This window comes from Somniosus microcephalus, chromosome 1 (assembly GCF_052327205.1).
Source record: "Somniosus microcephalus isolate GS21.2 chromosome 1, FLI_Smic_1.0, whole genome shotgun sequence".
Taxonomy (NCBI): Eukaryota; Metazoa; Chordata; class Chondrichthyes; order Squaliformes; family Somniosidae; genus Somniosus; species Somniosus microcephalus.
In genome coordinates this window covers 438,363,399-438,507,577 of record NC_140987.1, presented here as the reverse complement: position 1 = coordinate 438,507,577, position 144,179 = coordinate 438,363,399, and the positions used below count along the sequence as shown (strand labels likewise).

General features: G+C 45.0%; 4 protein-coding genes across 13 annotated transcripts in view; 1 reads left to right on the top strand and 3 right to left on the bottom strand.

Moving 5' to 3' along the window:
- Positions 1 to 1,964, top strand: part of LOC147125330 (protein EOLA1) — a 7,171-nt gene extending 5,207 nt beyond the window's left edge. For all 5 annotated transcript variants that reach the window (XM_086001410.1, XM_086001376.1, XM_086001399.1 and 2 more), the window contains one exon: positions 1,555 to 1,964. In XM_086001410.1, the coding sequence (XP_085857536.1) occupies positions 1,555 to 1,802 (248 nt within the window). In that variant the 3' untranslated portion in view covers positions 1,803 to 1,964. The remainder of the gene's footprint in view (positions 1 to 1,554) is intronic.
- Positions 1,965 to 33,194: 31,230 nt separating this feature from the next.
- Positions 33,195 to 40,636, bottom strand: LOC147125329 (heat shock transcription factor, Y-linked-like). The gene is made up of 2 exons (XM_086010512.1): positions 39,920 to 40,636; positions 33,195 to 34,462 (listed from the first exon to the last, which is right to left on the bottom strand). Exons 1-2 carry the CDS (start codon positions 40,493 to 40,495, stop codon positions 33,674 to 33,676), a joined length of 1,365 nt encoding a protein of 454 aa, XP_085866638.1. The 5' UTR covers positions 40,496 to 40,636; the 3' UTR covers positions 33,195 to 33,673.
- Positions 40,637 to 53,445: 12,809 nt separating this feature from the next.
- tmem185a (transmembrane protein 185A) lies at positions 53,446 to 74,028 on the bottom strand. 3 transcript variants are annotated; one of them, XM_086001362.1, is made up of 7 exons: positions 73,888 to 74,028; positions 66,178 to 66,354; positions 65,021 to 65,228; positions 62,950 to 63,033; positions 60,931 to 61,107; positions 59,475 to 59,598; positions 53,446 to 57,252 (listed from the first exon to the last, which is right to left on the bottom strand). In XM_086001362.1, the coding sequence occupies exons 1-7, from the start codon at positions 73,923 to 73,925 to the stop codon at positions 57,008 to 57,010; spliced, it is 1,053 nt and encodes a 350-aa protein (XP_085857488.1). In that variant the 5' UTR covers positions 73,926 to 74,028; the 3' UTR covers positions 53,446 to 57,007. The 3 variants fall into 3 exon arrangements, with proteins under 3 accessions (XP_085857488.1, XP_085857470.1, XP_085857479.1); XM_086001344.1 differs by lacking the exons at positions 66,178 to 66,354; positions 73,888 to 74,028 and adding an exon at positions 65,510 to 66,157; XM_086001353.1 differs by lacking the exons at positions 62,950 to 63,033; positions 66,178 to 66,354; positions 73,888 to 74,028 and adding an exon at positions 65,510 to 66,160.
- Positions 74,029 to 104,139: 30,111 nt separating this feature from the next.
- Positions 104,140 to 120,890, bottom strand: LOC147125327 (ankyrin repeat domain-containing protein 46). Of its 4 annotated transcripts, XM_086001318.1 has the most exons (6): positions 120,801 to 120,890; positions 120,406 to 120,760; positions 107,394 to 107,552; positions 107,087 to 107,152; positions 105,371 to 105,430; positions 104,140 to 105,135 (listed from the first exon to the last, which is right to left on the bottom strand). In XM_086001318.1, the coding sequence occupies exons 2-6, from the start codon at positions 120,714 to 120,716 to the stop codon at positions 104,919 to 104,921; spliced, it is 813 nt and encodes a 270-aa protein (XP_085857444.1). In that variant the 5' UTR covers positions 120,717 to 120,760; positions 120,801 to 120,890; the 3' UTR covers positions 104,140 to 104,918. The 4 variants fall into 4 exon arrangements, with proteins under 4 accessions (XP_085857444.1, XP_085857435.1, XP_085857451.1 ...); XM_086001309.1 differs by lacking the exon at positions 120,801 to 120,890 and having other exon boundaries at positions 120,406 to 120,794; XM_086001325.1 differs by lacking the exons at positions 107,087 to 107,152; positions 120,801 to 120,890 and having other exon boundaries at positions 120,406 to 120,794.
- Positions 120,891 to 144,179: the final 23,289 nt, after the last annotated feature.

The window sequence follows — 144,179 nt, the reverse complement described above, 5'->3', positions numbered from 1 at the left end:
TCAGCACTGCATGAACCTGCTGCATTTGTAATAAGCAACACCTACTGTTCTCCAAAATCTACATACAGGTCCTGTACTTAAGGACAGCGATCAATGTCTTGAAAGCTTGTCAACATCATTTAAAAACAATGTAAACCCATCCCATCTTTCCCTCAGACACTCCCGATGACATGCACCTTCTTTGGTTGAAAACATAATGAGCTGGAGACTTGGGGCTCGATCTTAATAGCTGAGGAGATAAGTTTGGAGGAGGGTCGGCAGCGAAAATTGGAAAAAATGGCTTCAGACTGCCAACCCGTCTCCATGCAATTTTCGTGTCGGGTCAGCCGCTCCCAAACTGACCCGACTGGAACTGGTGGGACAGGTAGTTAACAACCTGTTAACTGCCTTGCTAATTCTATTTTGATAGTGATTTCCCATTTTCATGCTTCTGGCTCCTGTTTCCCGTCTCGCCAGAAACAGGCCAGCTGCAAGGAGACGAGTTGCTGGAGGACATGATTTGTAGTTATTGGTGCAGCACTTTAAAAGTGCTCCTATAATATGGCTGACATTCAAGCTGACACCCATCTGCACTGGCGGCCATGTCTTCAGTCGTCTAGGCCCCATGCTCTGGAATTTCCTTCCCAAACCCCTCCGTCTATCCACCTCCTTTGACACAGCTTTAGGTTACCTCTCCTATTATCTCCTCCTTTGTCTCTGCCCATTTTTACCTGATTACACCACTTCCGTAAAGTGCCGTGGGACATTTTTCGACATTAAAGGCACTATATAAATGCAAGTTGTTGAGGCCTTCCTGGACCATGTGGCTCAGTGCCATACTCAGCGGTTTACTTACCATCATTTAATGCAATTGTAAATTGACTCAATAGTACAAATCATCAGGTTGTTTAAATTGATGATTATTGTAAAATCATAATGAACTGGATCTGTCTGCTGCTGTATTTTACTGTTACTGCCATCTGAGCAGCCTTGCTATGATGTGTTTACAGGAGACTGTGTTCTCTGCCACTCAGTAATGACTCATGCAGCAATCGTATTCTGCACTGCATCACGATGCAAATTCACTTCCCTTGGACTGTGAATTCTCATTGGGTCATCGGTGGAGTTATTAACAATGCGCGAAGGAGAAGAAGGAAAGTGATGGAGAGGACAGCACACCTACACTTTGTGGCTGTCAATTGTCTTTAGTGCAGAGGTGGGGGTCGACCGTCTAGTCTTCGCTGCTGGGAGTATCGTTTAAGCTGAGTCGGTTAAGCAGGGCTGGGGGAGGGAGGAAAGAATTTGGAACTAAATCAGATGTTGGGGCAGACGGGCTGGGTAATTTCATTTGAGAATATCTTAAGTTTCTCTTTGAAGTTTGAAGCACCTCATAAACCCTTGGCATTTTAAGCTGTTGAATAGATGGTGACAGCTTGGGAAAATGTGCCCTTCTTATTGTGATGCGTCCTACCCAACAGAAGCGCATTGTAAACGGTCAGGTTGTGTATAATGATCAACACATCCAACTAGCTTCACCATTGTACAAAATAAAATTCCCCTCTGTGTGTACTATAGGCTTAGTCGATGTTGGAGACACCTGGCAATGCCCCAGTGATTGGGGCCCTGATGAAATGAGGAAGTTGGAGAAACAAGCCGTTCTACGTGGGCTCGAACAGAAATATCTCACCACCTTGTCCAATCCAAGATGGCTGCTTGAGCCAATCCCAGCCAGAGGACACAAAGATGTGTGGATGGTGGATATCCCTGACGAACTGATTCCCTCACGACCACGGGCAGCGGGACTACAATCACCTGATACATAGGAAGAACATACAGAACTATTGTGATGTAGAAAGCGGGGGAAAAGTCACCGCATGCTGACGGAGGTACCCTGAAAATAATGCTTTTAATTCCCCAGTTTTTGTAATGTTTCTTTTTGTGTATTGCTGTTTTTAAGTTTGTGGAAATAAATAAATTGCAGAACACGAAGGGCTGGATTTTCATTCAGCAGTCGGGAAGGAGGCGGGACTACAACTTTCAGGTTTTAGTCCTGCCTCCATCGACGTCCGGCCAATCCACTCGATTTTCCCTTGATTGACCTTGTTGAGCCCGCCCAGCGGGCTCAGCAGGCCAATTAAGGGCCACCCGGCAACAGGTGACGTCACAGACTGAAATTTCATCTGTCAAGAGTTTTTGACAGATGAAATATCAGTGTTTCACAGCTGTTTGAAGCTGTCAAACACTGACAGTCTGACTTCTAACCTGAGTCCTTCTACGCAGACTCAGTTAGAAATCTCACTGACGCTGAAGGCTGTCACTTTTGACAGCTCGCAGCCATTCAGCTTTCAGTTCCGGCTGAGTGATGGACTCCCGACGCCTAGAGGAAGAAAGGCTGTTAAGGTAAGTACAGGTAAGTAAAACTTCTTTACACACTTTAGACACACCAAACACATTTACCTTTGCACTCATGCACCCATCACTCACCTGAACACCGACATCGCAACCCCTCCAAGTCCTTCAACCCGACGGCCCGCCTGCTCTAACCTGGCGTGGTTTGGAGCTGTCGGGAATCCCACACGAAACCCCTCAAAATAGGGATTAGGCTAAAAACTGCCTGTAAACTGCCTGTTAACTACCTGTTAACAGGCAGTTAATTGGCACTAATCCCTTCCTGCCTGGTTTCGGCGGGTCCCAGTGCGGGGCGGGTACCCGCCTCCTCTGAAACTTACGTGGAGGCGGGTTTTGGGCGGGATGATCTCGGGACCCCCGAATTCGGGATTTTTGCCCCCCGCACGCCTAAAAGCCCACCTCACGGCAAACTGAAAATCTGGCCCAAAGTCTTTAAAAAAAAAACCTGTTCTTGTATATGTTAAAATTAACATAGAGAATTTTATGTATAATTTACCTGTATTTTATGTGTGGTTATTTTGTGCAACAATCGCTTGTAGTTTTTGATCAATTTCTGAGATATGGCAGATGGGTTTTAACGTGGCTCAGGTCATTCATGCTGGAACAAAACCAAATTCACATACGTCAAAAGGGGGGCTTCCCTTTACACAGGTAAAAGGTCAAATAACATGACGTGGACCCACTCTGCATAGAGCTGGTGGAATTATAGATTGAGCTAAATCCCCCCACCACCACCCCATCTGCTTAAAGGAAGGGCACAAGAAGAAGGATTGGCCAACCAAAAAAAACTGAAGTAATTAAATGGTGAGTTTAGGAGAAATTGAAATGGATTGGGCCACGGCTAGAGTACTGTGTACAGTTCTGGCCACCACAGTACAAGAAAGATGTGATTGAACTAGAGAGGGTACAGAGGAGATTTACGAGGATGTTGCCAGGGCTGGGGAATTTTAGCTATGAGGAAAGATTGGATAGGTTGGGGTTGTTTTCTTTGGAACAGAGGAGGCTGAGGGGAGATTTAATTGAGGTGTATAAAATTATGAGGGGCCTAGATAGAGTGGATAGGAAGCACCTATTTACCCTAGCAGAGAGGTCAATAACCAGGGGGCAGAGACTTAAAATACTGCCTGAAAGGATGGTAGAGGCAGGAACCCTCACAACATTCAAGAAGCATTTGGATGAGCACTTGAAATGCCATAGCATACAAGGCTATGGACCAAATGCTGGAAAATGGGATTAGATTAGACAGAGCTTGATGGCCGGCGCGGATGCGATGGGCCGAAGGGCCTCTTTCTGTGCTGTATAACTCTATGACTCTATAAAAAAATTGGTAGAAGGATTAGAGGGGAGTTGAGGAGAACTTTTTTCACCCAGAGGGTGGTGGGGGTCTGGAACTCACTGCCTGAAAGGGTGGTAGAGGCAGAAACCCTCATCACATTTAAAAAATACTTGGCTATGCACTTGAACCTACAAGGCTATGAGCTGGAAAGTTGGATTAGGGGAGACAAGGAGGAACAGGCAGGTAGTGCAGGTGTCCCCTGAGTGCATCTCGCTCTCCAACCGGTATTGGTGAGGGTGATGGTTCCTTGGGGGAGTACAGCTAGAGCCAAGTCCATGGCACCACAGGTGGCTCCGCTGTACAGGGGGAGAGGAGGAAGATAGGGAAAGCAATAGTGGTAGGGGATTCGATAGTAAGGGGAGCAGACAGGCGTTTCTGCGGCCACAGACGTGATTCCAGGATGGTATGTTGCCTCCCTGGGGCCAGGGTCAAGGATGTCACTGAGCGGCTGCAGAACATTCTGAGGGGGGAGGGTGAACAGCCAGAAGTTGTGATCCATATTGGTATCAACAACATAGGTAGAAAGAGGGATGAGGTCCTTCAGGCAGATTTTAGGGAGCTAGGAAAGATTAAAAAGCAGGACCTCAAAGGTACTCCCGGTGCCACGAGCTAGTGAGTATAGAAATAGGAGGATAGAGCAGATGAATGCGTGGCTGGAGAAATGGTGCTGGAAGGAGGGCTTTAGATTCCTGGGACATTGGAACCGGTTCTGGGGGAGGTGGGACCTGTACAGGCCGGATGGGTTGCACCTCAACAGAGCCGGGACCAATGTCCTCACGGGGAGGTTTGCTGGTGCTGTTGGGGAGGGTTTAAACTAATTTGGCAGGGGGATGGGCACCAGGATGTAACATTAGAAAGGAGAAACAAAGTGCGCAAAGGATGGGGAGAGACAGAGAGCACTAGACTAAGAAATGGTAAGGTATTAGGTGGGGTCAGACTAAGAGAGAATGCAAGAAGATCTAAGATAGGTTTACAGTGTATGTGAACGCATGAAGCGTGGTAAATAAGGTTGGTGAGCTGCAGGTGTAAATAGCCACATGGGAATATGATGTTGTGGCGATAATGGAGACCTGGCTCAAAAAAGGGCAGGATTGGGTATTAAATATTCCTGGATCTACGGTGTTCAGGAAAGATAGGGAAGGAAAGAAAGGAGGTAGGGTGGCAGTATTGGTTAAGGAGAATGTTACAGTGCTGGAGAGAGAGGATGTCCTGCCAGGGGGTCAAGGACATAATCTATTTGGTTAGAGATAAGAAATAATAGAGGTGCCATTATACCAGTAGGTGTATTCTATAGGCCACCAATTAGTGGGAAGGATATGGAGGAGCAAATTTGCAGTGAAATTACAGAGAGGTGCAAGAACTATAGAGCATTGATAATAGGGAACTTAAAATAGACTGGGATTGTAATAGTGTTAAGGGCAGAGAGGGGGGTTAGAATTTCTGAAGTGTGATCAGGAGAACTTTCTTGAGCACTACGTTTCTGGCCCAACGAGGAAGGAGGCATTGCTGGATCTGGTTCTGGGGAATGAGGTGGGTCAAGTGGAGCAAATGTCAATAGGGGAACATTTAGGGAACAGTGATCATAGTATCATAATGTTTGGATTAGCTATGGAAAAGGACAGGGAGCAATCTAGAGTAAAAATACTTAATTGGAGGAAAGCAAATTTCAGTGGGTTGAGAACGGATCTGGACCGGGTAAACTTGGAATCAAAGATTGGCAGGCAAATCTGTGATCGAGCAATTGGCTGCCTTTAATGAGGAGATGGTTCGGGTACAGTCGAGGTACATTCCCACGAGGGGGAAAGGTAGGGCAACTAAAGGCAGAGCTCTTTGGATGACGAAAGAGATGGAGGGCTGGATTTTCATTGCGAAGTCGGGTAGGAGGCGGGACTACAACTTTCGGGGTTGTAGACCCGCCTCCATCGAGTTCTAGCCAACCCACGCGATTTAGACTTGATTGACCTTGTTTAGCCCGCCCAGCGGGCTCAGCAGGCCAATTAAGGGCCACCCAGCAACCAGTGACGTCACAGATTGATATTTCATCTGTCAAGACCTTTTGACAGATGAAATATCAGCGTTCGACAGCTGTTTGAAGCTGTCAAACACTGACAATCTGTACTACAAGTTAATTCCTTCCTCTCAGGATGAATTAGGGATCTCCCCGGAACAGAAAGCTGAATGCTGCAGATTTTGACAGCTCGCAGCCATTCTGCTTTCTGTGCCGGTGAGATGAGGGACTCCCAAGACCTGAAGGAAGGAAGGCTGTAAAGGTAAGTAAAGATATGTAAAACTTATTTGAACACTTTACACACACCAAACACACTTACCTTTGCACTCATGCACCCATCACTCTCCTGAACACCGGACATCTCGACCCTTCCAAACCCTTCATCCCGACGGTCCGCCTCCTCTAACTTGGCGTGGTTTGGAGCCGTCGGGAATCTCACACTTCAACATTAAAAATAGGGATTAGGCTAAAAACTGCCTGTTAACTACCTGTTAACTGGCAGTTAATTGGCACTAATCCCCTTCCCGCCTCGGGGAGGCGGGTCCCAGTGCGGGGCGGGCACCCGCCTCCTTTGAAACTGGCATGGAGGTGGGTTGGGTGCGGGATGGGGTTGGGACCCCCGATTTTGGGATTTTAACCCCCCGCACACCTCCAATCCCGCCTCCACGGCTCAATGAAAATCCTGCCCAGAGAGTAAGATGAAGCAGAAAAAGAGTGCGTATGACAGATGTCAGGTTGAGAATACAAGTGAGAATCAGGCTGAATATAAAAAGTTCAGAGGGGAAGTGAAAAAGAAAATAAGTGGCAAAGACAGAATTTGAGAATAGATTGGCAGCTAACAGAAAAGGGAATTCAAAAGTCTTCCATAGGCATATAAATAGTAAACGGGTAATTAGAGGAGGGGTGGGCCGATTAGGCACCAAAAAGGAGACCTACACATGAAGGCAGAGGGCATGGCTGAGATACTAAATGAGTACTTTGCATCTGTCTTCACCAAGGAAGACGATGCTGCCAAAGTCATAGTGAAAGAGGAGGTAGTGGAGATACTGGATGAGATAAAAATTGATAGAGGTACTAGAAAGGCTGTCTGTACTTAAAATTGATAAGTCACCAGGACCAGACCTGAGGATGCTGAGGGAAGTTAAGGAGGAAATCGCGGAGGTACTGGCCATAAACTTCCAATCCTCCTTAGATATGGGGGTGGTGCCAGAGGACTGGAGAATTGCAAATGTTACACCCTTGTTCAAAAAAGGGTGTAAGGATAAACCCAGCAACTACAGGCCAGTCAGTTTAATCTCAATAGTGGGGAAGCTTTTAGAAATGATAATCAGGGACAAAGTTAACAGTCACTTGGACAAGTGTAGATTAATTAAGGAAAGCCAGCACGGATTTGTTAAAGACAAATCGTGTTTAACTAACTTGATTGATATTTTTTGATGAGGTAACAGAGAGGGCTGATGAGGGCAATGCGGTTGACATGGTGTACATGGACTTCCAAAAGGTGTTTAATAAAGTGTCAGATAATAGGCTTGCCAGCAAAGTTGAAGCCCATGGGATAAAAGGGACAGTGGCAGCATGGATACGAAATAGGCTGAGTGACAGGAAACAGGGAGCAGTGGTGAACGGTTGTTTCTTGGACTGGAGGAAGGTATAGAGTGGTGTTCCCCAGGAGTCGGTACTAGGACCACTGCTTTTCTCGATATATATTAATGACTTGGACTTGGGTCTAGACAAAGTAGATAGAAACTGTTCCCATTGGCAGAAGGATCGAGAACCAGAGGACACAGATTTAAGGTGATTGGCAAAAGAACCTCATCGACGTGAAGTAATTAGCAATAGGTTGTCAAGCAGTGTCAGCTGTGGCTCAGTGGGTCACACACTCGCCTCGGAGTCAGAAGGTTGTGGGTTCAGCGTCCCACTCCAGGGACTTGAGCACAAAAAGCTAGGCTGACACTCCAGTGCAGTGCTGAGGCTGGAGTGCTGCACTGTCGGAGGTGCCGTCTTTCGGATGAGACGTTAAACCGCAGCCCCGTCTGCTCTCTCAGGTGGACGTAAAAGGTCCCGCGGCACTATTTAAAAGAGGAGCAGGGGAGTTATCCCCGGTGTCCTGGCCAATATTTATCCCTCAATCAACATCACTAAAAACATATTATCTGGTATACCTCTATTCCTAAAGCCCAGGATCCCGTAAACTTTATTAACTGCTTTGTTAACCTGCCCTGCCACATTCAAAGATTTGACCACAAACACCCCCAGATCTCTCTGTTCTTGCGCCCCCTTTAAAATTGTACCATTTAGCGTGTATGGTCTCTCCTTATTCTTCCTACCAAAATGTATCACCTCATACTTCTCTGCATTGAATTTCATCTGCCGTGTGTCCGCCCATTCCACCAGCCTGTCTATATGTCTTCTTGAAATTTTTCACTATCCTCCTCACTATTTACAACACTTCCAAGTCTCTGGAAGTGTGCTCCCTATGTCCAATAATCACTAACCTTGCCTAAGGCTTGTGAATCTTGTGCTTGTCCGGAGGTCCTCTGCTTATTACCCAAATTAACCTTGAATATCTCTTAAATGTCTCTCAATGTCTCTCAATCTCTCCTGCTTTCTATCCTATCACTGACCTTCCCTTTTGTTCTTTCATCCCCTCCCCTTTTTCCCAGCCCCCAATCCTGCTTTCCATTTCCTGCTTTTTCCCAGTTCTGACGAAAGGTCATCGACCTGAAACGCTGACTCTGTTTCTCTCTCCACGGATGCTGCCCTGGCCTGCTGAGTTTTTCCAGCATTTTCTGTTTTTATAACCCAAATTAACTAGTTTGTTTACTTCAACAGTATCTACCTTTCATTATTTTAAAAGGTCTTTATCGTGTATCCCCTCTGTCTTTTTTTCCAGTAAAAATAAATTCAATTGCTTGAGCCTATCTTCATAATTTAGTCCCCATAGGCCTGGACTCTTCCTGTTCACTCTTCTCTCAACCCTTTCCAATGCATCTATAATCTTGTTTTAAGGTAGAGTGACTGGGTAACTAAAACTGCATGCTATAGCCTAGAATTTGTATTCACCACCATTGAGCTGTACAATGCCAGTATAACTTGTTCTGATTTGTAATCCTATGTCTTCCAGTTAATTCAGAAACTTGATTTAACTTAGAAAGACTTACATTTCCATAGCGCCTTTCACGATCACCAGACGTCTCAAAGCGCTTTACAGCCAATTAAGTACTTTTTTGCAGTGTAGTCACTGTTGTAATGTGGGAAACGCGGCAGCCAATCTGCGCACAGCAAGGTCCCACAAACAGCAATGAGTACAAAAGCCAGGAAGTGAAGCTAAACCTTTATAAAACACTGGTTCGGCCCCAGCTGGAGTATCGTGTCCAAGTCTGGGCACCACACTTTAGGAAGGATGTGAAGGCTTTGGAGAGGGCGCAGAAGAGATTTACTAGAATGGTTCCAGGAATGTTACAGTTATGTGGATAGACTGAAGAAGCTGGGGTTGTTCTCCTTGGAACAGAGAAGGCTAAGAGGAGATTTGATAGAGGTGTTTAAAAACACGAAGAATTTAGATAGAGTAAATAAAGAGAAACTGTTTCCAACGGCTGAAGGGTCAATAACCAGAGGGCACAGATTTAAGGTGATTGGCAGAAAAACCAGAGGCGACAGGAGGAAAAACTTTTTTACGCAACGAGTGGTTAGGATTTGGAATGCGCTGCCTGATCGGGTGATGGATACAGAGTCAATAGTAGCCTTCAAAAGGGAATTGGATAAATACGTGAAGGAGAAAAAATTGCAGGGATTTGGGGAAAGTGGGACTAACTGGATTGCTCTTTGAAAGAGCCGGCACAGACTCGGCACAGCCTCCACAATCGCCTGGGCCTCCTTCTCAACAGCGGAGTGTCTGGTCTCCGGGCCTTGGAGGGTTTGTGAAAAGAAGGCCACGGGTCTCCCCGCCTGATTGAGGGTAGCGGCCAGGGCAAAGTCGGACGCGTCGCTTTCCACCTGGAAGGGGATGGATTCGTCCGCTGCGTGCATGGTGGCTTTGGCAATGTCTTCCTTGATACGGTGGAAGGCTAAGCGGGCCTCTGCCGTCAAGGGAAAAGAGGTGGACTTGATCAGCGGATGGGCCTTGTCCGCATAGTAGGGGACCCACTGGGCATAATAGGAGAAAAACCCTAGGCACCTCTTCAGGGCCTTGAGGCAGTGGGAGTTCCATAAGGGGACGCATCCGGTCGGGGTCGGGGCCGATGACTCCGTGTTCCACAACACAGCCAAGGATGGCGAGGCGGTTTGTGCGGAATATGCACTTCTCCTTGTTATATGTCAGGTTCAGGAGTTGGGCGGTGCGGAGGAATTTTTCGAGGTTTGCGTCATGGTCCTGCAAGTCACGGCCGCAGATGGTCACATTGTCCAGATATGGGAAAGTGGCCTGCAACGCATTTTGATCTACCATCCGGTCCATCTCCCTTTGGAAGACGGAGACCCCGTTGGTGACGCCAAAGGGAACCCTAAGGAAGTGGTAGAGGCGGCCGTTTGCCTCAAAGGCAGTATACTGGCGGTCCTCAGGGCGGATCGGGAGCTGGTGGTACGCTGATTTCAGGTCAATGGTCGAGAAGACGCGGTACTGCGCGATCTGGTTGACCATATCAGCTATGCGGGGGAGTGGGTAGGCGTCCAGCAGGGTGTAGCGATTTATTGTCTGGCTGTAGTCGATGACCAGGCGCTGCTTCTCGCCGGTCTTAACGACCACAACCTGGGCTCGCCAGGGGCTGGTGCTGCCTTCAATAATCCCTTCCTTCAGGAGCCGCTCCACTTTGGTTTTAATGAAAACCCTGTCCCCGGCACTGTATCGCCTGCTCTTTGTGGCGATGGGCTTACAGTCGGGGGTGAGGTTAGCAAACAGTGGGGGGGGGGTGACTCTGAGTGTGGAGAGGTTGCACCTGGTGCGCGGCGGGCAATTTGGGAGCTGCTGGCTGCGGACTGTGAGTGGGGGTAGGGGTCCACCGTACGCCATCGTAACACTTTTAAGGTGGCACTGAAAATCTAACCCCAGCAAGACGGCAGCGCAGAGGTCGGGCAGGACCAGAAGTTTAAAATGATCGTACACAGTCCCGTCTACTACGAGTGTCACTACGCAGTAGCCGCCGATGTCCGCCGACTGGGACTCGGAGGCCATAGAAATCCGCTGGTGCGCAGGCAGGACTGGGAGAGAGCAACGCCGCACCGTGTCGGGGTGGATGAAGCTCTCCGTGCTCCCAGAGTCAAAAAGGCAGATTGTATCATGGCCATTTACCTTAATGTCCATTGTGGAACTGGCCAGCTGGTGCGGTCTCGCTTGGTCCAGTGTAACGGATGCCAGCGTAGGGGTCGGTGTGTCGCTGCGGGTATCAGATGAGGCGGTGTTGGGGGCCTGCTGCGTTCCGGCTGTCGTCCAAGATGGCGGCGTCCATGATCCCCATGTGGCTGGAGGCGTCCAAAATGGCTGCTGTACCGGTGGTTCGCACATGGCCGGGGAGGCCCAAGATGGCGGCCCGCATGGCCCACACGTGGCGCTGCTGGGGTTCGGGGTGGCTTTGGCCCTGCAGACATTAGCGTAGTGTCCCTTCTTCCCGCAGCCCGAGCAGATCGCGTTTTTCGCCGGGCGGCGCACTCTGGGGTGTTTTGCCTGGCCACAGAAGTAGCATTTCTGGCCTTGGGGCACTGCTGTCTGGCCTTGGGACACTGCTGCGGTAGTTGGGCCGTTGCTGGGGTGTGGCTGGGGTGGCACGGCGCTATGAGGCGGTCCTACCGTGTCCCAGGCTGTCATTCCCCGCGGCGTCCACGGTGCAGAGGAGTAGGCATCCATGCCCCGGTAGGCTGCATCCAATGATAGTGCGAGTTCAGAGGCCTTGTTGAGGTCGAGGTCACTCTGCTCCAACAGTCGCTGTCGGGTGTAATTGGATCTGTGGCCCGCTACAAAAGCGTCCCGGATAAGTTCCTCTGTGTACACGGCGGCCTTTACATCCTTACAACCACAGGCCCGGCCAAGCACAGACAGTGCCTGAAGGTATTCCACGGTCGATTCCCCAGGTTGTTGTTTACGACTCCCCAGAAGGTGCCTGGCGTACACTTCGTTCACTGGGCGCATGTACTGGTCCTTGAGGAGCTTGATAGCATCCGCGTACGAGGTCGCGTCTTGGATGACCGAGTACACTCGGTGGTTCACTTTGGAGGTCAGGACATCCAGTTTGTCCTCGTCCGATTTGATTGCTGCGGAGGCGGTCAGGAATTTTTCGAAACACTTAAGCCAGTGAGTAAACTTGGTGGATGAGTCCGCCTCCCGATGATCTAAGTCCAGGCATGCTGGTGTGAGGATCTCCTCCATTATAAAAATTTTGTTAATAAAATTGATGCGCTATCAATTACTCATAAAAGACTGAGAGTTAAGAGAGTAACTAAAGGCTTTTATTAACAAAAGAATGAAGGTCTGCCTCGAGTGGTCGACCGGTCCAGAAATACAAAGGGCTGGGGAGCAGTCACCTTTATACTAGGACTTGTGGGAGGAGTCAGCCGAGGCATGTCCAGGCATGTACACAGTGGAATACAAACAGTGGTTTACCACACAGAGTCAATAGTAGCCTTCAAAAGGGAATTGGATAAATACTTGAAGGAGAAAAAATTGCAGGGATTTGGGGAAAGTGGGACTAACTGGATTGCTCTTCGAAAGAGCCGGCACAGACTCGATGGGCCGAATGGCCTCCTTCTACGCTGTCCGATTCTATGGATCTATGAGAGTTAATTTATGCCAATCATAGAATGTTCCAGCGCAGAAGGAGGTCATTCGGCCCATCGAGTCTGTGCCGGCTCTTTGAAAGAGCTCTCCAGTTAGTTCCATTTTCCTGCCCTTACCCCGTAGCCCTGCAATTTTTTCCCCTTCAAGAATTTATCCAATTTCCTTTTGAAAGTTATTATTGAATCTGCTTCCTCCGCCCTATCAGGCAGCGCATTTCAGATCATAACAACTCACTGTGTAAAAAATGTTTCCCTCATGTCACCTCTTGTTCTTTTGCCAATTATCTTAAATCTGTGTCCTCTGATTAACCACCATTCTGCCACTGGAAACATTTCTCCTTATTTCATAGAATCATAGAAATTTATGGCACAGCAGGAGGCCATTCGACCCACCATGTCTGTGCCAGCCGAAAAAGAGCTATCCACCCTAATCCCACTTTCCAGCTCTTGGTCTGTAGCCCTGTAGGTTACGGCACTTCAACTGCATATCCAAGTACTTTTTAAATGTGATGAGTGTTTCTGCCTCTACCAGCCTTTCAGGCAGTGAGTTCCAGACCCCCACCACCCTCTGGGTGAAAAAAGTTCCCCTCAAATCCCCTTTTAATCCTTCTATAAATTACTTTCAATCTCTGCCCCCTGGTTATTGACCTCTCTGCTAAGGGAAATAGGTCCTTCCTATCCACTCTATTTCAGCCCCATATAATTTTATACACCTCAATTAGGTCCCACCTCAGCCTCCTCTGTTCCAAAGAAAACAATCCCAGCCTATCCAATCTTTCCTCATAGCTAAAATTCTCCAGTCCTGGCAACATCCTCGTAAATCTCCTCTGTACCCTCTCTAGTGCAGTCACATCCTTCCTGTAATGTGGTGACCAGAACTGTACGCAGTACTCCAGCTGTGGCCTAGCTAGTGTTTTATACAGTTCAAGCATAACCTTCCTGCTTTTATTCTATGCCTCGGCTAATAAAGGAAAGTATCCCGTATGCCTTCTTAACCACCTTATCTACCTGTTTATGCTACCTTCAGGGATCTGTGGACATGCACTCCAAGGTCCCTCTGTTCCTCCACACTTCTCAGTATCCTACCATTTATTGTGTATTCCCTTGCCTTGTTAGCCCTCCCAAATGCACACTTCTCTGGATTGAATTTCATTTGCCACTTTTCTGCCCACCTGACCAGTCCACTGATAACTTCCTGCAATCTACAGCTTTCTTCTGCACTATCAATCACTCGGCCAATTTTTGTATCATCTGCAAACTTCTTAATCATGCCCCCTACATTGAAGTCTAAATCATTGATATATGCCACAAAAAGCAAGGGACCTAGGACTGAGCCCTGCAGAACCCCACTGGAAGCAGCTGTCCAGTCACAAAAACACCCTTCGACCATTACCCTTTGCTTCCTGCCATGAAGCCAATTTTGGATCCAACTTGCCACTTTCCCTTGGATCCCATGGGCTTTTACTTTTCTGACCAGTCTGCCAAGTGGGACCTTGTCAAAGGCCTTACTAAGATCCATGTAGACTACATCAAACACACTACCCTCATCAGCCCTCCTTGTTACCTCCTCAAAAAATTCAATCAAGTTAGTCAGACACGACCTTCCCTTAACAAATCCATGCTGACTGTCCTTGATTAATCCATGGCTTTCTAAGTGACGATTAATACTGTTCCTCAGAATTTTTTCCAACAATTTGCCCAGCACCGAGGTTAAGCTGGCTGGCCTGTAATTACTTGGTCTATCCCTTTTTCCCTTTTTAAACAACTGTACAACATTAGAATGCTCCAGTCCTCCGGCACCACACCTGTAGTCAGAGAGGATTGAAAAATGATCAGAGCCTCTGCTATTTCCTCCCTTGCTTCTCTTAACAGCCCGGGATACATTTCATCCGGACCTGGCGATTTATCTACTTTCAAATATGCTAAACCCCTTAATACTTCTTCTCTCACTATGTTTATCTCATCTAATATTTCACACTCCTCCTCCTTAACTACAATGTCTGTATCGTCCCTCTCTTTTGTGAAGATAGATGCAAAGTATTCATTAAGAACCTCTTCCACCTCCACACACAAGCTTCCTTTTTTGGTCTCTAATAGGCCCTACTCTTTCTTTAGTTATCCTCTTGCTCTTTTTGTATTTATAAAATATCTTGGGGTTTTCCTTGATTTTACTTGCCAATATTTTTTCATGCCCTCTCTTTGCTTTCCTAATTTGCTTTTTAATTTCACCCCTGCACTTTCTATACTCCTCTAGGCTTTCTGCAGTATTTAGCTCTCGGTATCTGACATAAGCTTCCCTTTTTTGCCTTATCCTACCCTGTATGGCCCTTGACATTCGGGGGCTCTAGATTTTGGAGTCCCACCCTTTTTCTTTGTGGGAACATATTTGCTCTGAACCCTCACTGTCTCCTCCTTGAATGCCTCCCACTGCTCTGACACTGATTTACCTTCAAGTAGCTGTTTCCAGTCCACTTTTGCTAAATCACATCTTAGCTTAGTAAAATTGGCCTTTCCCCAATCCGAAACGTTTACTCTTGGTCTACCTTTGTCCTTTTCCATAACTACGCTAAATCTAACTGAATTATGATCACTACCACCAAAATGCTCACCCACTGATACCCCTTCCATCTGCCCAGCTTCATTCCCTAAGTCTAGAACCACTCCCTCTCTTGTTGGGCTTGCTACATATTGGCTAACAAAGTTCTCCTGAATGCATTTTAAGAATTCTGCACCCTCTATACCTTTTACACTGATTCTATCCCAGTTAATGTTAGGGTAGTTGAAATCCCCTACTATTACTGCCCTATTGTTTTTGCACTTCTCAGAAATTTGCCGACATATTTGCTCTTCTCTCTCCCTCTGACTATTTGGGGTCTATAGTACACCATCAGCAGTGTAATTGTCCCTTTTTTGTTCTTCAGTTCAACCCATAGGGCCTCATTTTAATGATCCTTCTAACATATCATCTCCCTTCACAGCTGTAATTGTTTCTTTAACCAATATTGCGACCCCCCCCTCCTTTTTTATCCCCCCTCTCTATCTCGTCTGAAAACCCTGTAACCAGGAATGTTGAGCTGCCATTCCTGCCCTTCTTTAAGCCATGTTTCAGTACTTTACTGTTATCAAAACCCTTCATGCCTTTAAACACCTCTATCAAAGCCTTCTCTGCTCTAAGAACAACCACAGTTTCTCTAGTCTCTCCGTGTAACTGAAGTCTTTTATCCCTGGTACCATTCTAGTAAATCTCTTCTGCACCCTCTCTAAGACCTAGACATTTTTCCTCAGATGTGGTGCCCAGAATTGATCACCAGATTCCAGTTCGGGCCTAACCAGTGTTTTATACCCTATGCCTCTATTTATAAAGCCAAAGATCCCATATTCTTTTTTAACAGCCTTCTCAACTTGTCCTGCCACCTTCATAGATTTGTGTGCGTAACCCCCCAGGTCTCTCTGTTCCTGCACCCCTTTTAAAATTGTACCATTTAGTTTATATTTCTCTCCTCATTCTTCCTATCATAATGTATCACTTCGCACTTTGCTGCGTTAAATTTCATCAACCATGTGTCTGCCCATTTCACCAGTCTGTCTATGTCCTCCTGAAGATTGTTACTATCCTCCTCACTCACTGTTCACCACATTTCCCAGTTTTGCGTCATCTGCAAATGATTCCCTGTATACCCAAGTCCATGTCATTAATATATATCAAAAAGAGCAGTGGTCCCAACACTGACCCTTGGGGAACACAACGGTATACTTCCCTCCATCTGAAAAACAACCATTCACCACTGCTCTCTGCTTTCTGTCTCTTAGTCAATTACGTATCCACCCAGCTACTACCCTTTAATCCCATGGGCTTCAATTTTGCTAACAAATCTATTATGTGGTGCTTTATCAAACATCTTTTGAACGTCCATATACACAACATCAACCGCACTACTCTCCGTTACTTCATACCTTAAATCAATACTTTTTTAGGAGAGAACTGGATTGATAATCTGTTGATGAGGAAGATTGAAGTCTAGGGAGATTTTAGTACCACCGCTTTAATTTTTTTAAAGGGGAGATAGGAGAAGGAGCCCCTTAATGTATGCGATCAACAGATGGTGATGGTGGTGGGGAGGGACGGCCATGGTAGAACATGGTCTCTGGACAGAGCAGGTTTTGATGGGTTGACTGGCCTTTTTTCACTCTGGACTTAATTTGAATTTGTGGGTTAGAAATGCAACACCATTAAATAAAATAGCACATTTCAATACTCATTAATACAATCCATCTGAAGACTGCTGCTCCGGATGGGATTATATGAAGAAGGAAGGGTAAAGTCTCTTGGGAGGGTCACTTGGAATTAAGCTAGGCACCATAGCCATGGTGTATGTATGTCCAATAAGATTTCTGAATAGTGTTGGGTTGCACCTCATCTAAAACAAAATTAAAAAACTAAAAAAGTACAGACATTTCTCAAACTCTCTAGGTATCTGTTTCTAAGGATTAAGCTGTGTCACACTCCAAGCAATTACTAATGCTCTTCCCATGGTCTGGCCTTACACAATAAGTCACTCTGATGAGGGAGGTGACATAAAAGCAGGTGGTCCAAATCAATAAATGGGTGCCTGGTAATAGAAATGGACAAACTTGAGTGTATTTGCATCAATCACTGAAGAATAAAGGATTTGTTTCCAATAAGATATATGCCTAATCAAATGAGATGAATAAATGCCAGATGAGATTCCATTTAGACAGAAACCAATGATACAAGAAGTACATGAATAATCGGAACTGTTCTACACCGACAAAGCAAATGGAAGCACGTGATGTGAAATTAAACAAGGAGAATTTGCGAGAAAGGGAGATTTTAAAAAAGGAGGCCACAGTTAATATTGTATTTAGTAGTGAACGTGAGATAATGAAGCACTCACATGTTGTTAAAAGGTTTGATCTTGTGGCATGAGCTAAGGAAACACGACAGTAAAAAGAATGAACTGGGAGAATAAAATTGGAAATAAAGCCAGGGGACAGAATGCTAAATAGCTTCAGACATATCTGAGAAAATTCCAATGAGATTCGTAGCACATAAAATATGTAGGAATGTAGAATGTAGCCCATTACCTAGTGTCTAGGAAATACCATATCCCGTGCTAAGTCTCATACACCCCTATCAATTCTTTCTCCAGGTATTTAGCTGACTCTCTTGACGTTGCTGATACAATCAGTCCCACTGCCTCCTTTACATTTACCACCCTCTGTGTAAAGTAGTTAAATCTGAACTCCATCTTCTAAGTTGGAGGTTATGTCTCAAATTGAAATAAATGGATAAATAAAAAGGCTTGCATTTATATAGCACCTTTCACGACCTCAGGACGTCCCAAAGCAGTTTACAATCAATGAAGTACTTTTGAAGTGTAGCCACTGTTGCGTAGGAAACGCGGCAGCCAGTTTGTGCGCAGCGAGGTCGCACAAGCAGCAATATGATAACGACCAGATCATCTGTTTCAGTGATAAGTATTGGCCGGGGACACCGGGGGAGAAAGCCCCTGCACTTCTTCGAAATAGTGCCGTGGGATCTTTTCCATCTAACTGAGAAGGCGGACGGGGGCCTCGGTTTAACGTTTCATCTGAAAGACAGCACCTCCAACAGTGCAGCGCTCCGTCAGTACTGCACTGGGAGTGTCAGCCTAGATTATGTGTTCAAAGTCTCTGGAGTGGGGACTTGAACCCACAACCTTCTCACTCAGAAGCCACAGCTGGCACTCGGGGAGGTAAGACTAAATAAATCGTAGCAAATTTGCAAAGACCGAAAACAAAGACCGTCCAAAATCATTCTGAAAAGAGATCAATTACACTGGCACTAGTGTGCGGAAGTAGTGCATACTCCAAAAAAGATCCCTGTGGTTAAGTTACCCCAGCATCCTGTAGTAAGCTGCTGAAACAAAGAATGATATAGAGTCCCTACTTCGGAACCCTAACGATAGGAATATTTAGAGGAGTAGTATGTTTGAATATTAACTTCATGAGATTCAGGCAGGATCGTACTCGTACAGATTAGCTGACTTGGGGAATGGAAGGGAAAACTCACTGCTGGCGAATTGCTAATTGTCTCTCAAGACAGTCCCCAAGACAAGAAAGGATGTCACTTTATCATCTCATAGCTCGCTCACTTGTGCAATTTCCTGCTGAATGTGCAGACCCAAATGATAAGTTCCAATGGAGATGGCGAACAGCAGTAAAACCAGAACTGTCTGTTTCTGCATAGGAGAGGTGAGAGTAGAGTTTGCGAAAGTTGTGATGGGCTGAAGTCACCAGATTTCACAAGCGTGACTTCATTGGGTGTGTGTAGTGAGCTCCAATCCACTGGGCCTGTGGTTGGGGACTTGCTGTCAGGTGTGGGAAATAGTGTGTAGCTGCAGCACTTAAGAGGTTGCAGCTGCTATTTAAAGGGGTCTTGAGTCTGACTGTGCAGAAAGCTGGAGATAGCTAGGCATGGGGCATAAGGCACCTCAATTTTCTGCTGCTACTGGAAGAAGGGAAGAAGAGTTGCCCTGTTTAGGACCCCCAGGGCACGCTTCCCACGGGGCACCTGGCTTGGCATTAGTTTAACAGTCTTGGGAATCTGCCAATGTAAGGAAAGGCAGTATTTCACTATACCAAGTGGATGGGCAAATTATAATTGGCACAATGACTTTCCTTTCACCATGTTCCCGATGGCGGGGGAGTCCGGAACCAGGAGTCACAGTCTAAGGATAAGGGGTAAGCCATTTAGGACTGAGATGAGGAGGAATTTCTTCACCCAGAGAGTGGTGAACCTGTGGAATTCTCTACCACAGAAGGCAGCTGAGGCCAATTCATTAAATATATTCAAGAAGGAGTTAGATATATTTCTTAAGGCTAAAGGGATCAAGGGTATGGGGAGAGAGCAAGGATAGGGTACTGAGTTTGGATGATCAGCCATGATCTCATTAAATGGCAGAACAGGCTCGAGGGGCCGAATGGCCTACTCCTGTTCCTATCTTCTATGTTTCTATGTTAAGCTGCATAAAAGCTGCATGCTATGCCTCCAGCAAACAGCTCTGTCCAAGTTTCACATTCAGTAGGACATACATTATTACTGCCACATTAAACTGCCACTGCAGTCACATTACCAAAAGCAAGGCCAGGAAGTAACCTTACAACGCAACCTGCTTGTGTAATGTACGTTCATTTATTCACACACTTGCTGGGGTGTAGGGTAGACACTTGGGTGACACTCTTTTTGTGTTCTCCAAAATTTCCAACAGCTCGACACTACTTTACCCGCGGGACATGGCGGCACACAAACAGCAGCGAGCAATCCCAAAGAAGAGCAGTGCTCCTAAATTTCCGACGTATGAATCACTTTGAACAGGCCATGATCAATGTCCCGGGGCCTGGGACATAGAGGAAATTGGCCACATTGAAGCCGGAAGCTTGCCTGAAGCTCCAGGCTAATACCGTCCATTTCCTGTTATTCTTTCTCCGCTCGCTGACAGACTCACTCCCATACACACATTCCAACACAACATATTGAAACACTATTAGCTATGCAGAAGCTCCATTTGAAAGATATGCTACCCTTGTGTTTTTTATGTCCCACAGTTTTTATGACATTACTTGGAAGGAGCGAGCACTTTATGTGAGGAAGGATGTTCTTGCCATGGAAGGAGTTCAGCGAAGATTCACCAGGCTGATACCTGGGATGGCAGGAATGACGTATGAGGAGAGATTGGGTCGATTGGGCTTATACTCGCTGGAGTTTAGAAGAATGAGAGGGGATCTCATTGAAACTTATAAAATTCTAACAGGACTAGACAGACTAGATGCAGGAAGGATGTTCCCGATGGTCGGGGAGTCCAGAACCAGGGGTCACAGTCTAAGGATAAGGGGTAAGCCATTTAGGACAGAAATTAGGAGGAATTTCTTCACCCAGAGAGTGGTGAACCTGTGGAATTCTCTACCACAAAAGGCAGTAGAGGCCAATTCATTAAATATATTCAAGAAGGAGTTGTATATATTCCTTAAGGCTAAAGGGATCAAGGGGTATGGGGAGAAAGCAGGGACAGGGTACTGAATTTGGATGATCAGCCATGATCGCATTGAATGGCGGAGCAGGCTCAAGGGGCCGAATGGCCTACTGCTCCTATCTTCTATGTTTCTATATTTCTATGTTGAAAGTACATTGCCCATCTCCGCCCCGCCTCAGCTCACTGCTGGCTGAAACCCTCATCCATGCCTTTGTTACCTCTAGACTTAACTATTCCAATGCATTCCTGGCCAGCCTCGCATGTTCTACCCTACATAAACTTGAGGTCATCCAAAACTGCCCGTGTCCTAACTTGCACCAAGTCCCGTTCACCCATCACCCCTGTGCTCGCTGACCTACATTGGCTGCCAGTTAAGCAACACTTTGATTTTAAAATTCTCATCCTTGTTTTCAAATCCCTCCATGGCCTCGCCCCTCCCTATTCTCTGTAATCTCTTCCAGCCTCACAACACCCTAAGATACATGCGCTCCTCTAATTCTGACCTCTTGAGCATCCCTGATTATAATCGCTCAACCATTGGTGGCCGTGCCTTCTGTTGTCTAGGCCCTAAGCTCTGGAATTCCCTTCCTAAACCTCTCCACCTCTCTACCTCTCTTTCCTCCTTTAAGACGCTCCTTAAAACAGAGTGTTTTATTTGGGAATTTGGAAAGAGTGGGAATTTGGAGAAGGGGGGGAAGGAGTTGCTGCTTTTTGCCTACAGTACTTGTAGTGCTTTGTGTTACAGGTATTTAATTTCAGTACCCTTAACTTAATCTAGATCAAGTAAGTAGTCAAGAAACTACACTGTAAACTAAGTTAACTAATTACAAATTTTATTAAATTTAATTAAATAAAACAAGGTCATATAGGGATGGCAGTGCAGGTGGTGTGCCGCACCTGCAGCATGTGGGAGTTTGTAGAGAGCATTGTGATCCCGGACAACCACGTTTGCAGTAAGTGCCTGCATCTTGAGGAACTTGAGCTCAGAGTTTCTGAGTTGGAGTCTGAGGTGCAGACATTGTGGGGCATCAGGGATGGGGAGAGTTACCTGGACACTTTGATCCAGGAGGCAGTCACACCCCTTAGGTTAGGTAGTGGTACAGGTCTGGTTAGTGGTCAGGGACAGGAGGGTGTGACTGCAACTCAGGCAGGTAAGGGGACCCCAGATGCAGTGCTGGAGGAGCCTCAGCCTTTGCTCTTGTCCAACAGGTATGAGGTTCTTGCTGCCTGTGTGGATGAGGGAAAAGCCTGAAGGATGGATGAGCAGGCCGACCATGGCACCATGGTGCAGGAGGCCGTTCAAGTGGGGGGAGTGAAAGGGAATGTAGTTGTGGTAGGGGACAGTATAGTCAGGGGGATAGATACTGTTCCCTGCAGCCGCGACCGAGATTTCTGAAGGTTGTGTTGCCAGGGTTAAAGACATCTCCTCGTGGCTGGAGAAGAACTTGGAGTGGGAGGGGGAGGATCCAGTTGTCATGATTTACGTAGGAACCAACGACATAGGTAGAACTAGGAATGAGGTTCTGCTGAGCGAGTTTGAGGAGCTAGGATCCAAATTAAAAAGCAGAACCTCAAAGGTAATAATCTCAGGATTGTTACCTGAGCCACGCGCAAATTGGCATAGAGACAAACAGATTAGAGGTTTAAATGCGTGGCTCAAAGAGTGGTGGGGGGGGGCGGAAGGGGTTTCAGTTCATGGGGCACTGTCACCAGTACTGGGGAAAGAGGGAGCTGTTCCATTGGGACGGGCTCCACTTAAACCGGGCTGCGACCAGTGTCCTGGCGAATTGAATAACTAGGGCAGTAGACAGGGCTTTAAACAAATGAAGGGGGTGAGGTGGGAGGATTCAGGAAAGAGTAAATTTAAAAGCAGTGAGAGAAATGTCATGGCTCCAGAGCAGAGTAGAGTTTTGGGTAAAAATAAACAGAGTGGGTCAGGAAGGGACAGACAGAGTAACAAAGGTAATAAGGCATCAGTGACTAAGGTGACATCAGGGAAAAATAGAAATAAGTCAAAGCTAAAGGCACTATATCTGAATGCTCGAAGCATTCGCAACAAAATAGATGAATTAATAGCGCAGAAATGAACAGGTTTGGTCTAATAGCCATAACGGAGACATGGTAGCAAAGTGGCCAAGGTTGGGAACTAAATATTCCAGGATACTTAATTTTTAGAAGAGACAGACAAATGGAAAAGGAGGAGGGGTAGCCCTGATAATAAAGGATGGGAGGGATAAAGACAGTAGAGAGAAAGGATCTTAGCTCCAAAAATCAAGAAGTAGAATCAGTTTGGGTGGAGCTAAGAAACAGCAAGGGGCAGAAAACATTGGTGGGAGTTGTTTATAGGCCCTCAAACAGTAATTGTAATGTAGGGCAGAGTATAAATCAGGAAATTAGAGGCGCATGTAACAAGGGTAATATAGTGATCATGGGGGACTTTAATCTACATATAGACTGGGAAACCAAATTTGCAGTAATAGTGTGGAGGACGAATTCATGGAATGCATGCACGATAGTTTTCTACATCAGTATGTTGAGGAACCAACTAGGGAACAGGCTATTTTAGATCTAGTATTGTGCAATAAGAAAGGGTTAATTAATAACCTTGTAGTAAAGGGGCCTTTAGGGAAGAGTAACCATAATATGATAGAATTTTATATTGAGTTTGAAAATGATTTAGTTAAATCCGAAACTAGGGTCTTCAAACTAAACAAAGCAAACTACGTAGGTATGAGGGGCGAGTTGGCTAAGGTAGATTGGGAGCTACATTAAAAGGTATGATGGTAGACAAGCAATGGCTAGCATTTAAAGAATTAATACATAATTTACAACAAATATACATTCCTTTAAGGCACAAAAACCCCACAGGAAAAGTGGTCCAATGGGGGCTAACAAGAGAAGTTAAAGATAGGATTAGATTAAAGGAAGAGGCTTATAATGTTGCCAAAAAGAGTAGTAAACCTGAGGATTGGGAGGATTTTAGAATTCAGCAAAGGAGGGCCAAGAAATTGATAAAGAAAGGGAAAATAGAATATGAGCGTAAACTGGCGAGAGACATAAAAAAAGACTGTAAAAGCTTCTATAGGTTTTAAAAAGGAAAAGGTTAGTGAAAGTAAATGTGGGTCCCTTACAGGCTGAGACAGGAGAAATTATAATGAGGAATAAGGAAATGGCAGAGAAATTAAACAAATACTTTGTGTCTGTCTTCACGGAAGAAGACGCAAAAAACTTCCCGGAAATAGTGAAGAACCAAGGATCTAGTGAGAATGAGTAACTGAAAGAAATTAGTTATAGTAAAAAAAATTAGTACTGGAGAAATTAATGGGACTGAAAGCTAATAAATCCCCTGGGCCTGATGGCCTACATCCTAGGGTTTTGAAAGAGGTGGCTATAGAGATAGTGGATGCATTGGTTGTCATTTTCCAAAATTCCAAAGATTCTGGAATGATTCCCGTGGATTGGCAGGTAGCAAATGTAACCCCACTATTTAAGAAAGGTGGGAGAGAGAAAACGGGGAACTACAGACCAGTTAGACTGACATCAGTAGTAATGAAAATGCTAGAATCTATTATTAAGGACGTGGTAACAGGGCACTTAGAAAATAATAATAGGATTGGGCAGAGTCAACATGGATTTCTGAAAGGGAAATCGTGTTTGACAAATCTGTTAAGAGTTTTTTGAGGCTGTAACTAGCAGAATAGATAAGGGGGAACCAGTGGATGTGGTGTATTTGGATTTTCAGATGGCATTCGATAAGGTGCCACACAAGAGGTTATTAAACAAAATTAGGGCTCATGGGATCGGGGGTAATATACTAGCATGGATTGAGGATTGGTTAACGGACAGAAAACAGAGAGTAGGAATAATCGGGTCATTTTCAGGTTGGCAGGCTGTAACTGGTGGGGTACTGCCAGGATCAGTGCTTGGGCCTCACCTATTCACAATCTACATTTTTTTTTATTCGTTTGTGGAATGTGGGCATCGCTGGCAAGGCCAGCATTTATTGCCCATCCCTAATTGCCCTGGAGAAGGGCAAATCAAGATTTAGATGAGGGAACCAAATGTAATATATCCAAGTTTGCTGATGATACAAAGCTCGGTGGGAATGTAAGTTGTGTGGTGAATGCAAGGAGGCTTCAAGGGGATATAGACAGACTAAGTGAGTGGGCAAGAACATGGCAAATGAAATACAATGTGGAGAAATGTGAAGTTATCCACTTTGGTAGGAAATATAGAAAAGCAGAGTATTTTTTAAAAGGTGAGAGATTGGGAAATGTTGGTGTTCAGAGGGACCTGGGTGTCCTTGTACATGAATCACTGAAAGTTAACATGCAGGTGCAGCAAGCAATTAGGAAAGCAAATGGTATGTTGGCCTTTATTACAAGAGGATTTGAATATAAGAGTAAAGACGTCTTACTGCAATTATACAGGGCCTGGTGAGACCACACCTGGAGTATTGTGTACAATTCTGGTCTCCTTACCTAAAGAAGGATATACTTGCCATAGAGGGAGTGCAACGAAGGTTCACCAGACTGGTTCCTGGGATGGGGGGATTGTCCTATGAGGAGAGATTGAGTAGACTAGGCCTATATTCTCTAGAGTTTAGAAGAATGAGAGGTGATCTCACTGAAACATACAAAATTCTTACAGGGCTTGACAGGGTAGATGCAAGGAGGATGTTTCCCCTGGCTGGAGAGTCTAGAACCAGGGGTCACAGTCTCAGAATAAGGGGTCGGCCATTTAGGACTGAGATGAGGAGAAATTTTTTCACTCAGAGGGTGGTGAATCTTTGAAATTCTCTACCCTAGAGGGCTGTGAAGGCTCAGTCGTTGAGTATATTCATGATAGAGATCGATAGGTTTTTGAATATTGAGGGAATCAAGGGATATGGGGATAGTGCAGGAAAGTGGAGATGAGGTAGAAGAAGATCAGCCATGATCTTATTGAATGGCGGAGCAGGCTCAAAGGGCCAAATGGCCGACTCCTGCTCCTATTTCTTATGTTATGTTCTTATGTACCTCTTTGACCAAGCGTTTGGTTTCTCCTTACGTGGCTCGTGTCAAATTTTGTTTTATGACGCTCCTGTGAAGCGCCTTGGAACGTTTTACTACGTTAAAGGCGCTATATAAATACAAGTTGTTGTTGTTGTTGTACTCCTCTATGCACTTACCTAATCCTTTTAGAAGTGACTATTCACAATTTGTGGACACTCTCACACATCTCCCAGCAGCCGGAACAGCCTGAGTGGCACTGGACGCAGTTTGCCTTTCCAATTTTCTCAGCTACAGTTAGTGCATAAATCAGGGCGGAAGAACTGGGAGAAAACGAAGAGGGAATTCTACTTGCCGAAAGGAAAAATGTAAAGGTTTAAATATATTTCCGATTACTTTCACTGCTCTTACTTGAGACCAGCATGATATTTTTCTGTTACAAGTGGCTTGATCAGCCTAATACACACATTACTTGTTTTGAGGGGTTTTGATTGAGTAAATGTGGAGGAACTGTTTCCATTGGCAGGTGGGCCGGTAACCAGAGGACACAGATTTAAGATAGTTGGCAAAAGAATCAGAGGAGGAGATGAGAAACTTTTATGCAGCAGTTGTTGTGATCTGGGATGCGCTGCCTGAAAGGGCAGTGGAAGCAGATTCAACAGTAACTTTCAGAAAGGAATTGGATAAATACTTGTAAAGGAAAAACATTTGCAGGGCTATGGGGAAAGAGCAGGGGAAGCGGGGCGAATTGGAGAGCTCTTTCACAGAGCTGGCACAGGCATGATGGGCCGAATGGCCTCCTTCTGTGCTGTCTGATTCTATGACTTGATATCCCAGTGTGCTGTACTTGTAGCATTATCCGATTCTCTTTCCTGCAATGCATTCTGAGGGGGTTGTCATCACTCTGGCTGACTTGTATACTGCAGCTGTGCTCTATTTGGCAGATAACTAAAAAGAATTGCTATGAGCCAAAATTCTGGACAGAACAAAAGTCTGCCAGAATCATATTATATTTCATACACCAACAACAACAACTTGTATTTATATGGCACCTTGAACGTAGTGACAACATCCCAAGGCGCTGCACAGGAGTATTATAAGACAAAAAATTTGACACCGAGCCACATAAGGATAAATTAGGGCAGGTGACCAAAAGCTTGGTCAAAGAGGTAGGTTTTAAAGAGCATCTTAAACGAGGAAAGAGAGGCGGAGAGGTGTAGGCAGGGAATTGCAGAGCTCAGGGCCTAGGCAACAGAAGGCACGGCCACCAATGGTTGAGCGATTATAATCAGGGATGCTCAGGAGGGCAGAATTAGAGGAGCGCAGATATCTTGGGGGGCTGTGGGGCTGGAGGAGATTACAGAGATAGGGAGGGGCAAGGCCACGGAGGGAATTGAAAACAAGGATGAGGATTTTGAAATCGAGGCGCTGCTTAAACGGGAGCCAATGTAGGTCAGCAGGCACAGGGGTGATGGGTGAACAGGACTTGGTGCGAGTTAGGACACGGGCAGCCGAGTTTTGGATGAGCTCAAGTTTACGTAAGGTAGAATGTGGGAGGCCGGCCACATTTCATTGCCACATTTTATTTTGCCACATTTCGTAGCAAAATAAAATGATAATGGTGGCCCCACCCAGTGTTCACAAAACAACCACTGTTACAGGCTGTCAATGAATCGCTGTAAACATAGTTTATCATTCCAAGCACAAGCCTGAGGAAAGTGTGAGTAAATATTGAGATTTACCAGTTTGTGACCTTCATCTCATTGACAGTCTAGAACCGCATTGCAATGAAAGATTTATGAATCATAGAGATTTCTACACAGAAGGAAGCCATTGTTCTACTGTAGCTGTGCCAGCTGCACATTGAAGCTATCTAATTGTAAGCATATTTTTTGCACTTTCTGTATGTCCTTTAATATTTACTTGTTCAAGTGTTTATCTGATGCTCTCTTAAATGTTGTGATACTTAGCTTCAATCGCTACTTGCGGTAATGCACTCCATTTTCTAATAAACCTTCTGAGTTCCTCTATGCTTCCAGTACCAACCCTGAGTTTATGAGTAAGAGTTTATGGGCTAAAATTCACCTTTACTAATGACTTTGAAATAGAAGCAACCCGTACTGCACCAAGATTCATTGACACAAGAATGCATGCCAGCATTTTAAAAACACTTGCTCAGAATGTTTAGCTCATGTTAAAGTACCTTAATCCCTTAGTTACAGTGATTCCTTGTATCATCATAGCTCTGCCACATTTGGACTCTGTCCCCCACTGTAACAACCCCACAGCAGCTCCACAACGACAAGATTTAAACAATGATAGTGGAAGGTTACAAAACAATGTAGCGTTCAGCGCATTATACTGAGGTACAAGTAGATCTCTGGTTTGTTAAAGGATCAATGGAGAGTCAGGGCAGCTGTACAACAGGCAAATAAGCTAGTTTTGAGGTGCTAAGCAAGGGTTTGTGCTATAAGGTAATCTGCTAATACATTCAAGTTATATGAAATGAGCAAAAGTGTCATCTATTTGTACTTCACTGCTGAAAATCATGTTAAGTCACATTAACACTGTTGTGTGTGAGTTTTATAGTTAACGCCCACAACAGTGAAATATAATGTTCTACTTATATACTACACAAACTTAAAAATGCAATATAAATTGTGACTTCTTTTAAAATTAACTTCATTGTCGGTTATTTTAACCCAACGCACTGGGTCTACAGGAAAGGTTACTCATCATCCATTGTCAAAATAGTCTGTCAACATTCACTGTCTAAGATCACACACATGAAGATTGGTCACTTGGCTGCCGGGGTCTGGGATCTGCACCCCAAAAAGGAGTCAGCACTTTCAGGAAAGGCAGGGGGGGGGGGAAACTGGACATAAGCAAAACAAAACATGATTCCTGATGTCTGAATGGCTTCATGAGCCGCGCACTAGCTGAAAATGTACAACTAGTCAGCCCAAGGAGACATGAATTTCCCTTAACATCCCAGCAGGCTAAGGATTAAACACTGAGGGGCACTGAAATGTCACAATGAAGCTACCATAATATCAGGACAATTACTGTGATGTAATTAAGACTGCAAACAATAAACTATTAGTCTATATGTTTCAATGATAAACGGTTATATTTATAGTATAAAATGCAAGATGTTGCGATAAAACCATGTGTATTACCAACAATATAATACAGGTGCACTATCCCTTATCCGAAACCCTTGGGACCAGATGTTTTTCGGAATTCGGAATTTTTCGGATTTCAGAATGGTATTCAGAATCAGTATGTAACACCCTAGCGGGGGTCTGGGCAGCACCCCGTAAGCAAACACATTAATATTTCTGCAGCAAACCTTATGAATATTCACACTGAGTGGGATAAATAAAGACTATAAATAGTATTACAGTTTATTTGTACAGTAATAATTTGGTAAATTAAATAGTGGGATAAATATAGACCATAAATACTCTAGTTACGCTCCACGAAAAAACTTTCGGTTTTCAGAGGTTTTTGAATTTCGGAATTGCGGATAAGGGATAGTCTACCTGTAATACTCAATAATACTTCTCTGATAAAATGAAATTGCCTTACCAAGATTGCACTGGGACATACAAGTTCCTTTGTAGAAATCCTCCAATCAACTGCAAAATAAACACTTGTCACTTAAGGGGGTGCCTGTTTTAAAGGAGTAGACTAAAATACGTACACAAAAGTTGAGGTTACCTATGAATTCGGAGTGCTGCTGAGGTAGTTGGTAGTACACTCTCCTTCGATTCTGGAACCTGGATTTGAATCCAAGCCACACTAATGAGGTGACAGTCTCCCTCTCTCTGCTGGCTGTATAGGTCCAAGGTGAAGTTAATCCGGGATTTCTCAACCCATTTTCCTGGTCTTCACACGCTCAGAACGAAAAACAGCTCACCAATTTGACTGTCTCGCCCAAGAGAGGTTCATAAGGATGCCAAATGTGGGAGATGGAAAAACTCACACCGATGGAAATTGAAGAGTTCTGCCACAGCTCATGTTGTCACTAGAGCAAAACTTCATGTCACTTTGACGGGGTCTTCTATCCAAAATTGGTTGTGCACAAATTGCCCTTAATCATAATCATTTTCAGGCATATAACACAATAACAAAGGGTGACCGACAGACCTTGGTGGATGCACTGTTCAACATTTTTGTAACATTTATTGTTATTAGGCATTTCAGGTGAAAAGGTTATAGAAGCAATATGAAGGTTACTGCAAAAACAAACATGGCAGACATTCTACCATGGACGTCCATCAATGAAAAATTATAACACATTATTCAATGGAAAGAAAAACAGAAACTACAAAGAATTCTAAGCATTTGTTGTATTGGATGTATATTACATACACATAAGAAATCAAAGAGGCACAATGTAGAACTAATCTGGGAGACACAATTTCAATAAATGTGTGAAGACCTTGAGTGATGATGGTCTTTTCTCATGAGTGGGATTAAGTTCTGTGTCCCAATGTGTACTCTGTTCATACAGTTGCTAACAGCGCAAAACTAATTCTTCAAATTATTAAAATTCATAATAACATGCCAAAGAAAGGAGGAGGCGTGAAGCGGAAGGGACAGTCATCCAGGAGTGAATCTCACAGGAGCTTCTTAGCACCTGCTCAAGAAATGTATTGTCCACAAGCTTGGATGAATTCACATACCAACCCTCAGAAAGTGTTTGGCCTGGGAAGACCAGAAAGTCACAGCAAAAAAAAATAATTCCGGATTGGGGTGTTCTACAATTAAACTTTAGATGAAGTTAAACTGCTTTTGGAAGGCATGAGGAAACAACTTAAGACACCAAATCAATTATTGTGACATAATAAGAAACATATCGACAGTGGAACATATCTAATTTAATCATGTTTCTAACATTTATCATAATCTACACTTGCAGTATAAAAGTACAAAACATTGTGCCGCATAGCACCCAACAAGAATTAAAATAGCAACTCAGCATTCATGTTTAAAATGTTTTACAGGATATCTAACAAAGTCGTTTAATAACTTCAAAACAGGACTGTTGCCAAACATTTTCAAAAAGGAAACCAAATCATCATTGTTTTTGTTTTCACATACTTTTAACAGCTATAATACATAATCTCTCTCTTTCTCATTGCAAGTGCAGATAACCTGATAAGCCTAATAGCATAAATAATGCTTAAATTCACTGATGACACCAAATTAGGGGGAGGGTTGTAACAAACTGTAAGGGGCGTTGCGAATGATTAAAGGAAGACATAGATGGGAAGATAGGTGGCAGTCACAGTTCAATATAGAAAAATGTAAAGTAGTGCATTTTGGAGGCAAGAATAGAAGAATGTACACGTTAAATGGTAAGACCTTAAATGGAATAAAGGCACTGAAAGACCTTGGTGTGCAAATATGCAGGTCAGTAAGGTGGCAACTCAGATATGACCATTAAAAAGACAAACAGAATCCTTGGTTTTGTAGCCAGAGGCATAGGATACAAAAGCAAGGAGGCGATGTTGAACACGTACAAGATGTTAGTTAGGCCTCTGTTGGAGTATTGTTTACAGTTTTAGGCACCCTATTGTAAGAAGCATATGAAAAATATTGGAAAAGCTGTAGCGGAGACTCATTAGGATGTTACCAGAGATGAGGGTTTTTTCCACTGACGCGAAGGTTGAGGGGGTGACCAGATAAAGATCTTCAAGATTATGAAGGGTTATCATAGAGTAAATTTAATAGATTGTTTCCACTTCTTGGTGGGACAGATAATCACAAAAAGAATCAAAGGGGTGGTTAGAAAAAAAAAGCTTTACAGAGAGTGGCTGGAATGTGGAATTCTCTGCTACAACCCATTGTTGAAGTAGAGTCCATAATTTAAAAAAAAAATGGAATTAGATAATTGGTTGCAAGAGAGGAACATTAAAGGGTATAAGGAGTGTGCAGCAGAGTGGGATTAGATTAGGTGACTCGAGAAAAACACCAAAGCAGGCTTGATGGGCCGAAGGTTGTGCTGTAACATTCAATGATTTATGTACTCACAAAGGACCTAAACTTGAAACAAATTGCTACATTTTATAAATCATTTCAGTTCCAGTGACATTTTTTGCATGGATGGTGTTTGATGTGAATCTCTACCCTCTGACAATGATTTCACCTCAAACACTAATTCCTTCATTAACAGTGTCATTTACTAAAGAATGTTTGAGCAAGGGGTAGGCGGGGAGAACAGAGGAACGCTACATCAGCCTCTTGGGATACACCTTGCCTTGTGCCACCATTTAAAGGGGCAAGCTAATTCTTCAGAATTGCCACATCATCCTAAATCCAAGAGAGTTGCAATCACTTACTAATGTTTGGTATAAAACTGTTCCTCAGAGTCTTTTGAGCAAGTTTTTTTTTTGGTAGAAAGTTCCAATGCACTGAAATCATGAATGGGATGTGCTCTTCTTGGCCCAAAGTCTGCAGTGCGACTCGTCACTGCAGGGGAAACTCTCTATATGAACTGTCTCCTCAAAGCAGGCCTCAGGGGAGTAGTTTTAGCACTGACTAACACTGGTCACCAAGATCTAACCATATGTCCAATGGATGGCTGATGTCCAATTAGACTGCAGAAGGGATCAAAGATGTGCGGGTTTAGGTTGATTGGCTATGATAAATTGACCCTTAGTGTTAGGGGGATTAAATACGTGGGGTTACGGGGATAGGGTGGGGTATGTGTTGGTGTAGGGGTTACGGGGATCGGGTGGGATATGTGTCGGTGCAGGCTCGATGGGCCGAAATGGCCTCTATCTGCACTGTGGGGTTTCTGTGATTTCTGTGATTCTGTGAAAATTGGACAATCTGTAAATAAGCATAAAGGTTTGTGATACATAGAAGCATAGAAGATAGGAGCAGGAGTAGGCCATTTGGCCCGAGCCTGCTCCGCCATTCAACGAGATCATGGCTGATCATCCAAATTCAGTACCCTGTCCCTGCCTTCTCCCCATATCCCTTGATCCCTTTGGCCTTAAGAAATATATCTAACTCCTTCTTGAATATATTTAATGATTGGCCTCAACTGCCTTCTGTGGTAGAGAATTCCACAGGTTCACCACTCTTTGGGTGAAGAAATTCCTCCTCATCTCAGTCCTAAATGGCTTACCCCTTATCCTTAGACTGTGACCCCTGGTTTTGGACTCCCCGACCATAGGGAACATCCTTCCTGCATCAAGTCTGTCTAGTCCTGTTAGAATTTTATAAGTTTCAATGAGATCCCCTCTCATTCTTCTAAACTCCAGCAAGTTATTATTATTATAGGTATATATAGGTGCTCTGTTACCAGAGGGCTATCACATCTAATAAGGACCACTAAATATACGTAGGGGCAGAACATTGTCTCTGGGACCACTTCTTGTGGAAATATTTCTCCACCTTGACTCAGGTCAATCCAACATCGGGCTCCTGAAAATTGGACACGAGAATCTGAATCTGACAGAGTAATGTCAGCAACTTTAGCTATATCACTCCTTGTAACATTTAGGATTATGTGGCAATTGGGGAGAATTAAATTCTTTGAAGTTTGATGGGTTAGGTAAAGTTCTGAAAGGTTTTTTTTTTAAACAGCAACTGGAGTGGTGAGTGAGTTTACTTTATCAATTTAAACGTAGACGCAACTGTCAAATCACTACAGCTTTTTCTTTCTTAGTATTTTATTTTTTTTCTTATTCTTACAGCTTGCAGACCCTTCCAGAGGGGCAACAGGTTGCAACAGATATACAAATCAGGAATACAGTTTTTAACAACATTTTAAAGTTCATAAAAATAAACCAAAGTTGTAGGTTATATTTCAGTCTAAGCTCAGCCTAGTACTGTGTCAATTTTAATAATTAAACAGTAATGCTTCTTTACAGTTACCATATTTCCATTTCACGATGCACCCATTTTGGTAGGAAAATAATTAATGATTTTTATGGCAAGCAGCAACAATTAAAGGAACTTCTCAAAAGTCAGGTAAGACTAAAAAACAGAGCGACGACAAAGGAAGAGAACAGGGAAAAAAAATCACAGGCAAATACACCAATGTTAATAAGAACATTTGTTCAGGAGTTTATTGTAACATGTTCTTTAGATATCATTTCTGGGTAAGGTGTCTTCATCACTTTAATTACTCTTATCTGTGTGGCCCTGTCATATAATCACTGTTTCTGGGACCGCTTCTTGTGGACGATCCACTACCTCCTTGACAGTTGCAGTTGGGGCAGTGGTGATGATGTGGAGGAGGCCGGTGATGGTGAGCCGAAGACCCCGATGACATGGAAATAGCAGAAGCAGCCGCCATCATGGGCATGGAGAACCACGGATTGCAAAATGGCAACAGGCTAGCCAGGTGTGCTTGGGCAGCGGCCGCAGCAAGGTCGGGGTACATGCCTTGGAAACCCGGCATCCCCATCATAGGCCCAAAACCAGCAGCCATAGGGGGCATGAGATGGTACACTGAAGTAGCTGAAGTGGTGCTGCTGGTCTCCACAGCATGATTACCAGCCCGGAACAGGCCGCCATGTTGTGACAGATGAAACTGAGACATTTGGTTTACTTTAGCGCTTTGCTCGGTAGCTATATGGTCGGCTGGTCTCACTGCGAGGGCAGGGGGAGCCGTATTGCCAGAACCATTTGCGTTCCCAGTATTGGTGACTCGTTGATTGCTGAGGTTATTTTCAAATGCAAACTTTTGCTCATTTTCCCTCGTAGGTGACACTAAGTTGTCCTGCTGTACAGCTAATGTCTGTATTAGTTGTCTCGGGCCGCCTGGTGTCCCCCCACTGACAGGGAAGTCACTATTGGAATCCCCTTCTGTGCAGTTAAGATTAGGAATCGCACTTTTAATCCCAACTCTTCGCTTCATTCTGGGCAGCAGGTGAGGGTAATCTCTTCTGAAATTCAGGTTATGGTAAAACTGAAACTGAAATAAAAATACCATCATTTTATTAATCACTGAATGGCTGTAACTGACTTAACCTTTTCAACCCTGAATTCTTTTGGATTTGCACTGTAAACTGGGGCATTTCTGCACCGCAAAAACTGTGCCTTTACGGAGTTAAAGGACTGTGACCATCGATAATTTGATCATTTTTTAAGTGTCTGTAATATACAGGGTTGCCAACTCTGGGTGGATGTATTCCTGGAGGTGCTATCACATGACCTCCTGCCTCCAAACGCCCCGCCCCCACGCTCCTGCCATTGGTCACCCGACACGTCCATTCTAATACGATAGCAAAATACTGCAGATGCTGGAAATTCGAAATAACAACAGAAAATGCTGGAAAAACTCAGCAGGCCAGGCAACATCCGTGGAGAGAGAAATAGAGTCAACGTTTCAGGTCGAAACCCTTCGTCAGGACTGAAAAAACACAGGAAATGAAACAGATTAAAAGGCCAGTTGGGGGGCTGGGAAATGGGGACGAGAGAACAAAAGAGAAATGAAGAGACATTAAGAGGTATTCAAAACGAGACGAGATGGTGATAGGACTAGTGAAGACAAAAGACGGCTCTAGATTAGGTGTGAAATGCGCTGGCAGAATGGGAGACAGTTGCCATGTGGGAGAGAGAAAAAAAGGGGGGGAGGGGCCAAAACAAAGGTGTGGATAAAAAATCGTCCACTCGCATGGTGCACTGCCTTCCCGCACCAATTACGGTCGGGTCTCAATTATGTCATCAGACATGCATTATGTACAGAAGGACCCCGTTGGCTCCGGGCGCGTGTCCTTGCTGCCTGCTCAGGAGAGCAGGTTAAAACAGATGTTGGGATCATGGTGGCTTTCGGACAGGTAAGAGCCAGGGCAATTTTAACCGCCCTCCCGCCAGGTTTCTGCTGAGCGGGTAGGGTTAAAATTGTCCCGTAAAGCCTCTGGTAACGGCCTCTGTATGCTTTTCAATCAGCTTTTGCAATGGACTACTGTGCTTTCCACAAGCAGCCCACCAAAGTATTTCAGTGAATTTTCAATAAATGAGATCAAATACTGTATGATCAAATTCAAACTTGGGCCTTTCATAGTTTAAAATTCATCTTCTTCGCCCTCTCATTGTTATGCAGCCAGTGTAACCTCAATGGAGCAGCTTTGTGTTTATTTGTTTTGGGATGTGATTGGCTTGGCAAGGCAGTGCTTATTGTCCATCTCTAGATACCCTGAGGGCATTAACAACAACAACAACTTGTATGTATATAGCGCCTTTAACATAGTAAAACGTCCCAAGGTGCTTCACAGGAGTATTAAAAAACAAAAAATTTGACACCGAGCCACATAAGGAGAAATTAGGGCAGGTGACCAAAAGCTTGGTCAAAGAGGTAGGTTTTAAGGAACATCTTAAAGGAGGAAAGAGAGGTAGCGAGGTGGAGAGGTTTAGGCAGGGAATTCCAGAGCTTAGGGCCCAGGCAACAGAAGGCACGGTCACCAATGGTTGAGCGATTATAATCAGGGATGCTCAAGAGGGCAGAATTAGAGGAGCACAGATATCTTGGAGGGTTGTGGGGCTGAAGGAGATTACAAAGATAGGGAGGGGTGAGGCCATGGAGGGATTTGAAAACAAGGATGAGGATTTTGAAATTGAGGCGCTGCTTAACTGGGAGCCAATGTAGGTCAGCGAGCTCAGGAGTGATGGGTGAACGGGATTTGGTGCAAGTTAGAACACGGGCAGCCAAGTTTTGGGTGACCTCAAGTTTACGTAGGGTAGAATGTGGGAGGCCAGCCAGGAGTGGGTTGGAATAGTCAAGTCTAGAGGTAACAAAGGCATGGATGAGGGTTTCAGCAGCGGATGAGCTGAGGCAAAGGCAGAGACGGGCGATGTTGCAGAGGTGGAAACAGGCGGTCTTAGTTATGCTGTGGATATGTGGTCGGAAGCTCATTTCGGGGTCAAGTATGACACCAAGGTTGCGAACAGTGTGGTTCAGCCTCAGACAGATGGTAGGGAGAGGGATGGAGTCACTGGCTAGGGAACGGAGTTTGTGGCAGGGACCAAAAGCAATGGCTTTGGTCTTCCCAATATTTAATTGGAGAACATTTCTGCTCATCCAGAACTGGATGTCGGACAAGCAATCTGACAATTTAGAGACCGTGGAGGGGTCGAGAGAAGTGGTGGTGAGGTAGAGCTGGGTGTCGTCAGCGTACATGTGGAAACTGACGCTGTGTTTTTGGATAATGTCGCCAACATGTAGATGAGAAATAGGAGGGGGCCAAGGATAGATCCTTGGGGGACACCAGAGGTAATGATGTGGGAGCAGGAAGAGAAGCCATTGCAGGTGATTCTCTGGCTATGATTAGATAGATAAGAATGGAACCAGGCGAGTGCAGTCCCACCTAGCTGGACGACGGTGGAGAGGCGTTGGAAAAGGATGGAGTGATCAACCGTGTCAAAGGCTGCAGACAAGTCAAGAAGGACAAGGAAGGATAGTTTACCTTTGTCACAGTCACAAAGGATGTCATTTGTGACTTTGATGAGAGCTGTTTCAGTACTGTGGCAAGGGCAGAAACCTGATTGGAGGGATTCAAATATGGAATTGCAGGAAAGATGGGCACGGATTTGGGAGGCGACAACACATTCAAGGACTTTGGTGAGGAAAGGGAGGTTGGAGATGGGGCAGTAGTTTGCAAGGACGGAGTGATCAAGGGTTGGTTTTTTGAGGAGAGGGGTGAATATGGCAGATTTGAGGGAGAGGGGGACATTAACAATATCAGCTAACATGGGAGCCAAAAAGGAAGTTGAGTGGTCAGCAGTTTGGTGGGAATAGGGTCGAGGGAGCAGGAAGTGGGTCTCATGGACAAGATGAGCACGGAGAGGTCATGAGGGGAGATCGGAGAGAAACTGGAGAAAGATGTGAGTTCAGGGCTCGGGCAGGGGGGAACCTTAGAGGAAGTTCGGCCCGGTGGGCTAGGGGAAGGAAGGGAAGTGGCAGAGGCAGCTGAACGGATGGTCTCAATCTTAGAGACAAAGAAGTCCATGAGCTCCTCACACTTGTTGTCAACCACATAGTGTGTAGGACTGGAGTCACATGTAGGCCAGACTAAGGTAAGGGTATATAGCAAGTCCCCTTTCCCTGAAGTACATTTGTGTACTAGTTGGGTTTTTAAAACAATCCAGCAGCTTTCACAGCCACTATCTGTACATAATGAGGAGAATAAACTCGAGTGAGAGAATGAAACAAATAGCAATATAAATGCTAAATGTAATCTTTGATAAGCTGTTGGCATTTGCATGAGGACGAGTACAAGAAAAACTCAGAAAAAGTTTCAGCAATTCACATTTTTTTTCCTAGTTTGTTCATGCCCACAGTAAACCTGGAATCAAAACACAAGGAAAATGCAAGGAAAGACACTGAAGCTTTTTGGGCAAATCTGGGATTTGTGATTGGGGAGCACTGACTATTTGTTGATCAATTCTGATGCAATGTCAGATCAAAAGAAACCTGTGTGGCATTGTCCGAACCCATGTGATAACATCAACTGGATACGGCTGAGAGAATTATTTAAACATCTCGTGGATCTCCCTTGGCATTGCCCACTGAAAGTCAGAACAAAGCAAATTCCTCTCGGGGTGCTTTAAGTGTTGCTACAGGTATAAGTGATAGGGATCTGGAGCCTGTTATGCTCCATCCGATGCTAGAATTATAGAGCTGCAGGCATGGATGTATTTCACAGAATGGTGATGCTCAGATAAGGAGCGTCCAACATACATAACAACGTTAATATATATTAAAGGTATGTTTGCCTCATTTGGACACACATCAGATGCAGTTCTCAGCCCTTAGGCTACTACTTAAATGTATGGTATGCCATTCCACAATGCACTGTCTCCAACATTTCTAACCACTCTAACGGTAGTTCCTTCATATTTTTGCCTCTTCTGTTTTTTTCTTCTGACTGTTTGCCCCTCTGCTTCCTGAATGTGGTGATTTACACAAGGGTACAATTCAATAGGTGCCAAATGACCTCCACGACCACACCCAAGGGGGCCATTCATTCTTCATGTGTGAGCCTAGACAGTGAGCGTTAGTGGGTTACGTGGTCATGGGGAGCATCGCCCAACATCAACACACACACATACCTTCCAGCACTTAATAGTGACCAGGAAATGGGACCCAGGCTGAACCCCAAAGATGTTTTAGTCATTAGTATCATAACCTTGGCTGAAAGCAACCAATTCAGCACTGATAAGGGATTGAACCTTAGCCCTTCCTGGCAGTATGGCTCAACACCTCACTACATTATGTATTTACACACTGAGCCAACAGGGAACATATGTTTAAGTTATTGTGAGTACATTTGATATACAATTTATAGCGTATGGAGATCTTTCTTGTACGCTGTTTAAGAACAGGGCAGGTCCATCTTTACAAATCCATGAACAAATAAAATGCACTGGATATATTTATTCAACAAAGTATCTGTTGTGCGTTATTTGGTCAGATCCACATGTTGGATTAATTGCACAGACACAAAATCCCTAACACGTATTCTCTATGTAACAAGTTTGTTAATCACAGAGGTCCAGCCTCCAATACATTCTGACATCATAGATAATATAATTAGCATAGCAACAGGGAATGACCTATTATGGCATCATCACCTTAGCAACCATATCAGTCACTCTTGCAGGTCAGCCTGGTAAAAATGGACAGAGGAGGCAGGTCAGGAGGCTGTGCTGCATTGCATTTATTCCATAGGTGACTTCAGCCTGGTCATAATCTATGAGCATTGTGATGGTCAAGGTTATAATTTAAAACAAAAGTAGCAGAGACAATCAGCTCATGGCATTTATTCCAATGATACACTATGAAAGACTATAATTACCTTTATTGATTTTAAGCACTTTTATAAAGGGAATTTGGTCGGTCAGATGGTAGACTGGTTGGTCCTGCAAGGAGAACATGCAAGTTTCTCCGGCTGGGAACCAATTCTTTCAGTATGCTTCTGTAACCTGGTTCCTCAGATCCCACTTACGGATCATTTATAATAATCATGGCAAAATGCAGAATTTCACTGTCTCCTATTGCACATTACTATTTCCTTTGCTATAGGCGTAAATAACTTAATTTGTGATGCAAAACTTTCACAAGTGTATTTCATAATTTTGGGGGGTATTTGCTCACATCAATTGACAGGGAGGTATTGTTAAATGCATTTTTTTGTTGGATTTATTATAAATATTACCTACCAGGCAATAAACCACTTTCCAAATAAGCAGTTTCATAAATGTTGAGGAACTGATGGCATAGGCTGAGGTACTTACTAATTGAGACATTCCTTCTGTATCCCTAATAAACTGTGATGTTTGAGAACAGAAGGCATAGGTGTGGGTTTTGGAGGGTGTTTCCATGAAATATTAGCGACAACAATCGTTTGTTACTCTATACTTGCTTTTCTACCTTGGTCATTGAAACGGCTCCTTTTTCTTCAGCAATGAATTCAGAAAGAGAGGCAGATCGTTGAAAATCTTGGCGAATTTTGCTAAAACCATACAGATTCAGCTGCCGAATGAAACTTTTCATGCAGTCAGTTTCAAAAATCCTAGAGGGACCACGCCGCTCCAGCACCTCTTTCTTAAAGGACTCCTCATCTATAACTACACAGTTTCCACCATCGTCCCACCGGATGGATGCAAACTGATCGCTCTCAACGATTTTCCAGAGTTTTTTCGGGAAGGTAAGTGACATAAGGTCAGTGTCACCTACCTCCTCGTAGTAGACCAACCTGGGTCTTTTTAAAACCGATTCCTCAGTCAGAGCTTGCAGAGCATTTTCTTCTAACATTGTCCTCAATTCCGAGTCCCCTGCTGCTGTCTGGTCACACGCTGGCCCCACTGAAGACCTTTCATGTGTCTTCTCAGCAGGCGGGATGACTTCTTTTTGAGCAGATGAACTCGAGTCCGCGGCTGTGGAATTTAAGTCACCTTCAGCATCGCTGTCCTTTTCCATTTTTATAGTTTTCTGGAGTGCAGACATTGTCTTGGGGTGAGGGTTTTTTGTTGTTGTTGGTTGTAGGTGTCCCTGTTGTGCCGAGCGAAGTCAAAAGGTAACGAGACGGATTGATTTTTTTTGATCTAACACAGAAGCTGGCGCTGAACAGAATAAGTTGAGTGATGTGTTGGTTAAAATATCGTGAGGAGTTCCAGATCGTCATAAAACAAAACCGCCAACGTGCTCAGGGCCGTCACAATAGAGTCTGCCACAATCCATGGGCCGTCACAATCAGGATAACCTTCACCCTGGTCCCCTGGAGAAATGAGACATCAGCTAAAATCCTGCTTTTTTTTTAACATCAAGTTTCTTTTAGGGAGTGTAGGTGCGGGTGGAGGAGGTGGAGAACTTGCACAAATCCAGCCCATGGTCACTCGTGCAGCATGTTAAAGATTTTGGAATGTGCAAGTTCTGATTCCCCGCCACCACCACCATCTGGTCCATTTTTCTGGAGTCCAGTTACTGGACCAAGGAAAACAAAAACAAGAGTTGGTGCAGCTACAAGGGTGGTGGTTTCGCCTTGGGTGGCTTTTCATTGCCTTGTGCGAATTTATATTTACCTAAAAAAAAGTGCTGGTAACAGCTAGCAACAAGAACACCCACACTGCACCAGTCCTTCTACTGCCCTGACCAGTTTTTGGACACTTTTTTATTACAAACCATCCACTGGAGATTTGCACACATGGTTAGATCTCAACTGCATCAATGCAACTATTTCATAAAATGTAAATCCCTCTTCAGATCATTTTAACAAATACAGTGCCCTTGCACCGTCACTTAGTACCGCCCATTAAGAACGTGTTGGTTATTTTGCAAGATAGACTGGTCATTGCTTCTCTTTAGAACTGTGAAATAATTGCATCAAACCCTCCTGGGCCACATGACCATATTCTGCAGTGACATCACAATAGCATCTTGGTCTTCAATGAGTACAACTTGAGACCTATCACTAGCTCTGCTTTAATGCCACTCAATTATACATTAAAATATGATAGATTTTACAGTATGTAAGATTGTAATTTAACCTTGGGCACAGGGGACAGCTACAAACAGAGCTTTGCACTTATGGCTTATAGTCATCTTCGTTCTTTGAATAAGCCTGAGGCCCCGCTGCCTCTCCAGCAGGTGAACATTAAGGATCTCATGGCACTGTTGGAAGAAGAGTTTGCCTGGAATTCTGGCATCCATTCCATCCTCAACCATAATCACCAGAACAGATTAACTGGTTGTACAACTCATTGTCTGGTACAGAACCTCTTCTGCATTTCTAATAAGTCATTGTGTCAAATATTTTGAGATGTTTTAACGTGATTAAATGCGAGTATTATCTGAACCACTAAAATAAAGTGTTATTTCTCACTGCCTGCTCAGTCTTCTTCTTCTTAGGCAGTCCCTCGGAACCGAGGATGACTTGCTTCCACATTAAAAATGAGCTCGCAGGTGGCTGATTAGTCCAATGCGGGACCTACAGTCTCTGTCACAAGTGGGGCAGACGGTGGTTGAAGGGCCGGGTGGGTGGGGTGCTTGGGTTGACGTGCGCTCCTTGCGCTGCCTGCGCTTGGCTTCTGCTTGCTCCCGGCGAAGAGACTCAAAGTGTTCGGCGCCTTCCCGGATGCTTCTCCACTTTGTGCGGTCTTGGGCCAGGGATTCCCAGGTGTCGGTGGGGATGTTGCACTTTTTCAAGGAGGCTTTGAGGGTGTCCTTGAAGCGTTTCCTCTGCCCACCTGGGGCTCTCTTGCTGTGCCGGAGCTCCAAGTAGAGTGCTTGTTTTGGGAGTCTCATATCGGGCATGCGGACAATGTGACCCGTCCATCGGCGCTGATTGAGCGGGAGAGTCTTCACTGAATTCTACTCTTACTTATACCATCATATTCATAGCATCTCTATCAGTGACTTTTCTTTCCAGCCCAGAACTGTCACCTTGGAAGTCCCCACAAGTAAGCTGATGACACCAGCTTTACCTCCCTCATTTCTTCTACTGTCTCGGTCCAAACTGGTTATCTGACATGCAGTTCTGCATGAGCTGAAATTTCCCGCGTAATTTCCTGCAGCGTAACATAGAGGAGGACTGAAGCCATCGTCTTAGGCCTGAGTCAGAAACTCCATCCTCTTGCCATGGAATTGATTCTCTTTTCCCAGCCACTGTCTAAAGTTGAACCAGACTGTTCACAGCCTCAGCATCCTATTCAACTCTAAGCCAACCTTCTATCCCGTTCACCACAAAGACCACCTTCTTCCATCTCCATACCATCACCTGCCTCCTCAGCCCGTCTGTCACTGAAATCCTCATCCACTCCTTTGTCATCTCCATATTCCACTATTCCAATGTTCTCCTGACTGGCCTGCCATCGTCTGTCCTCTGTAAATTTCAGCTCATCTAAAGCTCTGCGGCCCATTTCCTACCCCGCACTGGGTCCCACTTACCATCACCCCTGTCCTTGCTCTCCTACATTGGACCCCTTTTGTCCTAACATCTACAATTTAAAATTCTCATCCTTTGCTTAAATCCCTCCATGGCTCCACCCCTCCCTAAGTCTGTGACCTTCTCCACTGTTACAACCTCCCTGGATACTCAGTTTATCTGATTCCAGCCTCCTCTGCATACCCGCTCTGTTTGTCCACCATTGACAGCCTAGGCCCTATGTTCTGGACCTCCCTCCCTAAATCCCTCTGCCTCTCCACCTCCCTCCCCTCCTTCTAGACCATCCTCATTGACCAAGCTTTTGCTGATCCCCTCTTACTATCCCCTTCTTTGGCTCAATATCCAATGTCTTTCCCTTACATCTCAGTAATGCACCATTGGCCTTTTTCTACATTAACGGCACTATACAGGTGCAAGTTGCCAATAATTTACAGTTATATATGATTGTTCTGGTGAGCATGAGGGTTCAAGAATCTTTGTATAGCGAGCAAATCTAGTGTGCTTCTTAAATACACACACACACACACACACACACACGAGGGACATGTAGAAAATTTGTTCTGCATGAAGTTTTGCCAGCATGAGATCGGCGATGGAAGCAGAGCTTCATCTCACTTCAAAATATAAAAGTCCTGGATTTATATTTTTAATACGAGTATTTTTGGCTAGGTTAATGAATTGCAAATTTGAAATGGATTTCAGCCAGTTGCATTTCCAGGAAAAGTTATAGATGTAGTGGCTTGGCTAATGCATAGTCAGCCTTCGAACTCTAGTAAACCAAATTATGTATCCTTTGAAGGAGAATTGATAATCTTATTTGTAGATTCCAATAAGACAAAGATGCCAAGTAATATAAACCTACAGATGTCATTATCTCAAATGGCCAAACCATCAGAAATAAGTTTTGTTCTGCAGGACACAGATCAGGTACAGGAAACTCTTTTTTATCCGGCACCGACGGGACCGGCGTGGTGCCGGTTGATCAAAAAGTCCAGATTACAGAGAGGTATAGTTACCAAGGTACGGGAGCCCCATACACGGCCACAGATCCAGGCATCCCTGTTGCATGGCAACAGGTGCAGGAACCCCGGTTACACGGCCACAGATCCAGGAACCCTGGTTACACGGCCACTAATATGAAGTAAAACTTACCTGAATCTACTCCTGAATTTTGCTGGTTAAGAGAGATTTCCGGTTATTTAGGTGCCGGTAAAAAGAGAGTTTCCTGTATTTTGATTTACAACTCAGTCAGGATGCAGAATCTGTACCAGAGCTAATTCAATGGAGTAGAAAAATCAGGCGCGGTGTAAATGGAAAAGAAATTTGGGCGCGATGTAAAATGGGTGCTGGATAGGAAATGGGCCGCTGAGTTTTAGATGAGCTGAAATTTACAGAGGACGGATGATGGCAGGCTAGTCAGGAGAGCATTGGAATAGTGGAATATGGAGATGGCAAAGGCGTGGATGAGCCCGTTCCACGTTACTGGCAAAGACCAGTTTCACCCCCTTAGTTCAATAATTTTGGTTTTATGTAGGTTTAGCCTTCGCTCTGTGCTGAACTACCCGAGTGCTCCATTTCAGGTGGAAAATCACAGCTGACTGTTCTTTCCCCACCAGTGACCTCTGCTGGAAAGTACTTGTTTGGCAAGGACAGGATGGGTTTAAATACCCCGAGCTTCCGGTCCCCTGTCATTTTAATTCTCCACCCCATTCCCACTCTGACCTCGACCTCCTACATTGTTCCAATGAAGCTCAACCTAAGCTTGATGAACAGCACCTCATCTTTCTATTAGGCACTTTACAGCCTTCGGACTCAACATTGAGTTCAACAATTTCAGATCATAACCTCTGCCCCCATTTTTTCGGATGGCAGCTGATGATTCTGCTATTCCCATTTACACCTCCTCTAGACCCATCTTTTGTTTCTTTACTTGTCCCATTACCATCTCCTTTTGCCTAGCAGCATCATCCCTTTTGTTATTTAATCTCTCCTGCCTTTCACCCTATCACAGACCTTCCCTTTTTTTCTTTCCTCCCCTCCCTCCTTTCCCTGCCCCTACACCTGCTTAAAACCTGTTGTATCTCTAACATTTTCCAGTTCTGACGAAAGGTCATCGACCTGAAACGCTAACTCTTGTTTCTCTCTCCGCAGATGCTGCCTGACCTGCTGAGTATTTCCAGCATTTTCTGTTGTTATTTCAGATTTCCAGCATCCGCAGCAGTATTTTTGCTTTTTAAATGGGTTTAAATATTGGTTGAGTGACCTGCCAAAAATCACTGTCTAGGAGCAGAAATTAAGACTAGTTACTGTGGCAAATTACTACAGGGGTGAAGGTCCCCAAGGAACGGTACCCCAGAAAGAATCAGCACCTTGAGGGCAGAAAGATAGCAACAATGAAAAAGCCCAGTATTCTGACCAGATTGCTCTCATTCTCAGCAGACTGCTGCAGAAGAGTTTCTGCTGCTCCTAACATGAAAATAACAAATCCTGGACATTAGAGCAGTGGAATTATTGACCATGATCTCATAGACAGAAGTGGTGAAAGAACTTATTAACCGAACTCTCACTGAATTCCAGAAAGAGTGATGGCGAGTTCCAACTCAACTGTACAGGAGCTTCTAATAAATGCTGAACTGCTGGAGATCCCAAGGGGAGTTCTCACTTTGGAGCTCCAAGTAGAGAATTAGAAATCTCGTCTGAAGTCATTCATGGAGAAGTCATATTTCTTGACATTGCACAGTAAATTGTTCCGATAGGCTCCTGGATTAGCTGCACCACTATCACATAATGTGAAATAAGGCAGATGATTGAAGGATGTGTGTGGGCCGGGGGGGGGGGGGGGGGGGGCAGTGTGGAACAGCAGAAAAAATCTTGACTTTTTAGTTCTGTAAACTGCACCATTTCTGAACAAGTATCCCGGTACAGAAGGAGGCTATTCAGCCCGTTGTATCCTTAAGAGAAATTCAAAGCTGATCCACTTCCACTAATCCACTAAGCCAGTGGTCATCGACCTGAAACGTTAACTCCTGTTTCTCTTTCCACAGATGCTGCCTGACCTGCTGAGTGTTTCCAGCATTTTCTGTTTTTATTTCAGATTTCCAGCATCCGCAGTATTTTGCTTTTGCCAGAACTAATCCCACTGCCCTTGCTCTCTTCCCACAGCCCTGTATCTACGTACCTCTGCTTCAAACATTTATCCACTTTTCCCTTAAAAGATGCAATTGCCTCTTATCTCAGTTGCGTGTGACAAAGCATTCTATGCTCCAGCAATCCTTGGAGTAAAGAATTTGTTCTTAAAACACTCTCCTCAGTGAGGAATTTAAATCGGTGGCTCCTTCTCATTGTCTTCTAACCTGTGCAAGCAGTAACTATCAAAATCTTTCATAATTTTAAATACCTCTATTAAATCTCCTCTTAGCTTTCTCTGTAACAGTATTTGCATATAATTTAATTAACTCACTCAAAGTATTTGAAAAATAATCATCTGGCAACATGACGGGGCTTCTGAAAGCAGAACCCATGCCAGCAGTTACGGCCCCTTCAATGCCATTATTAGATGTCTCTAGCAGGCTTTACAAATAGGTTTGCACAATGCATCAGCAGAAAGCAATTAGCTCATTGTAAAATCTGCAGAAAATCTGAAAAGTCCCTTTCCTCTCGACAATTACAATTCTCAGACACCATGTATAATTAGCTGGAACACTTCAGGCAAAAGCATTATCCAAAGACCTGGAAAAATATAATTATTTTCCCAAAACCTGGCAGTGCCATATTGTCAGGGTTTGTCATTTTCAAAAATTAAAGTTTAAAAAAAAATTGAAAGGGTGAAAGGGGAAGGGTTTAAAACAGAAAGCAGTAAAGCGTCCCAAGGTGCTTCACAGGAGCATTATCAGTCCAAAAAAAAATTGCCATCGAGCCAAAGGAGACATTAAGGCAGGTGGCCAAAAGAGGTAGGTTTTAAGGAGCGTCTTAAAGGAGGAGAGAGAGGCGGAGAGGTTTAGGGAGGGAATTCCAGAGCTTAGGGCCTAGGCGGCAGAAGCAAAGTTTTTTCCCAGGTTTATTCGGTGTAATTGTTGGCGGTGTAATTTTAGCACCTTCGAATTTTATTTTGTTTTGAAACAACAAAATTAGAAGCAAGTCAAACAGTAGAACATTAATTTCAGTTACAGGCAGTTTGTTTTAAAATGAAGGTGCTCTAATTGAAACAATATGTGGAACACTGGTGTTGAATTTGTACAACTTCCCTTTTGTTGATGTAAAATCTTAAAAAGGTTTTGGGAATGTCAGCAAGTAAGCTCCACTGGCTTCTTGTCCCCCCCCCCCCAGTTAACTAACTTCAGGAACCTCAGCCTCACTTTCCTATAACTCCACCTTACTCTGAGCAACCTCCTCCAGTTTTACCTGCTGCTCAGTCACTAGATACTGCTCATTCTCCACTCCACCAACCCACTCTTGTTCACTGGAACTTTCACCCCAGAATCACTTCCCCTTAACATACCTTTAAATTCTTCCTTAAACCCCCCCCCCCCCACTTCTCCATCATGCCTTTGCTTCGACCCAAATTCTTACTTTTCCATCTTGTTTTCTTTACGTGATAAACACTATATAAATGCGAGTCCCCCCCCCCCCAACCTCCCCCCAAAAAATCAGTAAAACAAAATTTTTTGTATATCCTGAGGCAAACTAATATGACCATTGTGATTCTGTGATTATGGGATTGAGTGTTTTGATATACACAGAAACAATCACTGATTTTCATATGTGGCAGCCTATTAAGATACCAAACTATGCAGTTACTAGCAAACAGGTTTTGCAGCAACAGAATTTCAGTGAGTGTGTGGCCAATCTATGGAACACACTCCCTAGGGAGAACGTGTAAGCAGATAGTATTTAATTCATTAAAATGCAAATCAGATCAATTTCTTTCAGAAAATAACATGTTGGGGCACAGTATACGAGTAATTTGAGACATGACACGTGCGAAGTGTAGAGTGCTTGGAACAGGTGACTTTGTACCTACGGTTCCCAAAGCTCTCCACCACTGGGGGTTTTCCTCGCCTCATGTCTGGGTCTGTTGTAGACTCATTGATAGAGATTGATTGCTGTGATCAGTCAACAACTCCATTATCATTGTATCATGAGACTACCAGGATGGTAGAAGGTGAACTAGATCTTATTTCATAGAATCATAAAAATTTACAGCACAGGAGGCCATTCGGCCCATCTTGTCTGTGCCGGCCGACAAAGAGCTAGCCGCCCTAATCCCACTTTCCAGCTCTTGGTCCATAACCTTGTAGGTTACGGCACTTCAAGTGCATATCCAAGTACAGGTAGACTATCCTTTATCCGAACTTCCGAAAACCGAAACCCTCTAAAAACCGAAGGTTTTTTCGTTCAGCGTAAGTCGTGCGCACGACATGACCAGAGTGGCGCACGACTTACGCTGAGCAGGGCAGAGGGTCACTGAGTTCCCTCCTGGGTAGGAGATTGCAGGCCAAGCCGGGCAGTTGTGAAGGAGGTATACCGGGAGAGTGAACCCAACAATACAGCGGCCTGTCCGATATTCTTTTCTCCCCCCCCCGACCCCCGACCCCCACCCTTTCGGATAAGGGATAGTGTATCCTTTATCCGCACTTCCGAAAACCGAAATCCTCTGAAAACCGAAAGTGTTTTCGTTCAGTGTAAATCGTGCGCACGACCCCGACCCCCGCCGACCCCACCCCGACCGACCCCCGACCCCCCGCCGACCCCCACCCCCGACAAATTTCCCAGTCTTATAAAATACCTTCTGAAATCCGAAATTTTCCGAAAACCGAAACACGGCTGGTCCCGAGGTTTTCGGATAAAGGATAGTCTACCTGTACTTTTTAAATGTGATGAGGGTTTCTGCCTCTACCACCCTTTCAGGCAGTGAGTTCCAGACCTCCACCACCCTCTGGGTGAAAACATTTCTCCTCAAATCCCCATTAAACCTTCCACTTTAAATCTATGCCCCTGGTTATTGACCCCTCTGCTAAGGGAAATAGGTCCTTCCTATCCACTCTATCTAGGCCCCCCCCATAATTTTATACACCACAATTAGGTCTCTCCTCAGCCTCCCCTGTTCCAAAGAAAACAACCCCAGCCTATCCAATCTTTCCTCATAGCTAAAATTCCGCAGCCCAGGCAACATCCTCGTAAATCTCCTCTGCACCCCGTCTAGTGCAATCACATCCTTCCTGTAATGTGGTGACCAGAACTGCACGCAGTATTCTAGCTGCGGCCTAACTAGTGTTTTATACAGTTCAAGCATAACCTCCCTGCTCTTATATTCTATGCCTCAGATAATAAAGGCAAGTCTCGCAATTCCTTTGGTAAGTTCTGTATAAATTCTTAGCCAGCTTTTGTATAACCCAATTTAAAAGATAGGTGTTAGCAATTGAACAAGAGTGCGGGCGACTGTTGTTTTGCTACCACCTTGTGCCCACTTAGTGGTAAACAATTCATGGGTGGTACAAGGCGGGTAATAGCCAGGTCCAAAGTAAGTTAAAGAGATCACTGGAAGCAGGCTTGAGATTATTTATTGACTTTGCAGTTTTGAGCATTCACGATTACCTGAATTTCCCTCCATGCTCCTTCACCAAAGTCCTGTTATGCAATTGCCTCCCCCTACCATCAATCTGTCTGGCCCTCCTCGTTAAAGGTACTGCTGCAGGCCTATGCTCAGTGGCTGCCCTGCCCTGCCCTAGCTCCCAACCTCCCAAAACAGCGAGCTGCCCACCAGTACACGGGTCATGTGGGCAGCTTGCCAACTGCATTTAAATGCGGCCCGATGATCAAAATAGATCGGGGTTCTCGCCGACATCGGGCATGCACTGCGATTCCCAGGGCTTGATAATCTACATCCTAGGGTACTTAAGGAAGTGGCCCTAAAAATAGTAGATGCATTGCTGGTCATCTTCCAAAATTCTATAGACTCTGGAACAATTCCCATGGATTGGAGGGTAGCTAATGTAACCCCGCTATTTAAAAAAGGTGGTAGAGAGAAAACGGGGAATTATAGACCGGTAAGCCTGACATTGATAGTGGGGAAGATGCTAGAGTCCATTATAAAAGTTGTAATAGCAGAGCACTTGGAAAACAGTGACAGGATCGGACAAAGTCAACATGGATTTACAAAAGGTAAATCATGCTTGACTAATCTCCTGGAATTTTTTGAGGATGTAACTGGTAGAATAGATAAGGGAGAACCAGTGGATGTGGTGTATTTGGACTTTCAGAAGGCTTTTGATAAGGTCCCGCATAAGAGATTAGCGTGCAAAGTTAAAGCACATGGGATTGGGGGTAAGGTACTGACTTGGATAGAGAACTGGTTGGCAGACAGGAAGCAAAGAGTTGGAATAAATGGGTCTTTTTCCGAGTGGCAGGCAGTGACTAGTGGGGTACTGCAGGGATCGGTGCTAGGACTCCAGCTATTCACAATATATATTAATGATCTAGACAAGGGAACTAGATGTAATATCTCCAAGTTTGCAGACGACACAAAGCTGGTGGGCATGTGTGCTGTGAGGAGGATGCAGAGAAACTCCAGTATGATTTGGACAGGTTGGGTGATTATACTGCATCTGCCATGCATCTGCCCAATGTAGAAAAATGCGAGGTTATCCACTTTGGTGGCAAAAACAGGAAGGCAGATTATTATCTGAACGGCAATAGATTGGAAAAATGGAAAGTGCAACGAGACCTGGGTGTCCTTGTGCACCAGTCGCTGCAGGGAAGCATGCAGGTGCAGCAGGCGGTTAAGAAGACAAATGGTATGTTGGCCTTCATAGCGAGAGGATTCGAGTACAGGAGCAAGGATGTCTTGCTGCAGTTGTACAGGGCCTTGGTGAGACCACACCTTGAGTATTGTGTGCAGTTTTGGTCGCCTTATCTGAAGAAGGATGTTCTTGCCATGGAGAGAGTGCAGCGAAGACTCACCAAACTGATACCTAGGATGGTAGGAATGACATATGAAACAGAGGGAAAAATTCAGTTGTTTGCGCCTCCTGTTAGTGCCTTAAGGGGGCGCAAAGCAACTAGCGCCCGGGCGCGGCGATGTTTGCGCCGCTCGCGAAATTAACTAGGCATTTTGCGGCGGCACTAAACACTACCGCCCTGACCTCCTGCACCAGCAGATTATGACGTCAGTCGAGTGCGCAACGCCCCGTTAACACCTCGGACTGGATATTGAGTGGTGCCCCCTGCCTTACCGCCTGCCGCTAGCAATGACAGGTTGAGGGGAGCGTTATGCTGTCAGAAAAGGGACTAGGGGAGCGCTATGTAAAGGCGACCGCTTCCTGCCTTTTTTTGTCGGTGACATTTTTGCACCACGCATTCTGAGAGAGACTGACTTCTGGAGAGATTCAACGCTGTGAGAAGGAGTTTTGAGTACTGAGCAGCACTTTGCAGGTTTATTTTGATTTGCCCTTCCTTGCTTCACCAGTGCTCTGATGTAGCGCCTCGCTCCTCGGCCTTTGCGCCTTAAGACAGGTGTGAAGCGCCTGATTTAGCGCTCCAATCACCTCCAGGGGCGATAAAAGCCCAAGTTTGCTGTCGGAGGCGATAATTAGCACCAGGCGTTAAACTTTGCGCACGGCCAATAATGGTGTCCCAAACGGAGCGATACTGAATTTTTCCCCCATAGAAACATAGAAGATAGGAGCAGTAGGCCATTCGGCCCCTCGAGCCTGCTCCACCATTCAATGCGATCATGGCTGATCATCCAAATTCAGTACCCTGTCCCTGCTTTCTCCCCAAATCCCTTGATCCTCTTAGCCTTAAGAAATATATCTAACTCCTTCTTGAATATATTTAATGAATTGGCCTCAACTGTCTTCTGTGGTAGAGAATTCCACAAGTTCACCACTCTCTGGGTGAAGAAATTCCTCATCTCAGTCCTAAATGGCTTACCCCTTCTCGTTAGACTGTGACCCCTGGTTCTGGACTCCCCCGCCATCGGGAACAGCCTTCCTGCATCTAGTTTGTCTAGTCCTGTTAGAATTTTATAAGTTTCAATGAGATCCCCTCTCATTCTTCTAAACTCCAGCGAATATAAGCCTAATCGACCCAATCTCTCTTCATATGTCATTCTTTCAACTGCTCCCAATCCTCAGATTTGCTGCTTTTTCTGGCCAATTTATACGTCCTCTCCTTGGATCTTATGCTATCCCTAATTTCCCTTGTTAGCCAATGTTGAGTCACCTTTTTGTTTTATTTTTATGCCAAACAGGGATGAACAAATTCTGTAGTTCATCCATGCGATCTTTAAATGTTTGCCATTGCCTATCCACTGTCAACCCTTTAAGTAACGTTCCCCAATCCATCCTAGCCAACTCTCGCCTCATACCATCGTAGTTTCCCTTATTTAAATTCAGGACCCTAGTCTCTGAGTCAACTACTTCACTCGCCATCTTAATGAAGAATTCTATCATATTATGATCGCTCCTCCCCAAGGGGCCTCGCACGATTGCTAATTAATCCTTTCTTATTACATAATACCCAGTCTAAGATGGCCTGACCTCTAGTTGGTTCCTCGACATATTGGTCCAGGAAACCATGCCGTATACACTCTAGGAATTCCTCTTCCACAGTATTGTTACCAATTTGGTTAGACCAATCTATATGTAGATTAAAGTCACCCATGATAACTGCTGTGCGCTTATTGCACGCATCTCTAATTTCCCATTTAATGCCATCCCCAACCTCAGCATTACTGTTTGGGTTCTGTATACAACTCCCACTAACGTTTTCTGCCCCTTGATATTTCTCAGCTCTACCCATACAGATTCCACATCATCAGAGCTAATAATCTTCCTTACTATGTGTTAATTTCCTCTTTAACCAGCAATGCTACCCCACCGTCTTTTCCTTTTTGCCTGTCCTTCCTGAATATTGAATACCCCTGGATGTTGAATTCCCAGCCTTGGTCACCCTGGAGCCATGTCTCCGTAATCCCAATTATATCATATCCGTATGGAGAGATTGGGTCGCTTGGGCTTATATTCGCTAGAGTTTAGAAGGATGAGAGGGGATCTCATTGAAACTTATAACATTCTAACAGGACTAGACAGACTAGATGCAGGAAGGATGTTCCTGATGGCGGGAGAGTCCAGAACCAGGGGTCACAGGCTAAGGATAAGGGGTAAGCCATTTAGGACTGAGATGAGGAATTTCTTCACCCAGTGAGTGGTGAACCTGTGGAATTCTCTACCACACAGGGCAGTTGAGGCCAATTCATTTAAATATATTCAAGAAGGGGTTAGATATATTTCTTAAGGCTAAAGGGATCAAGGGATATGGGGAGAAAGCAGGGTGAATTTGGATGATCAGCCATGATCTCATTAAATGGCGGAGGAGGCTCGAGGGGCCGAATGGCCTACTCCTGCTCCTAGTTTCTATGATTGCTCCACCCATCCGATGTACACTAAAGGCCAAAATCAGGGCCAGTGTGTGCACAGAGATGGCTTCAGATAAAGACACAAAACTCAAAAACATTTGGTTATTCAATTTACTGAACAAAAAGCAGCATGTACACAATACACATTTACAGATATTACAACGATCATTTCACAAAAGAAAAAAAACACACAAAAGGTCAATTTCTGTTTGGTCCAACAATAAGCGATTGCTATAGTACACAAAATGATTGCACTTCTTCCTCTCAGGCCTGCTGAGAGTTCCTACTTTGCTCTCTCTCCATGATCAACACAAACCTACACTGCCAAGACTTACAAATCTTTGGGTTTGAAATACTTAGCACATCATACCCGTTTATATAACCAGTGTAGCATAATATAAAAAGTACACACCGCCCCCTTTCTCTCTCCCCTGGCCAGTTTAATAATTGGTTAAAAACTATATACAGAACATCCATAAAATTAATTCAGTGAAACAGTTTAATTAAGAGGATTACCAATTATTTAGGATCCTTGCCACCATATGTGTTGAATTTTTATAGTGTTCCAGGAGTGTTAATGTAGGTGTAGGTGGCTTGTGAAATGGGCCAACGCAATAATTTTAAATGGTGAATTAAATTCACGGGAAAAATGAAGCCTCAATATAACAGCAGCAATTTCCCAGTTTGAAATACTGTCTGCAAAATTGGCCAATTTAGGAGATACCCCAAAAATGAAACAATAGTTGAGGTCAACATTGCCACTCGTGGTGGCAATCCCAAAGCTCAAGACTTTTGATGCTTGTCTACAGAAACAATCATTTCACACCAGCATAAAATGATCAACATGTTGATCAGCGATTGACAATCACTGCTCAAAATATATAGGGATCATTTTCAACTTCCAACGCCTGGAGAGTAACCTGGTGGAGCACGTCCTCACCCCACCCACCCACCCATCCCCTCCCCCATGGTAGAATCGGCCCAATTTTTCATCCCATTGAAATCATTCAGCTGAAGTTCTACATCTGCTCCCTCAGGTTACCGCGCAGGTGATGGAAGCGGAATACGACTCCTATAGTGTTTATGTGCTGCATCATCAGCAGTACTGCCTGTGCACACCCATGAATCAATATACCAGAAGGGAAACCATGAAGGGATCCCAATACTCCATTTAATAAAATAGCTTTTAGTGATGAACCATTATTGGTGAAAAACACAAACAGGATCGCCAAACGCACGCCTTGATATGTGCTCAGAACTACCTTTGAAACCAGTAGGATAGAAAGCTTTAACATGATATTAAACAGTGAACACTACTGTAAAGCAGTCTGCAATTGCCGCAGATATGGTATTACTTTTTTCACGATCACTCTGAACTCCAAACCAACTTCATAAATTCAAGGCAGTCAACTGATAATCTCATGGCTTGGACTGTCTAGGAAGGAGCATCCGTCAGCAGATATATCTTTTAAAATTTAGCCAGATTGGGTTGATACAAATTAAATACATATAGTTTTCCTTAAATTCACTACACAGCTATAAACAGCTCAAGAAAATGGATGTTGTAGCTTTAGAGATTGCAATTGCAAGCGTAAGGGAAGAGAGCACGTCACTTTGAAGGCCATTCATTTACATTATATGGAATTTAACTTTTGTTTTCACATTTACACTACAATTTTGCAGGAGCATCATAAAAGGCAAATATTTTGCAATGTTAACGTCTGTGTTAGACTGAAATCAGCACCACGGAGTCACCCTCAAGATTATGTGGCAATGATTTAAAACGGTTAAGTTGGGAAACTGGGCAATTCTGTGAACCCCAGTTGTAGGCTGTGAAATCAAAACACAGTACACAAATTTCATATAATGTAGACATGTAAAATTACAACAACAGACACTTTCAAACTGGTTCTTGACCTTTGATGCATTACTAAAAGGACTCGCACATTGACTGCTCCTTCTGTAGCACCAATAATACTGCACAAATCTCCATGAAGCTCAATAAGCTACAGTACATTCTTACATACCCTAAACAATCAGAGCGTGTGTAAATATCTCAAACCCCATAATAATACCATCGTCGTTGATGATGTTTTGCGACAGCCACAACCCAATTACTTTCTGTACACAGATCGAAGCAAGCAGATGCCTCGGTCTCCATTCAAAAAACACATACCCATTAGAACTAGGAGAGCATTGTAGGCATTGATATATTACAGCAGTGTCTTACATTACACCCAGCATCTAACCAGGGCCAAACGTGCTTTGACAAGGGCAGGTGTTAATTTAACAGATATTTAGGCTACTCAAAAAGCATGACATGCTTTTCACTGGGTTTAAACTGGCTGAACAGCCGATGGTATTAGGTAATGCATTTTAATATGTCACACAACAAAATAGTTGTTCAAATTCCTGTCCATGCATTAAAAAATTACATTTAATTTCTACACATGTATTATTGCACTCCATATCTTTGTTAGGAACAAGAACAATGCAATGCATCGGGTACACGGGGCGAATATATTCCTCTCCCTGGGCAAGCAAGAAGCATTCTCAAGCTGCTTTCCAAGCAGATTTTTGTTAAAAAATTTTACTCAGGGAGGTTATTACACACATGGGTGGTTGCAAACATGTAGAAATCCAAGCACTACGCTTTTACATTACGGATCCAGAGCTATAGTATTTGAATTGTTTTCCTTCTGAGGGAGAGGAAGTATTCAAACAAGGTCCTGAAGCTGTCAGGCTGTGATGAATAGACCCGAATATGTTTTCTGTAAGGACCCGGCAAAATAAAGACACACTGAGCAAATATTGAAGAAAAGAAATTCTATTTCTGCCTTTACCATGTCTTCGGGTTTTGTCCTAGATTTGTCAAGGTACAGCAATTGAAATAGAACTTCAACTAAAGCTGTAATGTGCACAGTGTAGTCACTGCATGGGTTAGCTGATGGCAAATAAAAAACAGAATTTTGCCTTTAATTGTCTATTTATAATAAACAAACACTTGGGGGAACGAGAGTGGAGGAATATTTCCAGTTACTCTGGTCTTAAAAAGTATAACTGTTGCTCCCAATCGTCACTGCAGTCGACCATTAATGTAATTTGAGAGTACAGCAAGTTTTGCCCACTGTGCTAACTTTCATCCATGTTGCTGCACGTTAAGCAGCATTTAAGTACAGTCTAATCCTCTTAATTTAAAGTTGCTCAATTCCAATAGTCAGATCACTCAAATTTCTTTAAGCACTAGATTCCCAATTTGCAGTGTTATTGTAATTCAAATTATTGGATCATTCAAATTTTTTTTTAAGTGCAGAAAAACTTGGAATTATCATCAGGTTCAGACTATATCAAAATGTGAATTCAGCAGTGTGTTTCAACATCAGCACATTGCCAATGTGGGAATAAAATACTTTTCCTTTTCTTCTTCCTCGGTGTAACCTTAGTGAAAACTGTATAGGCGCAGCAATTCTGTTCACCCTTAAACTAAAAATAAAAAGCCCACAGCAAATAGAGGCCGACTTGATGGATTAAATTTTAAGTATTTGGCAGCAGAGTTCCATGTCCCATTTATACAAGAGCTAGTGCATGTGTAACATAAATGTACCATATCCAGACAGTACGATTCCATTCACAAGTCCATTACTCTCTCCAAACAATCTTAATCAGGCATGTCGATGTTGAGCTTTTGAGGGGGCACAAAATACTTCCCGGGGCTCTGGGTGATCACCACTCCAGTCTTTTTATGGAACATAGGGGCTATTTTAGCAGGTTCTGGTACAGGTATTTCCTCAGACTCCTCACTGTCATCATGGTGGAGTTCGTATGAAATGTTTCCGTATTCCCTCAAGAAGGGAAAGATCTCCAGAAGGAACTGACAGAAGTCTTTGCGGATTCCGAACCACCCTACAAAAATAACGTAATTAACGGTCACGAGAAGAAAATCATTTCAGTTTCAAAAGTCCTTCTCATCACTGGACAGCTAACAGCCCCAATGAGAGTCAGGTCCACTACATTAATACAGTTCAACTCAATGCTTGGGTTTAGAGTACAGAATGTTTGGAGTGGAACATTTTTTTTTTTTTATAAAAAGAGTAGAAAATGTTGACAGTTTTTAAGTATCAAAGTGCAACAATTCAAGTGGATGAATTCTGGACTCAACAACATTGAGGTTTTGAGCTCCAACACTTGTCCAACGTGGCTTCATCAGAATTCAACTGAGTTAGCATATAAACAAAGTGGCATCTAATGCGAGGCATTCTTCTCGATGGAAAAGAGCGCATTTCTGACCAGGCCAGTTGAATTGATCCCTTCTCCGCCACCCCCCCGTCGCATCACGACAGCGCTATAATGCAGTCTCTGTTCAGCCCACCTACATACACAACCCCAAAACTGGAATAAGATCCAGGGAAACAACCTATTACTGGGAGAGCTGGATTTGAAGTTTTCAACTCGCACGTGGTCCTGCTGGAACAATCAATGGTATTACCAGTACTAAAAGCTACAAAAAACGCTAGAAGTAGCTTTGCTGCTACACGATCAACCTTGAATACAAAAATAAAACACTCAACACACAACCTTAATTGAAAACAAATTCAACGTTACTCACCCTTACGCCCCCCCCATTCTCTATTCTATTTGTATATTTTTATAGACTATTAGTTAGGAGGCAATTAAAACCATTGGGGGGCAAATTTTAACCTAATCCTTGCATCGGGAAACTGACGGGATCGGGCGCCATGCTGGTTTTCCACTCCGCCCGATTTTACTCTCTGTTGAAGTCAATGGGGAGTAATATTGGGCGGGGCGTAAAACCGGTGTTCCACCCGATCCCGTGGGGTTCCTGCCCGCCGAGCTCGGTTAAAATTACCCCCATTTTATCTCTCTGCTCAGAAGTGGGAGAAACCATTGTAAAAATTAGGCTTTGAAAGCCAATTCCAAAAGGTTGTGTTTCTTTTAGCCAATCCAACAGCAAGGGTGTAACAATCGAGCTGGTCACATCATAGGTAGAACCAGGTCAATCTCTTAATATGTAAAATACTTGGCACAAGATCAGTGACCAACGGACACGTTATCTCAGGTGGCCCTCATAGCTCAATCGGTGCTAATTAGTGGTACGGTAGCATAGTGGTTATGTTACTGGACAGAGGCCTGGACTAATGATCTGGAGATAGGAGTTCCAATCCCACCATGGCATCTGAGGAATTTAAATTCAGTTAATTAAATAAATCTGGAATAAAAAGCTAGAATCAGTAATGGTGACCATGAAACTACTGGGTGCTCCGGTTTCCTCCCACAGTCCAAAGATGTGCGGGTTAGGTTGATTAGCCATGATTAAAATTGACCCTTAGTGTTAGGGGGGATTAAATACGTGGGGTTACGGGGATAGGGCTTGGGTGGGATGGCTGTCGGTGTAGGGACCGGGTGCTAGGGTTTGAATGATCAGCCATGATCTCGTTGAATGGCGGAGCAGGCTCGAAGGGCCGAATGGCCTACTCCTGCTCCTATCTTCTATGTTTCTATGTTACTGGATTGTCGTAAAAACCCATCTGGTTCACGAATACCCTTTAGGGAAGGAAATCTGCCGTCCTTACCCAGTCTGGCCTATGTGACTCCAAGCCCACAGCAATGTGGTTGACTCTTAATTGCTCTCTGAAATGGGCTAGCTCACCACCACCTTCGAGGGCAAATGGGGATGGGCAATAAATGCTGGCTTTGCCAGCGACGCCCACATCCCATGAATGAATAAAAAGAGGATATGGATACGGGAGCAAAAAGGGGCAAGATCAGGAGAAAAATTAAATTTGTACTTGTTTTCTTTAAAAAAAAACTTTAATACCTTGCTCTCAAACCAAGTTGCTGTTATACAAACACTCAATATAATGTGATATTAGTCACTGGAGGAGGATTGCTGTGAGCTGTAATAATAAAGTGTAATGAATATTGCGAGTACAAAACGAGATTTAATCAGGACAGCGATAGCCATTGGCAAAAATGTACTGTCTGTAAGAAATGCACATTCAGGTCTCATTACAGTAATAAGCCACTGCATTTTCTATTGTTACTATATCCCAAAATGATTGGGCGTACAATAAAATTTGAACACACACGATACAGTAGATACTTACAGTGATTACCCCCTTTCTGTCCAAAGGTTGTGGCCGTTAATGTTATCAGAGAAAGCCAAAGTGGGATGAAAATCGGAATATATGAGAAATTATTGTGACCATCCAGTTTGTGAACCAAAAGAATCTGGGGAGGGGGGAGGAGAAGAAAAATCATGAGTGCCTATCGGGAGAGACTGCACACCCCATACTGGGCACACAGAAAGCCTAGGTGTAATATCTCAGCAGTTTGATTCGGAGATTCTTGTGATGGGTTTGCATGCATGTCAATGAAAAACACTTCCGAATCGACACTCAAACTTCTCCTAAAATATAAATTAGCCAGACTGTTTGAGGAAGGAAAGCCCTTTAACTTTTACAGATGGGTGATATTAGGAACAGTCAGAAGGATGTCACCCAGGGCCAGTTTTGTGCATCTCTTTATAACCACCCACAAAGTTAACAAGAGAGATCGGGGGGGGGCAGAATGTATAGAAACATAGAAGATAGGAGCAGGAGTAGGCCATTCAGCCCCTCGAGCCTGCTCCGCCATTTAATGAGATCATGGCTGATCATCCAAACTCAGTACCCTGTCCCTGCCTTCTCCCTATATCCCTTGATCCCTTTAGCCTTAAGAAATATATCCAACTCCTTCTTCAATATACTTAATGAACTGGCCTCAACTGCCTTCTGTGGTAGAGAATTCCACAGGTTCACCACTCTCTGGGTGAAGAAATTCCTCCTCATCTCTGTCCTAAATGGCTTACCCCTTATCGTTAGACTGTGACCCCTGGTTCTGGACTCCCCGGTTCTGGACTCCCCTGCCATCGGGAACATCCTTCCTGCATCTAGTCTGTCTAGTCCGGTTAGAATTTTATAAGTTTCAATGAGATCCCCGCTCATTCTTCTAAACTCCAGTGAATATAAGCCCAATCGACCCAATCTCTCCTCATACATCATTCCTGCCATCCCAGGTATCAATCTGGTGAATCTTCGCTGCACGCCCTCCATGGTAAGAACATCCTTCCTCAGATAAGGCGACCAAAACTGCACACAATACTCAAGGTGTGGTCTCACCAAGGCCCTGTACAATTGCAGCAAGACATCCTCGTTCCTGTACTCAAACCCTCTTGCTATGAAGGCCAAACTCATCCAAGATTCATGGGAGGAAGAGAGTTGAACTGAGGTTCCATGACTCAAGTGGCTTGTCACTGTGGCTTCCAGATTGCTACTGCCCACTACACTTCTAAGCATGACTTGTAAATACACAATACTTGCCAAAACGCTATTGTGCTGGATTAATCAAGCACACTGGCAAAGTGAAACTTAACCCTGAAATTTCCCTAAATAAATGAAATTGTCTGCTAAGCAGCAATCTATCTTCAGCAATGAAAATCAGATCAATCGATCACTTGGGCTGTAGTGACGATTTAGTAGCTGATGAAGGCAGTGACCCCATTACAGAGACCGAGTTGCATACCTCAAAGGTCAAAAGCGGAACAACAATGGTCATCCAACTGATAGCCATTGTAACGTGGGTCCGTCTTTGTTCAGCTATCACATCCATAGACCGCAAGAAAAGTACCGACCATACAATGTAGTAGAGCACCACTAAGCAGAGAAATGACATCAGGATCCACAAAGGGACACAGACCACCTGCAAAGAATCAGCAAAATCTGGTTAAAGAAATTGTATCAGCTATAAAACTTGTCTTTCTGCATTTGCACATTTGCTCAGAAGTTAAAGAAAAAGACTTGCATTTATATAGCGCCTTTCACGACCACCAGACGTCCTAAAGCACTTTACAGCCAATGAAGTACTTTTTAAAGTGGAGTCACTGTTGTAATGTAGAAAACGCAGCAGCCAATTTGCGCACAGCAAGCTCCCACAAACAGCAATGTGATAATGACCAGACAATCTGTTTTTGTTATGTTGATTGAGGGATAAATATTGGCCGGGACACCGGGGACAACTCCCCTGCTCTTCTTCAAAATAGTGTCATGGGATCTTTTACGTCCACCTGAGAGAGCAGACGGGACCTCAGTTTAACGTCTCATCCGAAAGACGGCACCTCCGACAGTGCAGCACTGCCCTGGAGTGTCAGCCTAGATTTTTGTGCTCAAGCCTCTAGAGTGGGACTTGAACCCACAACTTCTGACTCAGAGGCAAGGGTGCTACCCACTGAGCCACAGCTGATCCGTGAGGATATTTGGTTATTCTATGCCAGTTGAACACTATCTTCCGGAGATTACAATAGCAACCCTTATATTCTAATACCACCAATAAGGCTTTCCTGACCTAATATATGATGCTGAAAGAGATGTCGAGCCTCCTGATGCAGCCCTGGCCTGTTTGCTGAAATGTGCCCTATGCCAGTGAGTGAAGTGTGTGCTGAGTCCATGAACAGCCAGCTGTCCTTAAATTCAGCACAAGCTGTACTTTTTAATTAAAAAAAAAAAAAAAAATTTGTTCCTGGGAGTTGAGCGCCGCTGGCAAGGATAGCATTTATTGCCCATCCCTAGTTGCCCTTGACAAGGTGGTGGTGAGTCGCCTTCTTGAACTGCTGCAGTCCGTGTGGTGAAGGTGCTCCCACAGTGCTGTTAGGGAGGGAGTTCCAGGATTTTGACCCAGCGACAATGAAGGAACGGCGATATATTTCTAAGTCGGGATGGTGTGTGACTTGGAGGGGAACTTGGAGGTGGTGGTGTTCCCATGCATCTGCTGCCCTTGTCCTTCTAGGTGGACGAGGTCATGGGTTTGGGAGGTGCTGCCAAAGAAGCCTTGGCGAGTTGCTGCAGTGCATCTTGTAGATGGTACACACTGCAGCCACGGTGCACCGGTGGTGGAGGGAGTGAATGTTTAAGGTGGTAGATGGGGTGCCAGTCAAGCGGGCTGCTTTGTCCTGGATGGTGTCGAGCTTCTTGAGTATTGTTGGGGCTGCACTCAACCAGGCAAGTGGAGAGTATTCCATCACACTCCTGACTTGTGCCTTGTGTACTCCCTGAAACAAGTGGACATTTCGACAGGCAGATCATGTCCATATTAGGAGGCTTTCCAATACAGGGGTACCAGTAATGCACGGTGTAAGGGAAGCTTGTAATCAGATTCAATTTGGACCATTAAAAAAGGGATTAGAATATCCTGAAAACAGAAAGGTAACATAGGAACAGGAGTAGGCCATTCAACCCCTTGAGCCTGCTCCGCCATTCAATTTAATCATGGCTGATCAGCACCTCAACTCCATCTACCCGCCTTAGCTCCACATCCCTTGATACCCACGCCTAACAAAAATCTATCGATCTCGGTTTTAAATCTAATTGTCCCCCAGCATCCACAGCTTTTTGGGGGCATAAAACTCCAGATTTTTACTACCCTTTGTGTGGAAAAAGTGCTTCCCGATTACTCTCGGCTTAGCTCTAATTTTAAGATTATGTCCCCTCGTTGTTGATTCCCCCCCCACCAAAAGAAATGCAAAGCAATAAATAAAAGAAAAATTACCAGCCAAGGCCACTTGATGATTTCATCCAGTCTTAGTGCAATGAATATGAACTGAAGAATGTTCACAGAACACAGGATTTCTAACTGGTAACCAGAGACAAAAGAAAAAAGGGATATGTAACAAAACTGTAACGGTTCTGCTATTGGAGGTGTTCATAAAACATTTTTACATGGTTAAAAGTGTGTGCAATGCAATATAACTTGTCTACATTACCATCAACAAGACAAAGCTTTAAATTTTAATAGCTTTCCACTAAACTGCTGACCACCCAACTTCCTTTTCTGGCTCCCATGTTGGCTGACATTGTTCTCTCTCCTCAGGTACTGGCCCCCTCTCCTTCAAACCTTCCATCATCAACCCTCTCCTCAAAAAACCCTTGACCCCTCCGTCCTTGCAAACTACCGCCCCATCTCCAACCTCCCCTTTCCTCTCCAAAGCCCATCTTTCTCGCAACTCCGAGTTTGAATCCTTCCAGTCAGGTTTCCACCACTGCCACACAGTACTGAAACGGCTCTTATCAAAGTCACAAATTACATCCTATATGACTGTGTCAAAGGTAAACTATCGCTCCTCGTCTTTCTCGACCTGTCTACAGCCCTTCACACGGTTGACCACGCCATCCTTCTCCAACGCCTCTCCACCGCCGTCCAGCTGGGTGGGACTGCACTCGCCTAGTTCCATTCTTATCTATCTAATCGTAGCCTGAGAATCACCTGCAATGGCTTCTCTTCCCGCTCCCACATCATTACCTCTGGTGTCCCCCAAGGATCTATCCTTGGCTCCCCCAACCCGGCTCAAGCTCACCACCACTTCTCTCGACCCCTCCACGGTCTCTAAATTGTCAGACTGCTTGTCCGACGTCTAGTACTGAATGAGCAGAAATTCTCTCCAACTAAATATTGGGAAGACTGAAGCCATCGTCTTCGGTCCCTGACACAAACTCCATTCCCTAGCCACCGACTCCATCCCTCTACCTAGAATCTGTCAGAGGTTGAACCTTGGTGTCATATTTGACCCTGAAATGAGCTTCCGACCATATATCCTCGCCATCACCAAGACCGCCTATTTCCACCTCCATAACACTGCCCAACTCTGCCTCTGCTCATCTGCTGCGGAAACCCTCATCCATGCCTTTATTAACTCTAGACTTGACTTTTCCAACACACTCCTGGCTGGCCTCCCACGTTCTTGAGGTCATCCAAAACTCGGCTGCCCGTGTCCTAACCCGCACCAAGTCCTGTTCACCCATCACCCCCTGTGCTCGCTGACCTACATTGGCTCCCGGTTAAGCAAGGCCTCGATTTTAAAATTCTCATCCTTGTTTTCAAATCCCTCCATGGCCTCTCCCCTCCCTATCTCTGTAACCTCCCCCAGCCCCACAACCCTCCGAGATATCTGCGCTCCTCTAATTCTGGCCTCGAGTATTCCTGATTTTAATCACTCAACCATTGGTGGTCGTGTTTTCAGCCGCCATGGCTCTAAGCTCTGGAATTCCCTCCATAAACCTCTCTACCTCTCTTTCCTCCTTCAAGACGCTCCTTAAAACCTACCTTTCATCTGCCCTAATATCTCCTTATGTGGCTCGGTGTCAAATTTTGTTTGCTAATCGCTCCTGTGCAGCGCCTTGGGACATTTTACTACATTAAAGGTGCAATGCAAATACAAGTTGTTGTTTTGTTGTTGTTGTTAATCCATTACATCAGACAGCCAGGTTTTGTTTATAGTAACAGATGCTAGATAGACAAAAAAAAGTTATAATTCCATTGATCAGGTTTGGGTTTGAAAGTCATTCTGATCGTCACATATTTTTATATGAGCATTCTGCAGCAAGGCACAATAATTCTTTAACAACAACAACTTGCATTTATATAGCGCCTTTTTAACGTAGTAAAACGCCCCAAGGCGCTGCACAGGAGCGATTATCAAACAAAATGTGACTACGAGCCATATAAGGAGATATCAGGACAGGTAACCGACAGCTTGGTCAAAGAGGTAGATTTTACAGAGCTAACACACTAAAATACAGAATTAGCACGACTAGCAAAGATCTTTAAGCGAGTGCATCCCTACCTCCAAAGACCGATCGTGTCGGAAACCCCACACACAAGCAGCTACGGAGACTGGGGATACAAAGAACAGCGGCATGAAGACGAGCAGCCAGAAGTGGGTTCCTCGCTCAATCCGGTCACACACCAGAACTTCAAACATCAACAGCAATAGGTGGATTCCAACTGCTATCAGCATTGCTTTAAATTCCACACAGGTTTCTCCTTCAGCCCTGTATTAAAAAATAGAAATAAACACCAAGAGTAAATTAAGGAAGCATTTCCCCTTTCACACAACTAGGTAGTCAGCAACCTTTCAGCACACTTTTTTTTTTACTTTAAGGGCAGGGGAGTGGGACTAATTGGATAGCTCTTTCAAAGAGCCAGCACCGATACGATGGGCCAAATGGCCTCCTTCTGTGCTGTAAGATTCCATGAATCTACGATTAGAGAAGAGGAATAACATGGGGCACGGGACTGGGTAGCTTAGTAGATAAGCACACAGTTCTCTCACCTCCAGGACCAGAGTTCGAATCCAGTGAAGATAGACGAGCTGAGTTTCTTCACTCTGTCAGCTGTTAAGATCCCAAGTGAGGAGTTTTTGGATAATCTCCACACACTTCCTAGTAAGCTAAATGGTACAAAACCGGCAATTTCCCTCAGGGACCACGACGATGGATTGTGCAGAAAAGAAGGAAAAGTGTGTCCCGGTGCAACATGGGCGAAGGCACAATGCTGAGCCACAGCAGAAGGAGCCTTATTCTGCATCAGCCTGTGCTCTACTAGACCTGCAGTGCTCAATGCTGACACTGGCAGAGTAAAGTGGGGGAGAAAATAAAGTCCCATTCCTCTCTTTGCTGAAACGAGAAATCAGAAAAGCAAAAAAACAAGCACTTGTTGACTACAAATTGGTTAACAGGATTGGTTGTGAAAATGGTATTGTAGTAAAGATAAACCCACCGTGGGTTCTTTGTCCCCTGAAACGTGATGGCCAACACGGCTTTCTACAATGACAAACTCAGTAACACAAATCATAGCTGACTGGAGGCTGTACACTCTACTGAAAGTTCACCTCCTAGGCATTTTTCAAATTAAACCTTCAAGCTGCCTTGGTAGATCTTGGGTGACATTTCCGATATAGTCGGTGTAACTGGAAGCATCACGACCGCTGTTACTTCTCACCTGTACTGTGGATTCCGTGCCCACACCCCGGTTCCCACCGAGGCTCCTATGATCACCATGAGTTTCCATAGCCAGACGGGAGTGAAGACAGCCCAGTAGCTCCACTGGATAATTCCATCCAGGCGCAGAGAGAGCAAAACAGAGAACAGTAGCAGGCAGGCATAAATCAGGAATTTGCTGCAACAGAGAACAGGACAGGCCTTGGTCATGCAGCTGTTGTTACTGGTTTCGAAGACACAAAAGATACGTACTGTGGAGTCAACAAGTGGTTCCAACTCACCTGCACTGGTAATGAGAAAAAAAAGCATTGCACAACAGATGACACTTTCACATACTGCTTCATAAGGATAGTTATGAACCTCTTGAACAAAGACGTTATTCAGCTAACCCCATCTGCATATAGATGGGGGTTGGAGTACAAGAATAAGGAACTCTTGCTACAATTGTACAGGGCCTTGATGAGACCACACCTGGAGTACTGTGCACAGTTTTGGTCTCCTTATCTGAGGAAGGATATACTTGCCATAGAGGTGGTGCAACGATAGTTCACTAGATTGATCCCTGGGATGACAGGGCTGTCCTATGAGGAGAGATTGAGTAGATTGGGCCTGTACTTGCTGGAGTTTAGAAGAATGAGAGATGGGCCCAGAAATTCGGGTCCCCACGTGTGAGTACGCACGGGGTACTCACGCGTAGGCCCAACGAAAGTGCCGGTTTCGTGCATGCATTGCGCATGCGCGGGAAACCGGAACTTCCGTTCCCTTGAAGGAAGGGGTTGACAGGTGGAACGCGTGCGCCGGAAAGGCAGCACGTGCGCATCGAACTTATGTTTTTTTTTGCAGGTTTCAACGGGAGGGTAAGTCTCCAGCAGTTACACTTTTAAAAAGCAGGTGCAAGGCCTGCTTTTAACAAGGTAAGTGGTGAATTAATTAAAATTAAAACATTTTTTCCACAGGTTTATTATTTTTAAATACTTTAAAGAAGGGTAAGTTTATTTTTAGCCCTGTTAGAAAATGTAATTAATTTTTTCAAAATTTAAAATTATTGTTTAAAATAGTTATTTCATGTAATTTAGTTATTTTTAAAATGTGATTTTAAAAAAATGTATTTGAAATTTTAGTGATGTTTTGGGGCTTATAGTATTTATAGGTTTGACAGCTCTTCCTGTCAAATTTATGAATGAAGCATTCCCTGCTACCATTGGCTCTCCATGGCCCACGTAATCACAGGGGACACTTCGAACTAACTGCGCCCCTGGGATACACAAGCACTGCCCGCCGGCAGCTGGAGGAGGCCCAGGATCGAAATCCCACGCGGGCCCACAGCACAACGGCCAGCGCGCTAGGCAAGTGCAGGTCGGGGGCTTGCACCCGCGGGAAGCCTCCGACCCGAATTTCTGGGCCATGATCTCATTGAAACATGTAAGATTCTGAGGGGGATTGACAGGATAGATGCTGAGAGGTTGTTTCCCCTGGCTGGAGTGTCTAGAACATAGAAACATAGAAGATAGGAGCAGGAGTAGGCCATTCGGCCCCTCGAGCCTGCTCCGCCATTCAATGAGATCATGGCTGATCATCCAAATTCAGTACCCTGTCCCTGCCTTCTCCCCATATCCCTTGATCCCTTTAGCCTCAAGAAATATATCCAACTCTTTCTTGAATATATTTAATGAACTGGCCTCCACCGCCCTCTGTGGTAGAGAATTCCACAGGTTCACCACTCTCTAGGTGAAGAAATTTCTCCTCATCTCTGTCCTAAATGGCTTACCCCTTATCCTTAGACTGTGACCCCTGGTTCTGGACTCCCCCGCCATCGGGAACATCCTTCCTGCATCTAGTCTGTCTAGTCCTGTTAGAATTTTATAAAGGGAGTAAATGGCTTACCCCTTATCCTTAGACTATGACCCCTGGTTCTGGGGTATTGTCACAAGATAAGGGGTTGGCCATTTAAGACTGAGATGAGGAGGAATATCTTCACTCAAAGGGATGTGAATCTTTGGAATTCTCTGCCCCAATGGGCTGTGGATACTCAGTCATTGAGTATATACAAGGCTGAGATCGATAGATTTGTGTACTCTAGGGGAATCAAGGGATACGGGCAGAAAAGTGGAGTTGAGGTCGAAGATCAGCGATGATCTTATTGAATGGCGGAGCAAGCTGAAGGGGCCGTATGGCTTACTCCTGCTCATTGTTCGTATGTAGACGGATATGCAGAGAGGGTTAGATACAGTAGGGTGGGAGGAGACTCGTGTGGAGCATAAACACTGGCATAGACCAGTTGGGCTGTATGGTCCGTTTCTGTGCTGTAAATGCTATGGTGGTTAAAAAATAAATAAAAACAGGCTTCTAGCTCTGTAAATAGATGTCTTCTGTTTTTGGTCAGTGGTAGGTTCAGCAATATGGAGATGCAGGGTGCGGTACTCAAATTATTCATATTATCATATTACGTTCAGGCTGTTTTCCCGATATCTGGTGCCAAGGACTAATCTCCCCCATATATAAAAGCGGAAACAAATCAGACCCAAACAACTACCGCGGCATCTGTGTCAACAGTTGTCTAGGGAAGTTATTCTGCAGTATTCTAAATAGTAGATTACTTGATTTTCTTAACAAACATAATATCCTCAGAAAAAACCAAATAGGCTTTCTTCCAAAACACCGCACCGCCGACCATATCTATACCCTTCACACCCTCATTGAAAAACATATACACCAAACAAAAAATGGGAAAATATTCGCCTGTTTCATCGACTTCAAGAAAGCCTTTGACTCTATATGGCACGAAGGGCTCTATTATAAACTTCTTCAGTGTGGAATAGGGGGCAAAGTCTATGACCTTATTAAATCAATGTATCTGAAAAACAAATGCGGGGTCAAAATTGGAGACAAACGCACCGATTTCTTCACCCAGAGAAGAGGCGTCCGACAGGGCTGCAATTTGAGCCCGACCCTGTTCAACATATACATAAATGAATTAGCAGACATGCTGGAGCAAAGCGAGTCACCAGGTCTCCGTCTCCTTGATGGAGAAGTGAAATCCCTGTTCTATGCGGACGACCTGGTTCTGCTGTCTCCCACAGAACAGGGATTACAGCAACAACTAGACCTACTCGACAAATACTGCCAAAATTGGGCTCTAACAGTAAATCTAAAGAAAACCAACATCATGATTTTTCAAAAAAGGCCCAGATGTCAGGAAAACAAATACCAATTTACCCTCAGTGATACCGCTATAGGACACACTATGAGCTACACCTACCTTGGTCTAACTATTACAGCATCAGGGAGCTTCAGCATAGCAGTGAATGCACTAAAAGAAAAAGCCCGAAGAGCCCTATATGCAATAAAAAGAAAATTCTACAACATCCAAATCCCAATCAAAATCTGGCTCAAAATATTTGACAGCATAATCCTGCCCATTGCACTGTACGGTAGTGAAGTATGGGGCCCGCTAAATCACCAAAGCTACACTAAATGGGAAAAACACACAATAGAAGCCCTACATGCAGAATTCTGCCGAAGCATCCTTCGCACCCAAAGAAAAACGCCAACAAATGCATGCAGAGCCGAACTAGGCAGATACCCACTGATAATAAACATCCAAAAACGAGCACTAAACTTCCTAAAACACCTCAAATCTAGCTCCCCAGACACCCTTCATTTCAAAGCCTTTCAGACCCAAGAGCTAAACCCAGAAAAGAGTCCCCTGAGTCAGCTGCTACTGAAACTAAGTACTCAGCCGGACCCTGACCAGCCCCAGACCAACACAGCCGTCCAAACACCAATCCGAGTGAACCAAATCATTAAACAATGCAAAGAAACCTACCTGGAACATTGGAACAAAATAACCGAAAGCCAAAGCAGATTAGAATGTTACCGGGCCCTAAAAAGAGATTATAAACTGGCAGACTACCTCACGACCATCAGAGACACAAAACAGAGACAGACCCTCACCAGGTACAGACTAAGCGACCACCAACTGGAAATTGAAAAAGGCAGATACAAGAAATCCTGGCAGCCTAGAGAGAATAGAATATGCGATCAATGTCTGGCCGGCGAGGTTGAAACAGAAATGCATTTCCTCCTAAAATGCGAAAAATTCAACACATCAAGAATCTTTTTTTTCAACAAGCTAAGCCAAACAACCCCAGATTTCAAGGAATTGGATGACCTGTCAAAATTGAGATTAGTCCTGGGAGAAGGAGACAGACCATACCTTGGGGCCAAATATGTAACAACATGTCACAACCTGAGGACTGTTTAAAAGTAAGACTGTTTAAAATTAATATTGAACGTACCAAATGAAGTAGAAAGACTGTTTAAAATTAATATTGTTTAAAAGTAATATTGTATGTACCCAACAAATGTCAAATCGATTGACACCTACAGAATGTTGGAAAACTGTACCTTTTTGCTATGTAAGCTTTGGCAATATGGTTCTCTGTAAACTTTCATGCCAATAAAGCATTTGAATTGGAAATTGGAATTGGTAAAATACTGAATGTCCTCAGATCACGGAGCACCCTTCACAAAAGGATTCAGGTGTACAGCCCTGGCAGTCACTGAGCCGAGGTGGGGATTCCTTTGGTTTATATCACACTGGGTGTTACTTTCACATCAGGTGGGTAGATATTTTTGACTCGCGTCCAACAGTACCAGGCTGCACAAAGAGAATTAACTTCCGCTTGCTCATTCTCAATATACGTACAGAATTAAAATGCTCATCGCCCTTCTCTTTGCCCTTGTAACATAGTGCTTGGCAGTAACCATCAGAAGCAAGAGGTGGGAAGTAACACCAAAGTTGCCTAATCAATAAGTGAATATCTTTTGAAGGACTATATATTCATATCCATAGATTTCACTGCAATCTATGTCTGTATAACTGAAGCAATATGCATGAAGGACAACATTTCCTCCTCCGGCATTAAGGAAGCAGTTCCTTTTAATTGAACCATCTGGTCTTTCCAGCCCCAGGGATCTATTTGTCATGATTATCAACGATCCTTAAGCCAAAGCACCTTTGGCCAGAGAAATCCTCTATCCAGAACAGTCACCATAATAAACTATTTATATTTTGCCCATTTCTGGTATTTTTCATGTTTTCCCTCAGTGTTCCTGAGAACAAGCATGCATTTGCATAAATTAATGACAGGTCTCAAAATTTAAAATGCAAAATGATTAAATAGCAGCATCAGTAACTAACAAAAGTCAACGCTCGACAGAAGGCAACAGCCATTGACAAATACTTTTTTGGGGGGTCTCAGCACTGACATCTCTGCATAATAATTATTTCCCCAAAGTCTCACAGGAATAAGTCTTCAAGCAGATGAAGTCAACCTATTATAGATCTCCAACAGGCTCTCTTAATTTACTCTGAACAACCCCATCAATTTCTGTAACTTCCTAAAACTAACTTTTACCAGTATCTCAAATTCAAAGAAAAAAAAAAGAAAGATGTGCGGGTTAGGTTGATTGGCTATGATAAATTGACCCTTAGTGTTAGGGGGATTAAATACGTGGGGTTACAGGGATAGGGTGGGATATGTGTTGGTGTAGGGGTTACGGGGATCGGGTGGGATATGTGTCGGTGCAGGCTCGATGGGCCGAAATGGCCTCTATCTGCACTGTGGGGTTTCTGTGATTTCTGTGATTATATAGCACCTTTCACGACCACCAGACGTCCCAAAGCGCTTTACAGCCAATGAAGTACTTTTTGAAGCGTAGTCACTGTTGCAATGCAAGAAATTCAGACAATATAGGAACAGGAGTAGGCCATTAATCCCTTTGAGCCTGTTCCACCATTCAATGAGATCATGGCTGATCTGTGACCTAACTCCATATACCCACCTTTGGCCCATATACCTTAATACTTTTGGGCATCAGAAAGCTATCAATCTCCGATTTAAAATTAACAATTGATCTAGCATCAATTGCCATTTGCGGAAGAGAGTTCCAAACCTCTACCACCCTTTGTGTGTAGAAGTGTTTCCCAATTGCACTCCTGAAAGGTCTGGCTCTAATTTTTAGACTCTGCCCCCAGTTCTAGAATCCCCAACCAGCGGAAATAGTTTCTCTCTATCCACCCTATCTGTTCCCCTTAATATCTTGAAAACTTTGATCAGATCACCCCTTAACCTTCTAAAGTCTAGGGAATACAACGTGTGTGTGTGTGTGTGTGTGTGTGTACGTTCCCTCGGTGGCGAGTGTGCAATTCGCAGCCGGAGGCAGCCTGCAATATACTAACGGTCTTGCCAGCTGCAAGCCACTCGCTGTTACTCCTGCTCTCAGATAGCTGGTGCAGAATACCCAACTATATTAGGACGGCTAGTATAGCAGCTTGACCCCTTCTCAAAAAGCCTAAAAGCTTACCCCTTTGGAAGAAGGTCACGACAGAGTGCCTGCATTGCCTACCTATCTTTATTCTCAGATCCAAGACACTTAGGTTCTTGCAGGAAGGTCCAAGTCGCTTACACTTGTAAAGCAGTCATTATGGCACAGAAGGAGGCCATTCGGCCCATCGAGTCCATGCCGGCTCTCTGCAGAGCAATCCAGTCAGTCCCATTCCCCCACTCTATCCCCATAGCCCTGCAAGTTTATTTCCCTCAAGCACCTATCCAATTTCCTTTTGAAATCATTGATCATCTCCGCTTAAAAGAACCTTTTTGCAGCAAATTCACGTGACAATCAAACAAATCAGAAAAGGTACTGCACAGTCCACATGTATTTTTATTACCAAATCTTACCAAATAAAAAAAAGTTCCATAACACATCAAAAGCCTCCTTACAGTAGGATGGGTTACTGGAACTCGCACGGCAGTGATGCCACAGAATTGCTCTGCTTTATACATCTATTGAATTGATACTTTTTATGTCTAAACATTGAATTGATACTGGGAAGCAGGAGAGTTAGCGACACGCACACACTTCTTCCCCACACAAACGAAAGCAAAATACCGCGGGTGCTGGAAATCTGAAATAAAAGCAGTAAATGCTGGAAACACTCAGCGGGTCGGCCAGCATCTGCGGGCACTTCTCCATGTCTGATGTCCGCCGGCAGCTCACTCTCCACCCCAGCCCCCTGGCTCAGAGCTCAGGCATCATAACCCAGGCAGGCCGGCTTTGACTGGGGCACCAGAGGTTGTAATCCATTGCACCCCAACTCGGCCAGTATTGAACAATCACATTTGCCAATTATCTCGTTATGGATTAACTTAATAAACATCAATGTGCATTTTTTTTTGGTTAAGGTACATAAAATTTTGTTTTTTTTTTTAATTTAAAAGGGTGTTGTTGCAATTTTGGTGCGCACATAGTTCCTGATGCAGAAACTAGAACAGAAACTTAGCTGAAATACTAGGGCACCAGGATAAGCTGTGCAGCATTGTCAACTTTTACAACGCAGTTTTGGTTTTACTTTTATTTTTGTTTAAGTGGCTAGACGTTTCCAATCAGTCAGTCAGTGATTCTTCTAAATCTCTTTGCATTAAGTGCCTGGTGCAACAGAAAGTCACCAGGCATCACTGACTGGCAGAGGCAGACTGCACAAGCACAGCGCAGGCTGTTATATTAACCTGGGTCCCAGGCCTCTGTGTTGCAGATTAGGCCTTCCTGCCTTCCCCAGCACCGGCCTCGGCCTTTCGCCGTCCCCACCAACCTTGAACGGGATTAACTCTCCTCCCTTCCTCTCTCTCTGGAACACCCTGGGCTTTACCTGGGGTTAAAGTCCTGAAAGAGCCCGCGGAGATTCATAACTGTGCGATGCCCAGAACAAGTCGCCAATTCCTCTCTCCTCTTCTAGGCTGTTGCTCCCTGGAAACGGAGTCACCAATAGACCCGCCCCCCTTCTCTACAAAAGGCAGCAATCAAAACCTCCCCGGCTAATCCAGCATTGGATTGATGGGGTGGGTAAAAAGAGAAAAAAATCTTTGCAGAATACAAGAATTAAACACGGGGGCATTGCCCATCCCAGCATAGGTTGGACTGGGTGGTCTTGCACCTTCCATTGCAGATGTTAAACAACTTCTTCTTCTGTTACATAATGCAATTATTATTTAACAACAACTTGTATTTGTATAGCACCTTTAATGTAGTAAAACGTCCCATGGCGCTTCACAGGAGCGATTATCAAACAAAATTTGACACCGAGCCACATAAGGAGATATTAGGGCAGATGCTTGGTCAAAGAGGTAGGTTTTAAGGAGCGTCTAAAAGGAGAGGTGGAGAGGTTTAGGGGAGGGAATTCAAGAGATTAGGGCCTTGGTAGCTGAAGGTACGGCCACCAATGGTTGAGCGATTAAAATCAGGGATGCTCAGGAGGTCAGAATTAGAGGAGCGCAGATACCTCGGGCGGTTGTGGGGCTTGTTAGATCCGTGGTTCAGTGGATAAATAATTACACGGCTGCTGTACATAAACAAATAACAGGTCTTTACTGGAGGAGGGTAATCTCTAGACTGGGGTACAGAGGCATGCGCACAGCTTATATACCGGTGTGGTCACTGCCGGTACTACAGTATACAGGAGCTGTAAAAAGTAGTTCTGACTTAAAGCACATACACTACAATTCCTCCCTTTTTAGATTAATAATACCCCCTTAATATTCAAATAACAATTACATTTTTACATGTACATTCAATAACAAAAGTCCATTTATAGATTCAGTCTTTGGGGCGGCTTCCTGACCCTTTCGGGATAGCGCCTTTCCGGAGGTTCTTGTTCTTGGTGCAGAGGCGATTCTGACCCCCTTTCATCGGGTAGTTCATCGGGTTCCACTGCTACTGGGTCTGAAGTAGATACTACCGGTATGTCGGGTTCATCCCCAGGTACTCGAGACATGGGGTTGACGCATTCCTGTGATGCTAAGATCTGATCAACATGGCGTCTCACAATGTTCTCCCCGACATCCACTGTGTACATTAATGGCCCCTGCCTTGTACATATCATTCCGGGTTGCCACTTCTCTGTTCGATAGTCCCGGGCCAAGACTGGTTGCCCTACATTGAAGCTCCTTGTCGGCTTCTCGTTGATGTGCTGGAATTGTTTGTCCTCAACATTTCTTCGCACATTTGGTCTGAGCAAGTCCAGACGAGATCTCAACCTTCGGTTAAAGAACATCATGGCCGGGGTCTGGTTGGTAACTGCATGTGTCGCGTTTCGGTAGGCTAATAAGAAATTGTCCATCTTATGCTGTAGTGGAATTTCCTCGTCGCACATGGCCTTTATCGCCTTCTTAAAGGTTTGTACGAACCTCTCAGCCAATCCATTGGTGGCTGGATGATACGGGGCGGATGTGTAATGCCTTACCCCAATCCTTTTCATGAATTTTTGGAACTCGTCGGACACAAACTGTGGTCCATTATCAGAGCAGATCTGCTCTGGCAACCCGTTTCTGGCAAATATGGTCCATAGGACTGCAATCGTTTTCTCTGTAGCGGTTGAAGACATCTTTATCACCTCAGGCCACTTTGAATGAGCATCCACTGCTATTAAGAACATTGATTTTGCTGGTCCATTTATGGACTCAATGTGCACCCGTTGCCATGGAGAGGAGGGCCACTCCCATGGGTGTAGAGGGGCATGTGGTGGTGCATTTTGGACCTTCTGGCATCCTAAGCAGCTCTTAGTTAGGTCTTCGATTTGTTGATCGATTCCCGGCCACCACACATAAGCCCTAGCTAGGCTTTTCATTTTCACTCCCCCCAGATGACCTTCATGTAGCTCATTTAGCACTCTCTCCCTTAACTTGGGTGGAATCACCACTCTGGATCCACACATCACTGTCCCCTGGCATACTGACAGCTGTTCTCTTCTGGATGAGAATGCTGGCAACAGTGAGTCGCCATGTGTTGGCCATCCCCTCACCGTCAATTCATATACCCGTGACAGCGTCGGATCATTGCGGGTCTCCTTCTCTATATCCGCGTTTGTTACTGGCAATCGTTCAATTATTGACGAATAAAATATCTCGATAGGGTCCACTGCTGGTGCTTCCTCCACAGTAGGCAGTGGCAGGCGCGATAGCCCATCTGCGTTCCCATGCTGTCTCGTGCCTTTATATTCCATTTCATATTGATTCGCCCCTCGAAACAGGGACCATCTTTGTAACCGCTGTGCAGTCATTACTGGCACGCCCTTCTTAGGATTAAAGATGGAGACAAGTGGTTGGTGGTCAGTCAGCAAGGTGAACTTCTGTCCATGCAGACAGTGGTTGAATTTTTTTACTCCCCATACTAGGCTGAGGGCCTCCCTGTCAATCTGGGTGTAGTTGCACTCGGCTGAGGTTAGTGACCGAGACGCAAAGGCTACTGGCCTCTCCAACCCGTCTGGGAATTTGTGCGACAGCACCGCTCCAATGCCGTAGGGTGATGCATCACATGCCAAATGAATTGGTAGTGCTGGGTTGAAATGGGCCAACACCTCTTTTGATGTGATCAATTCTTTACACTTCTGGAAAGCTCATCTACGTTCGTCATCCCACTTCCATGGTACCCCTGTTTGCAGTAGGGTGTTCAGCGGGTGTAATACCGTAGACAAATTTGGTAAGAACTTGTGGTAATAGTTTACCAGCCCGAGGAACGACCTCAGTTGTGACACATTTTCCGGTGCTGGAGCCTTGACTACTGCCTCTATCTTGTCAGGGGACTTATGTAACCCCTCTTCATCGATGACGTGGCCGCAATACGAGATCTGTTTCTGGAAAAACTCGCACTTGTGGCGATTAGCTCGTAGCCCATATTCCTTTAATCTGGCGAGCACCTTCTCCAAGTTAGCAAGGTGATCACCGTCATTTTCGCCCGTGACCAAGATGTCATCCAAATAACACTGGGTCCCTGGAATCCCTTGCAGGACCTGATCCATCGCCCTTTGCCAGATAGCCGGAGCCGAGGCTACTCCAAACACCAGCCGGTTGTATTGATAGAGACCTTTATGGGTGTTGATCGTAAGGTAATGTTTTGAAGCTTCTTCTACCTCCATTTGCAAGTACGCCTGGGCTAGATCAATTTTGGTGAAGCGTTTACCACCAGATAGCGAGGCGAAAATATCCTCAATTCGTGGAAGCAGATATTGCACCGTGTGAAGGACTGGGTTCACTGTCACCTTAAAATCCCCACAGATGCGGACCTTCTTTGGTTCCCCAGGCATATTACTCAACGACCTCTTCATTACAGGAATGATGGGTGTAGCCCACTCGCTCCAGTCCACTTTGGACAGTACTCCTGAACGTTCCAACCCTTCCAGCTCTGCTTCAACCGCTGGTCTGATCACATAAGGCACTGGTCTGGCCTTCAGAAACTTTGGGCTTGCATTATCCTCTATTTTAATTGTTGCTGTTATTCCTTTTAGTGTTCCTAGTCCCTCCTGGAACACTTCTTTTACGTCAGTTAGCATTTTTGACAGTCGTCCAGGTGTGACGTCGTCATCCTTTTTGGCCTCCACCTTCAGTGCCTGTATGGAATGCCAATCTAAATGTATCTTCCGGATCCATTCACGTCCTAGCAGTGGTGGTCCTCCATTTGGCAATACATATATATCCATTTTAGGTATTTCCTGACCTTTATATGTCACTTTCACCCTTATTTTTCCTTTGGAGTAGACTTTTTGCCCCGTATACGTCTTCAAGACAATCTCTGTAGCTTTCAAGGGTATGTGTAAAAATAGCCGCTTGTAGTCTCTTTGATTTATGACTGTTAGAGCTGACCCTGTGTCCAATTCCATTTCCACTTGGACTCCGTCTATCTTGAGTGTAACCCAGATAGTCTGGTGATCCTCCATTTCGGTTACATTATGTAGTTTCAGACAACCCAGCTCCTTGCTTCCGGAGTCTGTGTCACTTTTCTGTTCGTCTGAACCACTGTCCATCACCTGGTGTACCTTTTTGTACTTCTCCTGTGGAGATTTCTTACTGTTGGTTTTCTTCCCAGACCTGCAGACTCTTGCTATGTGTCCTGCTTTCCCACACTGTCTGCACACTTGGTCCTTGAACCAACAATCTTTCTGGTCATGTGTTGTTCTGCCGCAGTGATAGCACTTCCCTGTTCCATAGGTCATTTCGTTGGTGCCATATTCTTGCGGTCTCCGTTGCTCTGGACCTGTTGTCGGTTTCTTACTGCTCGTTGTGGCTGGGGAACCAAGCCCGGCTCTCCACAGCCTCCCCAGTGAAGTTGGATCTCTGCCTGACTGCTGGGCGTTTGCTCGCGGTCGACGCCCGTGTTACTGGACTCGACTATTTTTTTTATTCTTTATGTTGCAGGTAGATTCGCATCAACACTCGTCGCCACTGTTAGATCCGTGGTTCAGTGGATAAATAATTACACGGATGCTGTACATAAACAAATAACAGGTCTTTACTGGAGGAGGGTAATCTTTAGACTGGGGTACAGAGGCATGCGCACAGCTTATATACCGGTGTGGTCACTGCCGGTACTACAGTATACAGGAGCTGTAAAAAGTAGTTCTGACTTAAAGCACATACACTACAGGGCTGGAGGAGATTACAGAGATAGGGAGGGGCGAGGACATGGAGGGATTTGAAAACAGGATGAGAATTTTAAAATCGAAGTGCTTTGCTTAACCGGGAACCAATGTACGTCAGCGAGCGCAGGGGGTGATGGGCGAACGGGACTTGGTGCGAGTTAAGACATGGGCGGCCGAGTTTTCGATGACCTCAAGTTTTCGTAGGTTAAGAAGGGTATTCTTTACAATGTTATATGTTGTCCAGAGGCGATGCATGGAGGGGCAATGACTTAATGACTTTTTAAACATTTCTACCAGAAAGCTGACTGCATAACACAACAACAACAACAACTAGCATTTATATGGCGCTTTCAATGCAGAAACATTTCTCGAGGCGCTCCCCAGGGGCATGAGAAACAACAGCCAAATGAGAGATTAAAGCAAGTGGCCAATAGCTTGGTCGAAGAGGTGGGTTTTAAGAAAGGTCTTAAAGGTGGAGCAGGAAATGCAGAGGCAGACATGAAGGGTATTCCAGAGAGTGGCTGAAAGCACCCGTCCATGGTGGGAAGGGAAGGATGCAGAAGAAGCTGGACTCATAAGGATAGTGGGAATTTTTGCAGCCAACTAGAAAACTCCAGTCAACTGTGTACTGCGAAAATTTGGCACTCCTCTACGCATTGTATATCTGCCACATTATGTGTAAGACTGTGGTCAACTTCCATAAACATGCCAACTAAAATCGCTCCATGGCCTCACCCCTCCCTATCTCTGTAACCTCCTGCAGCCCTACAACCCCCCAAGATCCCTGTGCTCCTCTAATTCTGGCCTCTTGCACATCCCCGATTTTCATCGCTCCACCATTGGTGGTTGTGCCTTCAGCTGCCTAGGCCCTAAGCTCTGGAATTCCCTCCCTAAACCGCTCCAAATCTCTACCTCTCTCTCCTCCTTTAAGACGCTCCTTAAAACTTACATCTTTGATCGCCTGTCCTAATATCTCATGTGGCTTAACGCTCCTGTTAAACACCCTGGAAAGTTTTACTCCATTAAAAGCGCTATATAAATGCAAGTTGTTGTCATTGCCAACAACACTCAGCATTACTTTCCATTGGTGGCCGTGCCTTCAGCCGTCTAGGCCCCATGCTCTGGAATTCCTGCCACAAACCTCGCCACCCCTCTACCTCCCTCCCCTCCTCAAAGAACTTCCTTAAAACTCACCTCTTTGACCAAGTTTTTGGTTACCTCTGCTAATATCTTCGCCTGGTGTCAGCTGTGGCTCAGTTGGTAGCACTGTTGCCTCTCAGCCAGAGAGTTGTCCAAGTCCCACTCCAGAGACTTAAGCACATAATCTAGGCTGACACTCCAGTGCAGTACTGAAGGAGCGCTGCACTGTCAGAGACGCCGTCTTTCAGATGAGACGTTAAACTGAGGCCCCGTCTGCTCTCTCAGGTTGACATAAATGATCTTATGGCACTATTCGAAAGAAGAGCGGTGGTGTTCTCTCGGGTGTCCTGCCCAATATTCATCCCTCAACCAACATGACTAAAACAGATTATCTGGTCATTATCATATTGCTGTTTGTGGGAGCTTGCTGTGTGGAAATTGGCTGCCGCGTTTCCCACATTACAACAGTGACTACACTTGCACAAAAAGTACTTCATTGGCTGTAAAGCGCTTTGGGACGCCCTGAGATTGTTAAAGGCGCGATATGAATCCAAGTTTCCGGATGACACTAATTTTGGAGGCACAGCAAGGTGTGTAGATGGGAGCATGAAGTTACAAAGGGACAAAGGCAAATTAAGTGAGCTGTGGTAAATCTGTGGCAGATGTTGTTCAATGCAGGGAAGTGTGAGGTCATCCACTTTGGAGCCAAGAAAAACAAATCGTAAAATGTTTTTAATGGTGAGAGACCAGGAACTGTGGAGGGGCAAAGGGATTTGGGTGTCTGGGTGACTAAAAGCTAGTGCACGGGTACAAAATGTAATCAAAAAGGCTAGTGGAATGTTGGCCTTTATCTTCAGGGGCGGGAATACAAAAGGAAGGAAATTATGCTTCAGTTATACAGAGCTTTGTTCAGACGCCATCTGGAGTACAGTTTTGGGCACCACACCTTAGGAAGCATATACAGGAAACTCTTTTTTATCCGGCACCGACAGGACCGGCGTGGTGCCGGTTGATCAAGTCCGGATTACAGAGAGGTATACTTACTAAGGTACGAGAGCCCCGTACACGGCCACAGATCCAGGTGTCCCTGTTGCATGGCAACAGGTGCAGGAACCCCGGTTACATGGCCACAGATTCAGGAACCCCGGTTACACGGCCACTAATATGAAATAAAACTTACCTGAACCTACTCCTGAATTATGCCGGTTAAGAAAGATTTCCGGTTAATTTAAGTGCCGGTATAAAGAGAGTTTCCTGTATTGGCCTTGGGGGGAGTGCAGTGCAGATTCACCTGAATGATACTGGGGCTTCAAGAGTTAAATTATAAGGGCAGGTTGCATAAACATGGCTTGTATTCCCATGAGTTTAGAAGGTGAGAAGTGATCTAATCAAGGCTTTTAAAATGATTAAGGGATTCGACAGGGTAGATACAGAGAAACTATTACCTCTGCTGGGGGAATCCAGAACAAGAGGCCACAATTGTAAAATTTAGAGCTTGGCCATTTAGGAGTGAAATCAGGAAGCACTTTTCCACAGCAAGGGTAGTGGAAACTGGAATCCTCTCCCCCAAAAGGCTGTGGATGCTGAGAGAATTGAAATTTTGAAGATTGAGATCTACAGATTTTTGTTAGGCGAGATTATCAAGGGGTATGGATCAAAGGTCAGGTAAATGGAGTTGAGGTACAGATCAGCCATGATCTGATTGAATGATGCAACAGGCTCGAGGGGCTGAATGGCCTCCTCCAGTTCCTATGTTCCGAAAAGGAAGAGGCTTATAACCTTGACTGGTAGACTGTGCTCTTCAAGATTCTCTAACTTTGCTGTTAGAGGGGAGGAAGGAATTGAAAGAAAATACTGTGCTTATGTAAGAGGCAGGAAAAATAAAATGTTGCAAATGGGAATGGCAAAATCATACAGCACGAATAATGGGGGCAGGGATTATTGTCTGAAATTGTTGAACTCGATGTCGAGTCCGGAAGGCTGTAAAGTGCCTAATCGAAAGATGAAGTGCTGTTCCTCGAGCTTACGCTGAGCTTCATTGGAACAATGTAATAGGCCGAGGACAGAGAGATCAGAGTGGGAGTGAAGCAGAGAATTAAAGTGACAGGCGACTGGAAGCTCAGGGTCACCCTTGCGGACTGAACGGAGGTGTTCCGCAAAGCGGTCGCCCAATCTGCGTTTGGTCTCCCCAATGTAGAGGAGACTGCATCGTGAGCAGCGAATACAGTATATTAAATTGCAAGAAGTACAAGTAAATCGCTGTTTCACCTGGAAGGGGTGTTTGGGGCCCTGGACAGTGGGAAGGGAGGAGGTAAAAGGGCATGTGTTGCATCTCCTGTGCTTGCACAGAAAGGTGCCAGGCGAAGGAGAAGGGCTGTTGGGGGTGATAGAGGAGTGGACTCGGGTGACTCGGAGGGAGCGGTCCCTTCGGAATGCTGAAAGGGGAGGTGAGGGGAAGATGTGTTTGGTGGTGAGATCACGTTGGAGGTGGCGGAAATGGCGGAGGATGATCCGTTGAATGTGGAGGCTGGTGGGGTGAAAGGTGAGGACAAGGGGAACCCTATCATGGTTCCAGGAGGGAGGGGCAGGGGTGAGAGCAGAAGTGCGGGAAATGGAACGGATACAGTCAAGGGCCCTGTCAACCACAGTAGAGGGGATTCCTCGGTTGAGGAAAAAGGAAGACATGTCGGAAGCACTGGTATGGAAGGTGTCATCGTCAGAACAGACGCGGCGGAGACAGAGAAACTGGGAGAATGGAATAGAGTCCTTACAGGAAGCAGGATGGGAGGAAGTGTAGTCCAGGCAGCTGTGGGAGTCAGTGGGCTTGTAGTGGATGTTTGTCGAAAGCCGATCGCCAGAAATGGAGACGGAGAAGTCAAGGAAAGGAAGGGAAGAGTCGGAGATGGACCATGTGAAGGTGAGGGAAGGGTGGAAATTGGAAGTAAAGTGAATGAACTTATCTAGTTCAGAGCGAGAGCAGGAAACGGCACCGATACAGTCATCGATGTACCGGAAAAAGAGGTGAGGGAGGGGACCTGAGTAGGACTGGAACAAAGAATGTTCCACATATCCCATGAACAGGCCGGCATAGCTAGGGCCCATGCGGGTTCCCATAGCAACACCTTTAATTTGGAGGAAGTGAGTGGAGTCAGAGGAGAAGTTGTTCAATGTGAGAACAAGTTCAGCCAGGCGGAGGAGGGTGGTGGTGGATGGGGACTGATTGGGCCTCTGTTCAAGGAAGAAGCGGAGCGCCCTCAGGGCATCCTGGTGGGGGATGGAGGTATAGAGGGATTGTACGTCCATGGTGAAAAGGAGACAGTTGGGGCCAGGAAACTGGAAACTGTTAAAGTGATGGAGGGCGTCGGAAGAGTCACGAATATAGGTGGGAAGAAACTGGACAAGGGGAGAAAAAATAGAGTTGAGATAGGAAGAGATAAGTTCCGTGGAGCAAGAACAGGTCCGATCGCCTGTCATTTTAATTCTCCGCTTCACTCCCACTCTGACCTCTCTGTCCTCGGCCTATTGCATTGTTCCAATGAAGCTCAACGTAAGCTCGAGGAACAGCACCTCATCTTTCGATTAGTCACTTTACAGCCTTCCGGACTCAACGTCGAGTTCAACAATTTCAGACAATAATCCCTGCCCCCATTTTTCATGCTGTATTATTTTGCCATTCCCATTTGCAACATTTTATCTTTCCTGCCTCTTACATAAGCACAGTATGTTCTTTCAATTCCTTCCTCCCCTCCTAAACCGCCCCGCCCCCCCACCCCCGTCTCTGCACCTGCTTAATATCTGTGACATCTCCAGCTTTTTCCAGTTCTGACGAAGGGTCATCGACCTGAAACGTTAACTCTGTTTCTCTCTCCACAGATGCTGCCTGGCCTGCTGAGTATTTCCAGCATTTTCTGTTGTTATTTCAGATTTCCAGAATCCGCAGTATTTTGCTATTGTATCAGTATAATTCTAAGTCTGTTGTTTTATTTTTTTTCTGTTTAATCTTTCTTCATGAACACAAGTTAGTAGCTTTGAGCCTGTCAGTGTGGTATTTTCTGTCAGTTCAACAACAACTTGTATTTATAGAGAACCTTTAAAGTAGTAAAACGTCCCAAGGCGCTTCACAGGAGCGTTATAAGAACATAAGAAATAGGAGCAGGAGTAGGCCATTCGGCCCTTCGAGCCTGCTCCGCCATTCAATGAGATCATGGCTGATCATCTACCTCAGCTCCATTCACCGGCCCTATCGCCATATCCCTTGATGCCTTTACTAGTCAGAAATCTATCGACTTCTGTTTTGAATATACCCAATGACTGAGCCTCCACAGCCCTCTAGGGTAGAGAATTCCAAAGATTCACCACCCTCTGTGTGAAGAAATTTCTTCTCATCTCAGTCCTGAATGGCCTACCCTTTATCCTGAGGCTGTGGCCCCTGGTTCTAGACTCCCCAGCCAAAGGAAACATTCTCCCAGCATCCACCCTATCAAGCCCTGTAATAATTTTGTATGCTTCAATGAGATCTCCTCTCATTCTTCTGAATTCAAGGGAATACAGGCCTAGTTTACTCAATCTCTTCTCATACGACAGTCCCGCCATCCCAGGAATCAATCTCGTGAATCTTCGTTGCACTCCCTCTATGGCAAGTATATCCTTCCTTAGGTAAGGAGACCAAAATTGTACACAGTACTCCAGGCGTGGTCTCACCAAGGCCCTATATAATTGGAGTAAGACTTCTTTACTCCTGTACTCAAATCCTCTTGTAATGAAGGCCAGCATACCATTTGTCTTCCTAATGGCTTGCTGCACCTGCACATTCACTTTCAGTGACTCATGTACAAGGACACCCAGGTCCCTTTGAGCATCTACATTCCCCAATCTTTCACCATTTAGGAAATACTCTGCCTTTCTGTTTTGTCTAAGGAAGTGGATAACTTCACATTTATCCACATTACATTCCATCTGCCATGTTCTCGCCCACTCACTGAGCCTGTCGAGATCCCCTTGAAGCCTCTTCACATCCTCTTCACAACTGACACTGTTAAAAAACAAAATTTGACACTGAGCCACATAAGGAGATATTAGGGCAGGTGACCAAAAGCTTGGTCAAAGAGGTAGGTTTTAAGGAGCGTCTTAAAGGAGCAGAGTGAGGTAGAGAGGCAGAGAGGTTTAGGGATGGAATTCCAAAGCTTAGAGCCTAGGCAGTTGAAGGCACGGCCACCAATGGTTGAGCGATTATAATCAGAGATGCACAAGAAGTCAGAATTGGAGGAACACAGATATCTCGGGGGGTTGCGGGGCTGAAGGAGATTAAAGAGATAGGGAGGGGCGAGGCCATGAAGGAATTTAAAAACAAAGATGACAATTTTAAAATCAAGGCATTGCTTAACCGGGAGCCAATGTAGGTCAGCGAGCGGGAACAGGATGGGCAAACGGGACTTGGTGCGAGTTAGGACATGGGCAGCAGTGTTTTGGATGACCTCAAGTTTACAGAGTGTATAACGTGGGAGGCCAGCCAGGAGTGCGTTGGAATAGTCAAGTCTAGAGGTAACAATGACATGCATGAGTGCTTCAGCAGCAGATGAGCTGAGGCAGGAGCGGAGATGGGCAATGTTACGGAGGAATCGAGAAATCGGATTGTGTATGGCAATATCCCATAATATCACCAGTGCGTATGCCAACAGTAAAATGTTCATTGTTCGCCCTATCCAAGATGCTTTGCACACAAGGTCAAATTTCTGCTTATAGGAAGCGCACTCATGTCTATGAAAGCTAACTTTTGTGTTAAAAGTATTGGGAGAAAGAGTCTCCATGCTGTTCTCCACAAGTATGAGCTCTTTACCATCAGACAGGCTGGGTTTCCTTCTGCTCCCCTGAGCACTCCCCGCTTCCCCACCGACTTACCTATCTGTTACAGTTCCTATTCGTGCCTTCGGTGTGTGCCTGTCTGCTACTCCCTTTCATTCCTCATCTGTTTTGCAATCCCCTTCTCCATTCAATCCATGTATCTTTGTGAAGGCAAAAGTCAATTCTTACTTCCTTTCTGCAGAGTTAGGGGGCACTATTAGCAATCAGAACCAAGCGAGCACTCCCCACTCCAGTACTAGGAACTGAATCCATTACTTACAGTGATGATAGATTGGTTTTTTTTAGAGAGAAAAAAAGAGAGCAAGAGGGCGAGTGTGAAAAAAAAGAGGTGAGGAGTTAAAGAACAGAGTGAATAGAAAAAGTGAGGAAAAATAGAATGGGAGAAAAAGAGAAAGACAAAAGGGGGAAAGAGGTAAAGAGAGGTGAGGAGAGAAGGAGACTGAGCAGGGAGTGAAAAGGCAGCATGAGGGAAACACAGAAAAAGAGAACTCAGGAGGGAGAGAAAAAGCAAGAGAGAAAATAGAGCGAGAGAGAAAAGGAGGGAGCGGGACTGATTTCAAAATGATGCATAGAGTGTGATCAGGAAATTGGAGAAGCAGAGGGGAGATAATCCAAGACAAATACTGAGGGTAGGAGGGAGAGAGTCAGGGAGATGGAGTGCTTCGGAGAAAATAGTCACACCACTTTTTTTTTAATGAATAAAATGTTATTTATTGCAATGACCTTACGATTTCCCCATACAATACTGAACCTATCCTCAAATCTTGCTGCTAGAATTACTTTGGGCAGAAGCCAAAACCCTTAAGCTACTGTTGAAATGCATAATTCACTGTAGTTAATGAAGTGAGTGCATTATTGCAGTTACTTATTGTAAGTCACTGCACTTGTCGTCTAGCCTAACCCTACAGAGTTCCTGTTTATTCAAAGGGGTAAGGGCTAATGCCACATAGAATCAAATCCTTTAACTTATACAAACATCCTTTTGTCATCTGGTTTGTATAGAAGTTGAAGAACTAATCTAAACAAATGGAATTACACAATTAATTCTCTTGTGGATCGGTGTCAATTTTTTTGTCTTACAATACTGCTGTGCAGCGCCTTGGGACGTTTACATTAAAGGCGCTATATAAATACAAGTTGTTGTTGATAATTGTGCAGTATTAACAAGCAAGAAAAGTCACAGATCAACTCCAGGACATAGCTTAAGAACATAAGAATTAGGAGCAGGAGTCGGCCATCTGGCCCCTCGAGCCTGCTCCGCCATTCAATAAGATCATGGCTGATCTTTGCCCTCAACTCCACTTTCCCGATCTATTCTGTATTTTTTCGGTATCCATTGACTTACTCGTGTGCTATTTCTTTTGCTCCATACTAATGTCTTTCAGCAAACTCTAGCCTATAAGCTTCACATTTAATTTCTTTTAGAAATTGCATTTGAAAGTTACACGCTCCGGCACTGAATTGGCTAGAAGTTATTTCCTAGACTACCAACTGTCATTGTATTCACACAATGGTGACTAATCCGCAGATGTTATCAGACACCTTCAAGATTACAGCATGGTTGAAGTAAGAGAAAATTGTATGTCGCCGTCAATCAACAGAGGACTTGCATTTCATAAGGTTAGCTTAGGCACATTTTTGCCTTTTTTTTTGGAAAGATATTATCCAATTAAAATATTGGTTTTCAACTGGAGTCCATGGGCACGGGGGGCCCACAAAGTCATGAGGTCTGTCTGGCACTGGGCATACTGCTGCCACAACCACAGTGTCCTGAGAATTCTGATTTCTATATTTTTTCAGTATCTGTTGACTTGCTCGTGTGTTATCTCTTTTGCTCCATGCGAATGTCCTCTGAAATGATAGCAGTGTTTTCCTTTGGGTAGCCAACTTTGTCCTTCAGAAGCTAAGATGAGAGGGGAGCATTAGTATTTGCAGGTGGTTCCCACACAGTTAAACAATTGAAATTCACGGTGTTGATACAATCGATGTATTATGGAAGCTGAAACGCAAAACTACATAAAAGTGCTGGTCTTGTGATGCTGGGTACAGTGCTGTCAAACACTACAAAAGAGAGAATACGGATCTGCAGGGTCTTTCTCATCCTTGGAATGAATGCATCCACCACACAAACTTGGAAATCAGCCAAGCTTGGATCACGTTCTGAGCAATCTACATGGTGGGCAAAGGCAGAGATGTTTTTCATGGTCTGACAACTGGATGATGATCAACTTTGGAAAGCGTAGATAGCCACAGGGTCTCCTGGTCCCAAGACCTATGAGAACCCAGGTCGTCACTGGAGCAGCAGCTCATTTATGCCTAGCTACCTTAGCTAGTTTATAATGATAAATAATTGTGAAGATAAATATGTAAATACACAAACATAAATATGAACTATTAATTATATTCATTACAAGACCTTCAGGGATAGATGGGATAGAAACATAGAAGATAGGAGCAGGAGTAGGCCATTCGGCCCCTCAAGCCTGCTCCGCCATTCAATGAGATCATGGCTGATCATCCAAATTCAGTACCCTGTCCCTGCTTTATCCCCATATCCCTTGATCCCTTTAGCCTTAAGAAATATATCCAACTCTTTCTTGAATATATTTAATGAGCTGGCCTCCACCGCCCTCTGTGGCAGAGAATTCCACAGGTTCACCACTCTCTGGGTGAAGAAATTCCTCCTCATTTCAGTCCTAAATGGCTTACCCCTTATCCTTAGACTATGACCCCTGGTTCTGGACTCCCCGGCCATCAGAAACATCCTTCCTGCATCTAGTCTGTCCAGGCCTGACAGAATTTTATAGGTTTCAATGAGATCCCCTCTCAATCTTCTAAACTCCAGTGAGTATAAGCCCAATCGACACAATCTCTCCTCATACGTCATTCCTGCCATCCCAGGTATCAGCCTGGTGAATCTTCGCTGCACTCCCTCCATGGCAAGAACGTCCTTCCTCAGGTAAGGCGACCAAAACTGCACACAATACTCAAGGTGTGGTCTTACCAAGGCCCTGTACAACTGTAGCAAGACATCCTTGTTCCTGTACTCGAATCCTCTTGCTATGAAGGCCAACATACCATTTGCCTTCTTAACCGCCTGCTGCACCTGCATGCTTACCTTCAGCGACTGGTGCACAAGAACACCCAGGTCTCTTTGCACTTCCCCTTCTCCCAATCTATTGCCATTCAAATAATAATCTGCCTTCCTGTTTTTGCCACCAAAGTGGATAACCTCACATTTATCCACATTATAGTGCATTTGCCATGTTTCTGCCCAATCACCCAACCTGTCCAAATCGTACTGTATTGTGGTGTGTGGAAAATGCACTCATTCAAAGAATAAGCAACATATTCTTTCAGTGCTCTTAATTACACGCGCTAGTGGCTCTTCTGCAGCATCCTGTTTTATGACAGGAGTATTACACTATGTAAAACACAATGTATTAATCTGCTAAGGTGAAGCTGTGTCTCCTTTAAAAAAACGATAGCACCTTTCACGACCTCAGGATGTCCCAAAGCGCTTCACAGCCAATGAAGCATTTTGAAGTGTAGTCACTGTTGTAATGTAGGAAAGTAAACTGCACAGTACATTGTTAAGTTCATGTCATTTAAAGTTTAACTGTTGTTTGGTTAAGGAACTTAGGAGATTGGAATATGCTCATTGCTTTCAAGGTGGAGGTTAGAAGTGTAGAACTTAAGCACCCAGAATTTTAAGATTGTTTTCCATCTGTAACAAAATGTGGCATTTGGAGGGCGAGGTACTGTTCTCAATGTATGGAAAATTGTTTTAATAAATGAGCAGTTGAATCATTGCCTTGTACAAGTTCTGAAGACATTAAGCCAGGCTTCTTCAACCTTTTGGAGTAAGGAAATGGATCCCAGCGCCAATTAAAAGGCCATGTATGTTTTTTTTAATTCATTCATGGGATGTGCCCATCACAGGCGAGGCCAGCATTTATTGCCCATCCCTAATTGCCCTTGAGAAGGTGGGGGTGAGCCGCCTTCTTAAGCCACTGTAGTCTGTGTGGTGAAAGTACTTCCACAGTGCTGTTAGGTAGGGAGCTCCAGGATTCTAACCCAGCGACGATGAAGGAATGGCGATATATTTCCAAGTCAGGCTGGTGTGTGGCTTGGAGGGGAACTTGGAGGTGAGGGTGTTCCCATGCGCCTACTGCCCTTGTCCTTCTAGGTGGTAGAGGTCGCGGGTTTGGGAGGTGCTGCCGAAGAAGCCTTGGCGAGTTGCTGCAGTGCATCTTGTAGATGGTACACACTGCAGCCACGGTACGCCGGTGGTGGAGGGAGTGAATGTTTAAGGTGGTGGATGGTGTGCCAATCAAGCGGGCTGCTTTGTCCTGGATGGTATCGAGCTTCTTGAGTGTTGTTGGAGTTGCACTCATCCAGGCAAGTGATGATTATTCCATCACACTCCTGACTTGTGCTTTGTAGATGGTGGTAAGGCTTTGGGGAGTCAGGAGGTGAGACACTCATCACAGAATACACAGCCCCTGACCTGCTCGTGTAGCCATAGTATTTATCTGGCTGGTCCAGTTAAGTTTCTGGTTAATGGTGACCCCCCAGGATGTTGATGGTGGGGGATTCGGCAATGGTAATGCTATTGAATGTCAAGGGATGGTGGTTAGGCGCTCTCTTGTTGGAGATGGTCTTTACCAAGGAAGAAAATGCTGCCAAAGTCATAGTGAAAGAAGAAGTAGTTGAGATACTGGATGGGATAAAAATTGATAAAGATGAAGTACTAGAAGGGCTGGCTGTATTTAAAGTAGATAAGTCACCAGGACCAGATGGGATGCATCCTAGGATGCTGCGAGAAGTAAAGGTGGAAATTGTCGAGGTACTGGCCATAATCTTCCAATCCTCCTTAGATACGGGGGTGGTGCAAGAGGACTACAGAATTGCAAATGTCACACCCTTGTTCAAAAAAGGATGCAAGGATAAACCCAGCAAATACAGGCCAGTCAGTTTAACCTCGGTAGTGGGGAAGCTTTTAGATACGATAATCCGGGACAAAGTTAACAGTCACTTGGACAAGTGTGGATTAATTAAAGAAAGCCAACACGGATTTCTTAAAGGCAAATCGTGTTTAACTAACTGTGATTGAGTTTTTTGATGAAGTAACAGAGAGGGTTGATGAGTGCAATGCGGTTGATGTGGTGTACATGGATTTCCAAAAGGCGTTTGATAAAGTGCCATATAATAGGCTTGCCAGCAAAGTTGAAGCCCATGGAATAAAAGGGACAGTGGCAGCATGGATACGAAATTGGCTAAGTAACAGGAAATAAAAAGAGTAGTGGTGAACGGTTGTTTATCGGACTGGAGGAAGGTATACTATGATGTTCCCCAGGGGTCGGTACTAGGACCACTGCTTTTTTTAATATATATCAATGATTTGGACTTGGGTGTACAAGGCACAATTTCAAGATTTGCAGATGACACAAAACTTAGAAGTACAGTGAATAGTGAGGAGGATAGTGATAGACTTCAAGAGGACATAGATAGGCTGGTAGAATGGGCGGATAGGTGGCAGATGAAATTTAACGCAGAAAAGTGTTAAGTGATATATTTTGTTAGGAAGAATGAGGAGAGGCAATATAACTAAAGGGTACTATTCTAAAGGGGGTGCATGAACAGAGAGACCTGGGGGTATATGTACATAAATCGTTGAAGGTGGCAGGGCAGGTTGAGAAAGTGGTTAAAAATGCATACAGGATCCTGGGCTTCATAAATAGAGGCATAGAGTACACAAGCAAGGAAGTTATGATGAACCTTTATAAACATAAGAAATAGGAGCAGGAGTAGGCCATTTGGTCCTTCGAGCCTGCTCCGCCATTCAATAAGATCATGGCTAATCTTCTACCTCAACTCCACTTTCCTGCACTATCCCCATATCCCTTGATTCCCTTAATATCCAAAAATCTATCAATCTCTGTCTTGAATATACTCAACGACGGAGCCTCCATAGCCCTCTGGGGTAAAGAATTCCAAAGATTCACCACCCTCTGAGTGAAGACATTTCTCCTCATCTCAGTCCTAAATGGCCGACCCCTTATTCTGAGACTGTGACCCCTGGTTCTAGACTTCCCAGCCAGGGGAAACATCCTCCCTGCATCTACCCTGTCAAGCCCTGTAAGAATTTTGTATGTTTCAATGAGATCACCTCTCATTCTTCGAAACTCGAAAAAATATAGGCCTAATCTACTCAATTTCTCCTTATAGGACAATCCCCCCATCCCAGGAACCAGTCTGGTGAACCTTCGCTGCACTCCCTCTATGGCAAGTATATCCTTCCTTAGGTAAGGAGCCCAAAACTGTACACAATACTCCATGTGTGGTCTCACCAGGGCCCTATATAATTGCAGTAAGACGTCTTTACTCTTATATTCAAATCCTCTTGTAATAAAGGCCAACATACCATTTGCTTTCCTACTTGCTTGCTGTACCTGCATGGTAACTTTCAGTGATTCGTGTACAAGTTCACCCAGGTCCCTCTGAACACCAACATTTCCCAATCTCTCACAATTTAAAAAATACTCTGCTTTTCTATTTTTCCTACCAAAGTGGATAACTTCACATTTCTCCACATTATATTCCATTTGCCATGTTGTTGCCCATTCACTTAGCTTGTCTATATCCCCTTGAAGCCTCTTTGCATCCTCCTCACAACTTACATTCCCACCCAGCTTTGTATCATCAGCAAACTTGGATATATTTCATTTGGTCCCCTCATCCAAGTCATTGATATAGATTGTGAATAGCTGAGACCCAAGGACTGATCCTTGCGGTACCCACTAGTTACAGCCTGCCAACCTGAAAATGACCCGTTTATTCCTACTCTCTGTTTTCTGTCCATTAACCAATCCTCAATCCATGCTAGTAGATTACCCCCAATCCCATGAGTCCTAATTTTGTTTAATAACCTCTTGTGTGGCACCTTATCGAATGCCTTCTGAAAATCCAAATACACCACATCCACTGGTTCCCCCTTATCTATTCTGTTAGTTACAACCTCGAAAAACTCTAACACATTCGTCAAAAATGATTTCCCTTTCATAAATCCATGTTGACTCTGCCCAATCCTATTATTATTTTCCAAGTGCCCTGTTACCACGTCCTTAATAATAGATTCTAGCATTTTCCCTACTACTGATGTCAGGCTAACTGGTCTGTAGTTCCCCGTTTTCTCTCTCCCTCCTTTCTTAAATAGTAGGGTTACATTTGCTACATTCCAGTCCATGGGAACCGTTCTAGAATCTATGGAATTTTGGAAAATGACAACCAATGCATCCACTATCTCTATAGCCAGCTCTTTCAAAACTCTTTAAAAGTATTATGGTCACTCTTCCCTAAAGGCCCCTTTACTACATGGTTATTAATTAACCCTTTCTCATTGCATAATACTAGATCTAAAAGAACCTGTTCCCTAGTTGGTTTCTCAACATACTGATCTAGGAAACTATCTTGCATACATTCCATGAATTCGTCCTCCACACTGTTACTGCAAATTTGGTTTGCCCAGTCCATATGTAGATTAAAGTCCCCCATGATTACTGTATTACCTTTGTGACATGTGCCTCTAATTTCCTGATTTATACTCTGCCCTACATTACAGCTACTGTTTGGGGGCCTATAAACAACTCCCACCAATGTTTTCTGCCCCTTGCTGTTTCTTAGCTCCACCCAAACTGATTCTACTTCTTGATTTTCGGAGCTAAGATCCTTTCTCTCTACTGTCTTTATCCCATCCTTTATCAGGGCTACCCCTCCTCCTTTTGCATTTTGCCTATCTCTTCTTAAAGTTAAGTATCCTGGAATATTTAGTTCCCAACCTTGGCCACATTGCAACTACGTCTCCGTAATGGCTATTAGATCAAACCTATTCATTTCTATCTGTGCTATTAATTCATCTATTTTGTTGCGAATGCTTCGTGCATTCAGATATAATGCCCTTAGCTTTGACATATTTCTATATTTTTCCCTGATGTCACCTTAGTCTCTGATGCCTTATTACTTTGTTACTCTCTCTGCCCCTTCCTGACCCACTCTGTTTATTTTTACCCAAAACTCTACTCTTCTCTAGAGCCTTGACATTTCTAGTAACTGGTTCGGCCTCAACTGGAGTATTGTGCCCAATTCTGGGCACTGCACTTTAGGGAGGATGTGAAGGCCTTAGAGAGGGTACAGAAAAGATTTGCAAGAATGGTTCCAGGGATGAGGGACTTCAGTTATGTGGGTAGACTGGAGAAGCTGGGTTGTTCTCCTTGGAGCAGAGAAGGTTGAGAGATTTGATAGAGGTGTTCAAAATCATGAGAGGTCTAGACAGAGTAGATAGAGAGAAACTGTTCCCATTGGCGGAAGAGTCAAACACCAGAGGACACATATTTAAGGTGACTGGCAGAAGAACCACAGGTGACATAAGGAAAAACGTTTTTATGCAGCGAGTGGTTGATGCGCTATCAATTACTGAGAAAGACTTGAAGTTAAGAGAGTAACAAACAGGCTTTTATTAGCTAAAGAACGAAGGCATGCCTCTAGTGGTCGACCGGTCCTGAAGGCCTGGGGAGCTGCAGAGCTGCCGCCTTTATACCAGGGCATATGGGTGGAGCCAGGGGCGGAGCCAGCTGAGGCATGCACAGACAGGTACAACAATGGGCAAGAGTGAACAACAGTGAAGTGAACAACAGTGAACAACAGTGAAGTGAACAACAGTGGTTTACCACATTCACCCCTTGCTTAAAAAATGAGTCCGACGGGGTGAAGTGTATTAAAAGTTCGTATAATTAAGTCTTTCTGGGGGTCTTGTATGCCGTCGTGATCGTCGTGGCAATGGCTGAGGTGGTGCAGCTACCGACGCCGAGTCCCGCGTGGGCCGGAGCACTGGCGTGTCGTCCTCATCGGTGTTGAGTTGGTTGGTGATCAATGGTGGGTCACGGGGCCACGGCGTGCCATCTACAGGGGTTAGGTATGGGTCCGTTGCCGCCGGTGCATTGTGGGTAGCGGTGATGTTGGTTTCAGGGGCCCCCGAGGGTGCGAGGTCTCGTATGGAGACTGTGTCCTCCCGCCCGTCTGGGTATGCAATGTAAGCATGCTGGGGGTTGGCGTGGAGGAGGTCGACCCTCTCGACCAGGGGGTCCATTTTATGGGTCCTCACGTGTCTTCTCAGTAGGACCGGCCCTGGGGACGTCAGCCATGGTGGTAGCGATGTCCCCGATGTGGACTTCCTTGGGAAGACAAACATTTTCTCATGAGGGGTGGAGTTAGTGGCAGTGCAGAGCAGTGACCGAATAGAGTGGAGCGCATCGGGGAGCACATCCTGCCAGCGGGAGGTCGGAAGGCCCCTAGACTTTAAGGCTAGCAGGGCGGCCTTCCAAACTGTCGCATTCTCTCTTTCCACCTGTCCGTTCCCCCGGGGGTTGTAACTGGTGGTCCTGCTTGTGGCAATACCCCTAGCGAGCAGGTACTGACGGAGTTCGTCACTCATAAACGATGAGCCCCGGTCGCTATGGATATAGCTGGGGAAACCGAACAGGGTGAAGAGGTCGTTCAGACATTTAATGACCATGGCACTGGTCATGTCCGGGCAGGGGATGGCGAACGGGAAACGGGAGTACTCATCAATAATGTTGAGGAAGTACACATTGCGGTCGGAGGAGGGGAGAGGCCCTTTAAAGTCAACGCTCAGGCGCTCGAAGGGGCGAGTGGTGAGCCCTGTCTGGTCTATAAAAGTGCGGTTTGCACTCAGCGCAGACTTGGCAGTTCCTGGTCATGGTCCTGACCTCCTCAATGGAGTAAGGCAGGTTGCGGGCCTTGATGAAATGGAAGAACCTGATGACCCCCGGGTGGCAGAGGTCATTGTGGAGGGCCCGCAGTCTATCAACCTGTGCGTTGGCGCAGGTGCCACGCGATAGAGCATCCGGGGGCTCATTGAGTTTCCCGGGCTGGTACAAGATATCGTAATTGTAGGTGGAAAGTTCAATTCGTCACCTCAAAATCTTGTCATTTTTGATTTTGCCCCTCTGCTTGTTATTAAACATAAAAGCAACTGAACGCTGGTCAGTGAGTAGGGTGAATCGTTTTCCGGCCAGGTAATGCCTCCAATGTCGCACAGCTTCCACAATGGCCTGGGCCTCCTTTTCGACAGAGGAGTGTCTGATTTCGGAGCCTTGGAGGGTTCGTGAAAAGAAGGCCACGGGCCTTCCCGCCTGGTTAAGGGTAGCGGCCAGGGCAAAGTCGGACGCATCGCTCTCCACCTGGAAAGGGATGGACTCGTCCACCGCGTGCATGGTGGCTTCAGCAATGTCCTCTTTGATACGGTGGAAGGCTAAGCCGGCCTCTGCCACCAGGGGAAAAGAGGTGGACTTGATAAGTGGACGGGCTTTGTCCGCATAATTAGGGACCCACTGGGCGTAGTAGGAGAAAAACCCCAGGCATCTCTTCAGGGCCTTGAGGCAGTGGGGCAGGGGAAGGTCCATAAGGGGACGCATCCGGTCGGGGTCGGGGCCGATGACTCCGTGTTCCACAACGCAGCCAAGGATAGCGAGGCGGGTTGTGCGGAATATGCACTTCTCCTTGTTATACGTAAGGTTTAGGAGTTGGGCAGTGCGGAGGAATTTGTCGAGGTTGGCGTCATGGTCCTGCAGGTCATGGCCGCAGATGGTCACATTGTCCAGGTAGGGAAAAGTGGCCTGCAACGCATTCTGGTCGACCATCCGGTCCATCTCCCTTTGGAAAACGGAGACCCCGTTGGTGACGCCGAAGGGAACCCGAAGGAAGTGGTAGAGGCGGCCGTTTGCCTCGAAGGCAGTATACTGGCGGTCCTCATAGCGGATAGGGAGTTGGTGATATGCTGACTTAAGGTCAATGGTGGAGAATACGCGGTATTGTGCGACCTGATTGACCATATCAGATATGCGGGGGAGGGGGTATGCGTCCAGTTGGGTATACCGATTAATTGTTTGGCTGTAGTCAATGACCAGGCGCTGCTTCTCGCCGGTCTTGACGACCACAACCTGGGCTCACCAGGGGCTGGTGCTAGCTTCAATAATCCCCTCCTTCAGGAGCCGCTCCACCTCAGATTTAATAAAAACTCTGTCACCAGCGCTGTATCACCTGCTTTTGGTGGCGATGGGCTTACAGTCGTGGGCGAGGTTAGCGAACAACTGGGGGGGGGGGTGACTTTAAGCGTGGAGAGGCTGCAAAAGGTGCGCGGCGGGCAATTTGAAAACTGCTGGTTGCACTGTGAGTGGGGGAAGGGGTCCACCGTACGCCATCGTGACACTCTTAAGGTGGCACTGAAAATCCAACCCCAGTAGAACGGCAGCGCAGAGATGGGGCAGGACAAGCAGTTTAAAGTTTCTGTACTCTGTGCCCCTCACCGAAAGGGTCACCACACAGTAGCCGCCGACGTCCGCTGAATGGGACTTGGAGGCCATAGAGACCCGGTGGCGTGCTGGCAGGACTGGGAGAGAGTAACGCCGCACCGTGTCGGGGTGGATAAAGCTCTCCGTGCTCCCGCAGTCGAAAAGGCAGGTTGTGGCGCGGCCGTTTACCTTAATGTCCATCATGGACCTGGCTAGTTGGTGAGGTCTAGATTGGTCCAGTGTAACGGAGGCCAGCGTAGGGCCAGGCGTGTCGCTGCAGTCATCCAGTGAGGCGGTGGGTGAGTTGGGGGCCCGTTGCAAAAATGGTGGCCGGAACGGATCACCCATGGTCGAAGGCGTCCAAGATGGCGTCCAAGATGGCGGCGCCCATGATTCACACGCGGCTGGAGGCGTACAAGATGGCGTCCAAGATGGCGGCCCGCTCGGCCCACACGCGGCACTGCTGGAGTTTGGGGTAGGTTTAGCCTTGCAGATGCTGGCGTAGTGCCCTTTCTTCCCACAACCAGAGCAAGTAGCGTTTTTCGCCGGGCAGCGCGCTCTGGGGTGTTTGGCTTGGCCACAGAAGTAACACTTCGGGCCCTGGGACATCGCTGCAGAAGTTGGGCCATTGGCGGGATGTGACAGGGGTGGCGTGGCGCCGGGTGGCGGTCCTACCGTGTCCCAGGATGGCGGCGCCCGCGCCATCCACGATGCGGCCGCGCGGTCCGGGGAGTAGGCGTCCATATTCCGGTGGGCCACGTCTAGCGAGAGTGCGAGGGCCGTGGCCTTCTTCAGGTTGAGTTCGCCCTGCTCCAATAGTCTCTGCCGGGTGTAGTTGGACCTGAGGCCCGCGACGAAGGCGTCCCGGACAAGTTCCTCCGTGTACACCGCGGCCGACACCTCTTTACATTTGCAGGCCCGGCCGAGCACCTTCAGCACCCGTAGGTATACCTCCATCGATTCACCAGGTTGCTGTTTGCGGGACCCCAGGAGGTGTCTGGCGTAAACCTCGTTTACCGGGCGTGTGTACTGTTCTTTAAGGAGGTCGAGAGCACCCTCGTAGGTAGTCGCATCTTGGATGAGCGAATAAGCTTGGTGGTTCATCTTGGAGGTCAGAACTCTTAGTTTGTCACCATCGTTTTGAACAGTTTCGACGGAGGCTTCTAGGAAAAATTCGAAGCATCGCAGCCAGTGTGCGAACTTGGTAGATGAATCCGCCTCTTGAGGGTCTAGTTCCAGGCGTGCTGGTTTGAGGATTTGCTCCATTGAAAAAAAACTTTTAGCTAATAAAATTGATGCGCTATCAATTACTGAGAAAGACTTGAAGTTAAGAGAGTAACAAACAGGCTTTTATTAGCTAAAGAACGAAGGTATGCCTCTAGTGGTCGACCGGTCCTGAAGGCCTGGGGAGCTGCAGAGCAGCCGCCTTTATACCAGGGCATATGGGTGGAGCCAGGGGCGGAGCCAGCTGAGGCATGCACAGACAGGTACAACAATGGGCAAGAGTGAACAACAGTGGTTTACCACAGTGGTTAGGATCTAGAATGCACTGCCTGACAGGGCGGTGGAGGCAGATTCAATCATGGCTTTCAAAAGGGAATTGGATAAGTACCTGAAGGAATAAAATTTGCAGGGCTATGGGGAAACGGCAGGGGAGTGGGACTAGCTGAAGTGCTCTTGCAGGGAGCTGTCACTGGCTTGATGGGCCGAATGGCCTTAGGTGCAGTAACCTTTCTATGATTCTACAGTCATTGCCTGGCACTTGTGTGGCACAAATTGTTACTTGCCACTTATCAGCCCAAGCCTGAATGTCGTCCAAGTCTTGCTGCATGCGGGCACGAATTGCTTCATTATCTGAGGTGCGGCTAGTTCTGGAGTCTTCAGTACGACAGTCAGGCTGTTGTCAGGACCCACAGCCTTTGCTGTATCCAGTGCGCTCAGCCATTTCTTGGTATCACGTGGAGTGAATCGAATTGGCTGAAGACTGGCTTTTGTGATGGAGGGGACCTCAGGAGGAGACAGAGATGGATACGAGTGCTTCAGCCTTGGCTTTTGCACTCGCGTGCTGGGCTCCGTCATCATTGAGGATGGGAATGTTCATAGAGCCTCCTCCTCCCGTTAGTTGTGGGATCGCTTAGCTCTGTCTATAACATGCTGTTTCTGTTGTTTAGCATGCATGTAAACTGTGTTGCAGGTTGGCACACTTCATGTCTTCACAAAGGAGGACACGAATAACCTCCCAGAGATGCCGGGGAACATAGGGCCTGATGAAAGGGTGGAACTGAAAGAAATCAGTATTTGTAGGGAAATGGTGTTAAGAAAATTGATGGGACTGAAGGCCGATAAAGCCCCAGGGCCTGATAATCTACATCCCAGGGTACTTAAGGAAGTGGCCCTAGAAATAGTAGATGCATTGCTGGTCATCTTCCAGAACTCGATAGACTCTGGAACAGTACCCATGGATTGGAGGGTAGCTGTTACCCCACTATTCAAAAAAGGTGGTAGAGAAAAAGCGGGGAATTATAGACCGGTAAGCCTGACATCGGTAGTGGGGAAAATGCTAGAATCCATTATAAAAGATGTAATAGCAGAGCACTTGGTAAGCAGTGACAGGATCGGACAAAGTCAACATGGATTTACAAATCATGCTTGACTAATCTACTGGAATTTTTTGAGGATGTAACTGGTAAAATAGATAAGGGAGAACCAGTGGATGTGGTGTATTTGGACTTTCAGAAGGCTTTCGATAAGGTCCCACATAAGAGATTAGCGTGCAAAATTAAGGCACATGGGATTGGGGGCAAGGTATTGACTTGGATAGAGAACTGGTTGGCGGACAGAAAGCAAAGAGTTGGAATAAACGGGTCGTTTTCCGAGTGGCAGGCAGTGACTAGTGGGGTACTGCAAGGATCAGTCCTAGGACCCCAGCTGTTCACAATATATATTAATGATCTGGACGAGGGAATTGGATGTAATATCTCCAAATTTGCAGACGACACAAAGCTGGGTGGGAGGGTAAGCTGTGAGGAGGATGTCGAGAAACTCCAGTACGATTTGGACAGATTGGGTGATTGGGCAGAAACATGGCAAATGCACTATAATGTGGATAAATGTGAGGTTATCCACTTTGGTGGCAAAAACAGGAAGGCAGATTATTATTTGAATGGCAATAGATTGGGAGAAGGGGAAGCGCAAAGAGACCTGGGTGTTCTTATGCACCAGTTGCTGAAGGTAAGCATGCAGGTGCAGCAGGCGGTTAAGAAGGCAAATGGTATGTTGGCCTGTGTAGCAAGAGGGTTCGAGTACAGGAACAAGGAAGTCTTGCTACAGTTGTACAGGGCCTTGGTGAGACCGCACCTTGAGTATTGTGTGCAGTTTTGGTCGCCTTACCTGAGGAAGGACGTTCTTGTCATGGAAGGAGTGCAGCGAAGATTCACCAGGCTGATACCTGGGATGGCAGGAATGACGTATGAGGAGAGATTGTGTCGACTGGGCTTATACTCACTGGAGTTTAGAAGATTGAGAAGGGATCTCATCGAAACCTATAAAATTCTGTCAGGCCTGGACAGACTAGATGCAGGAAGGATGTTTATGATGGCCGGGGAGTCCAGAACCAGGGGTCATAGTCTAAGGATAAGGGGTAAGCCATTTAGGACTGAAATGAGGAGGAATTTCTTCACCCAAAGAGTGGTGAACCTGTGGAATTCTCTGCCACAGAGGGCAGTGGAGGCCAGTTCATTAAATATATTCAAAAAGGAGTTGGATATATTTCTTAAGGCTAAAGGGATCAAGGGATATGGGGAGAAGGCAGGGACAGGGTACTGAATTTGGATGATCAGCTATGATCTCATTGAATGGCGGAGCAGGCTCGAAGGGCCGAATGGCCTACTCCTGCTCCCATCTTCTATGTTTCTATTGCTAGGTCTGTTCTGAATCTATCATTTAGCACAGTGGTAGTGCCACACAACACGAAGGTCTGTGGTCACTCCTACCAATACTGTCATGGACAGAAGCATCTGCAACAAGGTTGTGTCGGTTTTTCCCTCGTGCCACCAGACTGGGCCTCATCACCCGCCTCGTCTGGCAGCTATATCCTTCAGGACTCGGCCATATCAGTCAGCAGTGGTGCTACCGAGCCACTCTTGGTGATTCCGTGACCTTCCTACCATGGATTCATCAGCTGTGGGAGGGCGGTAGGTGGTAATCAGCAGGAGGTTTCCTTGCCCTGGTGAGACTTCATGGGGTCCGGAGTCAGTGCTGAGGACTCCCAGGTGCACTCCCGCTGCACCGCCACCTCTGGCAAGGCTGTCCTGCTGGATCAGGCAAGGATGGCAGATTTCCTCCCCTAAAGGACACTAGTGAACCAGATAGGTTTATTCCAGATTTATTAATGAACTGAATTTAAATTCCCCAGCTGCCATGGTGGGATTTGAACTCGTGTACCCAGATCATTAGGTCTCTGGATTACTAGTCCGGTAACGTAACCACTATGCTACCGTACCCTGTTGTTTTAAGATGGCCGTTTCGGATTTATTCCATCTAAAAAAAAATGCACACAGGCTTGAAATTAGTATGACTATTAGAAAATATTGTATCCCATCAAGTTTGAGATGAATTCATTCATTTATTAATTTATCAAGCATTCAGTCACTGTGACATACCTTGGCCAGCCTGAAAGGTTGCATGTATTTTCTGCGTTATGAAAATTTATTTGTGACATTGCAATTTCCAAGGTCACTGACTGTAACTAAAATGTTATTTCTTAAACTTGAAATAGGGTCAAACAAAGAAAATGGAACCGCTAAAGGTTCATCGTCCCACGTACAAGATCAACATTTAGAATGGAATAAATTATTCCAGTTCAGGACGCTGAAGGGTTTTGTTCCTCATTTCATTTAATATACAAGCTCTTTAACATGTGAATTCTCTAATAAATCAGTCATAAACGGAGAGCACAGCGAAACAGAATTGCCGCATTTCACTGCAAATGCCCTTCAAACTCTTCAAGATATTTCAGTGTTTTTAAAAAAAAACTTTTGATTGATAAGCTGATTACAATATATCACATGTATAATTATTCATGTATATTCAGTCCTTCCACTGAATGGCCAAGCGTCAAATATTTAACATTCCAACTGAAATTGTATTATAATAAATGCTGAAAAAGATTCCAGGTTAAAATGTCCAAATTAAATTGTGTGTGAACACCTGAAACAGTGTGCCATACAACTCTGCAAAGAAAACAGTGAAATCGCACTGTAATGGAATACAAACTGATGTAGCAGCTAGTTTGCTGCAATGCTCCGGCTCTGTGAACTGTTAACATTTCATTACACAAATATTTCTAGTAGAACGTATTTAACTTCTACGCTAAGGCTCCCCAGATACTGCGGTTGTGAACGGTGCGTCTTGCCTTTGTACAATTTCTTCACAGCTAACAACTTCAAACTGATGCTGGCTCTCGCAGCAGTTGATCATGCAAGGGATGGAACACATTGCAGAAAGCAGTTGCTTGTTGGACTTAATGTTACACGGAGCCAGAGGAAATACTACAGTGGGCTGTAATCAGCCTGCCAGTTGGACATTGCTGCTGTAAACCATGAGCAAATTCAGTGGGTTACAAATAACTATTTTTCTCTTGCAGGTGCTCATCAAAGTATCTACTTTCTGTTTTAATTGCAAGCTATTGAGCCAGATTTTGCTGTCAAAGTAACGGTGAGGCTAAACGGTGTTCGCCGTTATTTATGCGCCAATGGTATAGCAGCTTCAGGCGAGAGACAGAAGCGCGGTTACACACAGATATCCAAAAGTTTCTGTCAGTTAGCTTCGCGAAAACGGCATTTCACTGTCTGCCTCACCATTGAAAGCCATGAAGTTGCTTTATTTGCACGGTAGGTATGAACTGAACTCGCCCCAGAAAGTGAAGTCATTTCAAGTCTAAGTACTCGTTTCACGATGTGCTAAGTGTTAATTACTGCCAAACAAGCTCTCTGGCACTGAAAATTAACTATTACAAGTGTGGAGTCTCATTCCTTCAAGTTTTAATTGTTGAGGTTTTAAAAATGTAAAATTTTCAATTTGTTTTTTTCTCGAAATCCAATCTTTCTTTCCCTCTGTACCTGATTAGACATTGAATTCACCCTCTCTAAATTACACTTCCTGCTCAGTCCTTGCGCTGTTTATTTCACAATCCTTCAATCTGATTTGTTTAAGGATACACAGTTGCTTGCCCTATTGACTCAGGTCCTAGATGCCCTTTTTACCCTCGCTGCGCTGTTATCAGCTCGCACGTTCAGCAACATTCCACACAAAAAAATTTAAAAACCTAAACGTTCAAGGGAAAGTCTAACTAATGGCAGATGCTGTTAGATGCCCTGCTACAGCAAAATTTGGCCTAATAGATCAGCTGCCTCCATATAACTCACCAAGAGTTGACTTACTTATTTGGGGAGGGGGACTGTACGTTATCTTCTAATTTCCCCATCTCCTCCTCCATGTCACATCTTAACATTCTGATGAAAGGTCATTGACTTGAAACGTTAACTCCATTTCTCTCTCCACATATGCTGCCTGACCTGCTGAGCGTTTCCAGTTATTATTTCATTAACATCGCTTTTGAACTGACCAAGAGGATGTGAATTTATACGTTGGCCACCCACTCGGATTTGCCTTGCACCAACTCTTGCTTTCCACTTGGCACCTCCGCACAATAATACAGCTGAAATCAGTAATGCAGTTAAGAGAGGAGAAATAAGGAGGACATCACTCAATTATTTCAATGTGTTGCACCAATGCTCCCGCCTATATTTGTACAAAAACACCTTATTAAAAAAATGTTGATTTAATGCCTTTATGCAGCAGGCATGGGAAGCATCACAAGGAGTTGTGAAGGTGTAATAGAGGATAGTGATACAACACCTGTAGAATGCCATCAGATAACTAGCGCCATAATTAGTAACTGTCCCTACCTATGATTACTGGGAAATAACACTGTACTTCAATACAGCATTACAATTGCATATTTTTTCTAAATTTACTACTTCAAGTATATTAACCTAAAATCTACCTATGGAAGGTACAGTTTACATACTGCTTCAAATAATACAAGCACATGCAATTCATGTATTTAGTATTTACTGCAATATGCTGAGTATAACAACTTGCATGAATACAGTTAAAATGTACATTATTACAGTTAAAAGTGCTGATTGTGTGTTCTACATATAGGTTTAGTCAGGTCAGTACTGAAAAACAGTTGTAGTTGCAAAACAAGATATAGATCAAGGCTATTAAATTTTAATGACTAAATGTACTCACTTTTAAGAATCCCAGTGATTATTAAAATCAGCATTCTACTGTACTCGTGATTGCTTCAATAATGATCAACATTAATCTTAAAACATGAAGTCATCATTTCGAAATTCTTCAATTTGTACACATAGGAATATGGTTTACTACATTTCCTTAGAGGAGTGACCGAGGAAACAAAAACACATTTCAACAGATAGTTTCACCTCTATGCAATAGAAATAAGGAGTTCAATAAAAAAAGGTAGAAATATGCATTTAGCAACTTGAGCGCATCAGTTTGAAGCTCGACCTTCAGCTTACTTTTTATTACAGGGCTCAAATGTGCATCAAGACTTTGTTACGGTTACGATTCTCAAAAAACAAAATGTGTTTTACTGGCTGGAATCAAAGTGAGAACAACTGGAATTTATGTCCAAAAAAATTTAAACTGGTGCCAAGACTACAGGTGCTGAATCTTGGTAGCAAAACGTTTTAGTAACTGGAATGTCGACTACCAAATGCTGACAGGTCTGTTAGCATTCTCAACTGCTAGCGTAGCCAGCGAGGATCGAACTCAAACTCGGTTACACTGGATGCCGTTCAGGTTTTAATGCACCAGTTCAGGCTGGTTTTCCACAAAGGGCAGAACGCCACTGACGTAGTAGGCAATGCCAAGAGACAACAGTGCGATGACAATAATGAGCAGCAAAACCCTCCAGAAGCCCAAATCATCCACAAACTCCTGCCAGGTGGATCGGAAGCTGGAAAGAACACCTTCTGTATTCTGGAGGTTCGGATTCAGGAGCGAGTGGCTCTCCATGGCACTTGGGGGGGGAAAAAAAAGATTTGCATATGGATCATCAATACAACTTCAGAATATGGTCAATGGATAAGCTATTTTTAAACCTTCACTTGGATTACCATGAAGGAAAATGTTACATTTAGGATTCAAGAGATTCTATTTAACTTCTTTTTAAATCAACTGAAAAAGACAAGATCTGGTTTTTTTTGTAGATAGGTTCAAATGCGTTTTCTCGGCAAGCCACACACCAACTTTACCTGAGGGGCTGATGGTCTGTTTCCCAGCCTCTGATGATGATGTTCTGAGTCTCCTGCTCGCTAGAAGAGGCAAGAGAGTAGTTAGGGAACAACTCCCCGCTCCTGTGGGGCAGCATCAATCCTCAACTCAGTATATTCCTATAATGTGCGACTGAGATCAGGGACTCCATGGTATGGAGGACATCGAACCTACATACCGGATGCTGTGATGCCATGCATTGGCGGATATAGGCATGAAAATCTGACTAGATTAAAGTCAGACCTTGGAGGGTGAACAGAATAGGATTTTTTAAATTTTTTTTAAATGATGTTTGCATCCTTTGTGAGCAGAGAGGATTGGAGGGGGGGGGGGGGGAACAAGCAGAACAAATGAAATATTGAACTTCACAGCTTTGACTCTGTATCCCTACCATAAAAAAAACAGTAGTACCACAGATCACTGCTTTTTATGGCAAGATCCTGTGTAGCAACTACCGAGTGCAGTACAATTAAGCTCCATTTCTTTACATGATTTCTTTCAACTACACATGAATAAAAATAATTTCAGAAGCTTACTTTGCAACGGTCACATTGCCCTTACGGGTATTTTGAACTTTGATGACTGTAGTTTCTTTTCAAATAAAAGGCCACAGTTTTAGTCCACAAATTCTATTACTATACAACCTTTAAATTTCCACTCCTTCCCCCTTACTATGCCTGAAGGTGTTGACTTTTCACTGGGGTGCGATTCCAGTACTTCTGCAAGTTATCATTCTTCATTTTGTAAGTCAAGACAGTGAGCAGTGACTAGGCTATTGCACTATAAGGGGCATCATAGACAAACACTATGCTGTCCCTTGTTTGACATCCAGGGACACTGAATGGCTGTCCAGAGCAGAACCCCTAGCCAATTTCCCTGTCTCCATATAGGAACAGGAGTAGGCCATTCAGCCCCTCGAGCCTGTTCCGCCATTCAATTCATGGTTGATCTGTATCCTAACTCCATCCACCCGTCCTGGCTGCATATCCCTTATTACCCTTCGCTAGCAAAAATCTATCGATCTCAGATTTAAAATTATGAATTGAGCTAGCATCTACTGCTTTTTGTAGGAGAGTTTTCCACACTTCTACCACCCTGTGTGTGAAGAAGTGTTTCCCAACTTCTCTCTTGAATGGCCTGGCTCTGATTTTAAGGTTATGTCCCCTTGTTCTAGACTCCCCCACCAGCGGAAAAAGTCTTTATCTACCCTATCAATTCCTTTCAAAATCTCAATCAAATCACTCCTTAACCTTCCATATTCCTCTAACCCACAATGCTGAGGCCAATTGTAGTATGTACCACAGCTCTGATCAGCCAACACACTACAGATTAGGGGTCAAAACTGGGGCCTTCCTGCTACACATGACTCAGAGTGACTTACTGCTTTAATCATCTAAACCAACCACTGGGGGAAGTTACTCTACAAATTGTAACTGAAAATGCCCCACTTTCTTGTATTTTTGGAACTGGTGTAAAACAAATTCCCAAATCATAATGTGCACAACAGAAACTGGGCAGCAAGAAATATCCTTTCCAAATTACACAAACTATGGACATGCCTCACAGCAGATTCCTGATCTCAGCTGGACCATCAGGCGAGTCAAGGAGATGCATGATTTCATGAGGAGCAGGGATTAGGGACTGGGGAGTGAGGGGAGGGGGCGGGTGTGAAGGTCATACCTATTTCTAGCACCCACCTGAAAAGCTGTTTGGGCTGAGATCTGGGAGAAGGCCAGGAATAGCTTCTATCATAACAAGAAACCCTAGAATACCATATAGTTAGGTTTGCAAGTTAAATTATTCATACATTTGCAAGTCATTTAACCTGACCTGCTAAAAGAATGAACAGAAATAAGGTGCCTTTAAAACAATGCAATTGTCTGTAATATCAAAAGCTAATCTTGTAAAAGTTTGTATTCTAAACATTATGCTAAAAGAATTTCTACTTCACACCGTACAAAATTATCCTTGCAGCTCAGCTTTCCCTTACAGTTAGATGTTTACCTCTCATTTTCCGCAGTCTGCATAATCTCTAGTTTAGAGTGAGTTCCACGGTTGAATCCTTTCACTTCTTGCTCCTCCAAGGACTCCAGCAACTTGATGGCATCTTTGTTTACTCCTCTACGTTTTGCCAGTACAAGTGGTGTGGCACCGTGATGATTGCTGAGTTGTCAAAAAAATAAAATAAATGATTTACATCCTTGCAAGAGGCCACCCTAAGTTGTTTCCAGTAACTGCTTTGAAACAATAAAACCCCAGCAACAGCTACCAATGGTTTTTCATTTATAATTTTTGACTTTACCTGGTCTGGCCTATACGTGACTCCCGACCCACAGCAATGTGGTTGACTGTAAACTGCCCTCTGAAATGGCCTAGCAAGCCACTCAGTTGTACCAAACCGCGACAAAGAAGTATCACCACACAGACTGCAGTGGTTCAAGAAGGTGGCTCACCACCACCTTCTCAAGGGATGGGCAATAAATGCTGGCCTTGCCAGCGACGCCCACATCCCATGAACGAATTAAAAAAAGGACACAAAAAGCCATCCTGGCTTAATCCTAAGGATCAAATAGGTAAACTAAAAGTGCCTCCAAATTTAGTGCTCATACATTGCACTAAAAAGCCTTTTTCAGTGGAAAAACATTAAAATATAATTGGTAATGTTACAAGCCCACGCAAAGCGAGGCAGCAGCTACCTGGCTCAAAAATTAGCAGAGGAATTGCTATTTGGCAGCTCAGAGTTTTAAATAGTGGGGCATTTTAATCAAAATGTATAGAAATTCTTTGCAGAAAAACTGAATCAAAAGGCAGCTGTTTAATTTGTTACTAGAAGTCCCTATTAAAGAACGACGTGCATTTATATAGTGCCCTCAGGACATGCCAAATCGCTTTATGGCCAATGAAGTACTTTTGAAGTGTAGGAAACTAAAGCGACTAATTTATTTATTTTTAAAGTCCCCCCCCATAATGTTTATTGCCCCCCCTCAAATATGTCACTAATAATGTTTATTAGAAAATCCTGATTACTTCCAAAGTCAGACCAAAATGTAGTATATTCCTCCACATCTTTTCAGCTTACAATAACATTTCATTACTGTAACAACTACTTTTAAAATGAAGGCCACCAACTGATTATAAACAAACAATTTTTTTGCCATTACAGTTCACACCTAATCGGAGCCGTCTTTTGTCTCCACTGTCCTATTACCATCTCGTCTGGTTTGGAATACCTCTTCACTTCTTTTGTTCTCTCCCAGCCCTGCCTTCGATCTATTTTATTTCCTTTCCAGTTTTGAAAAAGGGTTTCGACCCGAAACGTCGACTCTAGTTTCTCTCCACGGATGTTGCCTGGCCTGCTGAGTTTTTCCAGCATTTTCTGTTGTTATTATAAACAATTTTTTGCCTGCAGCAACTGTATTTCAAAGTAATTAATTGGACCTGAAGAGCTTCGGGACATGTTACACTATTACAGAACTGCAAATTTGTTACTTCTTTAATTCATTATAGAACTACCTATATGTAATGCCACTGGGGGGGGGGGGGGGGGGGAAAAGAGAAGAGAGAGAACAGGAATTGTATCCAAAATATCAACCATCAGCTACAATATGGGCCTGCCTTTATTTTTTGTTTTATGTTCTTACCATTAAAGTGTTTTTCAATCAAACCAAAGATCTTTTGAGTTTTTAAAAAAAAAGGCAAACATACCCAATTGCAGTAACGCAGTCTTGCCTCACTGCAGCCACCTGTATGTATGATGGAACTGCGTGAACTGACGAACCAAAGAGATGGTTAGCCCCAGGTTCAGGTAGCTTCTGGCTACAATACGGTCAATTATGTCAGATTTCAGAAAGTAGAAGTGTAGCCTCTTGGATGTGTGACTCGAGCGATTCACACATCTTCAAGGCAAAGCAAGACTGTGGAATTACTATCAACCAGGAACCCTGATGTAACTGCGATAGATAATGATTTGGTCATTTCCAAACAAACACAGACAGCAGGCACTGATCAGAGGTTGCAAACATGCCTATATTGAACCTTTCAGAGACCTGGAACAATTACAACCATAATATATTAAGCACAGGTAATTGTCAGGCAGTTGATCCAGATTAACTATTTCTATCAGGTCAGTCAACATCTGTGGAGAAAACAAATTGTCAATGTTTCAGCTCATATACCCTTCTAAAAAAAAGAGATGGACAGGAGTAGGCAATTCAGCCCCTCAACCAGAAATAGGAGGGGGGAAACACAAACTGATCAACAAACAAACAGAGAGGAAGTATAGGTGGCATAATTCCTGGACGATGTAACAGATCACCTCTCTCTCAGCTGTAGCTCAGCGTTGGCAGCCTCGCCTCTGCGTCAGGTGGTTGTGGGTTCAAGTCCCGTTCCGCTGGAACACATTAATTTAGGCTGACACTCCAACGCAGTACTGAGGGAGTGCCGCACTGTCAGAGGTACCACCTTTCGGATGCGATGTTGAACCGAGGCCCCGTCTGCCCCCTCAGATGGACGTAAACGATCCCATGGCACTATTTTGAAGAGCAGCAGGGGCGTTCTCCCCGGTGTCCTGGCCAACATGTATCCCTCAACCCACATAATTAGAAAAAAATGATTATCTGGTCATCATCACATTGCTGTTTGTGCGAGGTTGCTCTGCGCAAATTAATTGCCGCATTTCCTACATTACAACAGTGACTACACTTCAAAAACAGTCGGGAAGTGCTTTGGGATGTCCCGAGGTCGTGATAGGCCCTATATAAATGCAAGTACTTCTCTCTTACTCAGTTAAGTAATAGAAAGAAGCATTAAAGAAATAAAAGACGTGAAAGAAACAAAGTCTGTGCGAATACCTAAGAGAGTGAGAGGCCCAAGATAAATGCAAGAAATTGGGAGAGATTGAAAAAATAAAAACCTGGGAATCAGTCTGAAATTAAAATAGAAGATGCTGGCAAAGTACAGTGGTTCCACAACTCCAAGTAAAAGATAATTAACAGGCAGAGGACAAACCTCCTGCCGGCACAGTGTTCTGACAAAATCACTGCACCCCACAAAATGCCAGCCTGTTCTCCCGCGCCCAGATACCAACAGATTTACCACCACATCACCAGCAACCACTGCTGTGAAGAATAGTAGTTACTGAAGTCATTGTGTGAAGACCAGCGGGCTGCAGAGCGCCCAGGAGAAAGACAAGATACTGTTTCTGAAGCTCGCATTAAACTTTGTTGGGACAACGCATAAAAGGTCACAGCCAGAAAGGTCAGAATGAGAGTGGGAGAGGAGGGAAAGAGGTAAGGTGGCAGGCCACAGGAAGCTTAGGGTCACACTTTTTTTTTTCCAGCTGGTTGTTTCAGATTGTCAACACTTTGCTTTTTATTTAACTATTTGTCACTGAAATAGGCTTTGCATTGTCCAACACTTTTGTTAGGCAAATATATAGTCCTAAATGACTGCAGGTGTTCAATAGAGAACTACAAATTAACCCTATTGTTCTATAAAGGGTTAGTACAGCGCAAAGGGCTACTGGGACAATCCAAAGTTTTCACAGCCAATTAATTCCTAATGCAATTTAACGTTGTAATCCTCTCAGATAGAGGTGGTGTGTATTCAAACACACAAATGCAGTATAAACCCTTTCAGCTAGAAGTTTAAGGAACCAATTTAAATTTGCCTATTGTGGCATTTCTTCCAGCTCAGACGAAGGTTCTATGCCGAAAACATTAATTTAGCTGTTCTCTCCACAGATGCTGTCTGCGTGTTTGCACCATTTCTTGTTTTAAATTTGCCCATTTTGACTTGCTTTGCCATGAAATGAAATAGCATGGATCCTCAGTCTGTCGCGCATGCCAACTAAAAAAGACTGCTCTGCAGCCTTAATAGGTCTGAACTTTTGTAACCACGGGAGGTTTGTAGGGAATTAATTCAGATGCTACCCTTGATACTATATGTACTGCAGCCAGACCAGGGGGATGCCATTTCAAACCTGACAGCCATGTTAAATTCTCCAAGGAAATCACAATAATATGCAAGAGGCTTACTGCTTCTAATAACATGGTTGTCGAGCAGCTGCTGCACACAGTGGATTTGTTGCTGTGCATTTCTTGCAGCTCCAAGTTTAAAATGGCACTGGAACATTAAATTTACTTGCTGAAAAGGAATGTTCGAACATTAACTACTTAGACCAGAATACATAAAGTGATTGAAACTACAGAGATTATGTACGAAACGTAACAGGTAATGTAGGTGCAAAAAAATGGGCAATGTAGCAGGATTTGTAACTTGAGCTGGAAGCCAGAACTAGAGGGCATGAATGTGACAAAAACAAATTTAGTCTCAGCAAACTTGTTTATATGTTTATTAGATTAATAGCTTTGAGAAAGCCAGTCATTCCATCATGGGTTCTGATCTGCAATTTATAAGCAATTCACTGACCTCTAATTCACCCCAAGAATTTACCAGCAGCTACATTTACCAACAGGCAATACCAGGGGGACAGGCCAGGTTAGCAACTAAACATTACAAACCTACTCCAAACTAGATTACCCCAGAGAAGTATCAGGGGAAGAGTGTGCGTGTTATATAGATAAAAGGCTGCTTCTTTCCCAAGTTTAAAATAGAGAAGAAGCTACAGTCGGCAAGAATACATCAAGATTATTTTCATTCTTGATTAAAAGACCATCTTTGATCCAAGTGACTGGGGGCCGTGTGCTTAAATGCAAAGATTATACGGCATCAGCTCCTGAACAAACACTCCAATAGCTGTGTGGTGAGCATTGGATACGTTAAACCTGGAGAGGACAGATGCATGGATGAGAGTTTACAGCGGTGGTGCTGAGATTGGGCTATACAAGAACGACGACATGTAATAAGTGACGTTACGGAGGGAGAAGTCGGTGAGTTTTGGTGGCAGGCCGATTTTGCTCGGGATTGAACAGGATATTGAGGCTGTGCACCTTCACCTTGAGAAAGCAGCCAAGGGTAATGGAATTGGCACACCCGCCGTGCACGTTTCTGTCAGAAGCGGAATGTGATCGCTTCCATCGTGCTGATGTTGGGCTAGAGAACGTGCTGGCTCATCCAGGACTTCATGGCTAAACCGCAGGCACTACAAGAAGTCGTGGAGTCAAAGGTAGTTGCAGAGCTGGGTGTCTCAACCCCATGTTTAAGGATGATAGGGCGAGTGGATAGGGAAGAGGAAGGGCCAAGGACAGAATATTAGCAGACGCTGGAGGTGACTGGGCGGAAGCAGGCAGTGAAGCCATTGGAGGGCATGTAATAACTAACAGGATAGGGTAGGACTGGAACTAAGATAGGGCAGTATCATGGAGGAAAGACCATGGCAGAGAATGGAGAAATTGGCCAAGTCAAAAGCCTCCAAGAAGTTGAGGAGAACAAAGAGGAATAGTGCACCACAGTCAGTCACATAGGATATTATACACTCCCAGACCACGAGTGGCATTGTTCATTCGCAGGAATCTGGAGTTCAAAGGGAAATGATGTTTAAAAAGCTGTAACATGATAATATTGACAAGCTGTAACAGGAAAATAAAATGGAGAAGCTGCAAGCAAAAATTGGAGATTGGAATTATCCAGGGTCATGGATCTTTTAAATAGATTCTAAATAAAATAAATCAATGCTGTGTCACCTTTAGAATGAGGCAAGTAAAGATCTGCCTAGAAACATGACTGAGCATTATAGGATAATAACTACAAGCGGTGTGAAATAGAATGATTCCTAAACTGTTGGGACTAAAGAAGTCAGCTGGTCTTGGATGTATAATAGAGGTGATAGAAACATAGAAGATAGGAGGAGTAGGCCATTCGGCCCCTCGAGCCTGTTCCGCCATTCAATGAGATCATGGCGTATCATCCAAACTCAGTACCCTGTCCCCGCTTTCTCCCTTGATCCCTTTAGCCTTAAGAAGTATATCTAACTCCTTCTTGAATATATTTAATGAATTGGCCTCCACTGCCTTGTGCGGCAGAGAATTCCACAGGTTCACCACTCTCTGGGTGAAGAAATTCCTCCTCATCTCTGTCCTAAATGGCTTACCCCTTATCCTTAGACTGTGACCCCTGGTTCTGGACTCCCCCGCCAGCGGGAACATCCTTCCTGCATCTAGTCTGTCTAGTCCTGTTAGAATTTTATAAGTTTCAATGAGATCCCCTCTCATTCTTCTAAACTCCAGCGAGTATAAGCCCAATCGACCCAATCTCTCCTCATACGTCACTCCTGCCATCCCAGGCATCAGTCTGGTGAATCTTCACTGCACTCCTTCCATGGCAAGAACATCCTTCCTCAGATAAGGCGACCAAAACTGCACACAATACTCAAGATGTGGTCTCACCAAGGCCTTGTACAACTGCAGCAAGACATCCTTGTTCCTGTACTCGAACCCTCTCGCTACAAAGGCCAACATACCATTTGCCTTCTTAACCGCCTGCTGCACCTGCATGCTTACCTTCAGCACAAGGACACCCAGGTCTAGCTACTGTGGAGATTTTCCTCAATTTACCTTGGAAGACATTGATCTGCTTTATAGCATCTTTTCCTCAGCCCATGATAGAGCAGATTATACACAATCTTTAGAAGAAATGGGCAATATACCTTTGTTTAGTTCCTGGCATGAGAAATAGTGACTTTTATCAGGCGTTACTTCGTCAATCTTATTGCTGACAGCCTCTTTGCCATTACTAGAAGTGCCTACCTAGAGTAAAGCTGATGTCTGACAGAGCTCGTTGCCCGAGTTCCTTGCTGTCTGGTTTTAAAGCAGTTACACCGAGTCATACTGATTGGACATGTTTCTCATTCAAATGTCAGATAAACATCTCTCAACTGATCTCTACTAAATGCACGCTGATGTAGTGCCTGGGTAGTGATTGTAACATTTAGCATGGCCTCAAAAACTAACAGAAAACGCTGGAAAAACTCAGCAGGCCAGGGCAGCATCCGTGGAGAGAGAAACGGAGTTAACGTTTCAGGTCGATGACCCTTCGTCAGAACTGGAAAAAGCAGGAAATGGAAAGCAGGATTGGGGGCTGGGAAAAGGGGGAGGGGATGAAAGAACAAACGGGAAGGTCAGTGACAGGATAGAAAGCGGGAGAGATTAAGAGACTCGAAAACTGCGTTGTGCTAAATGTGAAAACGCAAATATACGGCTAACAAATACAGAATAAACAGCTAGTCCCATATTATTTTCAGGATGCAATTGAAGCTATATGTAACAGCAGCAGCGCACGTCGTTACCATTGCATCACAGAGCCTTCTATGGGCCCAGGGTACTCGGTTACAAATATCATGTTTATATGCAAATCGTTTCAAATTGCATTTTGTCTACTGGTGAACAATTTAATCTTTAAAACGAAGGTGGAGTAATTAGCCACTTGTCGCCTCCTGCCCGCCTCCCCACAGTTAAGTCTCCTCTTGGGCATCCTGCTCCTCACGCATTTGCCAATCATGCTCGGTACCCATCTGTTACCTCCGTCCTTATGGGAAAAAAACACCCAATCTGCTCCTCCCAGAATCACCAAAGTCGTAAACAAACTGTGTGTTTGGGGGAGGAAATCATTGGTACAAGCAACTACAGTGCCAACTTCAGGCAAAACAATCTGTTGAGCTGGAGTAACTAAAAGAATATAACTCAACCAACCATGTATATAGAAACATGCCACACTGAATGACAAATACACTGGCCTGTATTTTCCGGGGCCTATGACCGCGTACGCAGCCGTAACTGCCCCGCAAGTTCCGGGTTTCCACGTGTGATGCACCTGCGCAAAAACCCGGAACTTGCGATCTGTCACGTTTCAGCTCGACAGATCCACCGCATCCGCAGGAAATGGACATTCGCCGGCGGAGGGTTGGGCTATTTGCCCAACTACTGCCCACGAAACTCTTACGCCTGATAAAAGCCGGCATAAGGCCTTCTTTTACCAGCGTAAGGATTTTAATAAATATGAAAATATTTTTTTTTTTAATGATTTAATCATTCAAAAACCTTTAAAATTAATTTAGGTTATTTTTGGCCCCTTTAAAAAAAGTTTAAATTTATTTTCAAAATTTTTTTTTTGTTTTAAATGATTAATTAAATTGTATTTTAATTAATTTTGAACATGATTTATTTCAATTTAATTGCCATGAAAGTGTGTTTTTTGGGTGATTCCTATTGTGCTTATGGGGATTCTGTACATAAATGGAATCCCCGTAAGCATAACGGGAATCCCCCTTTGATTGGTTGGGCCGGCCCATGTGATCCCAGGGACGCTTGCGAACCGCATGCGCCCTGGGATACGTGGGCCTTTACGCAGGGCTACGCCCGCAGGCCCAGGAGCGCGAGGCTTCGTAGGTCCGGGGCCATCAGGTAGGTTCATACTTTTCTGGCGGTTCAGAGGCATTCGCCTGCGGGAAGCCTCCGACCGCAATTTCCATCCCATTGTATATAAAACCCACGGCACACCGAATGACAAACACAAACTGTAGTATAACACAATGACACGACAGCTCATATCCACCAGCAGGTCTGCCCTCAACAGTTCACTTTTAAAAAGATGCTTCATAATTAAACCTTGTACTGTATTAACTGTTATGTATGCAGTGAAATGAAGGTGGGGTATAAAAGTTGTAAATGGTAGGGAAATTAAAAAAATTAAGGACGGACATACACGACAAAATCAACAGGAGCAAGACAAACCAAGAGCTGCTTTTGTAAACTACGGGTCTGCCAAAATTGGGTTACCAACTTATCCAAAACCAAGTAGGGGGCGGGATCATGACTAAAGGGCAACAGGCGTAAGAATGTTCAATGAACTCATTAATAAAGAGGAGTAATTGACGGGATTTTTAAGTATTTTTGGTGCATAATTAATATTTTAGACATTTTTAGGGAGACACCGGAGTGGAGTGTTAGCCTACATCTCAAGGGGGCTGGAATACAAAACAGTAGAAGGTATGCTTCAGTTGTATAAAGCTCTAGTTAGATCGCATCCGGAGCACCGAGTTCAGATCTGGGCACCACACTTCAGGAGGATTATATCGACCTTGGAGGGGGTGCAGCGCAGAGTCACCAGAGTGATACTGAGGCTAAAAAAGTTAAATTATAAGGACAGATTGCATAGACTAGCAAGTATTACCTTGAATGCAGAAGATTAAGGGTGTTTCAAATGATTAAAAGGAGTTGATAAGGTAGATCGAGAGCAAGTATTTCCTCTGAAAGAATTTATATAGCGCCTTCCACGACCACCAGACGTCCCAAAGCGCTTCACAGCCAATGAAGCACTTTTGAAGTGTAGTCACTGTTGTAATGTAGGAAACGCAGCAGCCAAATTATGCAGAGCAAGCTCCCACAAACAGCAATGTGATAATGATCAGATAATCTGGGGTTTTTTAATGATGTGGATTGAGGAATATTGGCCAGGACACCAGAGACAACTCCCCGGCTCCTCTTCGCAATAGTGCCGTGGGATCTTTCGCATCCACCCGAGAGCGCCTCATCCAAAAGACGGCACCTCCAACAGTGCAGCACTCCCTCAGCACTGCACTGGAGTGCCAGCCTAGATTTTTGTGCTCGAGTCCCTGGAGTGGGACTTGAACCTACAACCTTCTGCCTCAGAGGCGAGTGTGCTGCCCACTGAGCCAAGGCTGGCGGGGGAGTCCAAAACACGGGGGCATAACCTTAATATTAGCACTAGGTCATACAAAGGTTAGGGAAATCTGGAACACTTCCCCCCCCCCAAAAAGCAGTTGAGGTTGGGGATCAATTGAAAATTGCAAAACTAAGGTTGATCGATTTTTGTTAGGCAAGGCTATTAAAGGATATGGAACCAAGGCGGGTAGATAGAGTTGAGATACAGATCAGCCCTGATCGGATTGAATGGCTAGAGGAGCTGAATGGCCTCCTCCCCTGTTGATCTTTGGCTCAGTGGGGAGGAGGTCTCTCAGTCGGAAGGTTGTGGGTTCAAGTCCCACTCCAGAGACTTGAGCAGAAATCTAGGCTGACACTCCAGGGCAGTGCTGAGGGAGTGCTGCACTGTCGGAGGTGCCGTCTTTCGGATGAGACATTAAACCGAGGCCTCGTCTGCTCTCTCAGGTGGACGTAAAAGATCCCGTGGCACTATTTCAAAGAAGAGCAGGGGAGTTCTCCCCGGTGTCATGGCCAATATTTATCCCACAATCTACGGATCCGAAATTGCAGTCGGAGGCTTCCCTCGGGTGAATGCCTCCGATCCACAAGAAAGGTACGCATCTACCTGGTGCCTCTGTATCTTCGGACTCTTGCAGTTCTCGGCCTGCGGGCGTAGGCCTGCGTAAAGGCCCACGTATCCCGGGGAGCAGGCGGTTCATGAGTGTCCCTGGGATCACATGGGCCGGCCCAACCAATCAAAAAGGGGGATTCCCATTATGTTTATGGGATTCCATTTACGTACAGAATCCCCATAAGCACAATAGGAATCACATAAAAAACACTTTCACACAACCTAACTAAAAATAAATGACATGGTTAAAATTAATTGTAAAAATACAATTTAATTAAACATTTAAAACAAAAATGTAATTTTTTGAAAAATAAATTTAAACATCTTTAAAAGGTGCCAAAATAAACTAATTTTAATGATTTTTAAATGTTTAAATGATTTAAAGAAAAATTTCACCCTTACGTTGGTAAGAGGCGACCCGGCCTGCTTTTACCAGCATATGGGTTTTGTGGGCATTCGTTAGGCAAATAGCCCAATCCTCCGCCAGCGAATGTCCATTTTCTGTGCATGCGGACAATCTGTCAAGCTGAAACTTCAAGTTCAGGCAATATCACTAAAAAACAGATTATCTGGTCATTATCACATTGCTGTTTGTGGGAGCTTGCTGTGCGCAAATTGGGTGCCGCGTTTCCCACATTACAACAGTGACTACACTTCAAAAAGTACTTCCATTGGCTGTAAAGCGCGTCGGGACGTCCGGTGGGCGTGAAAGGTGCTATATAAAAAAAAAAGACTTGCATTTCTATAGCGCCTTTCATGACCAGCGGACGGGCCAAAGCGCTTTACAGCCAATGAAGTACTTTTGAAGTGTAGTCACTTTCCATTCCTCGGGAGCCTACTGTCAACAAGGGCAGACGTCGACGACGAAGTCCAACACTGCCTTCAGTGTGCCAGTGCAGCCTTCGGTCGCCTGAGGAAGAGAGTGTTTGAAGACCAGGACCTCAAACCCGGCATTAAGCTCATGGTCTACAGGGCAGCAGTGATACCCGCCCTGCTGTATGCCTCAGGGACATGGACCATGTACAGCAGACACCTCAAAGCACTGGAGAGGTACCACCAACGCTGCCTCCGCAAGATCCTGCAAATCCATTGGCAGGATAGGCGCACTGACGTCAGTGTTCTTGCTCAGGCCAACATCCCCAGCATCGAAGCTTTGACCACGCTCGATCAGCTCCGATGGACGGGTCACATTGTCCGCATGCCCGATACGAGACTCCCAAAACAAGCGCTCTACTCGGAGCTCCGATACGGCAAGAGAGCCCCAGGTGGGCAGAGGAAACGCTTCAAGGACACCCTCAAAGCCTCCTTGAAAAAGTGTAACATCCCCACCGACACCTGGGAATCCCTGGCCCAAGACCGCACAAAGTGGAGGAGAAGCATCCGGGAAGGCGCCGAACACCTCGAGTCTCTTCGCCGGGAGCAGGCGGAAGCCAAGCGCAGGCAGCGCACGTCAACCCAAGCACCCTGCCCACCAGCCCCTTTAACCACCGTCTGCCCCACCTGTGACAGAGACTGCATTGGACTCATCAGTCATCTGCGAACTCATTTTTAAGGTGGAAGCAAGTCATCCTCGGTTTTGAGGGACTGCCTAAGATATAAAAAAGAAAAAGACTTGCATTTCTATAGCGCCTTTCATGACCATCGGACGAGCCAAAGTGCTTTACAGCCAATGAAGTACTTTTGAAGTGTAGTCACTGTTGTAGTGTAAGAAATGTGACAGCTAATTTGCACACAGCAAACACCCACAAACAGCAATGTGATAATGACCAGACAATCTGTTTTTGTTATGTTGGTTGAGGGATAAATATTGGCCAAGACACTGGGGATAACTCTCCTGCTCTTCTTCAAAACAGTGCCGTGGGATCTTTTACAGCCACCTGAGAGAGCAGACGAGGCCTCGGTTTAACATCTCATCTGAAAGACGGCACCTCCGACAGCGTAGCACTCCCTTGAAGTGTCAGCCTAGACCTTCGTGCTCAAGTCCCTGGAGTGGGTCTTGAACCCACGACCTTCTGACTCAGAGGCGAGGATGCTACCAACTGAGCCACAGCTGACAATGCAAGTCTTTCTTTCTTTTGACACCTCCTACATTATCAGCTGTGGCTCAGTGGATAGCACACTCACCTCGGAGTCAAGAAGGCTGTGGGTTCAAGTCCCATTCCAGAGATGTGAGCACAAAAATCTAGGCTGACACTCCAGTGCAGTGCTGGAGGAAGTGCCACACTGTCGGAGATGCCATCATCTCGGATGAGACGTTAAACCGAGGCCCCGTCTGTTCTCAGGTGGACGTAAAAGATCACATGGCTTTCGAAGAAGAGCAGGGAAGTTATCCCTGGTGTCCTGGCCTATATTTATCTCCCAGTTAACATAACAAAAACAGATTACCTTGTCACGATCACATTGCTGTTTGTGGGCTCTTGCTGTGCGCAACTTGCCTCTTGCATTTCCCACATTACAACAGTGACTACAAACAGTGTCATCAGAAGAAAACATTCACAAAAGCGCCCCTTTTTTACAGGGACACAATGAACTCCAAATTATACATTAAAAAAAATGGGAAACTTATCAAATTAAAGCATTACAACAGTGTCTACACTTCAAAAAGTATTTCATTGGCTGTAAAGCGCTTTGGGACGTCCGGTGGCCGTGAAAGGCGCTACAGAAATGCAAGTCTTTCTTTCCTCTGCTCCACACAGAGCTCGGCCGGCCGGCCGGCCTGCCCCCCGGTGGACATTGCTCAAGCCAAAGGCGGCTCAGCCGCACCCACCAGATGTCGATTTTGAGGCCGTTGGAGACCAGGAACTGGATGGAGTCGACGTGGCCGCACAGGTGCAGGGCCGTGTTGCCCTGGGAGTCGGTGGCCAGCAGGTCGGCGCCGAACTTGTGCAGCAGGCGGCAGATGTCGACGTTGCCGCGGGCGGCGGCCACATGAAGGCCGGCGCGGCCCCGGCCGTCGCGGATGTTGGGGTCGAAGCCGCTCTCCAGCAGCCGCTTGGCGTAGGCCATGTCGCCATCGATGCAGGCCTGCAGCAACGGCACGCCAGTCTGGCAGGAGTCGTTGATGAAGACGTACGACATGTCGGCGGCGCCTCAGCTCTCTGCAACCACCTCCACCGCGCAACCTCAGTGCGGCCGGCCCGCCTCCCCTCCCCGCCGCGCAGCCTCAGTGCGGCCCGCCTCCCCTCCCCGCCGCGCAGCCTCAGTGCGGCCCGACTCCGCCACCAGCCGCGCAGCCTCAGTGCGGCCCGACTCCTCCCCACCAGCCGCGCAACGGCGGCAGCAAGAGGTCAAAATTAATGCAGCAACCAGTCGCCCGCTCTCTCGCCTTATAGACTCACACAACACAAAGACAGACTTGCATTTATACAGCCCCTTTCACAACCTCAAGACGTTCCAAAGTGCTTTACAGCCAACAAAGTACTTTTTTTGAAGTGCAGTCACTCTCGTAATGTAGGAAACGCGGCAGCAAATTTTGTGTACAGCAAGCTCCCACAAACAGCAATGTGATAATGTCTCGATAATCTTTTTTTAGTGATGAGGGATGAATATTGGCCGGGACAACGGGGTGAACACTCCTGCTCTCCTTCAAAATAGTGCCGTGGGATCTTTCACCTCCACCCGCAAGAGGACAGACCGGGCCTCAGCTTAATGTCTCATCCGAAAGACGGCACCTCCGACAGTGCAGTGCTCCCTCAGTACTGCACTGCAGTGTCAACCTAGATTTTTGTGCTCAAGTAATGCAGCAACCAGTAGCCCGCTTTCTCGCCTTATATACTCACACAACACAAAGAAAGAAAGACTTGCATTTATACAGCGCCTTTCACAACCTCAAGACATCCCAAAGCACTTTTTTTTTAAAGTACAGTCATTGTTGTAATGGAGGAAACATGGCAGCCAATTTTTCACACAGCAAGCTCCCACAAACAGCGATGTGATAATGACCAGATAATCTGTTTTCGTTATGTTGATTGAGGGATTCAGAGGCGAGGGTGCTAACAACTGAGCCACGACTGATACTGTAAGGGATAAAAAGAAAGACTTACATTTATGTAGCGCCTTTCACGACCACCAGATGTCCCAAAACGTTTTACAGCCAATGAAGTACTTTTTGAAGTGTAGCCACTTGTAATGTAGATGGGGAACAGGTTATTATTCCACTCATAATTCCTTTATCGACTTGTTTATTTGGTCACCTGTCCTAATATGTCCTGATGTGGCTTGGGGTCATATTTTGTTTAATAACACTCCTGTGATGTGCCTTAGGCGTTTTACTATGTTAAAGATGCTATATAAATCAAGTTGTTGTTTATTTATGTATATTTCCCCCTTCTCTTTTTTATGATTATATTAATATGCCTATTGGCCTCTTATTTTTCAGTTTTGAAGATGGGTCTGCAATAAAAACTTCTCTGTTCTCTCCAGAGATGCCTTTTTTAATTAATCAAATAAGGCTGACATTTTCATTATCAAGAAAACAAAATGTGCAAGTGCATCTCTTGTAAGGAGGCACAACTAATAAAGCAACTTAAACTTAAAGTCCAATTTGAAAAAAAAGGAAACATAATCTAAATCATAATATTGTGTGTGTCTATCTGACACTCTATCCCCTGTGGTGCCCACCGGTCACAGAAGGCCTCAAGCGTACACTGCATGCTCCCTCTCCAGAGCTACCCAGGCACAGACAAGACAGAGGCAGGCAATCAGGGCAGCCCTCCCCATGGGCCTTGCTCATCCAGGACACGTGAATACACAGACGCTGACTGACCTGTGTGTCTCCAGCATGTTCTGCTTTTCTTTCAGATTTCTAATCTCTCCAGTGTTTTGCTTTTTTTTACTTATATATTTATATAACACCTTTCATGTCCTAAAGTGCAGTGCTTTACAACAGTGTAATTACTGTTATGTAGGCAAGGGCAGCAAGCTATTTACACCCAGCAAGGTACCACAAACAACAAATGATTGAATGACCAGATAACCTGATTTTGGTTGAGGGAGGAATATTTGCCAGAACACCAGGAAATCTCTGCTGTATCATGGGATTTTTTTTACATGAGAATAGCAGATAGCGCTTCAGTTTGCCAGTTCATCCAAAAGACAGCACTCCCTCATCACTGCACTGAAGTGTCAGCCTACTTTATGTCCTCAACTCTATAGTGAGGCATGAACCCATAATCTTTTGACTCAGAGACAGAGTGCTACTTTTTTCTTTACAAATTTACAAATTTCTTTACCTGGCCTATTACTATCTCGTCTTGCCTTGAATATCCCTTAATGTCTCTTCACCTCTCCTAGACCTTCCCTTTTGTTCTTTCACCCCCTCCCCCATTTCCCAACCCCCAAACTTGCTTTTTAATCTGTTTCATTTCCTGCTTTTTTCTCAATTCTGACGAAGGGTCTTCGACCTGAAACGTTAACTCTGTTTCTCTCTCCACAGATGCTGCCTGGCCTGCTGAGTTTTTCCAGCGTTTCCTGTTGTTATTTCGGATTTCAAGCATCCGCAGTATTTTGCTATCGTGCTACTTTTTTCCTGAAGGTGGTGCCCTTTTAAAGGTCATGTGGAATGTTATCAGTTTTTACAATATTCAAAGAGGGATTTTTGGCATTGAAAATTATGTAGTAAACCCCCTGTTTCTGGCTAATGTTTTATACACACGTGACAGGATATTTGTGTCCCTTGTTGCATCTTCACAATAAGAAAACATATCGTTTGCAATGAACCCAACACTAAACCATAAAAATCGTACCTCAAAAGTTTACTCTGCAGTAGATACTGCATCTGCCCCAACAGCAATGTAATTGGGGGCTCCGAAGTAGAGTTTTCAAAATTGCTTTTTCCAGGAAAGCCTGCCTGAATGCTCCCTGAACTGGGAACGATGGCACTTTGGAAAGACCTTTGGGGAAGAACAGCCCAAACAATTGCACATCATTTTTGTCACAAAGTTGTATTTCTGGTGCAGAGGTATGTTTGGATGCAAAACATTTGATCACAAATTTGGAAAATACAGAAAAAAGGCTTTTCAAACCCTCTTTTAATAATCTTTAATGTATGAGGCAGTTTACTGTACAGAGCTCAGGAATACAAAGTATTATGTCCGTGTATGATTGAGACACGGACAGCAGGAGTTGAACAAAACAAGTCTTTACTGAAAGGAGTCAATCGGGAAACTGAAACTACAGAGGCTCACTAGCGCCTTTTATACAGGGGTGGTCACTGCCGGTACTGCAGTCTGAGACCAGTTATTCTCTTAAAGGTACATACACAACAATTCCTCCCCTTTTAGATAAACAGTACATAACATTCATTTAACAACTAAATGATAACTAATTACAATCACAATTACGGTTGCTAGATACATTGGTTGAGTTTAAGCAATTATAAGTTCAGTCTTTGAGGAGGCTTCCTGATTCTGTCTGGATAACACCTCTTTGGGGTATCAGGTTCTTCTGGCAAGGTTGAGTCGGGATCAATGTCGTTGTTTGGTTCATCTGCTTCCAATATCACCGATTCTGCAGTAGCTGCAATTGGTACGTCGATTTCATTGCCAGGTGTATCAGATCGTGGTGTGGAGTTGACGTTTTCCAGTGACTCTAGAATCTGGTCAGCATGGCGTCTTACAATGCTCTCTCCAATGTCCACGGTATACATGAGAGGTCTTTGCCGTGTACAAATCGTTCCTGGCTGCCATTTCTCAGTGTGGTAGTCCCGGGCCAAAACTGGTTGACCTATCTTAAAACTCCTGGTCGGCCTTTCATTCATATTCTGAAACTGCCTGTTCTCCACATCTCTTCGGACGTTTGGCTTAACCAAATCCAAGCGGCATCGTAGTCTTCGATTGAAGAACATCATGGCTGGAGTTTGGTTGGTAACCGCATGTGTCCATTCCGGTAGGCAAACAAGAAGTTGTCCACCTTGTGTTGTAGGGGTATATCTTCATTACACATTGCCTTGATAGCCTTCTTGAATGTTTGAACAAACCTCTCGGCCAATCCATTAGTGGCTGGATGATATGGGGCAGATGTGTAATGCTTAACACCATTGTTCTTTAAGAACCTCCGGAACTCTTCAGACACAAACTGTGGTCCATTGTCAGAGCAAATCTGTTCAGGCAGCCCATTCCTGGCGAATATGGTTCGTAAAACTGTGATAGTTTTTTCCGTGGTGGTTGAGGACATTTTTATTACCTCTGGCCACTTTGAATGTGCATCCACCGCAATTAAAAACATCGAGTCCATGAAGGGACCAGCAAAATCAATGTGCACCCTTTGCCATGGAGATGAGGGCCACTCCCATGGATGTAGAGGAGCTTGTGGTGGGGCGTTTTGGACCTTCTGGCATCCTGCACAGCTCTTGGTCATCTCTTCGATTTCTCTATCGATTCCCGGCCACCACACAAACGCTCTGGCTAAGTTCTTCATTTTTACCCCACCCAGATGACCCTCATGAAGCTCATTGAGCACTCTATCCGTCAACTTAGGTGGAATTACTACTCTGGATCCACACATCAAGGTTCCTCTGCACACTGACAGCTGTTCTCTTCTCGGCGAGAATGCTGGCAGCAGTGGTTCGCCATGTGCTGGCCATCCCTTCACCATTAAATCATAGACCCGTGATAGTGTCGGGTCATTTCGTGTTTCCTTTTCTATGTTTGCATTCGTCGCAGGGAGACATTCGACTATGGTCGAGTGGAACTCCATTGGATCCACTGCAAGGTCTTCTTCTTCCACCATCGGCAACGGTAGGCGCGACAATCCATCAGCATTCCCATGCTGTTTAGTTCCTTTGTACTCGATGTCATATTGGTATGCCCCTAGGAAAAGGGACCACCTCTGCAGCCGTTGTGCTGTCATTATCGGTACGCCCTTCTGAGGGTTGAAAATGGAGACAAGAGGTTGATGCTCGGTTAGTAGAGTAAATTTTTGACCATGCAGGTAGTGATTGAACTTCTTCACCCCCCACACTAGGCTGAGGGCCTCTCTGTCAATCTGGGCGTAGTTACGCTCGGCAGAAGTTAACGAGCGTGACGCAAAAGCTATCGGCCTCTCTAAACCATCAAGGAATTTATGTGACAGTACCGCCCCAATGCCGTAGGGAGACGCATCACACGCCAGTCTGATCGGCAGTGCTGGGTTGTAGTGAGCCAATACTTCTTTCGAAGTGATTAAGTCCTTACTCTTCTGAAAGGCCCGCTTACAGTCATTGCTCCATTTCCATGCTACTCCCGTTCGTAGTAGGGCATTCAGTGGGTGCAGAATTGTCGACAAATTCGGCAAAAACTTATGGTAGTAATTCACCAATCCGAGGAATGACCTCAGTTGCGACACATTTTCAGGCGCTGGGGCCTTAACAACCGCTTCAATTTTGTCAGGGGACTTATGTAACACCTCTTCATCAATCACGTGGCCACAATATGATATCTGTTTCTTAAAAAACTCGCACTTGGGGCGGTTGGCTCGTAGCCCATGTTCCCGTAGTCTAGTGAGCACCTGTTCTAGGTTGTTAAGGTGTTCACTGTCATCTTCACCTGTCACAAGGATGTCGTCCAAGTAACACTGAGTCCCCGGAATCCCTTGCAGGACTTGTTCCATCGCTCTTTGCCATATCGCCGGAGCCGATGCTACTCCGAATACCAATCGATGATACTGGTAAAGACCTTTGTGAGTGTTTATCGTGAGATACTTCGTAGAGGATTCTTCAACCTCCATCTGCAAATATGCTTGTGCTAGGTCAATTTTTGTAAAACGCTTCCCTCCAGATAGTGAGGCGAAGATGTCTTCTATCCTTGGAAGAGGATATTGTACTGTGTGAAGGACTGGGTTCACTGTCACCTTGAAATCCCCACAGATGCGAACCTTCCTTGGCTCCTCAGACTTATTGCTTAACGTTTTCTTCATGACAGGAATGATGGGTGTCGCCCACTCGCTCCAGTCAACCTTAAACAGCACACCTGCCTTCTCCAGATTCTCCAGCTCTGCCTCGACGGCTGGGCGAATTGCATATGGTACCGGTCTTGCTTTGAAAAACTTGGGAATTGCATTCTCTTCTATTTTTATCGAGGTGGTTACGCCTTTAAGAGTGCCCAGTTCTTGTTGAAATACCTCTTTGGCGTTAGCTAAGATTGTTGACAATCGTCCAGGAGTGACGTCTTCATCTTTTTTACCATCCACCATCATTGCATGAATGGAGTGCCAATCTAAGCTTATCTTCCTGATCCATTCACGTCCCAATAACAGTGGTCCACCATTTTGCAGTATGTAGAGATACAATTTCCGTATTTTCTTGCCATTGTATTCGACAGGCACCCTTATTGTTCCTCTGGGGTATACTTTTTGCCCCGTATACGTCGTCAAGACGATGGATGTCTCTCTCAAGGGTATGTGTGAGAATAGCCGCTCGTAGTCTCGTCGATTCATGATGGTTAGCGCTGATCCTGTATCCAATTCCATTTTAACTTGGGACCCTGCTATCGTGAGGGTGACCCAAATGGTTCGGTGATCCTCTTTTGCAATTACATTGTGAAGCTTGAGACAGCTTATTCTCCTGTTCCCGGATTCACTATCGCTCATCTGGTCTTCGGAACTACTGTCCGTCATCTTTTGTACTTTCTTGTACGGTTCCTTGGTAGCCTTTTTGTTGTCGCTGGTCTCCTTCCCAGACCTGCAAACTCGTGCAATGTGTCCCATCTTTCCGCATTGCCTGCATATTTTGTCCTTGGACCAGCAGTCCTTCTTGTCATGGTTAGTTCTGCCGCAGCGATAACATTTTGCAAATCCCCGTGTCATTTCGTGGGTGCCGTATTCCTGTGGCTTTTGTTGTATTTCCGCAGCTCCCCTGGCTGCTGCTTCGTACGATACTGCCACGCTGAAAGCCTTATCTAGCGTCAGCTCTTTCTCTGAGAGTAACTTCTTCTGTGTTCCTTCACTCAGGAGTCCACAGACAAATTTGTCCCGTAGGGTATCTGCCAGTCCTGCTCCGAACTGGCAGTGCTTTGATAGCTTGCGTAGTTCCGTAAGGTACTCAGCATTGCTCTCATCTTTATGCTGAGTTCTCCTGTGGAATTTAAATCTTTCTGCTATCAGCAGCGGTGCAGGGTTTAGGTGTTCCTGTAGGACAGCAACAATTTCGTTAAAACTCTTCGCCTTCGGTTTGGCTGGAGTAATCAGGTCCCGCAATAGGCCATACATTCTAGCGCCCATTAAGTTTAGCAATACCGATGCCTTTTTCTCATCGGCTATTTCGTTTGCCTCGCAATATACCTCAACTCTTTCCACATACGTGGTCCAGTCCTCTATTGTATTATCAAAGGCAGTGATACAGCCAGTCTTCGGCATCTTGCAAATCTAAAATGGTGCCTCCCGCGCTTTGCCTTCTTCCCTGATTTAACAAAATGGCACCTCCCGCGCTTTGCCTTCTTCCCCGCTGATTAAGATGGCGCCTCCCGCGCTTTGCCTTCTTCCCCGCTGTTGCTAGCACTGCTTTCCGCGGTTTCCGTTGTAACCTGCAGCTCCTCGCGGTTTCCTGCGCGTTTAATATTTCTTTTTTTAAAATTATTTTCCCATCGTGGAACAACCCTGTGGGACTCTTGCCTCCCTCTTCTCGGGTCTGTACGCAGCCCGGCTTTGCAGCACCGGCCGCGCCCTGTGTGCTCCACCCTCTCTCCTCTTCCCGACAACGCTGCTCGGCCCCGTTGCAAGCCACCCGCTCGAGTTTGCGACCGCCGCAGCCCAGGAAGGATCAGTGTACTACCTGCCACTAGCCCGATTAGCTGAAGCACCGTCGACAGGAACCAGGCCCCGCTTTCGACAGCTTCTCCAGCAATCTTCAACTCCGCTAACTCAGGGGTGGATGCCCACGGTCGACGCCCGTTTCTACTGCTTCTTTCTTCCTTCTGGCCTCGACCTCTGCTCACTTCGCTTCAGGAATGGATCCCAGGAGGTGGTGCAGACTGTAGGTAAGTTCGTATCTGCTCGTCACCAGTATTATGTCCGCGTATGATTGAGACACGGACAGCATGAGTTGAACAAAACAAGTCTTTACTGAAAGGAGTCAATCGGGAAACTGAAACTACAGAGGCTCGCTAGCGCCTTTTATACAGGGGTGGTCACTGCCGGTACTGCAGTCTGAGACCAGTTATTCTCTTAAAGGTACATACACAACACAAAGCATGAAGAGGTAAATATTTACACTGGCTGGGATCACATGCGAGTATCAGAGTTGTCAACATTGAATGAATCTTAGGTATGAGATTTACAGTTAACCCCACTTTGCAAATGGAAATCATAGTTAAAATTGTTGTGTATGTACCTTTAAGGGAATAACTGGTCTTAGACTGCAGTACCGGCAGTGACCACCCCTGTATAAAAAGGCCCTAGCAGGCTTCTGTAGTTTCAGTTTCAAGCTGCCTCTTGTTCAGTAAAGTACCTGTTAACTGTTCTCCTGAAGTCCGTGTATTATTGAGGCGCGGACTTTACAAAAAGGGGACCGAATGAGCTAACCAAGCAACATTAAGGTATTTTACTCCCTTGTCCTTTTTTCCTTGTATTTTTCTCTTCTTTCTGTTTGTTCTTCTTTCTGCTTTTCTCTTTTGCTTTTTATTAGCTGCCTGACTACAGGACTTGCAAGTGTTTTCCCTCCAATGAGACGTTAAACCGAGGCCATATCTGCTTTCTCAGCTGGACGTAAAAGATCCCATGGCACTATTTGGACGAAGAACAGGGGAATTCTCCCCGGTGTCCTGGGCCAATATTTATCCCTCAACCAACGTCACAAAAAAACAGATTATCTGATCATTAGCACATTGCTGTGTTTCCTACATTACAACAGTGCAGTGGGGAAAGAGTTAAACTGACATCGCTGGCAGTTTCACTGAATGGTGTAATATAATAAAGACAATAATCTAATAGGCCTTTTTGCAGCAGTAAAGCTTTTTTCCAAGTTGCTGAATTGGCAGTGGAGATAACATAGCCGGACATGGAACCATAAGAGGCCTAAGAGGGTGTAAGTTCTGTTCTGGCAGGAAAGTAAAACAATGAAAGAGGCCGAGAGAGGCAGGAAAGGAGGACAATGAACCAGAAGTACAATGTTGATGAGACCCATCTGGCATAAACAAAGGTCATAGGTGCAACAACAGCTTGGGGAATAACGGCCGATAATAAAGGCGGTACTTTAATGTAACGCGGCATAGGCAACCAATCAGTGAAGATGCATGCAGGCCAAGGCCCAATCAGGTGACAGGAATGAATTTTGACACATGTTGTAATGTATAAAAATGTAGTGTTTGCTGTATCAATTTGGAAAAGTCTGGCTAAGACAGAGCAGACCGTCTCCCCACCGGTGCAATAAAGACGACTTGACTATCGATCTAAAAACCTTGTGTCGAGTGTTGGTTTAAAATACTCAACAAACAGTGACTACAGTTCAAATGTACTGCACCAGCTCAAGTGCTTTGGGACATCCTGAGGTCATGAAAGGTGCATGTAAATTTTTCTTTTCTGTGAATGCTAGGATCGTTCCCAACTCCATTGTGGATCTTTTGGTTTATTTTGCTTTACAGTGAAAGGAAGCAAGAGAAATATCAGGAATTATCAGCAGAGTGCATGCATGAGATCACCAACCTCAGATGGGAGAATGGGAAGTTGCCATCTCCTGAATGAGTTTCCCACTGGATACAAAGAACTTGTTAACCTGCTTGAAGGACTTTCAGTCTGAAATTTGCATAATTTGCTTCTTTTAATCCACATTTCCTAATCACATGGGTTAAAGAAACAGGGTCCAATCAAAACTTGTAAATTAACCCATCGTATATCTTAAAAAGGGGGTATTGTATTGTTAATATTATGTTGAAAATATTGTAATACATCAAGAGACCACCAGAGGGTGTCACAAATAGCAACAGCAAACTTTTAACTAAGATTTGAGAGCGAGTCTGCCCTATTCTGTCAGGACAGAATCTACCTGTATGTAGTTAACAAGTCAATTATTCTGAAATTGGAGATATAGGCATTTCAGTCTATCTCCTATGAGGAGATTCTACTTTGATGCTAAGGTGGCAGATTTTTAACAAAGTAACATTTCCAGTATTAGTGGCAAATAATAATATAATAATAATAATCAACTTTATTGTCATTGTTAGTGCACAAGTGCAGTACAACGAAATGTAGGCTTGCGGCTCCCGAGAGTGTACATTTAGATTAAGACATTTAAACATTCAACATTCATTTGGCTTGTAATACATTAACATAAACATAACCATAATAAAGTGCATTGGCAGATGTGTAGGCTTTAGAGTTTATTTGTGGAGTTCAGTAGGATGACAGCCCTGGGAAAGAAGCTGTTCCTAAATCTGGTCGTTCGGGTGCGAATGCATCTGTAGCGTCTCCCAGATGGCAGGAGGGCGAACAGACTGTGGCTGGGGTGGGTAGGGTCTTTGATGATGGTCCGTGACCTCCGTAAACAGCGTTTCTGGTATATGTGCTCTATGGTCGGTAGCCGGGTGCCGGTAATGCGTTGGGCAGTTTTGACTACCCGCTGCAGGGCTTTCCGGTCATAGTAGCTACAGCTGCCGTACCATACTGTGATACAGTTCGTCAGGATGCTCTCTATTGTGCAGCGGTAAAAGTTAGAGAGGATCAGGGGTGACAGGTTACATCCCTTCAGCCTCCTTAGGAAATATAGGCGCTGCTGGGCCTTCTTCACCAGAGAGGAGGTATTGAGGGACCAGGAGAGGTCTTCCGTGATGTGGACTCCGAGGAACTTAAAGCTGTCCACCCTTTCCACCACAGCCCCATGGATGTGGATGCGGGTGTGACTTCCACTTTTAGATGGTATATGTATATATGTACGTGTATATAATAATAATGCAAATTATACATTTCAGATGCCAAGAGATCCATTTTTCCAAGGCAATTTGCAACAAGCTTTCTGAAATGTAGATTAAAATGGACAATGTATATGTGGTGCAATGTGCTATTGGCATCCATATCATTTTAGCCCACACCTGGGTGATATTTATGTACAGTAAAGTACATGACAATTTAAAATGTGAGCACGTCACTTACCAGCATCTGAGGACATTGTGTGTGCAGCCTGCTCTCTCTAAGCAGCTTAAAGAAATAGAACTTTTATTTTTGCGTGAGTCAGTTTTCTCCTGACACATCCGCAACCTTCCCTATCCTTCTTACATCTTTATTTTGGGCCCAGTTTAAAATCTTTCATCCTTTAATGTAGAGCTATTTCTGCATGCCCATGTGGCTCTCATCATTTTGCAAAATGTGTTGATTTTGTTAGGCTGTTTCAAAATCCAGTGATTGTAGTTCATTTGCTGTTAGAGTCTCTATTATTTTAATAACTTGTTTTTAACAGCGATATAGGGCTCAAATTTCCAAGCCCCGTGGAGGCGGGTTTGGAGGCGGGAGTGGGGGGAAAATTGCAGAATCGGGGGGCACGAACCCTTCCCGCCCCCAACCCGCCTCCGTGCCCGTTTCCCAGGAGGCGGGTACCCGACTTGTGCTGGCAGCCGCCTCCCCGAGGCGGGAAGGGGATTAGTGCCAATTAACTGCCTGTTAACAGGTAGTTAACCGGCAGTTTTTGACCTAATCCCTATTTTTAGCCCTGAAGTGTGGGATTCCCGACGGCTCCAAACCACGCCAAGTTAGTGAGGCGGACCGTCGGGCTGAAGGGCTTGGAGGGTTCGAGATGTCTGGTGTTCAGGTGAGTGATGGGTGCATGAGTGCACAGGTACGTGTGTTTGGTGTGTGTAAAGTGTTTAAATAAGTTTGACTTACCTTTACTTACTAATGCAGACTTCCTTTCTTCAGGTCTCGGGAGTCCCTCATCTCACCGGCACAGAAAGCAGAATGGCCGCGAGCTGTCAAAAGTTGCAGCATTCAGCTTTCTGTTCTGGAGAGATTTCTAACTGAGTCTGTGGAGAAGGTCTCAAGTTAGAAGACAGATTGTCAGTGTTTGACAGCTTCACAGAGCTGTCAAACGCTGATATTTCATCTGTCAAAAGCTCTTGACAGATGAAATGTCAATCCCTGATGTCACCTGTAACCGGGTGTCCCTTAATTGGCCGGCTGAGCCCGCTGGGCGGGCTTAACAAGGGCAATCAAGGGAAAATCATTTGGGTTGGCCACAAATCGATGGAGGCGGGACTACAACCCAAAAAGTGGGAGTCACATCCCCATTGACAAAATCCAGCCCAATTAGGTTCCTTCTCCCTTCAAGCATGCATTTGTATTGCAGTTTTTGCATGCTTTTTTTTTTTTACATTTACCACCAGATCCCTGTACACTGCACTTATTAGCAAAGGTCGAATTTATAGTGTTATATATTACATTCCAGTGAGATGACATTGTTGGCAGTAAATTGCCCTGTACACGTGTGGAAGACAACATTTTTACAACAACAACAAATTGTATTTATATAGCGCCTTTAACGTAGTAAACATCCCAAGGCGCTTCACAGGAGTATTAAAAGACAAAAAATGTGACACCGAGTCACATAAGGAGAAATTAGGGCGTTTGACCAAAAGCGTGGTCAAAGAGTTAGGTTTTAAGGAGTGTCTTAAAGGAGGCAAGGCAGGTAGCGAGGCGGACAGGTTTAGGCAGGGAATTCCAGAGCTTAGGGTCTAGGCAACAGAAGGCATGGCCACCAATGGTGGAGCGATTATAATCAGGGATGCTCAAGAGGGCAGAATTAGAGGAGCGCAGATATCTCGGGGGTGGGGGGAGGGGTTGTGGGGCTGAAGGAGATTACAGAGATAGGGAGGGGCGAGGCCATGGAGGGATTTGAAAACAAAGATGAGAATTTTGAAATGGAGGCATTGCTTAACCAGGAGCCAATGTAGGTCAGCGAGCATGGGGGTGATGGGTGAATGGGACTTGGGGCGAGTTAGGACACAGGCAGCCGAATTTTGTATCACAACTCTGTGGTAGTCTGTGCAAGGCAATTACTGCCAAGAGTCTTTGTGCATGCACACTCAAAATCATCCATCTGCAAGTGAAGGATGCACAAGATCATCAGGCAGGATGTCAATGTTGCTGTTTGTCAATGCTTTGACCTCTAGTGTGTGTCCAAGTAGCCTCGAGTACTGGTATGTATTGTCTACCAGTTCACCGGAAGCTTTTCTTTGCTGCTGGCCAAAGCGTGATATATACACTGTATTATCATGCCGGACCATACAATTAAAGTTAAGTGGCTGAGTGGCTGTTTCTTAAATTTTAGTGTATCTAAAGGATGCGTGGTGTACTTTCTGTTAAAAGTGAGGCTTTAGAAGCCACACGAGGTAAAATTTATAAAACGGGCTCAGAGTCAGTAAACTGGAAGCAGTGAAACCAAACTGCTTTCAGTTCAGCTGAAGTCAGGATGTACATTCATCAACATTTTTTTCCCCCTTTAGAGTTGAAAGAGGAGTGAGTAAAGTTTTATGATGGACAGTATAAATAACCAATTCAAATTCTCTGTTCTAATTACTGCAGGCTACCAACTGGAAAATACACTGAACTGGAACACTAAACATGATTAAAGCTAAATGGATAGGACAGCTAACTTTGGAGTTGGCGCTGATATCTGCTTAGTTCCATCCAGCATCTGCTTGCCCAACACAGTAATTTTGCTGTGAATTATATAATTAAGGACTGATGTTCTTCATGCAATACGCAACAACTTCAATTGAATTAGTTAAATACAAATGAGTGCGTTATGAGGGAAGATTTCCTGTTTGCACTATATATAAAGAAAGAAGGAACATGCACTTATATAGCACCTTTCATGTCCTCAAGAAGACATTCACAGTGCTTTACAACCAATGGATTGCATTTGAAATGCAGTAACTGTTGTTATACAGATAGATGTAGCAGACAATTGTGCACAAAAAGCAAATGACCAGATAATCTGTTTTTTGGTGATATTGGCTGAGGGAGGAAAGTTACTGGAGAAACCTTCTTCTCCTCCTCTTCAGGTAATGCATTTGGGGAGGGCTAACAAGGCAAGGGAATACACAATAAATGGTAGGATACTGAGAAGTGTAGAGGGACAGAGGAACTGTGGAGTGCACTGCCACAGATCCCTGAAGGTAGCAGGACAGGTAGATAAAGTGGTTAAGAAGGCATACGGGATACTTTCCTTTATTAGCCGAGGCGTAGATTATAAGAGCAGGGAGGTTATGCTTCAACTGTATAAAACACTAGTTAGGCCACAGCTAGAGTACTGCATACAGTTCTGGCCACCATATTACAGGAAAGATGTGATTGCACTAGAGAGGGTTCAGAGGAGATTTACGAGGATGTTGCCTGGGCTGGGGAATTTTAGCTATGAGGAAAGATTGGATAGGCTGGGGTTGTTTTCTTTGGAACAGAGGAGGCTGAGGGGAAATTTAATTGAGGTGAATAAAATTATGAGGTGCCTAGATAGAGTGGATAGGAAGGACCTATTTCCATTAGCAGAGGGGTCGATAATCAGGGGGCATAGATTTAAAGTAATTGGTAGAAGGATTAGAGGGGAGTTGAGGAGAACTTTGTTCACCCAGAGGGTGGTGGGGGTCTGGAACTCACTGCCTGAAAGAGTGGTAGAGGCAGAAACTCTCATTGCATTTAGAAAGTGCTTGGATATGCACTTGAAGTGCTGTAACCTACAAGGCTACAGACCAAGAGTTGGAAAGTGGGAGTGGGCTGGATAGCTCTTTTTCGGCCGGCACAGACACGATGGGCCGAATGGCCTCTTTCTGTCCCGTAAATTTTGATGATTCTATGAATGCCATGGGCTCTTTTAAGTCCACTTGACAAAATCATAAATCCACACTTTATAACAGGTTTATGATTTCACAGAAGAAATCTTCATTATTGACAGAGGAACTATGCAACCATAACTTTACCCATGATTTTTAGCAAGGAACAAAATACTGATATAATCAAACTGACTTGAACAAGTGAGCACAGAGTGCTCTGAATGAAGAAATAAGAAACTAGTAAGCATTACTGACAACAAGTAACTGAAGTAAACACTGAGTCATGTAACAAACGGAATAATTTCATTGCGCATTATGAAAAGATAAAATATGTTAGCTTATTGATGACTTTAAATGTAATCTTAGCTCTTTTTTATTGCTAACCGTCTCCTCTCCTGAAAGTGGGATTTAGTACCACAGGTACCAGTAGAACTCTGGTACCTCATTCATGAATCTAGACACTGAGGTGTGATTAAGTCATTAAACAGTGGGGCATATCACAACCCAAGCTTGATCCTGTCTTTTCATAGTGACCACACAAGTGCCCTTTCCAGCAGGGAGCATTGACTAGCGATCAGAAGCAGGAACCCAAGTTCTTCGACCTAGCCGAGGGAGAGCAAGGGCTCTCAGCTGAAATTGGCTAACTCAACACGGAGAAGGTTTATAACATTCTGCATTCCTTGTCTCTGTGCCTATGTGCCACAGTGGGCTGTGCATTTATCCATTGAGCATCAGACAAAAGAACATAAGAAATATGAGCAAGAGGAGGCCATACGGCCCCTCGAGCCTGCTCCGATATTCAGTAAGTTCATGCTGAACTTCTACATCAACTCCACTTTCCTGCCCTATCCCCAGTTTTAGCTTTTCTAAAATGCAAAAACATAAATGGAATATTGACAGTTTATACAGAAATCAATTGAACCACAGCCAAGTTATTAAAAAAAATGCAAAAATAACGATTCATTTTCATAATAAGGAATTTCAGTAACAAAATTGAGATGATATTCATATCATAGAATCATAGAATGGTTACAGCACGGAAGAAGGCCATCAGCCCGTCGAGCCCTTGCCAGCTCTCTGCAAGAGCACCTCAGCTAGTCCCACTCCCCCGCCCTTTCCCCGTAGCCCTGCAAATTTTTTTCCTTCAGGTACTTATCCAATTCCCTTTTGAAAGCCGTGATTGAGTCTGCCTCCACCACCCTCTCAGGCAGTGCATTCCAGATCCAAACCTCTTGCTATGTAAAAAAAAGTTTTTCCTCATGTCGCCTTTGGTTCTTCTGCCAATCACCTTAAACCTGTGTCCTCTGGTTCTCGAACCTTCTGCCAATTATAACAGTTTCTCTCTATCTACTCTATCTGTAGTGTATGTACTTTGCAGAAGGAACTATATTCTGCAGCCCCTGTATACTGCAGTACCAGTAGTGACCACCCCTGTATATAAGCCTGTGTAGTAACTTTTGCATAGTAGTTCCAGTTTGTCTCCATTCAGTAAAGACCTGTTGTAACCAACTCCTGCAGTCCGTGTCTCAATTACACACGGACATAATACTGGCGACGAGCAGATCCGAACTTACCTACAGTTCTGCACCACCTCATGGGGATCCATCCCTGAAGCGAAGTTGTCAGAGGTCGAGGCCAGAAGGAAGAAAGAAAAAAAAACAAACAGAAGAAACGGGCGTCGACTGTGGGCAACCGCCTCTGATTCATCGGAGTTGAAGATTTGCAGGAGAGGCTGTCGAGAGCGGGGCTTGGTTATCCTGTCTATGGTGTTCCAGCTAATCGGGCTGGTGGCAGGTAGTACACTGATCCTTCCTGGGCTGCGGCGAGCTAGAGCTCGATCAGGTGGCTTTTCAACGGGGCCGAGCAGCGTTGTCGGGAAGAGGAGAGAGAGAGAGAGGTGGAGCACACAGGGCGCGGCCGGTGCTACGAAGCCGGGCAGCGTACAGACCCGAGAAGAGGGAGGAAAGTGTCCTGTAGGGTTGCTCTGACGACGGGAAAATAAAAGAAATTAGAAGCACAGAAAGCCGCGAGGAGCTGCAGTTGCCCACGGGAACCGCGGAGAGCGGCGTTAGCAGCAGCGCGGGGTGGAAGTGCGCGAAGACCATAGGGCGTCGCCATCAAGGCATAAAACACCAGCAACAGCACTAGCAGCAGCGGAGAAGACAGAAAGCGCGGGAGGCGCCATCCTAATCCAGCGGGGAAGAAGGCAAAGCGCGGGAGGCGCCATTTTGTTAAATCGGGGAAGAAGGCAAAGCGCGGGAGGCGCCATCTTAGATTTCCAAGATGCCGAAGACTGGCAATATTACTGCCTTCGATAATGCAATAGAAGACTGGACCACGTATGTGGAAAGAGTCGAAGTATATTGCAAGGCAAACGAAGTAGCCGATGAGAAAAAGGCATTGGTACTACTAAACTTAATGGGCGCAAGAACGTACGGCCTATTGCGGAACCTGATCACTCCAGCCAAACCGATGGCGAAGACTTTTAACAAAATTGTTGATATCCTACAGGAACATCTAAATCCTACACCGCTGCTGATAGCAGAAAGATTTAAATTCCACAGGAGAAATCAGCATAAAGGTGAGAGCAATACTGATTACCTTACGGAACTACGCAAGCTATCAAAGCACTGCCAGTTCGGAGCAGGACTGACAGATACTCTACGGGACAAATTCGTCTGTGGACTCCTGAGTGAAGGAACCCAGAAGAGGTTACTCTCAGAGAAAGAGCTGACGCTAGATAAGGCTTTCAGCGTGGCAGTATCGTAGGAAGCAGCAGCAAGGGGAGCTGCGGAAATACAGCAAAAGCCACAGGAATACGGCACACACAAAATTACCCGACACTCTCCTGGGTCTATGATTTAACGGTGAAGGGATGGCCAGCACATGGCGAACCACTGTTGCCAGCATTCTCGCCGAGAAGAGAACAGCTGTCAGTGTGCAGAGGAACCTTGATGTGTGGATCCAGAGTAGTAATTCCACCCAAATTGAAGGATAGAGTGCTCAATGAGCTTCATGAGGGTCATCTGGGAGGGGTAAAAATGAAGAACTTAGCCAGAGCGTTTGTGTGGTGGCCGGGAATCGATAGAGAAATCGAAGAGATGACCAAGAGCTGTACAGGATGCCAGAAGGTCCAAAACGCCCCACCACAAGCCCCTCTACATCCATGGGAGTGGCCCTCATCTCCATGGCAAAGGGTGCACATTGATTTTGCTGGTCCATTTATGGACTCGATGTTTTTAATTGCGGTGGATGCACATTCAAAGTGGCCAGAGGTAATAAAAATGTCCTCAACCACCACGGAAAAAACTATCACAGTCTTACGAACCATATTCGCCAGAAATGGGCTGCCTGAACAGATTTGCTCCGACAATGGACCACAGTTTGTGTCTGAAGAGTTCCGGAGGTTCTTAAAGAACAATGGTGTTAAGCATTACACATCCGCCCCATATCATCCAGCCACCAATGGATTGGCTGAGAGGTTCATTCAAACATTCAAGGAGGCTATCAAGGCAATGTGTAATGAAGACATACCCCTACAACACAAGGTGGATAACTTCTTGTTTGCCTACCGGAATGCGACACATGCGGTTACCAACCAAACTCCAGCCATGATGTTCTTCAATCGAAGACTACGATGCCGCTTGGATTTGGTTAAGCCAAACATCAGAAGAGATGTGGAGAACAGGCAGTTTCAGAATATGAATGAAAGGCCGACCAGGAGTTTTAAGATAGGTCAACCAGTTTTAGCCCGGGACTACCGCACAGAGAAATGGCAGCCAGGAACGATCTGCACACGGCAAGGACCCCTAATGTATACCGTGCATGTTGGAGAGAGCATTGTAAGACGCCATGCTGACCAGATTCTAGAGTCACTGGAAAATGTCAATTCCACACCACGATCCGATACACCTGGTGATGAAACCGAAGTACCAATTGCATCTACCTCAGAATCGGTGATATTGGAAGCAGACGAACCAAACAACGACGTTGATCCCGAATCAACTTTGCCAGAAGAACCTGATACCCTAAAGAGGCGTTATCCAGACAGAATCAGGAAGCCTCCTCAAAGACTGAACTTATAATTGCTTAACTTCAGCTAATGTATCTAGCAACTGTAATTGTAAATATGTTATTTAATTATTAATCGAATGTTATGTACTGTTTAGCTAAAAGGGGAGGAATTGTAGTGTACGTACTTTGCAGAAGGAACTATATTCTGCAGCCCCTGTATACTGCAGTACCAGTAGTGACCACCCCTGTATATAAGCCTGTGTAGTAACTTTTGCATAGTAGTTCCAGTTTGTCTCCACTCAGTAAAGACCTGTTGTAACCAACTCCTGCAGTCCGTGTCTCAATTACACACGGACATAATACTATCCAGACCCCACATGATTTTGAACACCTCTATCAAATCTCCTCTCAATCTTCTCTGCTCTAAGGAGAACAACCCCAGCTTCTCCAGTCTATCCATGTAACTGAAGTCCCTCATCCCCAGAATCATTCTCGTAAATCTTTTCTGCACCCTCTCTAAGGCCTTCACATCTTTCCTAAAGTGCGGTGCCCAGAATTGGACACAATACTCCAGTTGAGGCCGAACCAGAGTTTTATACAGGTTCATCATAATTTCCACGCTTTTGTACTCTACACCTCTATTCATGAAGCCCAGGATCCCATTAGCTTTTTAAATTTCTTTCTCAACTTGCCCTGCCACCTTCAACGTTTTATGCACATATACCCCCAGGTCTCTCTGTTCATGCACCCCCTTTAGGATTGTACCCTTTAATTTATATTTCCTCTCCTCATTCTTTCTACCAAAATGTATCACTTCGCACTTTTCTGCGTTAAATTTCATCTGACACGTGTCCGCCCATTCCACCAGCCTGTCTATGTCCTCTTGAAGTCCATCACTATCCTCCTCACTGTTCACTATACTATCAAGAAAAGCAGTGGTCCTAGAACCGACCCATGGGGAACACCACTGTATACCTTCCTCCAGTCTGAAAAACAACCGTTCACCACTACTCTCTGTTTCCTGTCACTTAGCCAACTTTGTATCCATGCTGCCACTGTCCCTTTTATTCCATGGGCTTCAACTTTGTTGGCAAGCCTATTATGTGGCACTTTGTCGAACGCCTTTTGGAAATCCATGTACACCACGTCAACCGCATTGCCCTCATCAACCCTCTCTGTTATGTTACCTCATCAAAAAACTCAATCAAGTTGGTTAAACACGATTTGCCTTCAACAAATCCATGCTGGCTTTCCTTAATTAATCCACACTTGTCCAAGTGACTGTTAATTTTGCTCCTGATTATTGTTTTTAAAAGCCTCCCCACTACCAATGTTAAACTGACTCGCCTGTAGTTGCTGGGTTTATCTTTCCACCCTTTTTTGAACAAGGGTGTAACATTTGCAATTCTCCAGTCCTCTGGCACCACCCCCATTTTTACAACAACAACAACTTGTATTTATATAGCGCCTTTAATGTAGTAAAACATCCCAAGGCGCTGCACAGGAGTATTTTAAGACAAAAAATTTGTTACCGATCCACATAAGGATAAATTAGGGCAGGTGACCAAAAGCTTGGTCAAAGAGGTAGGTTTTAAGGAGCGTCTTAAAGGAGGAAAGAGAGGTAGCGAGGCGGACAGGTTTAGGCAGGGAATTCCAGAGCTTAGGGCCTAGGCAACAGAAGGCACGGCCACCAGTGGTGGAGCGATTATAATCAGGGGTCCTCAAGAGGGCAGAATTAGAGGAGCGCAGATATCTCGGGGGGTTGTGGGGCTGAAGGAGATTACAGAGCTAGGAAGGGGAGAGGCCATGGAGGGATTTGAAAACAAGGATGAGAATTTTGAAATCGAGGTGCTGCTTAACTGGGAGCCAATGTAGGTCAGCGAGCACAGGGGTGATGGGCGAACAGGACTTTGTGCGATTTAGGATACAGGCAGCCGAGTTTTGGATGACCTCAAGTTTACATAGAGTGGAATGTGGGAGGTCGGCCAGGAGTGGGTTGGAATAGTCAAGTCTAGAGGTAACAAAGGCATGGATGAGGGTTTCAGCAGTGGATGAGCTGAGGCAGGGGCGGAAACGGGCGATGTTACGGAGATGGAAGTAGGCGGTTTTTGTTATGCTGCAGATGTGTGGTCGGAAGCTCATTTCAGGGTCAAATTTGACACCAAGGTTGCGAACAGTGTGGTTCAGCCTCAAACAGATGTTAGGGAGAGGGATGGAGTCAGTGGCTAGGGAACGGAGTTTGTGGCAGGGACTGAAAACAATGGCTTCGGTCTTCCCAATATTTACTTGGAGAAAATTGTTGCTCATCCAGAGCTGTATGTCAGACAAGCAGTCTGACAATTTAGACACCATGGAGGGGTCTAAGGAGGATTAGAAGATTATGGCCAGTACTTCCGCAATTTCTTCCTTCACTTCCCTCAGTGTCCGAGGATGCATCCCATCGGTCCTGGTGACTTATCTACTTTAAGTACAGCCAGCCTTTCTAGTACCTCGTCTTTATCAATTTCTATCCCATCCAGTATCTCCTCTACCTCCTCCTTCGCTATGTCTATGGCAGCATCCTCTTCCTTGGTCTGCCTCCATGTGTAGGTTTCCTTTTTAGTCCCTAATCGACCCCACCCCTCCTCTTACTACCCTTTTACTATTTATATGCCTATAGAAGAGTTTTGGATTACCTTTTATGTTGGCTGCCATTCTATTCTCATACCCTCTCTTTGCCCATCTTATTTTCTTTTTCACTTCTCTGAACTTTCTATATTTAGCCTGATTCTCAGATGTATTCTCCACCTGACATCTGACATATGCGCTCTTTTTCTGCTTCATTTTACTCTCTATCTCTTTCGTCATCCAGGGAGCTCTGGCTTTAGTTGCGCTACCTTTTCCCCTAGTGGGGATGTACCTCGACTGTGCCCAAACTATTTTCTCTTTAAAGGCAGCCCACTGTTCCGTTACAATTTTGCCTGCCAATCTTTGATTACAGTTTACCCGGGCCAGATCCGTTCTCATCCCACTGAAATTTGCCTTCTTCCAATTAAGTATTTTTACTCTAGATTGCTCCCTGTCCTTTTCCATAGCTAATCTAAACCTTATGATACTGTAGTGTATGTAACCGTTCTACCTTTAAGAGAACTATTGTATGTAACCGTCCACCTTTAAGAGAACTATTTTAGGTGTTGCACTACTTTATCTTGGCTGCTGTATACTGTAATACCGGGAGTGACCACACCGGTATATAAGTGCTGTGTAAGGATTTATTGGGCAGATTCGCCCTGACCTTCGAATAGTAAAGTCCTGTTAAAGTTACTCTTGTAGTCTGTGTATTAATTCACCATATAACCCACAGACTTTACAGTGGCGATGGGTTCGATCTTACCCTGCGGCAGCGACACACCCGAAGCAGTTAACGAGCGTCGAGAAGAGGCACCCGCCCTCGTCGTTCGGCTGAGAGAAGACTCGAGTCTGCAGAGCAAGGAAGAAGGAAGGATTCAGACACGAAGCCTTCCATCAGCAACAGGCTGTTATTGTCCCTTCTGCCACGGCGGTGAGTGAGCCGATCAGCCAAGAGAAGCAAGTCGGCCACGTTGACTGTGAGTAGGGGGAAAATAAAAAGAAACGGAGGATAAGGGCGGTGAACTCGACCACGGTCAGGGGAAAGGAGCCGGACAGAAGTCGGGCCCAGAGGCGCTGAGACTGGGGCAGCGTAGGGCACGGAAGCCGCGGTACAAGCGGGAACGCAGCCGGTGTGAGAGACCGGGTTACAAGCGGGCTGGGAGACGCAACAGCGTCGTGAGACAGCTAGACCGCGACCGGCGAAAAAGGCCGGGCAGCTACCGAGGCCACGAGGCGCTGCGACCGGGATCGTAAGGCGCGGGAAGATATAAAAATAAATAAAACCGCGGAGAACTCAGCCGCAGCCGGGGGAGGAAAGGACCGGACTGCGAGAGGGCTGGGAGGCGCGATTGGAAGCCGCTGAGGGAGAGACAGAGCCCGAGTGAAGGGGGAACGGGACCGAGCGAGGGAGACCGAGCGAGATTCTGCCCAGCGGCTGGAACTGTTCGCCGCCAACGGGTTGTCCCCAGCGCCAGTTGCCGGCCGAGAAAAGGGAACAAGGAACGCACTGAAGCCGGCGCGCAGGCTGCGAACTCCGAAAGCCAGCGGTCGTCGCCCGAAGGAAAGCTTACCCCTCCCGCCAGGGGAAGAAACGCGGGAAGCCGCCAGTAGGCGGGGAAGAAGACAGAAGCGGGAAACCGCCATTTTGAAAGTGGGCGGGGAAGAAGACAAGCGTGGGAAACCGCCATTTTTGGAAAAAAAAAAGTAACGAACAAATTCGTTGTGGTTTCTCAAAAAGATAGTGAAGATGCCTAAGCATGGTAACATCAACAACTTCGATTCCGAGGTGGAAGATTGGGCCACGTACGTAGAACGCATCGAGATATATTGTGAGGCCAATAAAATAGCAGATGATGATAAAGCTCTCACCTTATTAAACGCAATGGGGGCGAAGACATACGGGCTATTGAAGCATCTTCTATCACCAGCTAAACCGGCGGATCAGACTTTCGCTGATATTGTTGCTGTCCTGAAGGATCATTTGAACCCCACACCGCTGATGTTAGCGGAACGATTCAAATTTTATGCGAGAACGCAACGGAAAGAGGAAAGCAACACGGAATACTTGGTCGAACTGCGTAGACTAGCGAAATACTGCCAGTTTGGGGAAAATCTGACAGAGGCATTGAGAGACAAGTTCGTGTGTGGGTTGTCGAAGGAAGGAACACAAAAGCGACTGCTCGAAGAGAACGAT

Bases quoted from the DNA above. Each gene is read 5' to 3' on its own strand.
- tmem185a (XM_086001344.1), bottom strand. From the start codon at position 65,841: ATGGGACTTTATTTTCTCCCCCACTTTACTCTGCCAGTGTCAGCATTG. The intron at 65,229-65,509 runs GTGAGAGAACTG...TTTTTAATACAG, and splicing joins TTCGAACTCTGGTCCTGGAG to GGCTGAAGGAGAAACCTGTG. The intron at 57,253-59,474 runs GTAAGTATCTAC...TTATTTTTGTAG, and splicing joins ACAGAAAGGGGGTAATCACT to GGTGGTTCGGAATCCGCAAA.
- LOC147125327 (XM_086001318.1), bottom strand. From the start codon at position 120,716: ATGTCGTACGTCTTCATCAACGACTCCTGCCAGACTGGCGTGCCGTTG. The intron at 107,553-120,405 runs GTGGGTGCGGCT...TTGACAACTCAG, and splicing joins GGCCTCAAAATCGACATCTG to CAATCATCACGGTGCCACAC. The intron at 105,136-105,370 runs GTAAAGTTGGTG...TCCCCCCCCAAG, and splicing joins ACAGACCATCAGCCCCTCAG to TGCCATGGAGAGCCACTCGC.
- LOC147125329 (XM_086010512.1), bottom strand. From the start codon at position 40,495: ATGTCTGCACTCCAGAAAACTATAAAAATGGAAAAGGACAGCGATGCT. The intron at 34,463-39,919 runs GTAGAAAAGCAA...TTTTTATTTCAG, and splicing joins GAGCCGTTTCAATGACCAAG to TTTCAGTTTTACCATAACCT.